General features: G+C 40.8%; 9 protein-coding genes across 21 annotated transcripts in view; 3 read left to right on the top strand and 6 right to left on the bottom strand.

Moving 5' to 3' along the window:
- Positions 1-13,514: 13,514 nt before the first annotated feature.
- LOC123756362 (uncharacterized) lies at positions 13,515-26,443 on the top strand. Its single transcript, XM_045739451.2, has 11 exons — positions 13,515-13,700; positions 15,788-15,824; positions 16,942-17,049; positions 17,782-17,963; positions 18,294-18,578; positions 20,139-20,225; positions 21,702-21,791; positions 22,487-22,569; positions 23,004-23,088; positions 24,444-24,690; positions 25,777-26,443. The coding sequence occupies exons 1-11, from the start codon at positions 13,557-13,559 to the stop codon at positions 26,157-26,159; spliced, it is 1,731 nt and encodes a 576-aa protein (XP_045595407.1). The 5' UTR covers positions 13,515-13,556; the 3' UTR covers positions 26,160-26,443.
- Positions 26,444-26,889: 446 nt separating this feature from the next.
- Positions 26,890-32,772, bottom strand: LOC123756363 (AN1-type zinc finger protein 1). The gene is made up of 5 exons (XM_045739452.2): positions 32,611-32,772; positions 30,610-30,729; positions 29,810-29,953; positions 28,581-28,757; positions 26,890-27,101 (listed from the first exon to the last, which is right to left on the bottom strand). Exons 1-5 carry the CDS (start codon positions 32,770-32,772, stop codon positions 26,901-26,903), a joined length of 804 nt encoding a protein of 267 aa, XP_045595408.1. The 3' UTR covers positions 26,890-26,900.
- Positions 32,773-32,828: 56 nt separating this feature from the next.
- On the bottom strand, positions 32,829-34,466 carry LOC123756364 (anaphase-promoting complex subunit 13). Its single transcript, XM_045739453.2, has 2 exons — positions 34,320-34,466; positions 32,829-33,067 (listed from the first exon to the last, which is right to left on the bottom strand). Exons 1-2 carry the CDS (start codon positions 34,324-34,326, stop codon positions 32,829-32,831), a joined length of 246 nt encoding a protein of 81 aa, XP_045595409.1. The 5' UTR covers positions 34,327-34,466.
- Positions 34,467-35,471: 1,005 nt separating this feature from the next.
- Positions 35,472-46,724, bottom strand: IntS10 (integrator complex subunit 10). The gene is made up of 13 exons (XM_045739454.2): positions 46,470-46,724; positions 45,777-45,844; positions 45,176-45,303; positions 43,643-43,758; positions 43,099-43,174; positions 41,932-42,062; positions 41,151-41,266; positions 40,148-40,323; positions 38,984-39,295; positions 38,254-38,465; positions 37,283-37,528; positions 36,328-36,518; positions 35,472-35,714 (listed from the first exon to the last, which is right to left on the bottom strand). Exons 1-13 carry the CDS (start codon positions 46,614-46,616, stop codon positions 35,552-35,554), a joined length of 2,082 nt encoding a protein of 693 aa, XP_045595410.1. The 5' UTR covers positions 46,617-46,724; the 3' UTR covers positions 35,472-35,551.
- An 8,725-nt stretch (positions 46,725-55,449) lies between these two features.
- Positions 55,450-65,635, top strand: LOC123756366 (mitochondrial E3 ubiquitin protein ligase 1). Its single transcript, XM_045739455.2, has 7 exons — positions 55,450-55,953; positions 56,985-57,181; positions 57,700-57,778; positions 58,146-58,283; positions 58,598-58,717; positions 59,426-59,514; positions 63,309-65,635. The coding sequence occupies exons 1-7, from the start codon at positions 55,840-55,842 to the stop codon at positions 63,580-63,582; spliced, it is 1,011 nt and encodes a 336-aa protein (XP_045595411.1). The 5' UTR covers positions 55,450-55,839; the 3' UTR covers positions 63,583-65,635.
- A 1,147-nt stretch (positions 65,636-66,782) lies between these two features.
- On the bottom strand, positions 66,783-73,229 carry LOC123756367 (uncharacterized). Its single transcript, XM_045739456.2, has 3 exons — positions 73,003-73,229; positions 71,816-71,911; positions 66,783-67,901 (listed from the first exon to the last, which is right to left on the bottom strand). The coding sequence occupies exons 1-3, from the start codon at positions 73,036-73,038 to the stop codon at positions 67,713-67,715; spliced, it is 321 nt and encodes a 106-aa protein (XP_045595412.1). The 5' UTR covers positions 73,039-73,229; the 3' UTR covers positions 66,783-67,712.
- A 1,949-nt stretch (positions 73,230-75,178) lies between these two features.
- Positions 75,179-87,958, bottom strand: LOC123756368 (synaptic vesicular amine transporter). Its single transcript, XM_045739457.2, has 11 exons — positions 87,310-87,958; positions 85,383-85,515; positions 83,661-84,749; positions 83,169-83,252; positions 82,808-82,993; positions 82,203-82,243; positions 81,449-81,595; positions 80,745-80,888; positions 78,775-78,958; positions 78,288-78,424; positions 75,179-77,989 (listed from the first exon to the last, which is right to left on the bottom strand). The coding sequence occupies exons 2-11, from the start codon at positions 85,510-85,512 to the stop codon at positions 77,873-77,875; spliced, it is 2,259 nt and encodes a 752-aa protein (XP_045595413.1). The 5' UTR covers positions 85,513-85,515; positions 87,310-87,958; the 3' UTR covers positions 75,179-77,872.
- Positions 87,959-104,460: 16,502 nt separating this feature from the next.
- On the bottom strand, positions 104,461-119,551 carry LOC123756370 (uncharacterized). 2 transcript variants are annotated; one of them, XM_045739458.2, is made up of 17 exons: positions 119,400-119,551; positions 116,341-116,939; positions 115,919-116,069; positions 114,604-114,711; positions 114,100-114,200; positions 113,552-113,692; positions 111,563-111,688; positions 110,558-110,797; positions 110,014-110,139; positions 109,500-109,629; positions 109,013-109,219; positions 108,556-108,645; positions 108,201-108,324; positions 107,777-107,911; positions 106,159-106,242; positions 105,601-105,719; positions 104,461-104,863 (listed from the first exon to the last, which is right to left on the bottom strand). In XM_045739458.2, the coding sequence occupies exons 2-17, from the start codon at positions 116,388-116,390 to the stop codon at positions 104,705-104,707; spliced, it is 2,091 nt and encodes a 696-aa protein (XP_045595414.1). In that variant the 5' UTR covers positions 116,391-116,939; positions 119,400-119,551; the 3' UTR covers positions 104,461-104,704. The 2 variants fall into 2 exon arrangements, with proteins under 2 accessions (XP_045595414.1, XP_045595417.1); XM_045739461.2 differs by lacking the exons at positions 116,341-116,939; positions 119,400-119,551 and having other exon boundaries at positions 114,100-114,203; positions 115,919-115,934.
- LOC123756371 (retinol-binding protein pinta) overlaps positions 108,712-131,290 on the top strand; it is a 32,838-nt gene continuing 10,259 nt past the window's right edge. For 4 of the 12 annotated variants that reach the window (XM_069331233.1, XM_069331234.1, XM_069331229.1 and 1 more), the window contains exons 1-3: positions 108,712-108,765; positions 121,457-121,619; positions 123,648-123,807. In XM_069331233.1, coding sequence (XP_069187334.1) covers positions 108,727-108,765; positions 121,457-121,619; positions 123,648-123,807 — 362 coding nt within the window. In that variant the 5' untranslated portion in view covers positions 108,712-108,726. Of the gene's footprint in view, positions 108,766-120,099; positions 120,171-121,154; positions 121,358-121,456; positions 121,620-123,647; positions 123,808-125,651; positions 125,911-127,099; positions 127,359-129,338; positions 129,598-131,167 lie in introns of those variants that run through there. The other 8 variants (XM_069331227.1, XM_069331230.1, XM_069331231.1 and 5 more) reach the window with 8 other exon arrangements.

Below are 131,290 nucleotides of genomic sequence, written 5' to 3'. Positions count from 1 at the left end.
TTCACGTACAACTCACAACTGATGACGTTCGAACTTTTTTCGAACATTGCTTTGCTCTCTTTTTACGTTCGAATCACACCTTTATTTATATTTCACCCACTTTCTAGAAATACATATAGTTGCCGACATGTAATTGCCAAAAAATTGGCGAATTCGTCTTTGCGAGGCGTCCGCCGCTTGAACAAGCCTAGACTGCGGACAAACTGGTTTGCGTGAGCTGTTATCAAGCCACTGTTGTTTACATTAGGGAGTGTTAAGATGACTGAATGTGTGGCATGAGGGCTGTATAAAGCTACATGTAACAGACCACCATAGCCAGTAGACGTCGAGAGACCAGAGAGGAAGGCTCTCTCTCGAATTCCTCCTCTTGTGGAGAACGTAGAGCTTGGAGAGTAATTGTGCTACTGTATAAGGAGTAAGTGATTCTATTCTGCATTTTGGTTTTCTTCGATGTGAACCATTTATTCATTTACCGTCTTGGTAAATGTTGATTCGCCTTAGTTAATAATTAGGTTAATTCGCCAAGGTATATGTTGTAAATTCTTAACCATTAAATAACAGAATTTGATAACAGTATTATTAATGTGGTGTAATGAAGGTCAGGATTGCCTGTTATGGAAAGAATCATTGCCTTGATTAAATATCCTTATTTTACTGATTACTTCAGATTTATTGACCATTACTGATGTTACTGATAAGGTTCATACAATACATTTTCAGTCAATGAGTTCAGAAGTAATCAAGTGTTGAGTTTAACGTTGATAAATCTCTTACTCTTTTTAACGTAAAAGCTTTAGACATTGTTTACATTTGTGTTTATTTAACTATAAGAACAGGATTCTAAGACCAGGGAACCACAGGTATTCTTAGGCCCTTGTATTGGGAACGGTGGGATCATAACCCAACGTATGCACTAGGGAATAAGAAACTGTTTTTATTATTAATATCAGACTTCGGTGATAGACTTTGTGGTTATGACTACTCCCACATATTTTTTTTCTTCTATTTTTGGACTCAAGAATTTGCCCTCCCTTGTTGTTGTTGTTAAAGATTCGCTACCTGGAACAAAGTTCACAGTAGCACGGGCTATGGTGAGCCCGTAGTGCCCTCCCTTCATTTCGTACTGACCTTAGCGGCCTCCTTACCCGCGTCTCAAATATCCCCGCCTTGATTAAAGTAAAGAAGCCACTACTTTATTCTGAATTTACCCGAGGGCTACTGTCATTACTTGCCTTGACGGGGACAGAAAGCCGGTGACTTGTCGAAGGTCTTAATTTCCCTATTGTTCTTGGGGATTTTTAAACTGAAATAATGTTTTGACATTTACGGTTTCGGCTGGTAGGTTATTCCATAAGTATAGCAGCCTAAGGGGGAATTAAAGCATCTCCTGTTTTCTGTCCTACATTGTGGCTTGGTGAGTTTGAAGCTTTTGACCCTGGTATGTGTTAGGCATCACCTTATAAAGAAGTGGTCTAAATTAATATCTTTCTAAGTTTTTCAGTATTTTGACTCGGTGAGATCAGCCCTGTCATGTCTGGTTTGTGGTGTTGTTAGTCGTGAGGCCCTCAACCGTTCCTGGTATGAAAGTTGGCTATGTTGTATTTTTCTGCTCAGTTCTGAGTCGTATTATCAGTTTTGTATCTTGTCTTATTTTGTTCCGTATCTGACATTTTAGAAACGGTATTGCACCTGCTGTTGTTTCTTGCGGTACTCTGCTTGTTACTTCTCTCCGTTCTGGTCTTTTCATAAAATTATTGCTACTTGTGTGTGTGTGTGTGTGTGTGTGTGTGTGTGTGTGTGTGTGTGTGTGTGTGTGTTTGTGTGTGTGTGTGTGTACAAACAGTTAAGGCCAAAGTAATAATATATTCATGGAAGTTCAGAGACGGAGCCATTGCTAAGGGTGCCTTATATTAACGAGCACCACCATTCTCACTATTACCTCCCACCGCTGCCTCCACTATTGCCACTACCACCATTACCACCACCAACACCCTCACTGTCACCACCAGCACCCCCACTGTCACCACCAGCACCCCCACTGTCATCACCAGCACCCCCACTGTCATCACCAGCACCCCCACTGTCACCACCAGCACCCCCACTGTCATCACCAGCGCCCCCACTGTCATCACCAGCACCCCCACTGTCATCACCAGCACCCCCACTGTCACCACCAGCAATCCAACTGCCCCATTCATCACCAAATATCAACAAAAACAAATTTCCCCTACACCATCACCACACAACAAACACCTCAACAACCAACCACTACAACCACCCACCACACCAACCACCACACCAACCACCACACCAACCACCCACCACACCAACCACCCACCACACCAACCACCCACCACACCAACCAACCACCACACCAACCACCCACCACACCAACCAACCACCACAACCACCTTCTCGACCAGAAGCCTCACCCAGGAAGCTCGTAAGAGGGAAAACTAGGCAAGTCATCCCCCACTTACGACACGAGAACGCTCAGGTTATGAAGGAATTCGCGCTAGCCAGAATGGCTCTCTCTCCCATCTTATGAATATTTCCCCGGCCATCTGACTCCTCTAATGGCTACAGGAATCACCAGCTGCAATTTACCGCCGAGTGTTATGGAATTATTAACGGCTGGGCGGAGAAAAACAAAAACCACTTTTTATTCCTCGCGATAGCTGGAGATGAAAGAAATGTGGGTTTCCCATATCACAGGACCAGAAAGGGAAATGCATATTTATTCTTTGGGGAAGTGAGATATGAGGCAGTGAAGGTGTTGAAGGGGGAAGGGAGTGGGGGTGTTCTATGCCACATCCTAGTGAGGATAGACTAGGTTGGGCCCGTTGGGGGTGTCCTCTCCGTACGTTAGCAAGGAGGGGCCGGATAGGGTAGGGATGCCCTTCTCAACTTTCCCAGAGGATTCACTCTGTAGAAAGGGGCTTTTCTTCCTCTAAAAGTGTCGTTGATTTCTTCAAATCAATAAGAGGCATATGTCGAGGTCCTCTCCCTTCCACCTAGGCCGACTGTTGTGGGTTGCATCCTAACTCCCTAGTACCTATTTTATTTCTAGGAGATGATATACTCAAGGGGAAAAGAAACATTCCGGCCTGCCCGAGAATTGAACTCGAGTCCCTCGGCTGTGATCCTAGGACGTAGACTACTGTGCTACCTGTTGACTACCTATTGATGATTGTGAGGATCAAACGTCCCCGCGGCCCGGTCTCTGACCAGGCCTCCTGGTTGCTGTTCTGATCAACCAGGCTGTTCGTTTCGCTTGTTCACAACCTGTCGTGCGAGTCACAGCCTGGTTGATAAGATGTCCTTTGAAGGAGCTTGTCGAGTTCTCTTCAGCATTAATAATTATCACAAAGACAAAGCTAGTAATTGGCTTATATAATTACCATTCTTGTTGCCGTTAAGATTGATCAAACTCTAGTCGACACTCGTCGATTGACGACCGGAATCGTTTTCCGTTCGACTTGTAGGCCATGTTGATGGCGTCTGTGTCGTTGACTCTTGCTGCTCCCCTGGTGCCCGTATTGGAAACTAATTTCTTGAGCTTTTAAGAGGATTTCGTATCCGAATGGCAATCGATAATGTGTGTTTACTCGCCTAGTTGTGCCTGTGGAAATTGACCTTTGGCTCTTTGGTCTCGCCTCTCAACTGTCACTCTACTGGTGCACAGGTATAACACCTGCTACCATTGTAACACCTACCTGATACCACTGTAGGTTTATACACTGGTGCTCTTAAGAATATTTCCTTTTAAAATCTGAACAATATTTACAGTTGAGTGTAATCTGGTAACACTACTCTCGTACTGAACCAATGGTACTTTCAAGGAAAGGTTTATCTCAATTCAAAGGAGAACCTGCTACCACCATAATTTACATTCGTAACTACAGGAGTATTGATAATTACTAATTAGGAGACCGCCAGTGGTTCAGGAAGGAAACCACCGCCCCCTTTTTATGAAACTTTAGGCTTGATGTAGACTTAGTATACGTATCCAACCAAAGGTTTTGGTAATTACTACTGAGAGATTTCTTCTGTTGATGTAATTAGTTACTGACAGTTATGTTAAACAATTACATGCTGGAGAATTTTGGGAAGTTTATACAATGAGGTTCAACATCCTTGATGCCATACACAGGTGATGATAATGGGGAGAAAAACCAAACACAGATGAAAATTAACAACATTTTATATAAACAAAATTATGATATTCACCAACAATCCCTAAACTACTCCTGTAATGGGGTAACTGTCATTACAACTGGCAATGGTAAGTAATTTAGACATGGTGCCCCATCCAAGTGGATGAAGCACCATTCCTTTCCTCCATCCCATCTCAAATCCTTATCCTCATTCCTTCCAAGTGCTATATAGTCATAATGCCTCATCGCTTTATCCTGATAATTACCTTGCCTACCCTCTACACCACGCCCGGGTTCTACACTAACCTCCCCCCCCATCTACACCCTACAAACACTCCCTGTATCGCTCATATTATAATGAGCAAATTACATATTCTGCCCCTGTAACTCTCACCCTATAACGATATAAATTTCATCACAACACCGCAGCTGCATCAGTCATATATTCAACATTCTGTCAACAAAATAAATGCAATTACAATCCCCTGGACACTGTGTGAAATATGTAATACGCTTTATGCAGGTACAAATCACAGCTATTTTATAGGCACGATGATTTTATAGTTTTCATTAGGAATAAAACTGCATTGGTCACCAGCCGATAACACTGATTACCAGCCGATAACACTGATTACCAGCCGATAACACTGGTCAACAGCTAATAACATTGTATAGTGGGTGGAAAGGGATAAGAGGAGTGAGGACGCCTGCTAGGTATACAGTGAGTTGTTAATAATTGGGGGATGGCAGGTGGGTGGACAGGTGGGTGAGTAGGTGCAAGAGCCAGTGGGATGGAAGGTGGGTGAGCAGTTTTAGGACAAATGGGTGAAAAGGTGTGAGGTCCAGTAGGTTGCCAACCTACTGGACCTCACACCTTTTCACCCATTTGTCCTAAAACTGCTCACCCACCTTCCATCCCACTGGCTCTTGCACCTACTCACCCACCTGTCCACCCACCTGCCATCCCCCAATTATTAACAACTCACTGTATACCTAGCAGGCGTCCTCACTCCTCTTATCCCTTTCCACCCACTATACAATGTTATTAGCTGTTGACCAGTGTTATCGGCTGGTAATCAGTGTTATCGGCTGGTAATCAGTGTTATCGGCTGGTGACCAATGCAGTTTTATTCCTAATGAAAACTATAAAATCATCGTGCCTATAAAATAGCTGTGATTTGTACCTGCATAAAGCGTATTACATATTTCACACAGTGTCCAGGGGATTGTAATTGCATTTATTTTGTTGACAGAATGTTGAATATATGACTGATGCAGCTGCGGTGTTGTGATGAAATTTATATCGTTATAGGGTGAGAGTTACAGGGGCAGAATATGTAATTTGCTCATTATAATATGAGCGATACAGGGAGTGTTTGTAGGGTGTAGATGGGGGGGGAGGTTAGTGTAGAACCCGGGCGTGGTGTAGAGGGTAGGCAAGGTAATTATCAGGATAAAGCGATGAGGCATTATGACTATATAGCACTTGGAAGGAATGAGGATAAGGATTTGAGATGGGATGGAGGAAAGGAATGGTGCTTCATCCACTTGGATGGGGCACCATGTCTAAATTACTTACCATTGCCAGTTGTAATGACAGTTACCCCATTACAGGAGTAGTTTAGGGATTGTTGGTGAATATCATAATTTTGTTTATATAAAATGTTGTTAATTTTCATCTGTGTTTGGTTTTTCTCCCCATTATCATCACCTGTGTATGGCATCAAGGATGTTGAACCTCATTGTATAAACTTCCCAAATTCTCCAGCATGTAATTGTTTAACATAACTGTCAGTAACTAATTACATCAACAGAAGAAATCTCTCAGTAGTAATTACCAAAACCTTTGGTTGGATACGTATACTAAGTCTACATCAAGCCTAAAGTTTCATAAAAAGGGGGCGGTGGTTTCCTTCCTGAACCACTGGCGGTCTCCTAATTAGTAATTATCAATACTCCTGTAGTTACGAATGTAAATTATGGTGGTAGCAGGTTCTCCTTTGAATTGAGATAAACCTTTCCTTGAAAGTACCATTGGTTCAGTACGAGAGTAGTGTTACCAGATTACACTCAACTGTAAATATTGTTCAGATTTTAAAAGGAAATATTCTTAAGAGCACCAGTGTATAAACCTACAGTGGTATCAGGTAGGTGTTACAATGGTAGCAGGTGTTATACCTGTGCACCAGTAGAGTGACAGTTGAGAGGCGAGACCAAAGAGCCAAAGGTCAATTTCCACAGGCACAACTAGGCGAGTAAACACACATTATCGATTGCCATTCGGATACGAAATCCTCTTAAAAGCTCAAGAAATTAGTTTCCAATACGGGCACCAGGGGAGCAGCAAGAGTCAACGACACAGACGCCATCAACATGGCCTACAAGTCGAACGGAAAACGATTCCGGTCGTCAATCGACGAGTGTCGACTAGAGTTTGATCAATCTTAACGGCAACAAGAATGGTAATTATATAAGCCAATTACTAGCTTTGTCTTTGTGATAATTATTAATGCTGAAGAGAACTCGACAAGCTCCTTCAAAGGACATCTTATCAACCAGGCTGTGACTCGCACGACAGGTTGTGAACAAGCGAAACGAACAGCCTGGTTGATCAGAACAGCAACCAGGAGGCCTGGTCAGAGACCGGGCCGCGGGGACGTTTGATCCTCACAATCATCAATAGGTAGTCAACAGGTAGCACAGTAGTCTACGTCCTAGGATCACAGCCGAGGGACTCGAGTTCAATTCTCGGGCAGGCCGGAATGTTTCTTTTCCCCTTGAGTATATCATCTCCTAGAAATAAAATAGGTACTAGGGAGTTAGGATGCAACCCACAACAGTCGGCCTAGGTGGAAGGGAGAGGACCTCGACATATGCCTCTTATTGATTTGAAGAAATCAACGACACTTTTAGAGGAAGAAAAGCCCCTTTCTACAGAGTGAATCCTCTGGGAAAGTTGAGAAGGGCATCCCTACCCTATCCGGCCCCTCCTTGCTAACGTACGGAGAGGACACCCCCAACGGGCCCAACCTAGTCTATCCTCACTAGGATGTGGCATAGAACACCCCCACTCCCTTCCCCCTTCAACACCTTCACTGCCTCATATCTCACTTCCCCAAAGAATAAATATGCATTTCCCTTTCTGGTCCTGTGATATGGGAAACCCACATTTCTTTCATCTCCAGCTATCGCGAGGAATAAAAAGTGGTTTTTGTTTTTCTCCGCCCAGCCGTTAATAATTCCATAACACTCGGCGGTAAATTGCAGCTGGTGATTCCTGTAGCCATTAGAGGAGTCAGATGGCCGGGGAAATATTCATAAGATGGGAGAGAGAGCCATTCTGGCTAGCGCGAATTCCTTCATAACCTGAGCGTTCTCGTGTCGTAAGTGGGGGATGACTTGCCTAGTTTTCCCTCTTACGAGCTTCCTGGGTGAGGCTTCTGGTCGAGAAGGTGGTTGTGGTGGTTGGTTGGTGTGGTGGGTGGTTGGTGTGGTGGTTGGTTGGTGTGGTGGGTGGTTGGTGTGGTGGGTGGTTGGTGTGGTGGGTGGTTGGTGTGGTGGTTGGTGTGGTGGTTGGTGTGGTGGGTGGTTGTAGTGGTTGGTTGTTGAGGTGTTTGTTGTGGTGATGGTGTAGGGGAAATTTGTTTTTGTTGATATTTGGTGATGAATGGGGCAGTTGGATTGCTGGTGGTGACAGTGGGGGTGCTGGTGATGACAGTGGGGGTGCTGGTGATGACAGTGGGGGCGCTGGTGATGACAGTGGGGGTGCTGGTGGTGACAGTGGGGGTGCTGGTGATGACAGTGGGGGTGCTGGTGATGACAGTGGGGGTGCTGGTGGTGACAGTGGGGGTGCTGGTGGTGACAGTGAGGGTGTTGGTGGTGGTAATGGTGGTAGTGGCAATAGTGGAGGCAGCGGTGGGAGGTAATAGTGAGAATGGTGGTGCTCGTTAATATAAGGCACCCTTAGCAATGGCTCCGTCTCTGAACTTCCATGAATATATTATTACTTTGGCCTTAACTGTTTGTACACACACACACACACACAAACACACACACACACACACACACACACACACACACACACACACACACACACACACACACAAGTAGCAATAATTTTATGAAAAGACCAGAACGGAGAGAAGTAACAAGCAGAGTACCGCAAGAAACAACAGCAGGTGCAATACCGTTTCTAAAATGTCAGATACGGAACAAAATAAGACAAGATACAAAACTGATAATACGACTCAGAACTGAGCAGAAAAATACAACATAGCCAACTTTCATACCAGGAACGGTTGAGGGCCTCACGACTAACAACACCACAAACCAGACATGACAGGGCTGATCTCACCGAGTCAAAATACTGAAAAACTTAGAAAGATATTAATTTAGACCACTTCTTTATAAGGTGATGCCTAACACATACCAGGGTCAAAAGCTTCAAACTCACCAAGCCACAATGTAGGACAGAAAACAGGAGATGCTTTAATTCCCCCTTAGGCTGCTATACTTATGGAATAACCTACCAGCCGAAACCGTAAATGTCAAAACATTATTTCAGTTTAAAAATCCCCAAGAACAATAGGGAAATTAAGACCTTCGACAAGTCACCGGCTTTCTGTCCCCGTCAAGGCAAGTAATGACAGTAGCCCTCGGGTAAATTCAGAATAAAGTAGTGGCTTCTTTACTTTAATCAAGGCGGGGATATTTGAGACGCGGGTAAGGAGGCCGCTAAGGTCAGTACGAAATGAAGGGAGGGCACTACGGGCTCACCATAGCCCGTGCTACTGTGAACTTTGTTCCAGGTAGCGAATCTTTAACAACAACAACAAGGGAGGGCAAATTCTTGAGTCCAAAAATAGAAGAAAAAAAATATGTGGGAGTAGTCATAACCACAAAGTCTATCACCGAAGTCTGATATTAATAATAAAAACAGTTTCTTATTCCCTAGTGCATACGTTGGGTTATGATCCCACCGTTCCCAATACAAGGGCCTAAGAATACCTGTGGTTCCCTGGTCTTAGAATCCTGTTCTTATAGTTAAATAAACACAAATGTAAACAATGTCTAAAGCTTTTACGTTAAAAAGAGTAAGAGATTTATCAACGTTAAACTCAACACTTGATTACTTCTGAACTCATTGACTGAAAATGTATTGTATGAACCTTATCAGTAACATCAGTAATGGTCAATAAATCTGAAGTAATCAGTAAAATAAGGATATTTAATCAAGGCAATGATTCTTTCCATAACAGGCAATCCTGACCTTCATTACACCACATTAATAATACTGTTATCAAATTCTGTTATTTAATGGTTAAGAATTTACAACATATACCTTGGCGAATTAACCTAATTATTAACTAAGGCGAATCAACATTTACCAAGACGGTAAATGAATAAATGGTTCACATCGAAGAAAACCAAAATGCAGAATAGAATCACTTACTCCTTATACAGTAGCACAATTACTCTCCAAGCTCTACGTTCTCCACAAGAGGAGGAATTCGAGAGAGAGCCTTCCTCTCTGGTCTCTCGACGTCTACTGGCTATGGTGGTCTGTTACATGTAGCTTTATACAGCCCTCATGCCACACATTCAGTCATCTTAACACTCCCTAATGTAAACAACAGTGGCTTGATAACAGCTCACGCAAACCAGTTTGTCCGCAGTCTAGGCTTGTTCAAGCGGCGGACGCCTCGCAAAGACGAATTCGCCAATTTTAGTTAGGCAATTACATGTCGGCAACTATATGTATTTCTAGAAAGTGGGTGAAATATAAATAAAGGTGTGATTCGAACGTAAAAAGAGAGCAAAGCAATGTTCGAAAAAAGTTCGAACGTCATCAGTTGTGAGTTGTACGTGAAAAATGTTCCATTCTTAAAAAGAGGGTTTAGCGGGTTGGATGAACGAGCATTTGGCCATTGTTTATGAGGACGCGCCGCCTCCACACACTCACTCTCTCATACACAGCTCTAAAGAGGATTACATCTGAATTGCAATTGCCAATTAACAATATACTAAAAAAAATGGTACATGTAAAATTCAATACTTAAAACTAGGGCATATTTCCTTACACCAGATGGCTCTGTTCACTTAGCAGTAAACAGATAGCTGGGCGGTAAGAAACTGTTGTATACTGCATCACAGAGAATGTCAGACGTTAGTCTACGGACACTTGGATAAGCCTTGCTCTGATATCATCAAAGTTATGAGCTTCATTATAAAGTTTTAAGACTTATATCATTTTTTTCTGATATTTTGAAAACGGGAAACGTGGTGCTAGACTATAATATTATTGCATCACTCAGCACCACAGTGGTCTACGTCCTCAGCTTACAATCGAATTAATAATAATAATAATAATATTATTATTATTATTATTATTATTATTATTATTATTATTATTATTATTATTATTATTATTATTATACTTTAAATGCCAGACAAATGTGCTCTCTAGAGAGTACTTCGCTGTGCTTCAGTAGTAATTAATCCTCATGTAAACATTAAAATGTAAAAGAAAGATTTAAAAGAATTATTTTTTTTAAAGCAAACAGAAGTTGAGTTCAAGTGTAACATTTGTAATGTCTGCAATCTGCATGGTTAATTTTCAATACATTTATCTGCATATAAATGCCAATGTATGTACTTACATTACTATACCATTATTATGATGGTTCGGAGGATCAATCTCCCCGCGGCCCGATCTCCAAATAAGGTTTCTTCGTTGGTGAAATGATCAACCAGGCTGTTAGACACCGCTGCTCGCAGTCTGATGTATAAATTACAGATCGATAAAAGTGCCTCTGTCCTTTTTTTTTAAATTGTTCTTCCTTACCTTCGTACTTCCCTATTTCCCTACTTTTATCTCCACTATTCTTTCTACCCTTCATCTCTCCTATTTTTATCCCCCTACACTCCCTTCCCCCATTTACTTATCTCTAGCCTTTTTACTCTATTTTTTATTTCCCACTCTCCTTCGTTTCTTTATTTGTTTAGCCTCTTCACCTCCCTCCCTGCCTCCCTCTCCCAGCGAGCTGTCTGAGCCACTCAGTAAGCTTGCAACGTACTGCCCTTTTTTGCATCAGGCTAATTTGGTTTCGTGAAAGACATGCAATTTTAGAAGCAATTTGAAGTGCCCTCTCTCTCTGTCTGTCTCTCTCTCTGTCTCTGTCTCTGTCTCTCTCTCTGCCTGTCTGTCTCTCTCTCTCTCTCTCACTCGCTTTCTCTCTGTCTCTGTCTCTCTGTCTCTCTTACTCACTCAAACTTCCGGCTGGTGGAGGGAAGGTGCCATGGGATGGGCCTCGGGCCCGGGGAAGGGAAGGCTATGGTGGACTCTGTGGTGGACTCCACAAGCACTTAGTTGTGCTTGCGGGGGTTGAGCTCTGGCTCTTTGGTCCAGAGTGTGTGTGTAACTTTGATGTGTGTGTGTGTGTGTGTGTGTGTGTGTGTGTGTGTATGTGTGTGTGTGTGTGTGTGTGTGTGTGTGTGTGTGTGTGTGTGTGTGTGTGTGTGTGTGTGTGTGTGTGTGTGTGTGTGTGTGTGTGTGTAAATCTCAATATTTATCATTTTCATCATTCATTTTTAATATTTTTTCCTTCTTTTACGATCCGCTGAGCCATTACTGGTATGACTTTCTGTTAGAGTTTTGATTAATTGTCGCTGTGCATCGGATCACTTGTTAACTAAATTGACCAATTTGTTGCTATCACACACACACACCACACACACAATAAAAGACACTAAGGGGATTGACAGGGGTGGAAAAAGAGGAAATGCTCACAATACCACTAGAACAAGAGGGGCATGGATGGAAGCTTGAGAAACTGAGGAGCAATAGGAATGTTCGAAAGTCCTTTTTTAACTTAAGAATAGTAGTGAAATCAAATATATATATTATGAGAGAATGTCTATCTGTCTGTGTCCAAAGTTGGGGGCCAGATGTTCGGGGGCTTGCCACGTCCAAAGTTGAAGGCTAGAAACTTGGGACTAGCCTCACTCAGCTTTGCAGTGGAAATGGTCTGGGGTACGGGATGAGCACAGGCGAGACGAGGTCTGCCCAAGGTAAATATTTTATGAAATATCAGTCTATTAAACGCAACTACCACATAGGATTTTCGTTAAATCGAAAGTGAAATTGCGGATGTATTTTCCGTAGAGTTTACCTCGTTTTTACTTGAACCTAATTAAATGTTCATTGAGGTTACAGTGATGAAAAATAGTAAGTAGAGATGAAGATAGTGAATATTGTATATGGTTAGGGTGATGGAGACAATATGTACAGTGAAAATGTAAGATGAGAGAGGAAAAGGAGGGAATGGGAAAGATGACGGGAGAGGGATTGATTACGGGATCAGGGGGTATCCTGATCAGGTTGATCTGGATACCTGATCAACCAGGCTGTACTTCATACGTCAGGCTGCAAGCAGACGCTTCCAATAACCTGGCAAGGTAAATCATCGCAAGGTAACCGCTGGTGGTGAAATAAGGCAGTAGGATGGGGGAAGGTGTGAAATGTGGGAAGAAGAGGGAAGAGGGGTGAACAAGGGGAAGAAGAGGGGGAAAGCAAAGTGAAAAATGGTTTAGAGAGGAGACAGAAGGGCACTACCGGGTTCCCCTCTACATATAGATAAATAGAAATGTCGGTTCGAGGTTGGAGGCCAGACGGGGAAAAGAAGGGAAGTAAGGAGCAAAGGAGAGGAGAGTGGGGAGGATAGGAAGATTGGGGTGACGGGGAGAATGAAAAGGGAAGAACATGGGGAGGGGTGAGAAAGAGAGGATGAAAAGAGGGGAAGTGTGGGAAAGAGTGAGAGGGAGAAGGTAAAAGTGGGAAGGGCGAGGAAGAGTGGGAGGGGCGGGAAAGAGAGGATGAAAAGAGAGGTAATAGCTGGGATAAGAATAGGGTAATTGGGGGGGTAGAAGGGGGGAGGTATGGGGGTGGAAATGACTGCCCCGGATACCGCCGGGTACCTCCTAGTGAACGTTAAGTAACAATACGTTCTTAGACGCGAACTTAATACATAATTTCAAAAGTAAATATTGATGAGTATGATATGCAATAATAAATGAACTAAACTAAAACTCTCCCTTGGTGTATATAAACCGAGTTTACTTTAGTACTGGACTATGTTCAAAGCTAAATGTAACCAATTACTGGTTGGTCAGTAAGCACTTGTGGGAATATATATACACCGAGAAGAGTAACCCCAGCGTATATGCATGAATTTACTGACAATAAATGACACAGTCTAAAATATACCTGCTGTCATGTTTGGTCAATAAACTATTGCGGTGGCCTTAATAATCCTCCAGAGGTTAATGGGCCTTAATGTCCACCACACAAGATGTGGCCGGCGTCTTAGGTGAGGACGCTTGAGTAGTCTGGAGGCAGCCATGGCGGACGCACAGGAGGAGACGTGCCACCAGCCCCTCGCTCTTCAGGACGCCGCACCGGCTCCCACACAGGCTGTAGAAGATGTCCAACCTCCTCCAGATGGTGGAGAAATTGCCGAGGCCAATTATGAGGCATCTTTCAAGGTATCCTTTTGGTACTTAATTGGGAAAGTTGTAATTTGTTCAGCGTAGTGCACTATGATGGCGATGGTTGTTAGGAGACGCTATTATATTTGGCTTATTGTGTCGTAGGTCAACCCCTAGATCCTTCTTACTGTTGTTTCATTGAGGATATCATCTCTTATATTATACCTTGTCTGGCCTCCTGCTCCCTCCACCAACCTTGATTACATACTTTAGTTAAACTCTTGTAGTCATTTCTTGGACCATTCTTTGTTCAGGTCCTCTTGTAACCACTTGCTGTGGTTGTCTTAATCCTCATAAGTTTTGCGTCAAGCATTGAGAAAAATGAGTAATACCTTGGAAGCTAACGAGAAACAGGATAGGTCCAATGACTGAACCTTGGGAGAGACAACTAGTGACAGCTCACTACTGAGATCTTGCTCCCTTGGTAACTGTCGTGTGTTGCTTAGGTGCTCCTTTATCCACTGGAGCACCTTCTGTTACTGCTGCCTGCTTCTCCAACTTGTGCACTAGTCTCTTAAGGGATACTGTGTCAAAGCTTTCTGGCATTTCACCAAAAATATGCAGTCTGCCTACCCTTGTTTGATTTGTCACATGGTCATAAAATTCTATTAAACCTGTGAGGCAAGATTTGCCATCCCTGAACCCATGCTAGTGACGTTACAAAGTTTCTAGATGTTCTACTAGTTGTTCTCAAAATCTTCTCCATCACCTTGCATGGTATACAAATTAGGTATACTGGCCTATAGTCCAGTGTCTCCTGTCTCCCTTGTACCATTTGGTAGGTCTCCTGTTACCACTGATCTGTTATACACTGTGGAGAATGGCAAGCATATTGCTTCTGGGAGGAGGAAACTGTGGAGCCATATCAAGGGAAGTTAATAAATTATTAACTCTTAATATTTCCAGCTTTAGACCCCTGGAGTGAGGAATTCACTTCACTCTGGGTTGTCACAATATGCATTTCTATAAATACTTGAATGAAAATAGTTTATTTGCAAGTGTTAAAAATGTTGAAGACAATTTAAAAAAAATCAGTATACAGAATTTCAAAATTTGAATCGATACTGATATCAGTTCCTAAAATTTGGATGAAAGCTGCACCTCAATTTTTTCCTGTTTGATTCTAAGAAAGCACAAAATAGGAATGGTCAACAAACGAAGAAAAATAGTAATACCAAAATTGGTCTGGAACATAATTTTAATATTTTTGGATGCAATCGTGTCACATGCTCTTGAATTCTAATTAATGATTTTATGTATAACAAGTTTTATTATTTTTAGATAATTAATAGGATTTATAAGCAAAATCCAATTTCCTAAATTTTATTCAAGGAGATTGAATTTATCTATCTGACCCCATTTTGAATTAAATGTGATGCATAAAGTTTTTTGTTATGTAATTGGATTAAGTTGTTTGTCAGCATAATAAGAATGTGACAATTTTGTTTCCATTATGTTTCCATTTTACAAAATGGTCTTGTGATGTCCATAATGCAAATATTCGCACCATTCAACTGTCTGAGCTTAGTCTACCATAGATGACATGGAAAACCCTTCTTTAAATTATTAAACAGTAGATATAAAAATGCCTCGCACTGAAGTTTAGCTTTTGACACTATCATTCCAATCGTGATCCAGCACTTTTAAAATGAATGACAGGTTGATGAAGTGCATGTAAATTCTCTGTAAACCTATTTAAATGTGTATATTTGCACCATACAGTATGCATGTTGAATTTTGTGTATGAAAATGTAGCCATAATAGTAAACATTTAATTTTTTTTAATGTATAAAGTAGGTTAAATTCTTGGGAATAATAAGTGGAACCTTACACAAGCCACTGGGTTGGCGTCCTGATAAAAGCCACTACTGTAGATGGTAACTAAGGTAATTACAGGTAAAAAGCCCCATTTTGGATATTTACTAAACACTGCATAGGTTTTCTGGTAATGTTTTAAGACATGTCTGGCTACATTGGTAAACATAAATCTTAAAAGCTATAACATTCATTAAATTATTTCATGCACAAAATTAGATTACTGCATATCTTTGGTTTATATCGGCATACTTTTTTTTTTTTTTCAGGTCGAGAGCAGTGGTACTACTGGCAGCATAAGCAAGAGTAATTATACAACCCATAAATTTTGTCATTACTTGAATGTTGCACATTATCCCTTTATGCATGTTTGAAGTTCCATGCCATGATACATTACTGTGCAGTATTTGCCTATGTGGGCAAAAATTAGTTGTGCTGTACTGTACAGTACTTATCAAAACAGGAACAGTTTTAAGTTTCTGGATGCAGCATGTTATTCCATTCAAAGTTTGACTTTAATTATGAAAAACAGCATAATACTTTACTGTAGTTTTAGCTGGAAAATATTTAATTTAATTCTTGTAGCTACCAGAAGTTTATAATTTGCATGGATGCTTTTCTAATCTTTTTAATTTCTAGCCACCTGAAATGTTTTGTTTGACTGTTACTGCTGATCTACTACATAGAATTGTATTTTATACTGCCATGTACAGTACAGTAATGTACATCATAATGAGACATTAGCTGTTTATCATAATTTTTTTTTCTTACAAGGTGGTGTAGTTAGAGCAACTGGAGTTAATATAGCACTTGTGTATTCACCAGTTCTGAATAATATCTTGCCTCTGACATGCCAGCTGTCTTATAATTTTAGCTCGGTAATATTTAACAACATCTGGGAATATTTAAAAGATACTAGATGTAGTACATGGAAAAATGATAGCAATAACATGCATTGCTGAAAGAAGAATTGGTACACATCACCCATAATGAGTGGAGACTAGCAGCTGGTGATGCACTTTGAGACTCGAGTTCCTAGCAGTTTTCCAATTTAATTGAAAGTGTCAAGAATTTGTGTTTTTATGGGAAATTGTGGTGAGCTCTCTCAATGGGGGTTTGCAGTACAGTATTATCAATAGGCTACTTGACAATTATTTAACTTGTGGTATTTCTGGTTTGTTTTGGGTACAGAAAAACTGAAGTGATCCCTCCCACTTTTTTGTTTAATTGTGAAGTTAGTAGACATGGCAAAGGAATATATAGCAGATGTATTTGTGCTGTGAGGAAAAGCCTAATTGATAAGATTAGGCTTTTTAGTCTTGATGAATTATTTCATTCAAAAAATTTGGCCAATTGTACTGCTAAAATATTTTGCTTATGATATTTATTTCTGATAATCATTGTATCCAATTTTAAATTTCAGATCAATGGCGTTGTCCTGATCCAAGTTGCAGGAACTGCAATGATTATAATGAAACAAAGTGCATTAAATGTGGGTTTACTCAGCCCAGGTCCAGTGGACGATATAGAAGTAAGACTTGCTGTTGCCGTATGGGATTAGCACTTGAAAGGATTTATAGACAAAATATATACAGTACTAGTAGACATTGACAGCATTGTATATATACCAGGTATAATAGTGTGGTGGAATTGTCAGGTGTAATAGTGGGTGGAATTATCAGTATCTTCAGGTCAATGTGCGAGGAGAAAAAGAGAGAATATTTACACGTACATTGAAACTATCGTTGTGTGTGCATAATTTTACAGGTTTAGCAAAGATTTCTTCTTTTTAAAGTACAAATGAATTCAGTCACAATAACCAAATGGTGCCTTTATTATTTTTAACATGGAAAAGCCAGGGTTATAATCTACCTCCATAGCCCTTTCGCTAATTGAATCCCTCTCATCTCCTATAGAAAATCAAGCAATCAAGGTAACTCCAATATCTGTTGTATATTTTTTTCCGAGAAATAAAATTATTTCTTGTGGGGCTTTGGTAAATTTCTTAATGTTTTTCACTTTTTCTTAATTGCATCAAATATGCCATTTGTAAGGCAGGGATTATTAAAGGTTTGAACTGTCTTGTTTAGTTAATAAAGTGTGTCAAGTAGGATAGTTACAAGTTGTTCTCAATGATTATACCAGGTTTGTTTATTATTTAACATATTATCCAGTGAAGTGATTTGAGTGAATATAGTGATTATGGTTACTGTATCAACATTCAAGAATTCGAGACGTCACCAAATTTATTTTTAACTTTCAGGTCGAAGAGGATTACAATCCAAACCAGAAAAGATACAAATTTGGCCAACTTGTGTTGTATCTGCAAATCAGTTTTATGGGCACACTTTGGAGGAAAAGAAACAGGCCGAACGCATTGCACATCTTCTCAACGATGCAGTAGAAACAAGCTTCAATAAAGTAGAACAAGTCATTACTGGAATGGTATGTTTAAATTCTAACTTATTTGTGGTGCTAATATTGTATGTATGTGTGTGCACATTATTAATTTGATAGTGGGCCAACCCACTTATTGGCATAACCCCTAGTTTCTTACCACACAGTGTGCTAGCTCTGATATCTTTTATCTGATAAAAAAAAAATTAAGAAAAAAATCATATCCGACCAGCTAAAAATTAGCTTATCGTTTCATATAAGAACTCTTTAAAAGAAATTACATTAAATATCCAGTGCTGCACATTCTTTGAATACTATACATAAAGCTGCATTAGTTGCTCCTGTTAAGAAATATCTTAAATGGTTGTCGTTTTTCAGGTGTGCACTTACAAGACTGACAAAGGCTGGGTTCGTGTAAATGTCAAAGGATCTTGCATTACGGAATCTTGTCCTTACCGACAGAAGCTTGACAGTGAGGCTTGTATCAGTGATGCTGCTAGTTATTGGCACATTGTTTGGATAGATTATGGTAATTTGAGTTGTGTGCCATCTGATGACCTGGCCTTGGTGACAAAAGATATGGGAAACGTATCACCAAAGGTCAAACAATATTACCTGAAAGGTGTTTATTTGCCTAAGGAATTTATGAACACAGAGATTCAGGTAATACCGTACTTGGTTTAAATTTGTTAATGTCATTGTATTAAGATTTTGGTGTTAGGATGCTCGATATTATAGGATCAAAATTAGGGATTAGAGTACTGTATATGACTGTTACTTCATTGATTGAATTCTTAATTATTGTTCCATTTAAATATACAGTACAGGTAGCCCTCTATTTGCACATGGGTTGTATACTTACAAAAACTATGTAAAGTGAACCATATCCAAATGAATCTTATATGTATATTGAAATATACAAATAATGGGTTTTGTTCCAAAAAAAAATTTTACAGTAATATTTCTGCAAAAAATATATATTATGCATTTACAAAAGATTACAGAACTTCAAAATGTTAAATAATACATTTATGAAGACAATGATGGCTTGTGTATTTTTATAGAGGGGTTGCTTTCTTAGTGGACTTAGAGAAGGTGGGAGGGGAGAGCCTGACCTCTGGCCGGGCTTGGGGAGGAGTAGAACTCTCAGTACCCTTTCCAGGAATGCTCCAGGTAGGTGGCTGGTGAAAGATTTTCAGCGTCTGACTAAAGTTACCAACTTTTCATTGGCAAGTGACTACAGGCGTTAGAATAACTGCAGGTTTCTGTATTCCCTCCAATCTGCAAACTGCTGAAAATTGGGCTCCAATCTGTTTGCAATGCTTTGTTTATTTCTGCAAAGAACTTAGCCATATACTTAAAAGTATATACTTGCCTTTAGAACTTCTCGTTTGCTTTCTTCTGCAAATATTTACTCCTTTCATCATTGGTTTTGCATTTTTCTAAGACATTTATGTTTAGTGGGATGTCCTGGCAATTTATCTGCCTTTAGTGTTCAGCCCAGAGCTCATCTGCTTTGCCTGAAGAGGTGAAGAGGTGGCAGTGTGACGCTTGGGACTTCCCCCCCCCCCCCAAATGTATGTACTTGGGCATCCTTATCCTCCTACTCTTGGTGCTAGCTTGTCCATTGTGAATTTGCTTCTAGCATTCAAGAAGCCTCAAGTCAGAAATAAGGCTCTGGAATAACATAAGCTTTTTTTTTTCTTTTGGTAGCTCTCCCTCCTTTCCTTTTTGTCCTGACTCGTCATAATCTGTTGTCTTACAAGGTGTTGTCATCTGACGGTTGGGGGGAGTTAGCAGCTTGTCGTATTAAATAGCAGAGCAATAATTGAAATTTCTTGCAATTCAAAGGATTGCTTGCAAAGTTATTTTTTAGTTTCTTGATGAGCTTGTTTTACTTATAGTTGGTGATCACTCGATGGAGGATTCTTCCTTCTCCAGGTTATTGTGAATATAATTTGTATAAAATACTTTTTCTCCCACAATGACAAGTCGACAGAGCCTGGTATATCTAGCAAGTATCATGGTTGAACCAGAGAGGCTGACCCAGGGATCAGTCAAGGGACCAGATCAGAGACAAGTTTGTTACCTGAAGCCCAAATTTGTCTCCATTATGATGAGCATGTCCACGATATTTGTATACAAAATTAAATGTAAGGCAAGAGAGAAAGAGAAAAAAGTTGCTCCTAAACTTTCACTTGCCTAGTAATTTTTGTTCTTCAGGGTCGCACGTGGCTGGAATCCATCATCTCTAACCAGGTTTTGGATGCAGAGTGTTATGCAAGCTCTAAATTTAGGACTTACGTTAAGGTTAGTGTGCTCGAAGCCCAGATGTCCAACTGCTAAACAAAATATGTAAATGGAGCCTCAATCTGGAATGATTGGTACCAGACCTCTACACAGATTTTTAAAGTTAATTGAATTAGAAAAGGTTTCAATTTTTTTTTCTTTTAGCTTTACACATTTTAAAAGTAGTATAAACTTTTAATAATTAGTAGCCATATAGCAAATAATTATTGTACTGTTTTGAAATATTGTATAAAATTTCAAGTTGACAATAAGTATTTAACTATAATATAACCATTTTATATATATATAATATATACTGTATATAAGAACATATGCTGCCAGAGAAGTATAATGATCCACTGTAACCCATTCTTGCCCATTGATAAGTGCCTAGTTTAAAGTGCATCTGTTTAACTATTGATATGCCTTAATTGTTCAGGTTGATGCACATTAGTTTAACTATATATAAATTGAGATGCTTAAATCCCACAAAAGCCACTAAATTTGGATTCTGCTGTCTAAGGCACCCAAATTGAGTACACAAAGTGAAAGGATGGATTGTGCATTACTAAGGATTACAACCAGTAAAACAGAAAACACAAAGGCCACAAGGACTATGACATTCCTGTAGGACCATTTTAGTGCTTGGAATTTATTGGAAAATATCAATCTAGCCAAGATAAAATATTCACAAAATTTTCATAAACTCAAATATTAGTCCCAGTATAACATCACTTTTGACTGCCAATAGCATACTCTAAACATAATAACCACTTGCAATATAATGCAAGTTTGGCCTTGTTGAAACTCCAAGGGTTCAACTGTCTCTTGTACAGTCCAAGTGCCTTGCAATGGTTTGGCACGGGGGACTGACTGTCAGTTAAATTAGCCCCATACCCATCTGGAGGTTCAATTGATCCATAAGGTAACCACCCATTTAGATGTGACTGACTAATCTGGCTAATTCTGGGTACAAGTCAGTCGATTCTGCCTTACTTATTTCTGGACAGTGATTGTCTCCTCTGTGGCAGTATTTGTTTCAGTATCTAGTATTTGTTCTCATGAAGCAATAGTTATAAGAAGAATAGTGAACTAAATTCACCTTGTTCTTTTGAATGAATATTTATAGTGGCAAAGTTGACGTTTGAGTATGACATTGAACTTTGTTCACAAAAGTAATGATCAAAAGTTAAATTTGCTGTAACCTACTACAGTATTATCCAAAAGTGCATCTGTATATGTATAGATACTATGTAATGATTATTACACAGGAACATTTATATTATAAATATATTTTCCAATACAGTACAGTATTTCAAATTTACATTAATATTTTGTCAATAACTCTTACATTCAGTTATTGAAACATATTTCGACTTCGGCCATCTATTGATTGCACGAGGAATGCTTCATGACTGCTCTATGCTGCCTGTACGTGGTAAAATGTAATACTGTAGTTGAATTATGACATTTATCTCCTCAATAATTTATTTTCAGATTACAGTTGGAGACGTTGATGTTAATGAAGCTGCCGTAGGAAAAGGTTTTGTAAAGCCTTTGCCTGATTATGCCAAGTCACTTAATAAGGTATTTGTTTTATTATTAGTTCTGCAATAATTAGCCATTGTTTATTCCTAACCTCAAAGGTCATAATTATAATACTTTTGAAAGCACTGTATACTCTATGCTCAGGACTCTGCCATAGCTGAGGAAAAAAATAATTATTGGTAAACATTAAACTAAACTGATGTTTTACTGCTTTGGCAGCAGCAAGTTTAACATTAAGTGTTTCTGCCGTGTTTCTAATGAGCCAACATCATGATGTCGCCCACAAGACCCTATGGGTGACACATGCTTTGACTCTTAGATTTACTTGTACAAAAATACTCTTGTGAATCTTTTTTTTTTTGCATCTTATATACCAAACTTCCTTAGTATTACTCTATGCTACATGGTTCCTCTCCTTGTTGTCAAAATTTCCTTTCACCTAATGTGGCTGTTCACCTAGGAGTTGGGAAACTCTAGATATCCTGCACATTTGATGGTGCTACATAGCCTTCCCAGCTTGGTGCCTTCTTTTGATAATTACTTATTAGGCAACTGTTATGGGGTCACATTATGCTGCATCTGCAGCATACAACAATTATAGCAACATTTATTCTGCTTCATCTTGGATCATTATTTCTGTAGTAAAGAGGGTACTGTGATATTTTGAATTATATTGTTCCTGTCAAGTTATAAATCAGGGTTTTACCCCTAGTATTTTCATTTTCATTTTGCAGAAGAAAGAGTCAAAAAGGAAAGGCAGCCGTAATACACAGCCAAGTGCTGCAGGTGCCAATATTTCTGAGCTGTTTAAGTCTGGGTAAGTACTAGTGACCCTTGCATGGATGAACCTAACATTCTCTCATTTTTAACTACTTATGACTTTCTTGTAAAATTTCCACGTACGGTATGTGCAGAATGTGATAAATTAGGTTAACTATAAGTCTTGAATCTTGCAAGATAATTTTCTCCAGAATGCTGATTAAGATTGACTTAGTACTGAACAGTGCAGTTCATAATTGTTATATTTAGCTTATGTATAGCTAAATATACATAATTATGTATGAATTGTATTGCAACATTACAAACATTTGGTGTTTAACATTGATGATATTTTAATATAAGGGATGGTAGTACTATATCTTGATGCAACTCGGTTGCTCCAGTATGTATTTTCTCTTAAAAATTGTTTTGATTCTTTTCTAAATTTAATTAGCCATATATATTTATACCCTCTTTATTTAAAATTTAAAGTGAGGAAAATGAAGAGGAAGCAACTTCACTTGTTCCACGCAAACCAGTATCATCGGAGCAGAGAGATGCCCGTTTACTGGAGATGGTGAGCATTTAATGTTTTATGTAGAGAATGCTTTTAATATAGGCAACTTTTCTTTGTACAGTATTTTGGCTAAATATTACAGTATAAGCAAAGTTAGTGAAAAACAGTAAGCAAAGGGCAAGTGGGAAAAATGTAAAGGCTGTAGGTTCCAAAAGTCCCTCTGGAGCTTCCCTGAACCATAACCATGAGTCCAACCAGGTCACTATTTGTATTCCAGGCTCTGTGCGACTTTGGGTGGAGGCACCGAGTGTAATTACCAAAGTGTTGTTACAGGATGAGAGCAACGCTCGTGGTGTCCAGTATTCCCAGTACTCTTTTGATGTATAACTTTCAAACTATTGATGGTTTTGGCCTCCACCACCTCACTTGTTCCCACCCTGTTTGCAAAGGAAAATGTTCCAATATTTTTTTTTGGCACCTTTGTTTCCATAGCTTGAATCTGTGTCTTCTTGGTTCGTGAACTTACTGGTTTCAGGAATTCCTCTTTTGTCAATTTGGTTTGTTTCTGCTAGTATTTTGTAAGTGCTGATCATATCACCTCTTTTTTTTCTATCTTTTAGTTTTGGCATGTTTAATGCCTCTAATCTCTCCATGTAACTTGTTTTTTCAATTCTGGAAGCTATTTTGTAGCATGCCGTTGCACCTTTTCCAGTTTATGTAATGTGTGTGCGGTTGTTCACACGCGCTAGAACAGGTTAGTCAATCTGTTGCTTTCCTCCAGTTTCGATGGTGTTCTTTATGGAGATCATGAGGGAGAGCCTTTGAGGCCATGTCATTTTTGTTGGTCACTGGCTGGCTCCTAGTTAACGGGGAATTGAGCTCATGCTTTACAGCGCCTTCCTTCCTGGTCAATGAGGAATTTCATGCTTTACAGTTAGATCTCATTGTCATTAGTGTGGTTAGACCATCTGTCCCTTCATTTATACAGGTGCTGACTTGCACCAGTATCACTACCTCACTATTGAGTATCTTGTATGATCTTACCAGCATCATGAATCATGCTTGAATGCCAGTCATTACTGCCTGCTACCTTCATCACTTGCAAGGGGATGTTAAAGGTATTTGTCATTCTATTGTATTATGAGCTGGTCCCTTGGTTATGGTTTGCATTGGTCATGCTACCTTCCCTTGATTACCTTGAAAAAAATAATATACAAATATTCTAATCACAGGGGGGGGGGGGAAGAGACAAGGTCAGAGAAAGTATAAGGGGAAAGTGTTCTATGTAGACAGTAATGGGTCTGGCTTGGGAACATCAAAGGGAACTAAGCTCAGAAAGAATGCTAAATTGTAAATTAGGTGACAATTCTGTATGAGGGAAAAAGTAGTGTGTGATAATGATATTTTATAATCAGGGTCATGAGCTTATGAAGGCTGTGGTGGCAACCGTGGAATTTGAGCTACAGGGGGATTCTACGAGACTTGTTGACATGGAGCAACTGATTGAGAAAGTGAAAGACAGATGCTGTGGGAAGAAACTGAATTTGAGTACAAAGAATATTGGAAAGAAGAGCAAAGAGGGTATGAACTTTCTGGAATTTAATAGAGTATTCGTGCTAACTAAGGAAGTTCTTAACGAGTTAATCATTGCAGTCACAATAGGTAAGCCAATTTAGTTTTCTTACATCTTTTACCATACGTTTTGTGAATGTTATCCCTTATCACAAGCTTGTTTTCTAAACTCGGATTAAATTGTTGGTACTTGTCAAAATTTAAATAAGGTTGTATTTGAAAGAATTAGGATTTTCTAGGGTATTGCATACCAGGTAGTTGAATTGAGCTTGAATGAAACACCTATGTTTTTGTAAAAATAACTTTCAAACTACAGTATATCATAAGCAAGTTTGAGATATAAATCTTACAAGTGTTTTCTGTGCATGTAGCATACCTCGAGAAACAATCACTCTACCAGGAAGAGCACAGAGCCTCCTAGCCATAAACAGTTGCTCGTGATAAGAACAGGGCATACAGGCAGCCAACTATTTCTTGTCACACTGCACAGGCTCCTCGCTGATCTTGATCCCAGTCTAATAAAAATTAGGATGATGCCCAGCAAAGAAAAGTACACCGAAACCCCTAGGAGACAAATGAGTGTGCTTCCATAAAGTTTTACTATGCAAAAATTTAATGTTCTGCTCTATAGCGGATAGGATTTTGGAGGTGGTAGTTCTACCACTACCAGAGGTACAATATTATCATCCTGCATACCAAGAGGATTTGTGATTTTATTCAGGATTGAAGGTGTTGGACACCAGCTACACAGGGCTTATAGTAATCCCTGCAGGGTCATATTTGATGCTCAGGAGATGCAGGAAATAGGCCATCCAGCACTGGAATAAACAGAGGCCCAATAGTCTGTTCACAAATGATATCCATTGCCCTGCCCAGCAATTGGTCAATAGCACTACCCTCCTGGAGAAGACATTGCGGTATGGTAATCAAGATTGGAGAACACTGCGCGCACCAGTCTGTACTATTACACTTATTATTCCATATTGAATCCATAAATTTCTTGCCTGGAAAGGCATCGGGATCAGAAGACCACTTGGTAGGTACAGTAGTTTTATTTTTTCGCCATCTGTTAATACCCATCAGACCTAGTTGCACATGGTGGGAAGATTGCATGTATGTAATGCCCATAAATAAACAAAAAAATTTGTATTGAATTAAAAGATCATTATCTTTCAGATTTGGCTTGCTATCATCGGGAAGGAAAAGCATACGCACATCTTCATCCAGAAAACATTCTAGTCACTGAGTTTGGCAGTGCCCTACGTGCTCCAGAATGTGCTAAAAAATGTTCCATTACAGAAAATTGGCCCTTTCAGTTTGCAGAGCCATGTGATACACAGCGTATTAAGATTTTGAAAGACTCTTATAATCTAGGAGTTCTGATGGTATGGGCAGTATCTCATGGTGAAGGCAATTTTGAAGGGGGCAAGGAAGCTGCCATTAATCGGATTCCACTCATCAAGCATCTTATTGCTGAAGAGCCTCTTGAGCGACCCACTGTGAAAGATCTCATTGTGTTGCCATGGCATTCGCCCAAGGCTCCACAAGCTGAACAATAGCAACCTCTTAATGTTAAGGATAAAATATTTTGCTCAATGTAAGGGAGTACAAACTACTTTAATTACACCATAAGCTGACATTCAAATTTATTTTTGTAAAAGTATAGTTATTTTTGTTACGGATATATAAGGTGCTTTTATTTTATTTTTTTTTTTACTGAAGATTCTACACCAGTTCTGGGGAGTTATTAGCATTTTGGCTTCCTATTTTTTGTTTACCTTTTCAAAATGAAATGTAATATGGAATTTGTTATAAAATTTTCAAATAAAGTATAAAAAAAGGATACATTTTCTTCTTGGTTAATACTGTACGTATGTCATACTTTCATGATAGTAAAATTTATACATATTGCAATTGTAAAAAAAAAATCTAAGGGTTTTAATGTCTTCAACAGCTTCAAACAATAAATATATAATGCATTAATAATTAAACATTCAGTTTTTTCAGTGTGTACTGGGGTAGCCCAAGGTTGAACTACTGACCTTCCCCAGGATGTGACCCCACTATAGTTGCCTAGTAAGTAATTATCAAAAGAAGGCACCAAGCCGGGAAGGCTATGTAGCAGCATCAAATGTGCGGGATATCAAGAGTTGCCCGACTCCTAGGCAAACAGCCACATTAGGTGAAAGGAAATTTGTCAACAATCCTGACACAATCCATGGGACACTTCTCATTAAAAAAAAAAAAGTTTTGTAGTATAGACAGAAAATACCTTGGACAAGAAATATATTTCAAAAGTTTTATACTTTGTAATTCTTGAAAGTACATAAGCAATCTTTGTCTTGTTGCAAGTATTCCAGTATAACAGTTTGTCCATTATAAATTTGCTGATCATCTAGAAGTGATTTCAGTGTCTGATCCATGGGACCAAGTTTAGAGCCATCACTTGCATGGAAAAGCATCAGTTTATCTGCACCCAGGATATTATTGTGATTTGCCACCTGAAAATATTGTACACACTTTAGCATACAACATAATAAGATTTGTTTAAGGAAAGAAAACCTGATTTCTTTTTACCTCATGACTTTTTTGTTTAATAAAGAACAATAAAATTTGCATAAAGAGTTACACAGGTAGGTACAGGAGCAGAAAAGACTTTTGGCTCCTGTTAGCAAGCTATGAGCATTCCCTTCCCAAAGCTCATTGTAAGCCTTACCCACTACTTTCCTCGTAATATCACCCACCAATCCATTAACCCAGCAATAATTGTACCTGGTTGCTAACTAGAGATGAACAGTTAATATACACTTCTGCAAGCTCGATATTGTTTAGATGACTGCGATAAATGTCATCAGGATGTCAAAGTGTAAAGAATAAGGACTGGTACCCAGACAATCCTCCCAGGTCAAAACTATCCCATACCAAACCACTCGCAGGGTGTGTTACCACCAGGGACTATACCCAGTGGGCACAATATCAAAGAGCAATACAGATTCAATGCCTCAACTGAGAACAAAAGGCTTATGTCAAAGGTATCTGATTCACCATGGATTCTATAAGGGGTACAAATGGCCCCAAGGAACGTTACGAAAGCTAGACATTATCATCCTGAAAATCAGGATATTCTACAGGGTGTACAACTTAATGGGACAACGAAAAGCGGGATTGAGTTCTATTAAGTGCCTGTGAGTTGAGTGTGTTGGGTCAATATGTAACCTAATCAGTCCTTTTCCATTGTCTTATTATGGTGATAGAGGAAAGCTAATGGGTATAGGTTACATTAAGAATGCAGTTTGTTATCTGTAATGCCAGACCAATGACCCTGCAAATGGTTATGGATTGTGGAATTAATGACTAGGTAGAAATCTAAATAAAGAATCCCTTTTTGGGAAATGGGACAAGAGCAAGTTAATTTAGTGACAGTACTGTATCTGCATGCTCATTTAAGGTAACACTAATATGGCTGGAAACCCAGCAAACTTCAACTCTTAAATCTGCTAGAGATATGAAGGAGCCCCTATCTGATTTAGACCACCACAGCATGCAAAGGGTTAGAGCCATGAGGGCACTATGAGAGAGACTGCAAGTGTTTTTGTTGTATGTGACAACTTGCAAGGAGCAATGTACAGCCACTCTTGCAAAGCAGAAAATTGTAATTTCATATTTTTTAGTACCTTCTACACTCTACTACAGTATTATTTTTCTCCAGACTGATGCCACGACACTTTGTGAAAGAGAAACTGAGCGATGGTAAATTAAAAATCAGAAAAAGGTATGGAATAATGCCTATAGCTAGGTTTAAGATATTAATGCCAGACAATATTTCTGCTCGCCCCTATGCTAACCTTACTCTTTGACATTTCTGGGGTCTGAGTGTTCACTGATATAAAAAATATGAGGATGAAAATGTGCAGTGTTAAATTTTAAACGTGTATAGTCACACTATGCTTTGACATCTTATTCTTTCTCTAAAATCATACCTTCGTAATATTAGCTGTTGCGTCAATGGCTTTGCCAACTGTCCAATGATGGGAAACGAATACTGGTTGTCCTGTAGCACTATAACTTTTTGGCAAAAGAACCATAAGGTAAACTCGCTCCTCCTGTGGCAAACCCTGATCACCACATGACTTTTGCTTCAATTTCATTAACTGTACCTGAAACACAAATGTTTGTAATTATATTTTCTTAAAATAAATTACCCAAAACTAATTAGTTCACATTACTGCAATGGGTTTCTAAAGCTATTTTTTTTAACTGCTAATTAATTGGCTATGTACAGACAATGTTCCAATTTTGAGTTGAAAAAACAACTCTTAGCTTAATTATGGTTTTGTCAAATAACATGTCTATTTTTCCTAAGGTTCCTGTTCAATATCTGAGACTGCCTCATTATTATATATTAATTTGAAATGGTTATTGTCACCAAATAATCAATGGTTTCACCACTGCCTTAGTCCTGACTATCCCCCCCCCCCCACAAAAACAAATGTACAATCATAACACTAAGGTTATTTTTGTTTTTTAGTGGAGAAGCCAACCAGCTTCTTTTCCCTATGATATCTTGAGTTAGACCTTTCAAATTAGCATAATTTGTGGGCTCCTATGTTCATGTTCGATGTTTTCTTTGTTTGCTGCTTCATATTACTTTATACAATGTGTGTGTGTGGAATAACATGATATTTTCTAGTGCTGGTATCATTTTTGTATGTCCCTGGATGCAAAATACAGTATCAAGTTCCTCATCAAGGTTCAATTTCATGAATGCAACACATTTATTTTTATATAAAAATTTGGTACAATATTGATATGCGTTTTCTTATATTGTACTAAATAATTTAATTTAACCTTTAGAATATTAAATGGGGTATCAATTTTTATCTTGCAGAGGGGGAGGTTAGTGAATATACAGAAATAGGAAGGGAAAGGGGAGCAATTTCTATTACAAATGGTGGCCTAATATATAGGCCACAAGCTACTAAATAGAACATGGACTCATCTAATTTCTCCAAAACCATGACATCGAGAGAGCAAAATATTGTTGTTGCCAAGCCATACACTCTCTTCTATCTTAAAACAGATGAATTTTGAGCTTGTGAAAAGCTCTTTTATGAGCATGTTATACTGCAACTCCTAGGAGGCTAGGAGGTATTATCCTTTACAATCCTGCAGCTCTTCTTTTCTTCCCTTCAACACATTTCAACCTTACCTTGGCTGATAGCTTATCAGACTTCCTGCCTTGTCCTTTCTTAGCAGGTGTGGAGTCCAGACGCTCTGTAATTTTCTTCATTTTAACATCTGCCTCGGCCATTGCGTTTTCTGGAGGTTTGTAAGCTGTACATCCATGATCGATCTGTGAAATTAATCCATTATGAAACTTGACCAACATTCCTGTCTAATTGGGAGATTCACCATTCATAACACCTAATTAAGTATTAAAGAAGCAGTGTAACTCAGAAGGACTGTGATGCAAGTCATCATCCCTGCACAATGTTTTATTGTGGTATTCATAATGCAGTGGAACTCCTGTGGAACAGTTTCTAGGATAACAAAAGTGGTCTTTCTTTTAAGAACTCGGATACTGGAATAATCTGAAAGTTACTGGAGTTACATTTTCATAATGCAGATTGTAGAGCCATGTAGTGTAATAACTTCAACAAAAAGTTAAATTTTCCAAGATTGTGTTTTAAAATTCTGTACTACATACACAAAATTTTTTTTAATCACTTGAACATATAAAAATATCATTTTTATTTGAAAGCTGTTGCAGGTAAAACATAGCTATATATTAAAATTTACTTTACTCTCTGTGTTTTTCTACAATAACATGAATTTATTCAAGACAAATGAGCTACTGTATCATTTTGACAAGCTATATGAAATAAGATGACTTTGATGGTCATGCAACAAAGTAAAATTCACTTAATAATAGACAGCTAACACCTTAGAACAATAAGTAAGCCCTTCATTTTGTAACAAGGAACCTCAAGTTGCTCTATATAATCGTACCTGATGTCTATGCGAAAGACAAAAATTATTGGAACAACCAGAGCAGATTACTGGTGCAAGTTCTCCACTTGTGCAGCCAGAATGCTGGCAAGGGTACCTGTAGTTAACATTATCCGACACCTGCAAAAGTACAGTACAATAAAAGTTTTTGCAATCTTAAAAGTTTATAACTAACTAGTTTTCTGGGCTCGGTGCCTTCTTTTGATAGAGTACAGTACATGCTTATCTCAATAATTGGGTACCATTTTTTTTGCAAAACTGTATGCATAATTAATAGGTGGCATGCTAAGACACGAGAGACCTAGTTTTCTGGAAGGGGTAAAGAAAGCCCAACAATATTGTGACTGTGATAGGCTCATTAAGGAGAACTAAAATTAATGTACAGGTATCCTTTAACTAATAAAACATAATACTATAGAGCTAATGTGTCACCAAGGTTATCATGCATCCAAAATTATAAGAAACTTGGGAGTAAGGAAGAGCAGGTGTGGTTTGCCCAGGCAAGAAAGGAAATTATGAGGAGAAAGCAATCAGCCGGTATGCTTACATAGCATAAGTATTATACAGTACAATACAGTGGCACCTCGACTTACGATTGTCCCAACTTACGATAATTTGAGTTACGATATAAATTTGAGCGGAAAATGCGACTTGACATACGATAGTGTCGTCGACTAACGATATTTGTTGATACACGTTCGAGTCGATCGAGTGCATGATCCCCGGTCGTGCAGGCCGACCTGTCTTAGAGCCGCCCGCTTAATGACAATTACGCTTATAAGTCATTCTATTTTTGGGGTGATTTTTTTGCTTTTAGAACATAAAACTGATTATTATACATCATGCCATGGGTCCTAAGAAAGTCAGTGGTAAGGTTCAACATATGAAAATACATGTGAGGATGACCATAAAGGCAGTACAGAATATTCCTTCCTCAAAAATTAAGAAAATGTGTGCAGCATGGGAAGAACGGTAAACTTTTGCTGAAATGACTCACCCAAATCAAGCTGCAGTAGGCCATTGCCTTAACCTTTTCAATGACACTGTGATGCATCACTACAAGCAAATGTTAAAACGAAGGGAAAAACAAGTGTCCCTACACAAATTTTTAGTGAGATAAACTAGCAGTGAATCACAACCAGGTCCTAGTGGTATGCAGGCAAAATGTAGGAGAGTGTACCCCAGAGAAATCATCACTGCCTGATGTTATAATGGAAGGGGACTCCCCTTCCAAACAGTAACACCTCTCCTTCTCCCCCCTCCTCACCATCTTCCATACGCCAATAGGAGTCATCAGTAAAGGTAAGTAATAACTTGTACATACTTTTGTAGTGAAGATTAGGGTGAATTAGGTATAAAATTTACTTTGAAGTTAATTTTTGGGGGAATCTGGAACGGATTAATTCATTTCCCTTTATTTCTTATGGGAAAAATCGTTTCGACTTACAATATTTCAATTTACGATACGTCTCTGGGAACAGATTACCATCGTAAATCGAGGCCCCACTGTATAGCCAAACCAGGGTATCTCGGAAGCACAAGCCCTAGGCAAGTGCTGACCAAATATATTACGGCACCTCATAAAAACTGAACTAATGTCACGAGTTGGGCATCAGGGCTAAAGAAGGATGGATTTTTTATGCCAGAAGAAAATATACTTTGTTATTCTGATATTTTATTATCATAAAGGTTTTATTAGAATAATTTGTACATGATTTTTAAAATTGGCAAAGTTAATTGTATATGAGAGCTGCTTCACTCATTCTAAGCAAACTGTTGTTACATCTCCTCAGATTCTATGATACAGAGCAGTCTAAATGTTTTGGTCTGATGAAACTGAAGGACATAAAATGGTACATGGATCGAATTTATTAATATAAAACTGATGTGCAAAAGAACTATACTCTTTCTACTCTAAGTAAGGAAAACAATTTTAAGTTAAAATAAGTGCTAGAACTAAGACATCTTAAATGCAAGATTATACAGAGCAGTAATACCAACCTGTAGCTTGATTTTGCTGTAATCTCCAGGGCATTGGTGATGTTGGGGCAAAAAATGATCTTTACAAAAATTGGCGCTGCAAAACTGGCATTTAATTGGGAGAAAATCAAGTTGGTTGCATGTTGATTCCTGGCAGTGTTTACCCAAGTTTGGATACTCCATATTTGTTTAACCAAGTTGTTAAAACCTATTGACTGTACAGTACTGACAAAAAATAACTAGTTTGTGATATTCTGTGACTGAGAATCTGTAAGATTGGAGAGCATGAGATCAGTCCACTTGTGCTCCTGTTGTCGCAGCGTCTGATTTGGTGTGGTTGTATCTGGCTCAGGGTCGGGAAGTTCTAGCACCGGCACTGCTATCTCATCACTGGGTAAGCGATCCATGCGCCATGCAGAATCCACAAGCCCTAACAGGCGGCCATCTAATTGCACTTGGGAGTCCATATGCACCCTAGCTGTTTGAAAAGTAAAAAAAAATTCAAAATATTCAAATTTAAATTTAAATATAATGTACTGTACTGTAATTCTAAAATGTAGAGGGGGATTTTTTACTAGTAAGCACACATACTGTATACTTTATGTTGAAAGGTATTTGTCTTTTAATTGAATACATCCTAAAGAAAACCTATTGCAGATGCATTTTCCCCAAAGTGAAAGGTTTGAACAAATTTAAATACATGCAAAAAAAAAAAAAAAAAAATCATTATAATTCACTGTGTCAAGGAATTGACAACCAATGTATATATATACATGTTAGGCTTATATTGAGGTTTGTAAGTACTTTTACATCATCATTCCACCCAGACTGCTTGGTGAGGTGGACATAGTATTCTGGTTTATCAAGTGTTTGTTCATTAGCAAAGGGTTCCAGTTCCCTTTACAGAACAGTATGTATACAAAAGCTTCCTGAATATGTTTTGACACATTCTATAGGTCTGCATAAAAAAAGCATGCCAAACCAAAACATTTCTTAATTTTATTAAATTTCGTAATTTGTCAAAGAACCGCTCGCAAATTTAGTACAGTATTTGGTTTGGTTTCCCAATGTCGGGGAATAGGAAGCCTGTTTGGTTTATCAAGGTCCCTTAGGTCAATGATCGACCTTCCACAGGTTGCATCTCACAACAGTTGCCTAATTCTTGTGTACTTATTTACTGCTAGGTTTTAAGTTAGTGTGTATAAAAGTTTGGAAAGGTGACAAACTACACTGGATTAAGTTGAAACATTTTTGGTTAATATGTCTATTTTATGTTAGAAGCAAGTTGATAAATAGACCACTTAACCTGTAACCGAACATATGATAAATTTATGCACTTTCCTAGTACAGTACTGTATTGTAATTGAAGGTCACTCACTAGAGATGGTGACACTCAGATATTTATTTATTTATTTATTTATTTATTTATTTATTTATTTATTTATTTATTTATTTATGCATATACAAGAAGGTACATTGGGAATGTGAGGTTACATAATATGGTAATTACAGTCTTGTAAAGCCACTAGTACGCGCAGCGTTTCGGGCAGGTCAAAATGTATAAATGATTATCCATCTGAATTTATCTACCCAAAGGCCAATGTATTGTCTAAAGAAATGTGGATTAATTTCTTACACAAATCTTCAACGTTGCATTTCATTAACAAAGGTCTCAAAATCACATTTTTATCCCTTAAAGCCTTACAAACAATACTTTCCTAACAACTTACCGAACATACACTAGCAGACGATACACTCGTTATTCAATTTCAATATTTTACACTATTATACCTGCAATTTAATAAGAAGATGGTGGCGCTCTGAACCCCGGGAAGACTTCTTTGTGATACTCTAGCTACGTTTCCGAAGATGTAAATACAATAGTCTGTTTTTAGGCACTAAGCTTCTTAACCAAAAATTTACGTTTTCTTTGATGGTTAAAGGCCTTACTCCTCTATATTGTTAAAATGTTTTGCAGTACAGTATTAGAAACTAATTTGTTTACGTTTTCGTGGCCCGATCAAAAATATAAATTAGTTTATTATTTATTTATCTTTTAGCAGACAAATGTAAACTACTAAAATCTAAATAAAAAAGCACTTATTTGATAAAGCATTGTTCCTCTACAGAAACTTGTAGCGTTCACATAAAAGAACATGCCAACTAAAGTAAGTAATTATCAAAAGAAGGCACCAAACCAGGAAGGCTATGTAGCACCAGTCAACTACTTAAATCATCCAATTTTTTTCCTATTGGACTAACAAACCACTGTTCTGGTTGTTTTAATATATATTACTTTTGTTAAACTTTGTTGCTCACTTTGTTACCCATGTTAATATTACCTCATCTTTTGAGGTAATGAGTGGCCTATAGATGAGTGCGACCTACAGTATCTCCTCACAATTTTACCTTTATAAGCAGCCAGCCATATTTATGCTACATTTAATAAAGCCTTCAGAACTTGAATGTTATCTTCAATAATAACTGCTCAATTTCTTGCTGTTAAGTCATTGTCAACACTTTGTTCTCTGTACAACCATCTTCATAATTTGAAGAAATAGTTAAAAGTAGGAAAGATGATATAATGTTGTCAGTGTCAGAGAAGCTACATTACCTAATACATAAAGCCTTACCTCATTTTGCACTCAATTTCAACAAATGAGTACATGCAATGCTTAAAAATAGGTAATCCTCAAATATAAATAGGATATTCTTTGGTAGAAGGGAACAGCTGTGTGATATCTTCTATCCATCTACACAAGATTTTGATGCATTAATGTTCCTTTCAAAGTTAAAATAATGATACCATTTATGAGTGCATATGTTCAAAAGGGTCAAATTCATTAATGGATCAAATTTAGGCCTTTATTGTAAAACAAAAATAATATTTATAGTAAATTTATTAAGAATACATTATCATGAGACAAAAGGAAGAGCTGTGCAGAGAATTTGGAATCCATCTTCACATGAGATTTTGATGCACTAGTGTTCCTTCACGAGTTAAAAAAGTAATGATGATTCCTTCGATGGGTTCTGAACTGCGCAACATCAATTTTTTCATCCCCATCTTGAAATCATGCTTGAGGTCTCGGTCCACACCACGGGTAGATATCGTTCTTTGTTGCCTAGAAGATAATTTATGCAAAATAGTCAGTTTGAACTGAAATGCTGATTAACTTTTGAAGATTTTATAATAGGTTCCAATTTACTCATCTAGTGGTACATCTGTGGCCATTGTACCTAATTTAATGTCTATAAGAGATAACTGTAATAAACCACTTTAAATACTATAAAGGTGAGCTCTCAGCTATGTGCCAAGATAGGTTGTCACTCATTGCAACACATACACATACGCAATTTTTAGCAGTTGTTTAATTTTGCTTTCATTCACTCTTCACCACATTTAGATACATTTTATTTCATATGGAAACATGTTTTATAGACTTAATTCTCTATGTAACTTGAACCTGATACATTCCCATATTTTGTTCCTCTACCTCATTCATTTAAAAATATTTTACCTCTTAAAGTTTCATTGTACAGTAATTTAATATTACATGGGCAAGGTAAAGTTATATTTAAAACCATAAAGTCCATGTGAGATGCAATTTGTTCTATGCTTTCATATCTGCTACATAGTATTCCCCCCTTACTGTGACATATCTGCCTTATAATACATCTTACGGACATATCTGCTGTATAGTACCCCACTCTGACATCAGTCCCATTCAAACTTACTTGTTGTTGTGATTTATGGGTATAATGTCCATCTGTAAATTTCCACCTTCTTTGGTAGCCAGGAACATAAATTCCTCCAAGATATCTGGTGTGGTGATGTAGCTGTAGAAAAGAGGGTAGGAAAAGCCTCCTTGTTTCCTAATGATTGTCAAAATTTCTTCAAAAGTGCTCATGTACTTAGGCCACTCATACTGTAAATGGAAAAAAATATATAACATTAGTAGGAACACAGTGCGTACACTTTATATGTGATTATCTTGTAACAATAACAGCTGCTTCAAATACAGGTAACTTGGCTTCAGATTATGGCGTAGAATAATATTACACCATATCTTGAGGTTATCTTGTTATCTATATGTTTTGGTTTGACAATAATCTACTTATTGCCTTGTGATACCCACAATCTTCACTATATGTATAGAATTATGAACACTCTGCATATGTTTATACTTGTGAAACTCCTTTAAAAATGGCTTGTATAGCTACTTGGCTGGATATCGGAACTTCAAGTATCGGCTACTTAGCAAGAGTAATACAGTACAAGCCTCTGATGTATTATGGCTAATATCTTCATGTATATTGCATCAACAGATAATGTAGATGCTGGCATCATTTTAATTGTTTTCCAACCATTGAATATTTACATTTTCTGTTCAACTTCAAATAAAAATAACTTTCACAACAGGCTACCTTACTCAAGGCGATTGCTAGTGTTGTCCTGTGATGTACATTTATACACAAATTTCTTCTGAAGGCAAGAATATACTGTAAAGGTACACATAAGCACCCAAAACCTCTTTTCTTTATTAAGTTTTATGATGGCAGCTGAAATATGAAATTGTTCCAACCTTAACTAATGTACAAAGGTCTTCTGAGAGTAAATTAAGAATCAAATTTTAACTAGCAAACTTACATTAAAGTGTTTCATTAATCCCCCCTGATTGTGTGTTTTTACCTGTAAAAGTGTAATCAGATGACCAATGCATAAATCATCCATGTGTCTGTCCACAATTATTCGTTGCCTGAGAGCATGTATGAGAAGAGTTGTAGCAAACTGAAGGCATTGAGGACGAGTGAGTGCCAACACATGAAGATGGCGGCGATTAGAAGCAGCAGGAACACACAAATCCCCAGCCAGTCCACCAATACCAACCCAGCCAGGCAGCTGACCTACAACTTCTAGTACTGCTTCAGCTGCACCCTGGACAAGAAAATGTGGAGTCAGAGAAGAAAAGAATTTATCACTACTGTTTGAATATGCAATATTTAGTCAACTCTGTCACATCCAGACATTAAGTGTCTTGAACCTTTTGGTAACTAATTTGGTCTCGGCTCACCACTAGGGATATCAAGATTAGCCTTTTCTACAGGCTAGTCAAAGCAAAGCACTGGCTTGCTTTGCTTAAGCAGTGTTTTCAATTGCCATCAGCATTGGTGCCTATCCTCTGCCTAGTGACTTATTTGAGAATCCTTGCAATTCTTTGAAAATGAACTCCAATACCATAATAAACCTAATAATTATGTGTCAAATGCTAAAGTTAGCAGTAAAGGCAGAAGGAAACATACAGATATATTGTATAATGAGACAAAATAGTGGTGGCAGTTTAAAAACGGAGCCATTGATATGTAAGTTGACACCGTATCATACATAGGTGATAGTACTTTTTTTTCTAAACTAATGATTAATATTCAGTAAAGTTGCATGGATGTATATTTGAATAGGCAAATAAACACATTAATAGAGACAACTTAAGATCCAAGTGTTTACGGCAGCCAAGCCAATTGCCTGAAGCATTTGTCAATTGCATTTCTCAACATTCTTATATCTAGCTCCTAGGTCACAGAGTAACCAGGGGGTATAATTATGTATCTAATGTATGTTATTAAGTCTCGTATGTATACGGAACAGCTAAAATATGTACTCACTGATAAATTATTTAGGGCATAAAGGACAGATGCTAATTTTAGGTTAGTGCTAATGAAAGTTGTGGGGAGTGTATGAGCACGATGACTGAGTGTGTGTCGCAGCTCCCGAGCAGCCTCGGCAAGCCTTCCTTGGTATATCAGGACATCCACTGTAAACACTCTCAGCCACCACCAGCGATCAGTGCCAAGACTTTCCAACAGCCTCACAAATTCTGTCAAGAATATCAACAATTAATTCTGCTGTGATAATTATCTAAGGATTAGAAGCAAAGAGAGCTATGAACAATACATTAAATTAGAACAAAAATGTATTACAAAACTGATTTGTATTTTTTGAAGCTCTTGGTCCAATAAAAGAATTTTTTCAAGCTGTCCCTTCACAGTCATATAAGGTGCTAAAAAGACATGGGAGAAAGTGTCAATTCAGCCAATTATAACAGTGGGTCTGTTCATAAAATCAAACCTTACAGGGACTCGCCTGACATCCCAGGGTAACCACAAAAACAGAACTTTTTTTTTTTAACATTCGATAATCTTGTTTATTTACCTTTGATGAACTCGAAAAGACAGCAGCACCACACCCAACCCCATACTAGCACTAATGAACTGCTAATAAGTATTATGATGCCAAAAGACATGTGCAATAAAGGTGCTACAGAAAAGTATAAATGGTCTGAAAAATATGGTAATAAAGAGAACATATTTGAGCAATTCAGAGAAATGAACTAACCTGCACGCAACTGTTCATATGAGTTAAGAAGGTCCCAGCATTTAATGGCAGTTGTTAGTGCCTGCGAGAGTCCACCAGCTGCAATGCCTCCAGGTGTATTGACAGACATCCCCACCACAGCTCCACTGACTGGTGCAGCAACCTGACCAGCAACAGTAGGTCGGCTTACTGTAATAATGGGAATGGTAGGATCCTCATCCAAGGAAGGTCGGGAACGTTTAGGAGGTACAATGACCGACTCTTCACGTTCACACTCGGGAAAGATAAACGCTTCCACTAAAGTCAGAGGTGTACTTGTTGATGTGCTGTTTTCTGTTGAAAATAAAATATGGTAACAAAGAATCACTCACATAAATACATACAGTACATGATTAAATAATTATAATTCCCATTGTCAGGGACAGGAAGCCTGTATTTAGACTTGTACTGAGGTCCCCACTTAGGGCGAAGTACTGACCTTCCCCAAGAGGGAACCACTATAGTGCCCTCTTGGGTATCTAGTTACTGCTAGATGATCAGAGGTATCAGATGAAAGGAAATGTGCCCAACAATTTCTGCCCCATCAGGGGAATGAACTCGGGTACCTAGGTTATGAGTCAAGAACTTGGTTTTATTAGCATAATGATACTGAAATGGTGAAGCACTAGCTTCATTTCCTTATCATTTCCATTATGGAAGCACTCACTAGTATCCTCAATACAAAGGTAAGATATCTAACCCATTAATCCTATCTCCACTGATAAAACACTAAACCACTACTAAAGTGCAATTTTAATCATAAATTACTAATTCTGTTACATACTCTTATCTCCTCCTTTCTTGACTGAAAAATAAAAGGCTTCTGTCTCAAAAAAAGCACTAGGTTTACTAATCACAACACATAATCCTATATGCATACCACCAGGGTTTCTGGCAATGTGCATTCCTTTACTGGGCAATCACTGGCTTCATTGACAATACTGCACCACTTGCCCAAATTCTACAACAGCAACCACAACCATAACAACAACCCCAACAAAACCCCTCAACAACAATAATAATTCAGAATCACCATAACAATTATTTCATAACATAAACAGTCGTCTAGTGGAAGTTTCCACTCTGCAACAACATTTGACAAGGTTCAAAGCCCACGAGACTATTTTCACAACAATATAAACTTACCTTGATTAAAATCTGGATACAGACGCTTGGTGTAATCCATGAGAGCATGAAGAAAGACAGTGAGTGTCGTGTAGAGAACCTCACGCACATCCTCACCTCCCTCACCCTTAGGCCCTCCTAACCGAGCACCTCCTTCTACCAGACTCTGGATTCTTTGTAGGATAACTTCCCTGTTACTGCAAAAGACAAGACTGCAGTAAGACTCACATTTATTTCATGACCAGTTAACAGTGTAAACAAAGAATTTTTGGCAGATGAAAAACTAAATTGTATACTATTCCTATGAAGATAAATTAATAATGATAAACATTTATATGTATAGATATATATGGGTGGATGTTTTGGTTGGTATATATCCTGATGCATGAAGTGATAAATAAGGGGGATAGGAATGACTCCATTAAATAAGAATTACTAACAATTTGAAAAACATTGAGTTAATTTGTATAAATTCAATCAATCATAAAGCTAATTATTACTATTACTGAATCATGGTGATTAGCTTCATAGACCGATCTTAATATGTATATGCATATATGAAAATACAACATAATATCCTGGATAAACATGTACAGACAGCCTCACTTTGTTTTCAAACACAGACTGTATCTCATGGCTCACACATGTATGCCTTTTTGGCCGTTTTAATGCTGTGTTCATTTTACTACCTGCCAATATGAGTTATGTGTACAAACAAGTATTAAGGACTGCATGTGTAGTGATTATTTATTTGTTATGATAAAGAGACTGTTGAAGTTGTGTGGACAAAAGTAATGTTATGGTCATAGAGAGAGAGAGAGAGAGAGAGAGAGACGGAAATTCTGAATGAAATAAATGTGAATTGAGAAATGCTGGGACCTTTGGCACTCCATAAATATTATAATCCTCATACTCCTAGAAAAATAGCCAGCTAATCTGTACTGCTTTATGGTCCTGAAATTGGGTTGGTTGGTTGTATTAGATGGTATTTACATTTTTTAATACCATACAAAACTCTACATACCTGGTATTCTGGAACCCTGATGCCAAGTCCCACCCAAGATTCCATCCAATTAACTGGACAACAATGAAGAGCTGTTGCCAAGGGTCATCAATCTTTCCATCGCCATCAAGGACACCCTGCAACACGTCACACATTGAAGCCTATCCCTAATCCATTTTAAAATGTCATCACTATGAGCAAATTGTATTTTCATTGGCAGAACATGCAAGCTAGATTAATTCTTAAAACACTTGGGACGGAGTTTAGTACGAGAGAAATGAATATATTTCGCCAGGTTGAAAGATAAAAAGAGATGCTCATAATTGTGATCAAGCTATTCTATTTACAACTAAATCTCTCATGTGGTATATGCCAATTTACTCACTTCACAGGATAATTTTTAATAATAATTTGTTTTGTCAGGAACAGAAAGCTTGTTTATATCACTATATGTGTTTACAAGGATTGCAAGTTTGGAATGCGAGGGGATGAAAGAGGGGGAGGATGGGGGGGAAGGAAATGGGAAAAGGGAGGGGATAGGTGAGGTTAGGGGAAAAAGGGGTGGGGGGGGAAAGATGTAGAGGGGGGGGGAGGGATAAAGACAAGACAGAAGATAGGAGTAAAGTTAGGGAAAGAAGGGGGGAAGATATTTTCTGGGGATGCAGTTTTGATCCCATTGTTAGGCTTCAATATTGTCAAGAAATATTTTGTCCTAACTGCATAATGAGAAATGTCTTCTGAACTAAATATAGCACCATTATATATAAATCAGGTATATAATACACATTACTTTTTAACACACCTGCATCACTTTGGGTGGAGTGGTAACATATGCCACATAAAACTCTATTGCCCTAGAGAGAAGACTATAGAGTGTCTTAGGCCGCACCTCCAACCCGCGAGTTTGTAGCAGTCTTGGCAACAGATCACACACTGCAAGATCGAGAGGAGTGTATTTTGTTACAAATGATCACGTAAACAAATACAAATATTATAAATAACATCAAATTTAAAACTATATTATTAATCTGAAGTTGAGATAGTCAACTTCCTGAGATAAGGACCCACTTATTATAAACCAGAAACAGCAAACTCTTTCAATAATGGTTAGACTGTATAACCTTTGTGCTGTCAATGTGTACTTCCCATGTGTCCTGAGATGGACTTTTTTTTGGTATTTCCATGTAATATATTTTAAGTAGTGTACTTTTCATTCATAGCAGGTTAAACCATGAAGAGGAAGCTGGTCTTTGAGATATGCAAACTAAAAAATTAAACAATAGCCACTCACTAATGTCCTTAATGATCCAAGGTTACCAAACTTTTGGCCAAATGGTTAGAAGGTCCTAGCATCTGCTACAACTAGTTACCGTGACAAATGGGAAACAGTAATATGGAACAGCCATATACTGTAGGTGTATTCTTAGTGAGGATGCATGCATGAAAGACCCTAATAAGAGTCTCCAACCTCTTACCTGTTAGCTTAATGCCCAGGATCTCAATTGCCACCTTTAAATCTAGTCTGCAAATAAGAAATAAGCCTGCAAATTGTCATCCTTAAACAAATAATTCCACTACCTACTTGCCACGAAGTTCCATGCACTTGAAATTGTAGCCAGGAGCCCGACAGAAAAACAGGTTCTAGACTTTGTGGATAGGGTTTAGAAATCAAAACCATATTATATAAATAGAAATGCTCCAAATCTTGTCTAGCCTGAGGAATGAGAAGCCAGGAATTCTGAGAGAACAAATGTACAGGTTCCTCGTCATCACCTGAAGAGACAATAAAGCACACCCAAGGAATGACACAAGACTTGGCCATTCCAAATTGTATTGCAAGGTACAGAAACTACCATACTCACAGAGCGCCTATTCCTGTCTAGTAATAGGTTTTGCATGTGTTTCCCCCTGCTATTAGCTTGGCAATGCTTTGTAATGTATTTTTTAGAACACAACATAAAAGACTTACCAAGCATCCGTCTGAATGGATTGAGGGGTCCAGGGCAATGCTTCTCAGCAGCAAGCAAATTCTCCACTAATTGTAACTGTAAAATAATATTAAGATGACTCTCAGACCATATATTTTTAAACACCTTAAGAAACTTTTAAAATACATAATAAGTGATGAGAAGTGTGCTTTGACATAATCTAAGTAACAAGCCTCCCAAAACATTTGCAGAAGAACAGTGCATTAATCTGACCAATAAACAAGTGGTGGACAGGCCAGAAAAGATTTGCTGTAATATGGAGGAAGGAAAATACACCCTTTCTTGCATACAGGGGTCTATTTCTTAGCCAGTTCATATTCTCTATGTACTACAACATTATTTTAATGATTATTATTTTCCCATTCATTGTCATCAGGAATGCATTCAAAATTTTACCAATTCTGTGCTTAATAATAAACTGTATTAACCATATCATGACAGCAACATCAATCACAGAATTTAGCTTAACCTTTCAGCACCTATCCAAAAACCTGAAATAATATACCAAATGTGAAAGATGCTCACCCCGTGGTGTGCAGTGGTCTCAGGGAAGGTAGTAGTCAAGAGAAGCATGAGGCGACATCGAGTCATCGTATCCTGTGAACGTTCTGCAGCTGACAACACCATTCCAAGCTGAACATCTGTAAAATTAGGAGAAATTTTATTCTAAAATTATAAATACTAGGGTAATAGTAATTACTTTACAGTAATACAAATAAAAGTTATAAGATATGAGCAGATAATGAACACATTTTACATTTACTTACAATTGCATCAGCTTATGCTGATGTAATATTGGAAAACACAGTTCATGAGATACAGAATACAGTTATTTACTTTTACTTTAGGGTTTGAAATGTAAATTTGACTTGAGGTTATGTTTATTCCTCGGTCTTTCTACTTTACTAATGCAGAAATTTGGCTTCCCTTTAATCTGTACAGTTGTACAGAAGCTCAATTGTCAATTTCTCAGGCCACACCTGGACAATTAGTTCACTTTGCAATATGTCATAGTACCACTCTGTTTTTATTCCCCTCAATTTTACATTATTAGTAAGATAACTGAAAGTTAGTTTCAACAAAATAAAATATGACTAATGATAAGAGAGACTTGTTATCGATGAAATGAAAAACCTGTTCAGAATAATTTCATTTTTACTAAATACTCTACATTGTTCATATTTATTCACCCACTACAAATTGATTGAAAGAATATACAGCACTTTCAATGCAATATTGTACTGCAAGTTTCTAAATGCTTCTGAAGGTCTCATTGACAACTGGGGTATAAAAAGACTCAACACAAGCTACCTCAGAGTGAAAAAATATATACACAGAGTTGTTGGGGGTGAGTGTGACTTGTAGTATTAAATATTATCTAGGTTAGGTTAGTAGGATTATAGCCTTGATTGTTTTCATTGACCATATGGTTTTACTATATACATGTTGATACCTGGAATGTATGCTGGTGAGCATGGCTGTTTTGTGAGAATAAACATGTCCAAACATGTTTTCTCATGCAGACGATAAGTCACAATAATGTGGGTGGATGTATAGTGGCCAAACCACACATCAGAATATGAAGAAACGATGACATTTCAGTCTGTCCTGGACCATTATCAAATCGTGTAATATAAGAGAGGAAAAGGACAGGCAAATAAATAAGGTAAGAGAGTGAGATGAAACTGAGGAACAGGTTAGAGAAAAAAGTAAGAATAAAATGAAGGGTAAGAATAGGGGGTACGAATAAGAGACAGGAATCAAAGCTTAAGTCAGATCATGTTTGTTAAAAAGCTTAGAGCATTTAAGAATGTACTGTGAAAGGAAAGAGTCAACAGCAACAAGGCCAGGACTAAGGCTCATGTTGGGCATGTTGTGAATCAGAGCCTATTTGACAATACGGCATCTGTGAAGAGTTGAGGTACGAAATATAATTTTACAAGAAGACCAAGTTATATGATGATTAGGGTCCCTAACATGACAGAATGAGCATTGTTTGTCTGCAGGTGTTTTCTCATTTCACCCTATACTTAACAGAGTTGTAGCTGAAAATCTTACCTTTAGGTAGCATATTGAAGAGATAAGTGAGGAATGAATTCTGAGAGTCTGGAGCGCTCTGGCGTAGAGCTGACGTGATGGTATCGACTTCTCGCCAAAGCACCGGTTCTGGGGCAAACTCTCTTAACCTGATCAGTGAAAACAACATTCATCACAGACATTAACTAACACACTCATGTACAACCATTACTCACATACAACGAAATATACAAAAACAGACAGAAGTACTGTAGGTCATATAAGCCCTGCACTGTAAATGTTAAAGGTGACCTTATGCAAGCATCTCATTTTAACATTTAGCTTGAGTAAGTGTGCTTCAACAGCAGCTAGTTGAAGTAAGCACTTCCAGTTCCTATATAAGTTATAACCATAATGAACAAGCAATATATTAAAATAATTAAAAAATTAGATTATCTTATCCCATCTACATATCTATCTATATATATATATCAATATTAAAATATGGATTCCTGGATCTGGCCAAATGCGGCACATATGTGCGTTTGAACACTTCAAGATCCACTAGATCAAGACCTGCTGAATACTAAGTAAAGAAGCAATCTTAAACAAAGTGAAGTTATAATATTCTACAGTTACTTACAATACACCAAGGCATTTTGCTGCCTCCTTCACATTCTTAGCAGCCTTCTCAATCTGGTACACTTCGAACTGTAAACACAAAACAACAAAAATAATCATAAAATAGAAATATCAAATTTATAGTGATTCAACATGGAGGATGTTGTGAAGTAATTCATGCAATGGGGAGACACTTAACTAGCCAATTATGAGATTACTCATGAAATATGAGATCATTTAGATTAACAAAACACCTGATCTGTAAGCTGGTTTCGGTTTTGCCCGAAACACTTGTGCTTATTAGTGGCTTTAGGCATACTGTAGTACGTATTAGCTCTATCTAGAAATCCAACATTATGTTTATAACTCAATTTGAATGTATGAACTTTTCCCCAAATAAACATTATCTGGTAAGTGAATGTATACAGAATGTATAAAGCTACTAGGTAGGCTACAATTGTAAGAATGCAATTTACACCCTTATGAAATCTTCGCTAAGGTAAATATGGCCTTTTTATGTCAATGGTTCACCAGCCCTGGACTCCAGGGAACTTTAACTTTGCTTCCTGTTGTCGACATTGGGAAACGGGGAGCCTTCACTTTGCTTAAAAGACTTCCTGTTATCGACTTTGGGAAACAGGGAGCCTTCACTTTGCTTAAAAGGCTTCCTGTTGCCGACATTGGGAAACAGGAAACACAAGTTTTACCCCCTCACCTGAATCCCAAAATTCTTGGGAAAGAGAGCTTGGGCTGTTATCATCCAACATTTCGCTGCACATGGATCTTTCTTCTGCTGTTCTTTGGCACGGAATATGAGATACTCTTCGTCAGAGAGATGGCTGAGCTCTTCGTCCGGAGACATTACGAAATAAAGTTCAGTGATGTGATACACATAATCTGGGCTTCATAGGACCTACGGTCGCCGGAACGTAAACAACACATCCCAGAGGCCACAACCTCAACCCAACGCACAAAACGCTGGGAGACCGCGAAGGTCTGCTTGAATATGTATTTATATACATGTATGTATGTATGTATACATGTATGTATGTATGTATGTATGTATGTATGTATGTATGTATGTATGTATGTATGTATGTATGTATGTATGTATGTATGTATGTATGTATGTATGTATGTATGTATGTATGTATGTATGTATGTATGTATGTATGTATGTACGTACGTACGTACGTACGTACGTATGTATGTATGTATGTATGTATGTATGTATGTATGTATGTATGTATGTATGTATGTATGTATGTATGTATGTATATATGTACTCACCAGATGTATGTATGTATGTATGTATGTATGTATGTATGTATGTATGTATGTATGTATGTATGTATGTATGTATGTATGTATGTATGTATGTATGTATGTTATTAAATATGACCGAAAAAGTAAGTTTAATAATTCTAACACGAATTTTCTCAATATTTCTTATGTTTCTTTTCACTGTCGATGGTAATTGAAAAATCAATTCTCCAAAATTCATTTTTATTTCTAGTCTGACGCGACACTTGAACGCGTTTCTTAATAACTTATTACATTTTCAAAGATTTTAGTTTACACACACACACACAACTATAACCTGCAAACACTAAACAGAGTTCTACTATGCTATCATTTAAACAGCTTTCATCTTATATACCCGCATTTGGGTGAGGTGATATGTTACAACAGTTTTGGATGATGTGAACAAAACTTTCAACACAAGATATAGCAAACTTTCAACACAAGACAGAACACGAAACAATGGGTATAAATTGGGTAAATTAAAGGGAAGAATGGAAGTAACTGCAAAGGGCCTATTGGCCCATATTTCTTGATGCTTCTATATTGGTGCGGAGTATTGAAGTGGGTAGAATATAGTTGTGCATACATACATGTATGTATGTATGTATGTATGTATGTATGTATGTATGTACTCACCTATTTGTGCTTGCGGGGGTTGAGCTTTGGCTCTTTGGCCCCGCCTCTCAACTGTATGTATGTATGTCTATATACTTTTTTTTTTTTTTTTTTTTTTTGAGATATATACAAGAGTTGTTACATTCTTGTACAGCCACTAGTACGCGTAGCGTTTCGGGCAGGTCCCTGGAATACGATCCCCTGCCGCGAAGAATCGTTTTTTCATCCAAGTACACATTTTACTGTTGCGTTAAACAGAGGCTACAGTTAAGGAATTGCGCCCAGTAAATCCTCCCCGGCCAGGATACGAACCCATGACATAGCGCTCGCGGAACGCCAGGCGAGTGTCTTACCACTACACCACGGAGACTATTATCTACCACTACAAGACTATTGTCTTACCACTACACCACGGAGACTACAGTCTCCGTGGTGTAGTGGTAAGACACTCGCCTGGCGTTCCGCGAGCGCTATGTCAGGGGTTCGTATCCTGGCCGGGGAGGATTTACTGGGCGCAATTCCTTAACTGTAGCCTCTGTTTAACGCAACAGTAAAATGTGTACTTGGATGAAAAAACGATTCTTCGCGGCAGGGGATCGTATTCCAGGGACCATAGGATTAAGGTCTTGCCCGAAACGCTACGCGTACTAGTGGCTGTACAAGAATGTAACAACTCTTGTATATATCTCAAAAAAAAAAAAAAAAAAAAAATTATGTATGTACTTGTATGTATGTACTTTATTCAGATAAAGTACATACATACAAGGTGTGATACAAACATTGATGGATTTATAGACAGAGCTAGTACATACAATCCCTAAAGCCACTATTACGCAAAGCGTTTCGGGCAGAATTAAAATCTGGCATAATTAAAATCTGGCATATATAGCGTATCTGGCATAATTAAAATATTAACTTAAATAATTAATTTGTTAGACAATATATGATATTCAGATCTATAAATTACTTTAGAAAGGCCTATAATGCTTATATAAATATTAATTTACACACTCCTGGCGCTATACGCTAGGAATTTCAACATGGCGTTCAAATAATTTTAGGCAGAGGGTCTCTGGGTAGTTTGGTTGCTTACGGCTCATAATGGGTTAACAATTAGGATAATTATATTCAATTAAAAAGCCAGCTATGTATGTCGCTACTTACTACTTTTTCGGCAACAGTTAAAATAAGCTGGGCTGTTTATTCTGAAAAGCGAATCAATCGGAAAACAAAATATTTGGCTCGTTTTATTGTAAAATTTGTAACATTTAGTTCTTCTGCTCGCGACTTTCGGCAACTCAAATCTGATACCCCAGCAGTTATGATTGACCACGACCCTGTCAGTCATCAGGAAGCAGCGGCGTGAGCGACATCGTACCCTTGTAGGTAAGGCTGATAATTTTTTTTTCTTTTTTTTTTATAACTATCTGAGCAGTTGGGAGGTAGGCTTGAATATATAATAAACCTCCACGTACAATACTTAAAACATTATACATTTGTTCGCTATTATAACATTGAGTTTTTAATAATAATAATATTTTATTTAGGAAAAGTACATACATAGATGCAGTTAAAAACATTGATTAATTTATAGATAGAGCTAGTACTTACAATACCTAAAGCCACTAGTATGCATAGCGTTTCGGGCAAAGCGATATATATCAAAGCGATATTCGGGGTTAGCGTGTTTTGTAATGTCTCCGAGGGTCATTGTTTCCGTATTGTTTTTTTCATCCGGGTTCTGTAGCATTCAAATGTTTGTATTCCACTAATGCTAAATAGTCTGTCCCCTCTCGGATATTGTGGAAGATTTTGAGGATCATGATTTGCCAACATTATATGGGTAGGATATTATGTAGAATACACTTCCCCATAGTGTTAAACCACTACGTCATCAGACTAGGCTCGTTAACGCGGCGGTCGACCCCCCCCCCCCCTCCCCCCCTTCCCCCCCCCTCCCAAGACGCATTTATTATCGACTTTCATGTACTGTGTATTATAAATAGTTTTTATCGTGTATAAATTAATTTTATATTGTATGTTTAATTAGACGTATAGTAGGTTCGGTATTTAGGTTCTGTTGGCAATTATTTGCACTTGAAGTATGTGGAGGGTTAAGCATTTACAGTTGCCTGTCCTCAGGCCAGGCTCGCCTACGCGGCCGCCCGACCCAAAACCGCATTCGTCAATTTTTTTCTTCCTCGCGGAACGCCAGGCGAGTGTCTTACCACTACACCACGGAGACTGGTTTATTGCATTGCCTATGGAGAATTATTCTCGCGTATAAGGTAATAATATTTCATCAAGTTATTTGTTTAAAAACTAAGTTTAGTGACAAGCGACAGTCCTGTGTACACTGCAATAGATGAATCCAACGGGAAGGCGCGGGGACACCCCTCCAGGAACTGAATTTACCTGAGGGCCACTAACACTAGTGGCCTCGATGAGGACAGAAAGCCGCCGGCTTGTTAAAGATCCCCCCATTTGCCCTGATCTTTTCCAGCTGTATTTTAAAACGCAGAATAGTTTCGGCGTTTACGGTTTCGGCGGGTATGCGGTTCCACGGGTTTACAACCCTATGGGTAAAAAAGCATCTGTTTCCTGTCCAACATTCTGGCTTGTTGAGTTTGAACTCGTTGCTCCTTGTTCGTGTAACATCTGACCTTTTGAAGACATTATCCTGATCGACATCCTCCAAATTGTTTAGTATTTTAAAGGTTTCTATGAAGTCCGCCCTGTCATGCCTGGTTTACAGTGTTAGCCCTGTGGCCCTCAACCGTTCCTGATACGAGAGATGACTAAGCTCTGGTATGATTTTTGTCGTAAGACATGGCTCCATAGCTCTGGTAAGACATGGCTCCAGAGCAGCTATGTCTTTCTGAAGATGAGGTCTCCATGCCTGGATGCAATAATTCATGTGGGGGCGCACCAGAAACTTGTACAATTGAAGGTCTTTCTTTTCCTTGAAGGTAAAGGCAAGCATGATTATTCCCAGGGTTTCGTTTGCTTTTTTACTTCCGCTCCCACTTGTTGTACAACTGTCAGTGATTGGTGGATTCTGACTCCAAGATAATGTTAATTTGGTAGTTGAGTTCTGTACTGTTATGCCCCACGTAATGAATTCTGACTCCAAGATCCTTTTCTTCATCTATCTGTTGAAAGGTAGTGCTGTCAATTTGGTAGTTGTGACGGGGACTGTTATGCCCCACATGCAAGGTCTTTGTCGACATTAAAAAGTCATCTGGCCATTTGTGGAGTTCATGTAGATTTCTTTGCAAGGTTTCAATATGGCTTTCACCTCCCACTTTACCATAGATCTTAGTGTCATCTGCAAATTTGATTTGGTTTGTAATATTCTCATGAATGTCGTTGATGTATATGACAAAAAGGGTTGGTCCCAAAATGGACTCTTTGACACCCACTAAGCACATTGTTGGGGGTTGGATGAGACATTTGCTTGTTAGGCTTGCGATTACACAACTGGTCGAGCTCCGGGGGTGTGAATTGTTGGGCTTCTAGTTGTTCATGGTCGGGCTCCGGTTCGTGCATGGTTGTGCACCAATAGTTAATTGTGTACTAGTGCTCCAGGTTTGTTTGCTAGGCGTCTATGGTTGTATGTTTGCTAGAAATCCGGGTTTCTTTCTTCATACATAGCTCAATTTTCTGTTTGCTATGGCTCCATATTTGGTTTCTAGGGCAAGTGGGGGGTTTTAGGTAGGGCTGAGGAGATTTTTATTTGGTCGAGCTAGGAATTGAGTTTGGTTGGGCTCTGGGGCTGTTTAGCTTGGTGGGGTTTGGATGAAATGTATACTTGCTAGGCTTATGGTTACACAACTGGTCGGGGTCCGGTTACACAACTGGTCGGACTTCGGTTACACAACTGGTCGGGCTCCGGGTATATAACTGGTCGGGCTCCGGTTACACAACTGGCGGGCTCCGGTTACATAACTGGTCGGGCTCCGGATGTGTCACTTGGGTTTCGGGTTGTGCATGGTCGGGCTTCGGTTCGTGCATTGTTGTGCTTCAGATGTTGTTTGTTTGATGTTTTTTTTTGAGGTGTTTGTTTGGTTCGTTCATGCTAGGCTTGCGATTACATAACTGGTCGAGCTTCGGGGGTGTGAATTGTTAGGCTTCTAGTTGTTCATGGTCGGGCTCCGGTTCGTGCATGGTTGTGCACCAATAGTTAATTGTGTACTAGTGCTCCAGGTTTGTTTGCTAGGCCTCCATGGTTGTATGTTTGCTAGAAATCCGGGTTTCTTTCTTCATACATAGCTCAATTTTCTGTTTGCTATGGCTCCATATTTGGTTTCTAGGGCAAGTGGAGGGTTTTAGGTAGGGCTGAGGTGATTTTTATTTGGTCAAGCTAGGAATGGAGTTTGGTTGGGCTCTGGGGCTGTTTAGCTAGGTGGGGTTTGAATGAAATTTATACTTGCTAGGCTTATGGTTACACAACTGGTCGGGGTCCGGTTACACAACTGGTCGGGGTCCGGTTACACAACTGGTCGGGCTCCGGGTATATAACTGGTCGGGCTCCGGTTACACAACTGGTGGGCTCCGGTTACATAACTGGTCGGGCTCCGGGTGTGTCACTTGGGTTTCGGGTTGTGCATGGTCGGGCTTCGGTTCGTGCATGGTTGTGCTTCAGATGTTGTTTGTTTGTTTAATGTTGTTTTGAAGGGTTTGTTTGGTTCGTTCATGCTAGGCTTGCGGTTACACAACTGGTCGGGCTCAAGGTTACATAACTCCGGGGGTGTGATTTGTTGGGCTTTGGGTTGTGCATGGTCTGGCTCCTGTTCGTGCATGGGTGTGCTCCAGGAGTCATTTGTGTACCAGTGCTCCAGGTTTGTTTGCTAGGGCTCTATGGTTATGTTTGCTAGAAATCTGGGTTTCTTTTTTCATGCATAGTTCAATTTTTTGTTTGCTATGGCTCCATATTTGGTTTCTAGGGCAAGTGGAGGGATTTAGGTAGGGCTGAGGAGATTTTTATTTGGTCGAGCTAGGAATGGAGTTTGGTTGGGCTCTGGGGCTGTTTAGCTAGGTGGGGTTTGGATGAAATGTATACTTGCTAGGCTTATGGTTACACAACTGGTCGGGGTCCGGTTACACAACTGGTCGGACTTCGGTTACACAACTGGTCGGGCTCCGGGTATATAACTGGTCGGGCTCCGGTTACACAACTGGCGGGCTCCGGTTACATAACTGGTCGGGCTCCGGAGGTGTCACTTGGGTTTCGGGTTGTGCATGATCGGGCTTCGGTTCGTGCATGGTTGTGCTTCAGATGTTGTTTGTTTGTTTGATGTTTTTTTGAGGTGATTGTTTGGTTCGTTCATGCTAGGCTTGCGATTACACAACTGGTCGAGCTCCGGGGGTGTGAATTGTTGGGCTTCTAGTTGTTCATGGTCGGGCTCCAGTTCGTGCATGGTTGTGCACCAATAGTTAATTGTGTACTAGTGCTCCAGGTTTGTTTGCTAGGCCTCCATGGTTGTATGTTTGCTAGAAATCTGGGTTTCTTTCTTCATACATAGCTCAATTTTCTGTTTGCTATGGCTCCATATTTGGTTTCTAGGGCAAGTGGAGGGTTTTAGGTAGGGCTGAGGTGATTTTTATTTGGTCAAGCAAGGAATGGAATTTGGTTGGGCTCTGGGGCTGTTTAGCTAGGTGGGGTTTGGATGATATTTATACTTGCTAGGCTTATGGTTACACAACTGGTCGGGGTCCGGTTACACAACTGGTCGGACTTCGGTTACACAACTGGTCGGGCTCCGGGTATATAACTGGTCGGGCTCCGGTTACACAACTGGCGGGCTCCGGTTACATAACTGGTCGGGCTCCGGATGTGTCACTTGGGTTTCGGGTTGTGCATGGTCGGGCTTCGGTTCGTGCTTGGTTGTGCTTCAGATGTTGTTTGTTTGTTTAATGTTGTTTTGAAGGGTTTGTTTGGTTCGTTCATGCTAGGCTTGCGGTTACACAACTGGTCGGGCTCAAGGTTACATAACTCCGGGGGTGTGATTTGTTGGGCTTTGGGTTGTGCATGGTCTGGCTCCTGTTCGTGCATGGGTGTGCTCCAGGAGTCATTTGTGTACCAGTGCTCCAGGTTTGTTTGCTAGGGCTCTATGGTTATGTTTGCTAGAAATCTGGGTTTCTTTTTTCATGCATAGTTCAATTTTTTGTTTGCTATGGCTCCATATTTGGTTTCTAGGGCAAGTGGAGGGATTTAGGTAGGGCTGAGGAGATTTTTATTTGGTCGAGCTAGGAATGGAGTTTGGTTGGGCTCTGGGGCTGTTTAGCTAGGTGGGGTTTGGATGAAATGTATACTTGCTAGGCTTATGGTTACACAACTGGTCGGGGTCCGGTTACACAACTGGTCGGACTTCGGTTACACAACTGGTCGGGCTCCGGGTATATAACTGGTCGGGCTCCGGTTACACAACTGGCGGGCTCCGGTTACATAACTGGTCGGGCTCCGGAGGTGTCACTTGGGTTTCGGGTTGTGCATGATCGGGCTTCGGTTCGTGCATGGTTGTGCTTCAGATGTTGTTTGTTTGTTTGATGTTTTTTTGAGGTGATTGTTTGGTTCGTTCATGCTAGGCTTGCGATTACACAACTGGTCGAGCTCCGGGGGTGTGAATTGTTGGGCTTCTAGTTGTTCATGGTCGGGCTCCAGTTCGTGCATGGTTGTGCACCAATAGTTAATTGTGTACTAGTGCTCCAGGTTTGTTTGCTAGGCCTCCATGGTTGTATGTTTGCTAGAAATCTGGGTTTCTTTCTTCATACATAGCTCAATTTTCTGTTTGCTATGGCTCCATATTTGGTTTCTAGGGCAAGTGGAGGGTTTTAGGTAGGGCTGAGGTGATTTTTATTTGGTCAAGCAAGGAATGGAATTTGGTTGGGCTCTGGGGCTGTTTAGCTAGGTGGGGTTTGGATGATATTTATACTTGCTAGGCTTATGGTTACACAACTGGTCGGGGTCCGGTTACACAACTGGTCGGACTTCGGTTACACAACTGGTCGGGCTCCGGGTATATAACTGGTCGGGCTCCGGTTACACAACTGGCGGGCTCCGGTTACATAACTGGTCGGGCTCCGGATGTGTCACTTGGGTTTCGGGTTGTGCATGGTCGGGCTTCGGTTCGTGCATGGTTGTGCTTCAGATGTTGTTTGTTTGTTTAATGTTGTTTTAAAGTGTTTGTTTGGTTCGTTCATGCTAGGCTTGCGGTTACACAACTGTTCGGGCTCCGGTTACATAACTCCGGCGGTGTGATTTGTTGGGCTTTGGGTTGTGCATGGTCTGGCTTTTGTTTGTGCATTGGTGTGCTTCAGAGGTTTTGTTCGGTTTGTTCATGCTAGGCTTGCAGTTACACAACTGGTCAGGGTCCCGTTACACAACTGGTCGGGCTTCGGGGTGCACAGTAAACTACCACTCACTGGTTGAATAGGGGGATTCCTAATGAACTATCCACCTGTGGTAACAAAAAATCAATGACGTGTGCAACTACGGTCTAGTTGCACAGTTTTAGACCGTCAGCTCGGTACTTTCAGCAATTTGGATTTAGCAAACCTTGGTTGGCCACTTTTCCTTTCACCTAATGCTTTTGTTGTAGGGTAATAGCATTTTAAGCGGGATCAGTAATTTGTACCTCGATATCCTCGATAAAACCTGTATGAATACACTCTGGCTTCCTTTCCCCCGACACTGTGATTTATAGAAATAAATAAATGTATATTGAAAATACAGTTTTTGTGGGAGAAATGGGAACAAAATGTGTGCGCTCCGTGTTGTGTACTAAGCGACCTGTATTCCACGTAAACACTTCCTCGGCCGCCCCTAAATCAACACAACACTTCCTCGGCAGCCTTGCTCCAGCCGTTGGAAACTTCCAGTTTTCCAGGGAACTAAAGCTCTTGTAGAATTCAATGTGTGGATAGGTGGATGCTCATACCTCTCTGCTAAAGGGGGAAAGCCAAGCAGAAGTTTATCCACAAAGTCTTTGAGTAGTAGACGGGGGTTTTCTAAATAGGACTCAGACGATCGGAAGCTTAAATTAGGAGAGGCGAAGTAATATAAAGTGCAATATTTATATTAACAATAAGTGACAAATTCGGGCTGTAACGTGAACCAGAGTGAAAGAGTTGGTCACTTGCAGATTTTGGCAAGTGTTCAAGCAATGCCTTTTAAGGACTATGTCCTGGACTTAGTGGGTGTAGGAGTAAGTGCTGGATTAACGTACACTTTCTACCACTTGGTGCGAGCTGGGAAGGAAGTGGTGTCCCACCTTAAGGTAAGCAGTGCAGTACCTAGTTTAGGGTTTCGTAAAACCCTATATAGATTTGTTTGATCACTACTAGTTAGGTCATGGCCGATTGGTCCAGGGTTAGATTCCAGAGGGCATTACGGAGACGTTTGGGCATGATCCTTACACCTGAAGCTTTTGTTAATCTAGCAGTAAATAGGTACCTTGGTAGTTAGCAGACTATTGTTGGGTGAATCCTGGTGAAGGATGGTCATTGACCAAAGGGGACTTTATAAGTTTAATGGTCTTCTTTCCCAGCAATAGGAAACGTCTGGTAGGTGAAGTAGTTGTATATAAACTAAATCTTTGGTAACTAGTTGTATTTAAAGTCATGGCTTGTTCAGAAGCACTGCCTTTTAAACTGTTATGATCTGTATTTTAAGACAATGACTTACTCTTGTCATTTTTATTGACGTCTCTGTACATATATGTACAGCTTAACCCATTCTTCAATTATCGTTACACTGTATGTGACACTGAAGTATAATCAAATGGTACACAGGCATTTTGACGCAGTTCGTTATCTCATTTTCACAGTCTCCGTGGTGTAGTGGTAAGACACTCGCCTGGCGTTCCGCGAGCACTATGTCATGGGTTCGTATCCTGGCCGGGGAGGATTTACTGGGCGCAATTCCTTAACTGTAGCCTCTGTTTAACGCAACAGTAAAATGTGTACTTGGATGAAAAAAACGATTCTTCGCGGCAGGGGATCGTATTCCAGGGACCTGCCCAAAACGCTACGCATACTAGTGGCTGTACAAGAATGTAACAACTCTTGTATATATCTCAAAAAAACAAACAAACAAAAAACAATAGTTTGTACCATTTCCTTAGGTTAGATTGGGTTGGGTTAGATTTTCATAATTCATTTTGTCAACCATCTTGGGTATGAAGTAACCTATATCCAACTGTATTCCCACATAAAAATAATAAATATTTTGTTTTGACTATTTTACTACCTGCAAAAAAAAAAAAATTTGCTCATTGTGATAATGAAATATACATTAATTTCTTTTCAGGATGCACCGGACTTGGAAATCAATTCCAATCTTATTGGCCAAGTGGCCGAGAGCGGTGGTAGCCTGATCGCCTGTGTGCGAGGAGTTGTAAAAGCATCTGATAATGCGTTAAAGGGTGTTGCTCGGCCTGAAGTGACAGGCGTCATATGGCGCCACACCATCCAAGAGCACCTTGTTGCACAGGTTATGGGTTTATGGTAAGAGATAATGTTGAGAAACAGAGACATCTCGCTTCTCCCTTTAAAATGTTTTGTTATTTCTTCAAGGATTTAAGGGTCTTGCAGTATAGTTGGCTTTGTTCTCAACTACTCAGTAAGGGGGGGGGGGGTCTAGGTTAACTCCATTACACCCATATTATAACCGTTCTGTATTTACATAATTTGTATTAAGCCCGTTGATTTCTTAAGTACATACAGTAAATATAGGAAAATAATTGTTACCCAGAGGATTAATGTATGATGATAACCACACTTTGGGGATTAAAGAAAATTGTGAAGGACTATTCAATAAATATGCTTACCTAAGACAATTATTTTGGTACGAACAAGACTGCTCTGGCCAGAAACTAGTATCGACTTTACTATGCCGTGGTATCCATGTAAATTACTGTACTTCATTAAATAATTTCAGAAGTTAATTTCAAAAGATAATAATCATTCATATATGGAATATAAAGCTAAAGTATTTTCCCTTTAGAATGAACTTGGTTTTTCAGGATGAATGACAAATTGACAGTTGATTCATCGATGAGCTCGGTACCATTCATGCTTATGAACAAAGGGATTGGAGTCCAGGTGTGTATTTTGATTCTTCATTTATATAATATATATATATATATATATATATATATATATATATATATATATATATATATATATATATATATATATATATATAATATATATATATATAATATATATATATATAATATATATATATATATAATATATATATATATAATATATATATATATATATAATATATATATATATAATATAAATATAATATAATACATGTACATTACATTTTTTGCATCATTATACAATACAGTACTTTTCCACACCCCTCAGATACCTTTTGAATAGTACATGATTGTGGAAAACTGGGCATCAATGATGATAGTTCAGTTCTTGTTTTCTTTACCTTTTCCATCCTTTCCAGATTGCAGACCCACAAAAACTAGACGATGTGACATTAACTGTCGTCAGTGAAAAATTTGATGCTGCAACTAATTCTTTGGCTGATCATGTATGGGGATGGATGAAGGGTGTTCGTAGTACTGGCACACAACAGACAGAGGTGCGTTTCATTGTACCTTTACAATAAGAATATTATGTATATTTGTACATTCTGTATAATAATAATGCTTTTGTTTTTTTATGGGGGACAGGAAGCCTGTATATATAATATATATATATATTATAATATATATAATATATAATATATAATTCATTCATTCATTCATTCCCCCGACAGTACAAGTGATTGGGCTTCGTTCCTTCACTCTGTCCTCCTCCAAATCTTTCTCGTAATCTATGTGCTATATTGTCATACTAGCTTAGTGTTTTCTCCTGGTAATTACTATACAGGTACTGTATTGTTTTTGTCTGCAGGAGATGTTGGTGGAAGGAACGAGTGTACTGGGCATTGGGCAACTACTGTTAAAAAATGATAGTCTTCATCTCGAACACGCTGACATCGTTCCCTATTTGATAACGACTAAAAGCAAGATGGTATTATTGTATTTCTTTACTCAGTTATTTATGCTCTAATCAGTTTATAGTCACAAAGGCAAGCAAATTTAATCCAGAAATTAAAAAACTGAAAGTTGGAGTGTGTTATGTCGCAGATGTTGCAAAACATTTTGAAGGTACCGTGATGCAAAAAATATTATTAGTGAGAAATTTGTGAAAATGATTAGCTAACCCAGCATTTACATTTAGGGAAGTTTTATATTAAATGCCTACCTCATGTATAGTGAATTTCAGAGATTCTGAACTTGCAGATCAGGAGAGCTAAGAATTAATATTAAAATGTAAACTAAATATTTATCATTCCATATACCTCGATCCAATATACCTGTCTGTATGAAACCACTTTTTGTTATTCTCTTTCTGAGCTGTAGCATGTCTTGGTGGGAATTTGCTAATGCTTGTGCTACTGCCAACCATAATGGGAAAACTGATCTTTGGTATACTGTAATGTTGAGTGCATTTCTATTTTAATTAATTACTGAAGATTATGAATAGCTAAATAAAAAGGATTTGTAAAAATAAAAATACTCGTAATTAAGAAAATAAATCATTCTAATTGGTTTTGTTAGTTTAGTTTTATAATTATTTATGCAAGATTTAATTTTACTGTACAGTATTGTGAATTGGTTTGATAATGTTTATAATGGTAAATAAATAATATATATAATGGTAAAAATGTTTTTACAGAGTGTAATTGAAGACTTGGAGGCACCAATTCCTTACATCCGGATACTCGGCCTAATGACAGCATTTGGAGTAATAACATTTTCTTACCGGTAAGAACAGTATTCATTTTGTAATATTTGTCCTCCTCGCCGTCCGGCCCGTTGATGCCGTGAGGGGGCTTGGTGGGCGGCTGCCGGAGTGTGATGCTCCATGAGTTAGTTCTGTCCTTTTGTGACCTGCTCCTGGTGCTGTCCTCACAACTTTTGCTGGACGCCTTTTCCTTTAACCTTATGTTTTCGTTTTTCTTCCCCCCTCTTCTCCTTTCTAATTGTCACTTCCTGCCGACCTTTTGCCTGTTTTTATCATTCTTTCGGCCTTTTGTTTTGACGCCCGGGTGTTTGAGGAGGCATACTCTTGCACCCGTAGAACTGTAGTACCCGACATCTCGAGTGAGGGGACCCTTTTATTGTCAATCCTCCTTTCGTCACTGAACCCAATCTCGACGGACTGACGGTTCTTAAGGTGGCGTTAGTGGGAAGTACTGTATACTCATGACGCACTCCTAGGGGGGCCCCGGCAAGATCAGCAACTTGTCTCTTGTTGGGTGTCCTGCTTCTAATTGTGGCTCCGTGGTGGGTGTGGGGGCACATTCGTGAATGAATATCTTTCTTTTTGTATCTGTCACTTACTATTCCTCTTTTTACCTTCTCAGGCTCAAGGGGTGGGCGACCAAGCCCCCGAGTCGGCCTGTGTTGGAAGACCGGGCTCTGTAGCCCCCGCTGCATTAAGCTCCGACCTTGCTCCTCCTTTGACCCTACTGACTCCTCCCCTCGGCTCCCCTCCCTCCTCTGTGGTTGGGTCGAACCCCAAGCTCCCAGTGGTGACCACCTCGTCCCCTGGCATGGCTCAGTCTCTAGTTGTGACTACTGCGCCTTTTTACCCCTCTCTCTCTGGGGGTTCTCAACACCGTCTTTGCCACGGCCGCACTCGCTCGATTCCTTCCCGTACTGATGCGTATCAAGCCTTGTTTGGTCTCGCTTCGTGGGCCAAATACTTTGATCTCCTCCCTCGGGATTCTATGCCTCTTGATGATTTCTCCCTCCATAGGCACCTTGTTGATTCAGTAGAGGCCTCTGTTACCTTCCACCCCACCCTTCTCGGTACACGTGTCGTTGCTGCTCCTTCTCAGGATGCAGCCTCTCGCTTGACCACCTTATCCTGTCTTGGCGAGACCCCTGTTTGGGTCTCCAAGAACGCTCGGTTGAATGCCAGTGTTTTCACTATTCTCCTCCCACCCCATGTTGCAACCGGTGTTTGGAATCTCCAGGACTGCCACGAAGATGTTTGGCATATCCTCGAAGCCCAGGGCCATTCTGTCCTCCAGGTAGACTCGTTTACTCGTCCCCCTCGTGGTCGTCGCCGTCAACCCCTTCGGATTGTGGAGATTACCTTTGATGGTAGGACCCTTCTGCCCTCTGTCATTCTTGGTGCCAGGTGCTCCGTCCAGGAGTACATTCCCTCTCCTCGGATCTATAATAAGTGCTGGAGGTTTGGGCATGGTGCCCTCTGCTGCTCTGGTACTGTCTCTCTGTCCTCTGTGTGGGGGCGAAGGTCACTCTAAGTCGGAGTGCACTTCTCCCCAGGCTTGCTGCCTCAATTGCGGTGAGGCCCACCCTACCTTCTCCTGTGCGTGTGTACATTACAAGCTTGAGGCAGCCGTCCTCACCTTGAAGCACCGGGAGCATTTGTCTTTACCTGAAGCGATGCGCCAAGTTCGCCGTCTCCCACCTTATGCTAACGTCTCTTATGCTCGCGTGTTACGCTCTTCCTCTCCTCGTCCTTCCCATCTTCCTCAGACTCAAAACCGTTTTCTGGTCTTAGACCCTGACACGCCCACCACCCCCTCCTCTGTTCCTTTAAGTTCTGTCCCGAAAGGTCCCCCTCCTGGTCCTCTGTCTGGGGTTCCCCTTCTTTCTGCCCGGTCTGTCATGTCTCCTTTGTCTTCTTCCTCGTCTCCCTCCGATCCTCCTTCCCAACTTTTTCCTCCATCTATTGGCTCTCCATGCCGCCTGTCAGTGCGGGCTGATGTCCATCACTCTCCCAACGACCGTCATGTATGCTCTCGTTCTGCTTCACCTGTTGAGACGCTAAAATCTGTTGCCCAGTAAATTGTTGCTGGGACGCCTGTCTCTGAGTCGGAAGCGTAAGCCTGGCTCCGCCTTCCTCCTCCCCGGCAGGTAAGAAGGCTTTTTCTTCCTCGCCCCCTACCTCTGACACTCGCTCCGTCCCCCTCCCATTTCGGTGGTTCCGCCCCCTGTTCCTGCTATGGATTTCTTTGGCTCTCGCTTCCCTCTCGGTTGCTGCCCTTGCTGAGGTGCGCTCCCTGGTTTCTGCCCCTCCTGCTGCTGTCCTTGACCCTCGGTTATCCCCGCTCTCTTCCTCCTCCGGACCCTACTTGTCCACCCCTGGTCGGTCCTCCGGCTCCCTTCCCTCCTTCTTTACTCAGTTTACCCATGTCTCCTAACCCTGACTTCGCTGACCCTGACCCTGATCCTTCGCTTCTTTAACGTGCTGTGTTCCCTTTTCACCTTTCTTTCTTCATTGTTCTCTGTTGCTGTCCTTTCTCTTCTTGTCGATGTCTATTCTACAGTGGAACGTTCGTGGTTATTTCACCAATTTCCTTGAACTCCAACTTCTGATTTCGCAGTTTTCGCCCCTTTGTGTCTGTCTCCAGGAGCCGATGTTTGGTGCTCGTCCTGGTCGCGAGCACCAAGCATGTCCTGGTCGTCCTGGTGTGTCCTCGTGGCCATCCACCTACCACCGTATCCGGCGATGGGAAACGGCTCTGGCGAGGTTGCGTATTGGCCATACTCGCTTAACTCATGGTCACTTAATGGAGCGCCGCCCTGCTCCTTATGATCCGAATTTCATTGTTCCTCTTACGATCGTGCATATCCTTGTTGAATGTCCTGACTTCCGGGACGAGCGTCTCTTTTTTTTCCGACCATCCACAGCAGTCGCTTGTTCCTCGATAGAATTCTAGGCGACTCGGATACTTTTGATATCGTTCGCTTTATGCGTTTCTGTTCTCGTATTGGCATCCTTGGTGACATTTAGTGCCCTTTGATTATCCCTCACATTTGATGGTGCTATATAGCCTTCCCGGTTTGGTTCCTTCTTTTGATAATTACTTTGCTGTAATATTTGTTGGCCTTGTCTATATACTGTACTTGATGCAAATGCTTAATTTTGATTTTTTGGGAAATATCTTAATTGTATATGAGAGTTAATGCTTTTGTGTTCCTCTTATGAGTAATGAAGTACTGTTTGGATTAATTATTAGGCAGTTCTGTTTCTTAGATCATCTCTAATATTAGTGCTTGTTTTCTCCGAATTGTATTTTTCTACACCATCTGCTAGGAAGGTAGCCGAGAATCTGAACCGTATTAATACAGTACGGACCATCTCTACATGCTCGTGCCTGGAGGGGTGGGGGATATATCTGGGAAGGTTTAGCATGGGCATGGGAAGGGGGGGGGGGTTACGATGTAGATAATTTGGGGGAGCTGAGAGGATGTGGCATGACCACAGCCAGTCAGCCAGGCTTGACAGTTCAGTTGCAGATGATTAATGGAAGAGTCTGCTATGCAGTGTTATTGAAAACCTCAGACTCCCAATTCCCGAGGAGGGAAATGTTTGTTTCTAATTAATTTAAGCTACATGAAAATATCAATTTATAATTTCAGTTGTTCTGTGGCAGCAACTCCATACCCAAGAACATAGATTCTTAAGCCCACATAAAGATTTTGGTTTAAATTCAGTGAATTAATCAATAATGTCTTCATTTAAGTTATAAATTGTGTTCATTTGTTTTCAAAATTGTTTTTTTTTTTTTACTTTTTAGTGTGGTTTCTCGGTGGTATATACAATGGCGTAAGGATGTCCGAAGACGTGCTGAAGAAAGAATTCTGGAGGATGCGCGAGCTCGGAGAGAAGCCCAGGGAAATGACTTGCCAGAAAGTCTCATGTGTGTTGTTTGCTGTGACCTCAGAGATGTACTGCTCATGCCTTGCCGGCATGTGTGTGTGTGTAGTGAGTGTGCACGCAAATTGAACCCCAGAGCATGTCCCGTGTGTCGGACTGATATTGAAAGCATCCAGCCAGTTTTTTATTCTTGATTTTTTTTTCTTTTTATATAGGATGTATAAATTGTTTATATTGATATTGTTGACAATGCTCAACATTGTTTTGTTATGGTTTGTGTATGGTATTAAAGATATGTCAATATTTTTTTATGATATACAGTATTAAATCTTGCTGCAATTATGTTTCATCTGAAACAACAAGCGAGAATGTATGGCTTATAAAGATAAATAGCCAAGTCTTGATTATCCAAGATAATTGCTGCAGTTTCAGAGTTCTCTTGGTACATGTTAATCTTTGTTGTTCAAAATTGCATATATTAATACCAATATGTTCACCCTTGTGTGTTTAAATGCATGTACATAGGCTATATAATGTGCGTTCAGCATATGAATGCTTTTGTAATGTACAATATGTTTGAGTGAAAGTAAAGATGTGCAACACAAATTTGTATTGAACGATTATTTTCTTGTACACGGCCACTCACTCCATGTGATCACAAGTTACCCTACATGTAGTTTTACACTTGCCTCTCTTACATAAATACAATACACATAAGCTTACCTTATTGCTCAGTACACCTTACTATTAACTAGGTAAGTACACCATGACATAATATTATAGAACATGCTTTGTACAAAGTGCCTTATAAGCTCCAAACCCTAACTGGTGAGCGAGTGGCATTTCTAGCTTAGCAATACTCATTGTGTAATATTAAATTATTTAAGTAATGTCTAAATATTTATAAGAAAACCAAGGGAATCTAAAAGCCTTTTTGAAAAATCATATTATTCTTTCTTATCATAGTGTTTGAGTTGCAATGACAAATCTTTACAGCTAGGATTGAGAATTCCAGCAAATCTTTTTTGTTGTTCGTTCAAACCTGGCTTACATGAGTGGTTAAATACCCTTTGATGATAAAAGCTTGACTGTAAAATATTTTCAGAATGTTATTTGCCTTTGATTAGGATTTTAACTGGTGCCTCTAATCTAGTCATGGAAGTATTGAACCATAAGTTAAATGTTTTGTGATAAGTATTTCGGGCTAAATATTGTTTAGGTAATATTTTGAAACATTTATATTTTGCTTAGTTATGGATTAACACCTGGTAATTTCATAGATCATTTGGAGTAATATTTGTAGTAATATATTCACCCAATACAGTATTTATTATCTCATAAGAAATTAGATGCATGGGTTAGGAAATCAATGGCTATCTGAAAGTATAGTTCATGATTAATCTCCTGTCATAAGAAAGTCAGTAACTTGGTGTGGTCATGTCTCTGATTTGCTGCTTCATTTTTGAAGGTTATATTGGCTTTGGCACTGTAATTGTAACATTCGTTTTTTTTCCCCCATTGTATTTTGGCTCATTTTTAATATAATTATTCCACCACTAGTATGTAAAATTTAAGTACCATGTATAGGTCCAGGTATTGGAAAACAGGTAGCAAGGATAGCATTATACATATATACCTGATAGGTATGAGGCTCATTGTGGATGGGTTCGTTACCAAACAAAGTTTGCAGAGAATGCAATATTTGAATGACTTGTCTTCCAGGAAATAGGCTATTGTAACCAGTATTAACAATACAGTGCTGACGGTTCTGCCCTATGTAAGTAGTTCCATATTAAACATTCCACGATAAGACTAACAGGATCCCTTGACTGCTGTTGATATGGTTGCCGTCATTGGACATATAAATGAATAAATAAGTGAAAAATTGCCTCATTTTGACTGATGTGCTGAAAAGTATATTCTTATTTCTTTCAAAACTTTAAATATGGACAAAGGGGCATTATAAATACTGTACTGTATTAGAATTTTACTCAGTGCTGTTTGATTACTTTTTAATATTCTGTGTACTGTATATATATAAAACCAACACCTGTACATTATCTAATTTTGATGTCAGTACATTCAAAACAGTGCTATAGATCAATCTGGGTTTATTGGTTTCTTTTGGTAATCATTATGTATTTTACTGTAATTAGATAAATTGGTTTGTTTTTATTGATCAAATCTAGTATCTGTTACAGACCTTGTTTTAAATAACTTAATAAATATTAACCGTCCTCAAATTTTTGTCCTTGTATTGTTTAATATCTAAAATTATGTGAGTGATATATGACCTATGGTGTTTGAACGAAGCTTTCACAATGAATATAAATATTTGAAGGGCATCATATCAGTTTTCCTGCCTCTTTATATACTTCTTTACAAAATGGTGTACTGTATCCAGTCTTAAAAAGTTTCTCACAGGAAATGAGTCGCCTTTCAAGAACAACTTGCCAATTTTGTTTATTTGGCTATGTTTATTTATATTTATTTTTAAAATTGGCTCAAGATCTTCACCTCTTTCCCATTGTAATATGTTAAAATACTGCAGATCTATAATCTGCTACCAGGGGTCTACAAGGTCCAACTATGAATACTAACCTTTCCTTTACCATCCTACATAAGTGCTGAATACTTCAAGCTAACAAGCAAAGATGTTAGAGGAAAAGAGAGAGAGAGAACTTGCATTGAGTGGGTGTACTCTCCTAATTAAAAATGGCAAGCCATACAGCATTTACAGAAAGTTCAGACCTTTTCTTTTCAAAATAAAATAATTTATATGTATAAATGGCTGCTTTACAATTTCTTTTTATGTATGTGTAACATTGTATAACCAACAATACACCTCTATTGTTGGTCATACAGAGGTATACAATTATACATGTATGAACTTTACAAATTTCAATATTTGTTTCATCATCAAAATTATTCAGTATACACAGGAAAAATATAAACAATCGTAAACAATGTTTTTTCTGTGATTACTGCAACAAAATCTGTATTCAACATGCCCCTTTTGACAGCAGGATTCCCACTGGACAAAATACGTACAGTACTATGAATCATCGTGGTTCACAATCATTTGTGCTTTCTATGTGTGGTTCGCTCGATCATACTAGATTTGGTTCAAGTGTATTTGTACACCATTTTCTATCCTTTGTGACAGCTCGAGAGGACAGGCTATTATATAACCACACTTCCACATTATACTATACTGTTATACTGTATATGCAATATTAATTCAAGCATACAATACATCATATTTACAGCCAGCATGATGCACCAACGATTAAAATGACAATTCTTAGGAGGAGATACTGAAAAGAAAAGTAACATCATAATGAGACGAATTCAAATAGGTCTTACATAGTTTTATGAGGTTTAAACACAAATAGAATGTTCTCATTCATCACTTTATTTTTCTGATATAACAGTGAGGAAAATGGCTGTAATGTTGTTCAGTACTTCTACAGTAATATGTTAAAATATAGTGTCCACAATGAAAACTATTTTAACATTCAGTCCTTGGCCACTGGCAATGTAACAAACATTGAACTTCTAAAGGAATATTATTAATAAAGATACAAATGAGACTTAACAGTGTAAGAAGCATAATGAAGTAAATAGAATTGTCATTATGTAAGATGCAGCAGAAATAGAGTAATACCAATTTAATTTAAAAATTTCTGTATGTTATAATAATGAATTATAGAATTATGAATTATGTTTCTGTAGGTTATAAAAAATTTACAAGAAATCTTTTTATTCGTAATGGCATGCCTTCTTTTTTTTTAGAAGCCTGTTCAATGAAGATGTGACAACTTTTTTTTATAGTTGATAAGGTAAAGTAATTATCAGGAGAAAGTGCTAAGCAAGTGTGCCTATGTAGCACTGGAAATGGATAGGAAATCAGGATAGAAGGACGGAGTGAAGCCTTATCTATAAAATATGATCTAGCATTCTTTTTATTTGTTAATAACGTGGTTTAGAAACAGGGTTGTTGGTTTATGGAACAAATTACTTTGACACACACTAGATATGGGATTGCAGCATTATTTCAAGCATAGGTGAAATATATTTATACAGTACTGTATATATATATATATGTAGGAATATGATTGGATATAAATAGGTGCTGCCTCCTATGGACCAATAGCCCTTCTGCAGTCTCCTTTGGTCTTTTATGTAGTGTATACCTATGATGCACTTGTGTGATTATGTAGCTTTGACAACAAGGTGACAATTTGATTATAACCCCTGGACAAATGTTTGTTTGATAATGAATCTAGTTTTCAATTGAATGATGATAAATTACTAAAAGTACCTACTTCCTACTATAATTATAGGCCCCTCTGGGCAGCCAAGGCTGCATCCATATGTAGCCAGAAGCCATAACACTGCAGTAGGCATTGTAGTACTTGCCAGGAGAACTGCAAAATGACCAGCGAGGACATTTGCACCGGAACTCCATCTGGAACTCCTCCTTGCAGATCTCGTTCCACCAGCAGGTTCTCTGTTACGAGAGCAAGTGAGGTTTGTAAACAGGGATTTATTGCCTTTACAAAGTTTTCATACACTGTGACAATAATGTAATGAGATGCCTGGAACCCATACTTTCAATGAGATATGATTGCCATCAGCTCAAAATGAGCATCAAATTATGTAATTAACATGACTAAATATCTACAGTACATATCTAATGTTATTTTGACTCCAAGGTCCAAGTTTGATACCAGTTTGATACCAAGTTTGATACAAGTTTGATGCCATGAAATGACATATTGCATAAATACTCTCCATGCTTTAATAAAAATGTCGGTAATATTTGGAGACATATAATATACATGCCTTTGCCAGATGCTGACAGATTTGCTAGATATCAGTTAGATAATTTCGAAACAGCAAAATTTGAATGAAAATCAAATACGAGTCATGATTAGCAGGAATCTTAAGCCTAGAAATCTATGCACAAATGTTCATAATAGGACAATAGGATATGTACTGGGATTTATTTCTAGAAGCATTAGCAATGCTTCTAGAAATTCAATTAATCCCAGATATTAGAAACCTACCATATGAAGAGAGATTTAGACATCTTACTTTATATTCTCTACAAAAGTAAAGAGTAAGAAGCGACATGATTGAAATATGCAATTGGATAAAAGGGGTATAACAAAGGTAATTATTAAGGTGTTAAATATATCAACACACAATAATATTTATATTGGATTAGTTTAGATTCAGAAAAGACCTGGATAAACATTAATTTAGAAACAGGTTGATTGGTTTATGGGATAAATAACTAGATACCATAATATATATGGGCTCGGTGGATTGTTTCGAGCAGAGGTTAGATATACATCGTGGATGAGTTGGGGTGGATGTAAATAGGAGCTGTCTTGCAAGAGTCAATAAGCCTTCTGCAGTTGCATTATTCTTATGCTCTTATGCAGCATTTCAGCGTCTTAACATTTAAGTAATCATTATCCAGGAGGGACTGAAACATTGTCGTTTCTTCATTTTCTGATGTGTGATTTGGTCATGCAATAATATCTTTAGGTTCGTTATTGTGACTCATCGTTTGCCCGAAACGTGTTAGTGGCTTTACAAGAAAGTATACCACTTAATCACTAACATGTGTACCTTCACGACATATTGTACCTTCACGACATATTGTACCTTCACGACCTATTGTACCTTCACGTATACTGTATAAATAAATAAATAAATAATAAATAAAATTAATAAATACAAATAAATAAAAACAAATATATAAATCAATTAATATGAGGACCCAAGCGCGTACAGACATATAGGTTCGGGGGCCGGTGGCTGAACGGACAGCGCTTGGGCTCGTAATTCCAGGGTCCGGGTTTGATCCCGGCCGCCGGTGGAAACAGATGGACAGCTTTTCACCCTGATGCCCCTGTTATCCAGCAGTAAATAGGTACCTGGGAGTTAGACAGTTGTTACGGGTTGCTTCCTGAGTAAGTGAGTGAGTGAGAGAGAGAGAGAGAGAACGAGAGAAAGAGAGAGAGAGAACGAGAGTGAGAGAGAAAGAGAGAGAGAAAACGAGAGAGAGAGAACGAGAAAAAGAGGACAGGAAGCCGCCCGGCTTGTCAAAGGTAACCTCTAGCATTTGCCCTGATGATTTTGTTTTCCAGCTGGATTTTAAAATTTAACAAGAGTTTCGGCATTTACGGCTCCGGCGGGTAGGCGGTTCCATGGGTTTATAACCCTGTGGATGGAAAAGCATCTCCTGTTTTTAGTCCTGCATTGTGGCTTGTTGAACTGCTCCTGGTTTGTGTTCATGTACTCCTTGATTGGTGATAATTGATTGATTGATGAAGATTAAGCCACCCAAAAGGTGGCACGGGCATGAATAGCCTGTAAGTGGTGGCCCTTTTGAGCCATTACCAGTATCAAGAGTTGATACTGGAGATCTGTGGAGGTGCGACTGCACCCTGCGTGACGGGAGATGTCTCCCCGTGATAATTGAATATGCACTGTGGTTTTAAGTAATTTCATGTACAATGATTTTGTTCTCTAATCAACAAAAACAAACATCAGCGTGAAATTCATAATTAACATCAAGTGGAAAACTAATATCTCATATATGTCAGATGCGCCTTGAGAATGGTTGATGGTGGATGAAAGAATTGTAATATTAAAAAAAAATTAAATACCTGGGATTTTTTAAAGATTTCCATGCCCGAAACACCTTAATTATTAAAGGTTATGTATTGCGCTTTTGTTACCTATGAACTCTCCCCTGTTCATGTATCATACGTATGTATTCATGTATATTATTATTATTATTATGGAATTTTAGGTATAGTGAGCCGCATATATGCTGTTTACCACTCACCTGATTAGACTTTCTATCCAAACATGTATAGATTTTTGGTTGAATTATGCCTAAAGTGGCAGCGAAAGCTATGGTTAAATTGTGCACAAAAGGAATTAAAAATGTTCCTATGTATATTTGGTTATTATTATTATTATTATTATTATTATTATTATTATTATTATTATTATTATTATTATTATTATTATTATTATTATTATTATTATTATTATTATTGACGTACAATCTCGATATCCTGAACTGACTGATTGCTCGAAATCCTCTTCAGTTGGCCCGATATAAGTCCATAGCAACCGCCTTGACAACGGCGATCCTGTTGACGTCACGCCTGCCATTCCTCCGTCCTGATATACCTGTATTTACCTCATGGCCACCATCTCTAGTGGCCTCGGTGGGGACAGGAAGGCGGCGGTTTGTCAAAGACCCATCCTTTATTCTTGAGGATTTTTTTTCCCAGCTGAATTTTTAACGAAGTATTGTCTTGGCATTTACAGCTTCGACGGGTGTGGACGGATATATATTGATGACTCTGACAATGCTAGGAGAAAAAAAACAGTTCTCGTGAATAATGCGGGGCATCTTTGACAAACCGCTGGCGTTCTGTCTCCGTCGAGCCAGTAGACAGATAGTGACCCCTCAGCTAAACAGGTTAAGACAATCTGTATCAATAACAGAAAATGTCTGTCTGTCTGTCTGTCTGTCTGTCTGTCTGTCTGTCTGTCTGTCTGTCTGTCTGTCTGTCTGTCTGTCTGTCTGTCTGTCTGTCTGTCTGTCCGTTCGTCTGTCCGACATTGTAGGGCCAGATGCTTGGGAGTAACCTAACTAAACTCTCATTGCCGGATAACTGGTCTTTGGCAGGGGATGATCATAGGGAGAATCGGGGTCGACCGCAATGCCCTACATTAAACCATTTTCCATCCTAGCTAAATAACGTTTCCATCCTCACTAAGATTCAAGAAGCATTAATATTCTACACGATGACCAAAAGTTTGTCTTACGCAGTGGCGTTATTGATGAAAACACCAGGTAGTAGAGATGGTCACAGTGATAGTGTGACGAGGACTAGGTAGGGAAGATGGTGAAGGGTAGATGATGCGCAGAGGAGATGGTGATGAAGGGATGATGGTGAAGGAGAGGGAAGGTGGTGAAGGAGATGGAAGGTGGTGAAGAGGAGGGAAGTTAACGTAAGGTCATGAGAACTCGCTAAACAGATACGAGTATAAAGCACTTGCAAGGGATGAAAATAAGGATTTGGAATAGAATGGAATAGTGCCCAGTCATAGGGACGGTCGGGATTCGAACAACGATCTGCAAGAAGCGAGACAGTCGCTCTACCGTCCAGTCCAAGTGGTTGGGAACCATTCCTTCCTTCCCCTTTTCCCAAATCCTTGGAATAGGAAGGAACCCAGCTCCACTGGCTGCTCTAGTAGCGTCTAGATCTAGCCTCCTCTGATGGTACTCCTATTCTCACTGGTACCCCCTAGTCCCTTGATATTTGTAGCTCAAGATCTCCCGGTACTCGTAGCCCCACTGATATACGTGGCTCCAGGTGTCCTTACCTCATTAGTGTACCTGCGGATGGTCTGGTCGTTGTACTCAAGGCGTGGAGTGAGACCCGAGGCAGCCAAAATCAACGCCAGTGTCCACACCGTCACCTGCGGAGAGTACCAAACACCATGGAACGACCAAACACCATGAACGACCAAACACCCTAATGAATTGAAAAGCTATCCAACTTTTGCCTTGTGTCGATAGAGAATCAATTCAAAGTAAAGCCGAGCTTTGAATTTAACGATGACCAGAGTTTCTTTCACCCTAATGTACCTATTCACCTAGCAGTAAATAGGCACCTGTGAGTTAGACAGCTGCTACGGGCTGCTTCCTGGGGATGTCTGTGAAAATTAGGATTAAGGACTTATATATATATATATATATATATATGAATAACTTTTTTCAAAGGAAACGTGCCAAACCATTTATCTCCCGCCTGGGAATCGAACCCCTTAAGGGCTGACACTCGACCATATTTAATTTCGTACAATACAGGAAAAACATTTTTGTTTAATACACAAGTTATATCCGATATTTTAATTAAATTTGTTTGAAGAGTAATGTTTCCAACTACTTTGGCTGGTCGGTACAGCGACGGTCTAGCTTCTTGCAGGCCGGCGTTCGATCCCCGGTGGTTCAAAGACAGATCAGGATTTCATTACGTTGAATTCTTTATTTATTGTGTATATAAATTATTTATAAAGCTATTAAATACGCACAGTTTTTCGTGCAAATATTAACGTGTGTACTGAAGTGGGGCGAGACCATCAGTGCAGGAGCCACCGGAAGGGCCACTTACTGTGACCGGAAGGACCACTTACTGTGACCGGAAGGACCACTTACAGTGACCGGAAAGACCACTTACTGTGACCGGAAGGACCACTTACAGTGACCGGAAGGACCACTTACTGTGACCTGAAGGTCCACTTACTGTGACCGGAAGGACCACTTACTGTGACCGGAAGGACCACTTACTGTGACCTGAAGGACCACTTACTGTGACCGGAAGGACCACTTACTGTGACCGGAAGGACCACTTACTGTGACCGGAAGGACCAATTACTGTGACCGGAAGGACCAATTACTGTGACCTGAAGGACCACTTACTGTGACCGGAAAGACCACTTACTGTGACCGGAAGGACCACTTACAGTGACCTGAAGGACCACTTACTGTGACCGGAAGGACCACTTACTGTGATCAACCTGGAGGAGGAGCTGAAGGAGGCCATGGTCACGTTCACTTGAGAATGGTGTGGCGGAGACTGGCTGTGGCGTCCTAGTAAGGCTTCCTAGCGCACTCTACTGATGTGATCTGTCTCACTCACCCACCTAACCTCACACCCTCCCACGTTAGACCCTATACTCCTCCCACGGCCTTAGTGGGAGGGATTGGTTGGTGGGTGGATGGGTGACACTCCCCCTAAACTCGCTCATAGTAGCCAGACCCCTTTGGCACTGCACCTTCCTCTATCCGTTAATGAGCTCTAGCAATCCCTTGAAATATCTCAATTTCACTGCATTCTAGAGGTACTAGTGTCTAAAGATATGTTCTGTGCGTTTTATTTAATTTGTTCTTAATGCAGATTCATAGTTTTGTGATGGTTAACTTATTTTCAGTGTTTATTACCATGGAAACTTCAGGCAAGCGCAAATGCGAATGCTTTAGAGAAAACGTTATATTTATGTGAAAGGAGTAACTTTAAGATCGAGAAGTAGCACCTATCATGAATAATTTCATTGCAATTGATTACATTCTATACTGAACACCTCACCCTATTTAATATAGTAATCTTACTGTGCGCAATATGCCACCTAATTATATTCTACTCTATGTGTACCCTGTAAGACAGATCTATTTGTCATACACATCTATGAGCAAAATGAGTAGCAAAAATAACCAGTTCTACTCAAAGCAATTACTGCACACTTGATACTATTGATTCTAATAAACGCTTTTCGGCACATGAACCCTGTGCTCGAACTGATGGTTCTGTTCAGCCGTCAAAAGGACACGCTCCAGCAGCTTGTATAAGTTCTTGAGAAATATCAAAGATATATAGAGATTACTTCCTACTGAGACGAAACTCAACGATGCCACGCAACAAACGTTGATTTGGAAAAACAGAAGAGCTTCACTCGTACAAACTGAGCACGACTACTTACCTCGGTACTCACTATTGCATCACACTTTTCTTATCGAGACGAAGATCAACGTTGCAGCACAGCTGTTGCAACAAATGCGGACAAATACAATTGGCAGGGCTTCTCCCTTCAAACTGAGAACGATCAGTTGTCTGACTTGACGAAAGGAGTACGTCACAAATAATCCACATAGGTATTCCAGCCGACTTGTTGTTGGATTCAGGAAACGAACAGAAAAACAATTGCCAGAAACGCTCTGCGTGTTAGTGGCTCTGCAAGAATGTAAGAACACCAATGCTATGTACTTTTACAATGTAAAAAAAGATAAAGGGATTGCTAACAGTGTCACAGTTACAGTCTCACATCTATTACTGTAGAAGAACAGTGCTACCTGTCATATGAGAGAACACTTGACATCCATCCTGTCTAGCAAGGCAAACATCTTATGGCTTACTCACAGAAATCACAATAGCGTGATGCATCAAATGAAAGCTGAGTCGATTAAGGCAGCATCTGGGATGCTCTCGGACGTAGGTTCGAATCCTCGTCACGGTCCTTGTGGATTTGTTCATTTTATCTCTTAGGAGTGGACTCTCGGGTGTCTCATGCCTCAAAATGAGACTGCCGCTGCTCCTAAACGTGGGTTTGCTTCAAGTTTAAGCGTAGTGAAATTTGCAACTTAGATAAGAGAGGAAGGATTATAATTTCACAGGCCCAGAGACACTTCAAGATGTTCCACTACCAAAGATTACATTCACTCCAAACATCTACCACCACCTACGGGCTACTCATGCCCGTGCCACCTCTTGTGGTGGCTTAATCTTCATCAATCAGTCAATCGATTATAATTTGATAGAGAGTAATCTTCCCGGTGTAGAGTAGTGCCGTTGTCTTCTCTCTCTTGATATATATCATGAAGTTGATACGTTCTGAGCTGAAGTTTTTGTGATTCATTTTGTAAAATGTTGACATTCAGTAAGGAAGTTCTGGAGGGTTTTTTGTGCAAAGGTTAGGGTGAAATAGCCTAAAAGCATTTATGCCAATTATAGCATTAATTTTAGTAACACGATCAATAAGATACACGAGGATGATTCGGGCTCTTATACACAGCAAACACACACACACACACACAAGTCTCCGAACGCCACAAGCCTTTCACAAGACACTGTCAACTGCCCTTTGGATATTTATTTTTACACTGTGCAAGGATTTCAATGAGACATCACCAAGTTTGCACATATTTACTTGCTCAACAATGATGAATAGAAGAACACTACAAATAGAAGAATACTGATAATGACGTTTCTGTCAATGAAATCACCTCCTTAACTTACACATTTAATTGTAGAATTAAATACATGTATAAAATATTTCTAAATTGAGAATTATGTGAAAATGTCACAATATCCTATTTGTTTAAGATAGCTAGACTATTCGTCATATACTCAAGTCACATATAGAGGATTACAAAAAATAAATTTGCCACTTCAGCAGCACTAACTACAGTACTAGGAACAATGTACCACGCATTTTCCCAGAAATTCAAAGTTATGGAAGTAGAGAACGTCACAATACCGTGGGTGAAACAAGGTTTGATTTAATCATACGAAAGGCGGTTCGACAAAGCTTATTTTCTGAATTGCTAAAACTGTATATTTTATAAGGTGCATTACCTTAGGTTAGACTCAGCTTGGCTTTGCGCCCTGGAGAGGCCACTCCGGCCTCGACAACCAGCAACTCCATTGTCTCCTGAGACTGCAAGAGTCCTACTACTACTACTAGACGCAGTTAGGTTAGGCTAAGTAAGATTAGGTTTGGTTAGGTTAGATTCAGTAGATTTTAATATCCATTGGCGAACCGTCTTAGCCACAATGTGACTTCTATCTCTTACTAAGTCGTCGCTTCCATTTCACATGAGTAGGTTAAGTTATGGGTTACGGGGGCGTGTACATGTATTCACGGATACAGTGATGTCAAGCAGGACACCATGAAACATGGCAAAGAGGAGAGAGTGTGGCTCTGTCCACTTAAACTTATGAGCAGCTCTGAGCTGTACATAATCAACGCTAATATTCGTGTATTTGATGCGAGGTGTGAGTTGGGTAATAAAGCACTTTACACTGTGGTACAGTAGAACAGTCGCTGAGTAGACCTCAGTGTATATACACGGAAAGACAGAGTTCTGTTCGTTTATATTACAGATGAGCCAGACAGTTCACTTAAGTGCTTTTTTTCCCCCTTTCTTTCTTTATTATTCACCCCATACCCATCCCGTGGGGAGTGGTGGAAAGGATTACAGAGGCACATAATGGGTTCAGGAACTGAACCCCATAATTCGTTTAGCTAAGCAAGTGACAATCTTTTGAAGCTAATTAGACAATTGGTATTGTTACATACTCATATACATAAAACATGCTAACTGTATAACTGAGTGTTAAATAAAGGTGGCGTGGCTCGTTCATTCAGCCTGTGATGTTCATGAGTAAAGCACATTGCATGCTTAGTAATTCATTTACGAAATGTGCTCTGATGTGCAGGCAAAACTTGCATGATTAAATCAAACCCAACAGTCTACAAAACACAGACAATGCAGTTGAAAGAATTATACATAAAATATCATATTTAGAAAAGCAAACTCAGGTACACATTCAATGTTTGGATGATAAATATTAGCACAATATTTTATATATTCTGGATTAACAAGTGAAGCAGCTTATTTAAATTGTGTATTCAACATTTTATCTTAAAGATAAACATTTTGAAAAGTAATCAAAAGCTGCATAGTTAAAATAAATACAACATTCAGAGGAGAGAGAACTGAAAACTTAACAATTAATATCACATTACTATGAACTTTCAGTAATACTCTTTACACCATTACCTATTCCGTAGATCAACAACCCTTTTTTCCAAGCCAGTATTTACCCAGTCAGAATTAATATTTGCACACTAATCCAGTAGTAACCCAACTAACCAGCATTTACCCAGGTTCAAACCAGTGATGAAGATTAAAGATCGAAAAATCTAACGACAAAAATGTTCCTGACAAAATCTATACAAACTCTAACATGTTTGGGAAGACATTAATTCAGTTTGCCAAGTCCTCCTATGAACACCTAATGCTAAGGGCAGGGGAAGCATTTGTAATATAGTCTATTAGTCTATTTCTTTCTTGCATCAAGAAATGTATTATCTTAGAAAGAAAAACTAGGCACAGTGCATATTAAAACTCACGGAAGCTTTGCACACTAAAAATATAAATAGAAATTTTGTGAGAATTAAAAATCTCAAGAAGACAATTCACATATAAATCTTATTTTATCTGGTAGCTTACTTCTTCATGGCATGCAATGGCCTAGCACAAATTGTCTAAGGAAAAATTTGTTGCAATATTCAGAGGAACCAGAATATTAGATTCTGCCACCAGACCTACTGTTAGATTCTGCCACCAGACCTACTGTTAGATTCTGCCACCAGACCTACTGTTAGATTCTGCCACCAGACCTACTGTTAGATTCTGCCACCAGACCTACTGTTAGATTCTGCCACCAGACCTACTGTTAGATTCTGCCACCAGACCTATTGTTAGATTCTGCCACCAGACCTACTGTTAGATTCTGCCCCCAGACCTACTGTTAGATTCTGCCCCCAGACCTACTGTTAGATTCTGCCACCAGACCTACTGTTAGATTCTGCCCTCAGACCTACTGTTAGATTCTGCCCCCAGACCTACTGTTAGATTCTGCCACCAGACCTACTGTTAGATTCTGCCACCAGGCCTACTGTTAGATTCTGCCACCAGACCTACTGTTAGATTCTGCCACCAGACCTACTGTTAGATTCTGCCACCAGACCTACTGTTTGATTCTGCCACCAGAACCATAGTTGAATTCTACGAGCCTATAACACTTGCGTTCACATCTAGTCGTCCTCTTCGTCGAAGAGCTGCTGGTACCTCAGTGAGGTCTCGCGAGGCTGGACGCTAGTGGTGATGTGTTGGGTGTAGTCCTTGGGCCTCGGAGCAGCCATCAAGATGGCCTGCAAACACATACGAGCAATGCCACATTTTAGATCAAATTACTAAATTTCGTTTCTTAAATTTGTAAATACTTTTTGGTCAAAAATTCGGTAAACTGCTAATGTATTTTTTGTTGGTTACGTGAAACCTATCTTGTAATAATGTGTCTGTATATGATCATGTACCTGTAAATGAACAAGTACCCTATAAGATAGTGGCAATGTACTCTAGACGATAGCGGAACTGTACCCTTGAATATATCGGCACTGTATTTTCCAAGATAGCGTTACTGTACCCATGGAGCTGTGGGGGTCCCACCTGTGTTTCCGTGGTGTTGTGGTCGAAGGTGCTGAGCAGCAAGAGGACAGGGCAGTAACAGAGGTTGATGATGGCCACCCCGCGCATCAGCCACGGGAAGCCAATCTTCTGGACCACTACTCCTCCCACCAGAGGCCCTGAGGTAAGTCACACAATGCTTCGTCAGTCATCCTTGGCACTATATTTACCTGAGGGGCCAATAACACTAGTGGCCTCGACGAGGACAGGAAGCCGGTGGCTTGTCGAAGGTCCTCCCCCCCTCCCCGATTAATCAGAACTTAATAATTAATAATTCCTTCCCCCCCCCCTTCCCACCCCATCCAAGGTCGCCTCCCAGGATGCAACCATTCTTCAGTACTTAAAATAATGGGTTGAAAACAGATGAAGTAAAATAGGCGGGGGTTACCGCGAAGTAGAGTAAAAATAGGTAACCTATGAAGCAAACACAGGACATAAGATATGCGAGAGGAAATAGGGCAAGGGTTACCTAGGAAGTAGGCCAGCGCGACGGCAGCCTGGGCTATGGCATAGACTGCTCCATAGGCTGCGACATGCCTGGCGTCCACTATAGCGGCAAGCAGGGGCATGAGGGCGGCGTCTACCGTGCCCACGCCCATACCCAGGCACAGATGCGGTCCAGCTAGGGCCAACATGGACCTCGCCTCCGGAACCTGCAACGCCATATTGTCCTCAGAACGCCTTGTTGTACATTAAGTTACGCGTACATAATGTCCTCTGGATACAGGTCATTTCGTACATGCGATATAGTTTTTTTTAAGATATTTATTTTATATTAAAACTTTGTCAATTTAACTTAACCTAATCTAACTCATCCTCACTTAGCATTTCCTAAGCCAGCTCCAGGGGACTGTATCCAACACATTCACATTTCTTGGTTCTCTAAGGTTAACATGAACTTAGTTTGGGCCAGATTGTATAATTTAAAGATATGTTGGATATTTTGGGGTAACTCGTTGTACGCTCCTCATATCGTTAGAGTAAGCATTCTTCTTTCACCTGAAGATATTGGTAGAGCTACGGTAGAGCTTCGTGCAAGGTCTTCATTTACTTGGTCTATCTACCAAGTAAATCTACTTATAAAGTCCCTCTACTTGGACCATTAGAGGTTGCTCTGATGGTCAGAGTAGATGGCACCATTCCATCACCTCGTCTTCAAATCCCAGCTCCTTGTCCTCATATCCCAGCTCCTTGTCCTCATATCCCAGTTCTTTGTCCTCATATCCCAGCTCCTTGTCCTCATATCCCAGCTCCTTGTTCTCATATCCCAGCTCCTTGTCCTCATATCCCAGCTCCTTGTCTTCATATCCCAGCTCCTTGTCTTCATATCCCATTTTAGTTCTAAGACTAGCTATTATTGTAGCCGTAGGGCTAGCCATTCTAGGAGCTGTGAGACTAGCCATGCTTGTAGATTAGCCTAGCCCTTCTTGTTGCTGTAGAACTAACCATTCCTGTAGCCCAAAGACTAGCCCTTCTTGTTGCTATAGAACTAACCATTCCTGTAGCCCAAAGACTAGCCCTTCTTGTTGCTATAGAACTAACCATTCCTGTAGCCCAAAGACTAGCCCTTCTTGTTGCTATAGAACTAACCATTCCTGTAGCCCAAAGACTAGCCCTTCTTGTTGCTATAGAAATAACCATTCCTGTAGCCCAAAGACTAGCCCTTCTTGTTGCTGTAGAACTAACCATTCCTGTAGCCCAAAGACTAGCCCTTCTTGTTGCTGTAGAACTAACCATTCCTGTAGCCCAAAGACTAGCCCTTCTTGTTGCTGTAGAACTAACCATTCCTGTAGCCCAAAGACTAGCCCTTCTTGTTGCTGTAGAACTAACCATTCCTGTAGCCCAAAGACTAGCCCTTCTTGTTGCTGTAGAACTAACCATTCCTGTAGCCCAAAGACTAGCCCTTCTTGTTGCTGTAGAACTAACCATTCCTGTAGCCCAAAGACTAGCCCTTCTTGTTGCTGTAGAACTAACCATTCCTGTAGCCCAAAGACTAGCCCTTCTTGTTGCTATAGAACTAGCCATTCCTGTAGCCCAAAGACTAGCCCTTCTTGTTTCTATAGAACTAACCATTCCTGTAGCCCAAAGACTAGCCCTTCTTGTTGCTGTAGAACTAACCATTCCTGTAGCCCAAAGACTAGCCCTTCTTGTTGCTGTAGAACTAACCATTCCTGTAGCCCAAAGACTAGCCCTTCTTGTTGCTGTAGAACTAACCATTCCTGTAGCCCAAAGACTAGCCCTTCTTGTTGCTGTAGAACTAACCATTCCTGTAGCCCAAAGACTAGCCCTTCTTGTTGCTGTAGAACTAACCATTCCTGTAGCCCAAAGACTAGCCCTTCTTGTTGCTGTAGAACTAACCATTCCTGTAGCCCAAAGACTAGCCAACTCCTGTATCTCTAGTACTACTAGATTATATGTAGTGAGTGAGAGACTACTCACTGTAGCAGTGGCGAGGCCAACCAGGAGCATGGCTATCACTGCCGCCCTCCACCGCCCCAGACGGAAAGCAGGACCTGCCGTACAACTGGTACCCACCAGGTACCCCACGCTGTCCGGAATGAACGCCGTGCCCAGCTGCCACTTCTACAGGAGAAATGTTGGTGTGTTACTTGATGTAACTCACATTATCGCCACGAATATGAAATGTGGAATACAAATAAATAAAAACTGAATATGAATGTTAATACCTAAATATTTAATACATATTAAGTGCGTATGGTAAGCATATGTACGTCAGGTACTGTTGTTTAGATCAGCCCGATGCGCAGAACTGTGCGCATCGGGGTAACTTATGATTCATAAATGAGGACCCTTCAGTTATGAGTATGCAGCCCGTTCTCATAAACACAGTCTAGCCTCATAAACACAGCCCGTCCTAATAAACACAGTCTAGCCTCATAAACACAGTCTAGCCTCATAAACACAGTCTAGCCTCATAAACACAGCCTAGCCTCATAAACACAGCCTAGCCTCATAAACACAGCCTAGCCTCATAAACACTGGCAAAGTGTTCGCTAATGCAGCCGCCAAACCCTATGTTTACGAATGTAAAACTCTTCACACATACACCCTAAGAACGAGTTGGAATTCTCCTCACCCACCAGTATGAATCAGTCCCCGTTACGAGTTAGTGTGACACTCACCTGAGGGTGCAGGGTGTCCGTGAGCCAGATGGGAAGGCAGGGCTCCAGCACAGCCATAGCGGTTGTGCTCACCATGATGGCCCCAGCGGTCACCAGGATGTAGGGGTCCTTCACCAAGCCCAGCAGAGGCGTCGAGATCACCACACTCTGTGGTCACACGGTCACGTCACCAGCACGTCACACCATCAACACGTCACACCAGCACGTCACACCATAAACACGTAACACCATCAACACGTCACACCACCACCAGGTAACGTCAACATAAGAAAGCAATGAGTCAAGAGCAGCACGAAAAGCATTGTAAACTTTAGATTAGTTTACAATAAGAATCACTGTTAACTGCTAACTAATCTTCAACTTACTGTAGCTTAAACATTGAGATGAGTAGACTCATAGATGTCACTACTGCTTGGCTTAGCCTTGCCAAATGAATCATCATTATAACTCCTTTTAACTCATCATTTTAACTCAATGAATCATTGTAATTAATTGAATAATTTTTATTACTCATTGAATCAACATTATAACTCATTGAATCATTATTATTACTCATCGAATCCTCCTTATAACAAACTGAATCATCATATAACTCACTGAATCCTCATTATAACTTACTGAATCATCATTATAACTCACTGGATAATCATAATAACTCATTTAGTCATCATTATCTCTCACAAAATCCTAAACTTCGCTGTTTCTGCATCACTATCACCACTATCGTACAGATGAGTGGGAATATCTGGCTTACCTCAGATGTGGGTCGGGGATCGAGCACTGCCAGCTGTACTACTGCAAAGAGGCAAGATAATTATCAGAAGGTGATAAACCAGAATGACTATAGAACACATTTAATGGTTATGAGGATAAGTAGCTGGGATACGAGGACAAGAAGCTGGGATATGAGGACAAGGAGCTGGGATATGAGGACATGTAAATAGGATATGAGGACATGAAGCTGAGATATGAGGACATGGAGTTGGGATATAAGGACATGGAACTAGGATATGATAACATGAAGCTGGGATATACGTACATGGAACTAGGATATGAGGACATGGAACTGAGATATAAGGACATGGAACTGGGATATGAGGACATGGAACTGGAATATGAGGACAAGGAACTAGGATATGAGGATAAAGAACTAGGATATGAGGACAAGGAACTAGGATATGAGGATAAAGAACTAGGATATGAGGATAAAGAACTAGGATATGAGGACAAGGAACTAGGATATGAGGACACAGGAGCATGTGTGTGGACAACTGTTGCAAACATCCGTACTTTCCATCGTACCCAACTGTTGTGACAGTAAGCCAGGAGTGACCGTATGCACGCACACCAACTACGTACCGGCTAAGACAGCGGTGAAAGCAGCCACCACCAGGAAAGGCGGCGTCTTCGAGCTGGTGAAGTCGTAGAGGAGGCTGCCTAGCGGGTACCCCAGCAGGACGCCCAGAGCAATACCGCCCATCACCAGCCCCTGCACACGCCCACGCTCTCCGTCCTCCGTGTAACACTCGGCGATGATGCCCATGCCTGTGCCCAACACGGTGCCCGAGTTTAGATACATTTGACAAATAAATAAAATCTACACATAAATAAAGAGCAGTGAAAATAGTTGTGTTGTCATACTAATAAAGCATACACACACACAGCACGTGCATACATGCCCCTAGTAACGCAAGTCAGGGCGGAAGGCGTACAGACGTACCGGCGATGGCTATGCAGGAGGAGGCGATGCCCTGCAGGCTCCGGGCTACGAACATCAGGGCGTAGCTCTGGGCGTAGGCAAAGACTGCAGGCAGAACATTGGTTATAGTCTCTCAAACTCTCTCATCACAGTTACACACAAACGTGTAAGCAAGAATTCCGAGTCAACAATATTATGTAAGTTAAAGCTTTAATAAGGACTTTTCCTTATTGAAATGGCCCGTCTTATAAGATTCTAATAAGGACTTTTTTAGTGTTATATCCAGTGTTATATTATATTATATATTTAGAATGTTTTTAGTGTATATTTTACATTATATCCAGTATAATATATGTCCTTTTTTATATACATTTAAAGGTGTACGAGGAAATCTTTTGTTGGATGATACAGATATATGGCCAAGACTCAAATATAAGTGACAGTCCCAGATCATTACTGAAGCCTATTTAGCATTTCTGATACTACTATGATTACTCGAAAACGGGTACTCACGGAGGGCCGACAGGATGAGGTTATGAGTGCCGACGATGAGTGGGAGTGAGTAGCCAACGTGAGCCGTGAGGGGCCCTACCAGCGGGTTCACCAACAGCTGCACCAGAGCCTTCGACGAGAAGAGCAGCCCCACCCGCCCGTTCTCGTTGATGATGTCCTGTGGCAGCCTGGCCACTGTGCTTGACGAAGCTGAGGCGTTGCCTTCGGCGTATCCGGAGGTCGCTGGCTCCTCCTGCTGTAAGGAATCCTTGCTGGTTCCCTGAGATCTGAGTGGCTGAGGAGCTTCTCCGTGTTGGGATTCGATACTTTCAAGTGAGTGTTGGTCTTTAGGATGGGCGGATTGTGAAGATATTGAGCCCATTTGAGAGAGTTGAGGAAAGAAGGGAAATGACCTTAATGGTATCAACTTATCGTCCTGTGCTTGCTTCTTGGCTGCGCTTCCACCTTTTTTAGCCTGGTGTGCGCTTTCGTTGCTTCTTATATTGTGTTCTTCCTTCTCTTTTCCATCGGTTCTCTCCGCTTTTGTGTCTTTTAGAAAATTAAAGTTTGCTTCAGAATTGCCAACGTGTTTATAATGTTGAGCCTCTGGATGTATCACATCTTTATCACGAAAACTTTTATAGGGGATACCATCAGTTTCCTTCCTGGAAAATGAAGTTTGGTAACGTGGGGCTCCGGGATCCTCACTCTGGAGCTGTACGAGGTTATCATTCAAAAACGTTTTCCTGTTTACGCGTTCCTGGGGACGTTGCAAGCCCAGTTTAGCAAATATGTCTCGACGTTCCGACATTCCAAGGGGTTTATATTTCGTTGACAAATCTACACTCGGAGCTGACATTAATTCATCTTTTGGTATTTTGTGTGAGAATTCGGGAGGTGTGATGATGTCTGTCGCGGAGGTTTTTAGCGTGGAGATGGAAGGATGCTTCTGAAAGCGAGGATTTCGAGCTGAGAGAGGCGACAGGCGTTGATACGAGGTCGATGGGATCTCTTCGTCAGTTGTAGGTATCGGTTGAACACCGTCGCTGTAAACATCTCTAAGTCCTTGTTGGTGCTCCAGCTGGTACAGGTAGTCCGGGATGATTGGTACTGTGGGTAGGGACGTGCAGCGCCGCTGCTGTTATTGCTTGCTCAGTTAATAGCATTTATTGTAATTATTAGATGACAATCTTTATCAAATCGTGGCATTATTTGTCGCGTAGAGGACACATACATACGTGAGGCATTTGTCACGTCAAGTCCAGGTAGACAGTATCCACGAGTTTACAAGATCCTCTTGAGAGCTTAACTTGAACAACACGGAACTTACGATTTGTTAGGTTGAAACATACAGCTATGACCTTAGATCTGTGAGGAGCCTTAATTACTTACTTTTGTGTGGAGTCTTACTCACGTCCATGAAGATCCTAAGCAGTCTTACCTACAACTGTGAGGAATCGTAAACCACAATTTTGAGAAACCTGAGGAGTCTTACCCATGACTGCGAGAAACCTAAAGAGCCTTACCGACGACTATGATGAGCCTAGAGAGCCTTACCGACGACTGTGAGAAACCTAAAAAGCCTTACCGACGACTGTGATGAACCTAAAGAGCCTTGCCGACGACTGTGATGAGCCTAAAGAGCCTTACCGACGACTGTGATGAACCTAAAGAGCCTTACCGACGACTGTGATGAACCTAAAGAGCCTTACCGACGACTGTGAGGACCCTAAAGAGCCTTACCGACGACTGTGAGGAGCATGTTATCGAGAACGAGAGCAGCGTAGACCAGAAGGATGACCGCCACACGGCTTCGTCGTAAACGCTTCACCTCCTCCCGAAGCTCCGTCACGACCACGCCTCGCGTCAACATGCTCTTCAGGTGACGGAGGCAGAAGGGCAGAGGAGGGGGAAAGACAAATGGGGTCAGTGTGGGTGAATGAGGTGAGTGTGGGGTAGAACGCGTGGGTTCGTGCGCCCAGGGAAGGTCCAAAGGAGGCCATGCAACGCATACATCTTGCGAAATTACATTTTAATTGTTTAAACTGATCTAAATCAGTAATTATTAAAAGAGGAGGCCAAGCCTGGAAGACCTCCTGGCACAGAATATCAACGAATCAGTCACTATAACACCCGGAATGACTCTTGCAGCACTGGAGTGAATGATCATTGTAACCCTATGAAGGACTCGTTCTACCTATTGTCCACCTTACCGTAAGCCGGGTGGCGCAGTCTTATGACCGCAAGTGTCCTGACTTCCATGGACGCTAACACCTGACCCGTCCGTCCCTTCACACCTTTCCCAGTGGAGACACTGCCTCACCTCAAGTTCAAAGCCAAGTAAGTTTATCGAGGTAAGTGAAACCTGGTTGTGGCACCAGTTGGGGCCTCCAGATTCTCCCAGACAATTCAGAAGAGCTCCGGGTTGAATAGTTTTTGTCCTATCGTGATCGAGTGGGTTAAGGGTCTGAGAGTCACTAGAACTGGTTCAAATCCCCCGCACTGATCCAGATGATTTTCTCATTCATATTCTACATAGTCGTAATGGCTTGGTGTTTTCTTCTCATATTTCCCTTCCTTTCTCATTCATATACCCCGCCATTGTGATTTATTTGTTATTGAGATAATAACATTCATCCAAGAGGGATGACATAGTTTAGATCACAGGTCCCTCAATAGACCCGCACATCTATATACAGTATACAAATCACAATCATATTTGACATCACTTCAGGTCCTTGGAAACACATGCACATGTTGACCGCCTCAGTAACACCTGATCAATTCACACAGAAATCACAATAGCGTGATGCATCAAATGAACAAATCCACAAGGGCCGTGACATCTGGGATCATCCCGGACGTAGGTTCGAACCCTCATCACGGCTCTTGTGGATTTGTTCACCTGATCAATTAGTTTTGAAATCCGAAGAGGATGATTGACACTGATTTAACTAGACGTGGAAACAAAGGAATAAGTATACAATTAACTGACTAGTTAGCAAATCAGTGGACAAAACGTGGTTACCGGGGTTCGATTCCCGGGGCCGGCAGAAACAAATGGGCAGAATTTCTTTCACCCTGGTGCCTCTGTTACCTAGCAGTAAATAGGTACCTGTGAGTTAGACAGCTGTTACGGGCTACTTCCTGGTTGTGTGTGTGTGGGTGTGGAAAAAATATAGTTAGTTAGTAGTTGGTAACAGTAGATTGACAGTTGTGAGGCGGGCACCCCCACAAGCACAACTAGGTGAATACACACACACACACACACACACACACACACACACACACACACACACACACACACACACACACACGTGGATATATGCTAATTGGGTTTGAGTGAATGTGTACTGTTTGTATGCATTCTTGTGTTTGTTTGCATATACGCGGGTGTGTTTGTGTTGGTCAGTTTGTTTGTATTAATGTGTGCTTGCGTTAGTATGTATCTTTGCGTCAGTATGTTGAAGCAAAGAAACACACGCAAACACCTCAGCCTGTGTTTGTGTTTGATCAACATCCCCCCTTCCCCCCCCGCCTTCCTCTAAACAGGAAGAACATATCTTCAAATCCCACACACTCAAAAAACTATCACTCATGAAACTGCAAATATTCAAAATAACACCGCTATTAACGTGTTAATAACACCAACATAATCATATATACTTACTGATGATTATTTTATGATGAAAATCAATTTGTTGCTATCATTTTCTTTCATATGGAACTTTATGTTCTAAGAGTGAAGCACTTGACTAACTATATGTAAACAAACACTTATGTCTGTTTATTCGACAGAGGTAAACATCAGTCAGAACACACAGCCACTTGTGTGTGAGTGTCTTCCACTACTTCAAACACCAGTCAGAACACACAGCCACTTGTGTGTGTGTCTCCCACTGCTTTAAACACCAGTCAGAACACACAATCACTTGTGTGTGAGTGTCTTCCACTGATTCAAACACCAGTCAGAACACACAACAACTCTTTCGAGTGTCTCACTGCGGTGAAGTGCAGCAGGCACTTGCTGTTGCTGCTGCCACACACACACACACCAGTCCGTGTAACAGGTGGCAAGAGTGTGGTGTGCGAGGCGGTATATAGTAGAGACGAGGGAGGTCCAGACCTGCGCTGTAGGTCCCTGATCTAGCTATACCACTGCCACCCCCGGCGCTGCCACCACCCCCGGCGCTGCCACCACCCCCTCACACCACTTCTTCATTAACCATCACTATCTCCTTTGCCCCACTACCACCTCCACCTCTACACATTCACCACCACTCCTATATGCACCAACAACAACCTCTCCTTCATCACCACCACACTGTAGCAGGTGCTAATATTCCCTCTCCACCATCTGCTTCCAATGCTCCTGTTCCCCCTTCCCCTCCCCTCTCCCCTCATCCCACTTACACAGGTGTTCCTTGCCACCTCCGTCCCCCCCTCCACCTTCCTCCTCCCCACCTGCCAGCACTCCTGGGAGTATAGTTACCTCTATACTGAACCTGGCAACTGAATTGCCTATAACCTCTACCCTTACCTAACCTAATCTGTTGTAACAAACTAGGCTGTTGTAAGAATTATCCAGAGTGGTTTATCGACAAAAGAGAATGGGAAGCTGAGCCGCATGGTGACCTGACCCCCAGGGGGATTCGCGGTGGAAATAACCGACGCGTTGTTCATAGCTGCGTATAATGAATCATCCTATAGTATTCAGTAAATTAGAGAAAATTAGCCTTTATTCATTTTGCATTAAAATGGTATTGTATAATAGTACTGGATACAATATCAAGAGTATTCTAATTATTGAGTTTAAGTCACCATCAGTGACGTCACGAATCGGATCTAACTTTTAAGGCGGAGTGACCGGCGGTCATAGGTCAGCAGGGTTGACATGTCTAATATTTCTCAAAGTTTTAATAACCATTTTTGTGATCGGGAACAGCTCTGCCGTTAGATGTTTGTAATTTAATTCAGTAAAATAATTCAACCAGTCTGGATCAATTAAGTACAACAGAGGTTAATTGTTATAACTTAAACCTTGCTAGTAACTGGGTAGGACTTTGACGGACTAGGCGGAAGGATACAATACTCTGTCTGGGGTAGTCCAGACAAGGAAAAAATCAGTGTGAATACGGGAGCAGCTGGGAGAGGTCAAACATCTTACCTCTCCCCAAGACATCTAGCTGGTCGCCCAAGGTATAGTTGCTATGGTTATGTATAGAAATAGTCTTCTCATTTGCCATTCAGGTCAAGTAGGGAGTGTTAAAGTGATAGGGAGTGAACACATTTAGATTTTGTTTTAGTTTTCTTTTAATAAATTAAATTTGTTATTAATTTGCATTTTATTGTTTCCATTTGGTTATGTGTAAACTTGTCCTGGTCACGTGGTCCACACGAGGCAGAGTTGTATTGGGCGCCGATTCTAACATCGAATCGGAATCATCATTACCGTGTAATTTATTCCACACTCAAGGTCATCGTTTATAGTGGGGATCAAGCCCCTAGGTTGATTAATTAGCGTGATCGATCCAGACCTCGATCATTGCTCTTGTATTACTGGTCTGGTGGTGGCAGCAGAGGTGACTCTAGGGTTTTGTTCAGAGCTTAGGTCACGTCATACTGGGTGTAGAATCCTAAGTCGGTCAATCGTCTTAGGACCACGTGGCGTGGAGTTGGCTTTGTTAAAAGTTTTGGAGTCCCTTGGTTTAGAAATAAAAGTAAGAATACGGGTAGAGGGAGTAGAAAGAAGGAAGAAAAGAGAGAGGAACCCAAACCCGTGTTACAATGGTGCACAGCGGTGGTTTCAACAATTTTGTTTGAAATTGTTGAAAGGCTCACGCGTCTAGCCGTTCGAACACGTGCGCGGATGCTAAGGAGACAGCCGCGGGTCAGGATTAGCAGTGCGCCCCACAAGTGCGTTTGAGTGGGGATTGGCGAATCTTGGGTCATGCGGGCTGATATGATTAAGGTTTAGTTAGTAAGATTAGGTTGTTAAAATTAGATTTATTGAAAACGAGACCGCTCCGAGTTGATTGGACTGGGTACCATACTCGACCCATTGCAATTAATTCAGAGGTGTTGGGAGCCACCATACTCTCAACAGCAGTTCCTTGAGGGCTGTCGGGGGCGGATATATCTGTGGGACGCCAGTAGATAGTCCGAGGGCGTTATTAGACGACCCAAAACGCTAAGGAAAAACGTAATCCGTGAAGGGCGTTGCGGCCTCCGAGGGACGGACTAGTAAACTACCTAGCAGCGACTCAACAACTAAGTGATCGCACACTTAGTGGAGGTTGAGTCGTCCCTAGTCATAATTGTTGCTGAAAGCTGCGTGTCGCTCTGTTGGAACCTAGATGGTGTGGCCTCTAGGCTAGGTGTGGTACGGCGAGCCGGTAAGGACAATTATAGGATTAAGTCGAGTGCATTTTTTTAATTAAGTATACTTCAATTTATAAAGTAATTTTCCAATTATTTTCGTTGTTCTAGAGATTAATTTTTTCCCCTAAATTCAATCCCCGGTTAAAATTTTTCCCAAGTGTTTAGCATTTTCTTGCATATTAGGCTAAGTGCGTACGTTAAGTTTTGTTATTCCCTGTTCTATTAGTCTAAGTCAGAGGCGTTGTTGCTAGAGTGTAGTTAATCCTCTGGACTTAGGGCTATATGTCGGTCACGATAGATAAGTGAAGGAGTTTAAGGGATAATAAGTTGCGTGTAAATGCTTAATAGAGTCCGTGGTATATTTCTAAGTATTTTGGGATAAGTTTTCGGCTAAGTCGATGTCGGAAACTCGTTAACTAATTAATTTGTATTCGTGGGTCACGTGTATGATCTGGGCGTCATTAGGATTCTCCAGTCGATGCGCGTGATATTTTCTAGTTTTTACCAGTAAGACGGTAGAATTGTGTTTGTAGACTTAGAATTCTGTTTTCAGTAGAAACGTAGGTGGAAAATTTTCTAAGTCCAGCTTGGGCTAGAATCTGACTTTTTGGCGGAAATTCGAATTTTCATGTTTTGTGTATATTCTGGGGCCAGTATTACTCTCTAGTGCGCGCAAGGGACGTAATTCTGTTCGTAAAACATTAAACAGTGATAATTACATTTTTGCCGAATTTAGTTATTTTTCGAGAAAATCGTGTCGTAATTTTGTCAGAGTCCATTTGAGGTGAAAATCTCGGATTTTGACGAAAAATCGAATTAGTGAGTGTTGAAACCGCCCGAAGTGTCAGTATTGTTCTGTATACAACGTCAGTATTAAATAATAACGTATTTATATCTGGGAACGAGAAACCCAAATTTTTGTGAATTAAAGGAGTTTTGTGATATTTGGGGTGATAGAAATTTTTTTCCCTCGGAGTCAGAAAAATTGGCAGAGTCCAGCAATTGAGTAAAAACGCAGTTTTTGATAAAAATTCAATTTTTAGTAAGCATTTATAGGTCCTGGGTGTCTATATTAATCGCTAGAGCGGTTTATTAACGTAAAACTAGTTATTTTCCTTCAGAACAAAGATTTTGATTTTTCAGCGTTTAAGCGAAAAAGCGCGGGACTTAGTTTTTTTTTCAGCGCAGCTGGTCCCGCTCCATCAGTCATCAGTGGCCACGCTGCTCACTTCAAGTGCGTTTAGTATTCAAGTACAGTAAATATTCTTTATTAATCCACCACGAGTGCTACGCGTTAGTGGCGTTATCATTTAAATTGTTTTATATAAATTAGATTCTTTAATTTTTTTAACGTAAAGGACTTAGGTTTCAGCAATAGAACTGCGGGATATTTCACGGTCAGACACGAGTGCGGGGCAGACACTCATTCATTGGCTTCACTTCAGCGATTCTCTCGATAAATCGTTGTATTTCCTATTTTGGGGATTTAGTAGTTGTTTCTTGGAAAAGAGTTGTGATTTTTATTTTATTTGTATAAGATCACGGTTGTAGTGAGTCCGGGTCGAGGGTGTACTAAAGGGTAGTTTAGAAGACGTGGCACACCAGGAATCACAGAAAATGTTTAACCCAGATAATAACCAGTCAGTGGGGACCAGTGGGAGTGGAAGTGGAAGTGTAGAGGACAGCACCTCTTCCGACACCACTGGGGACCACCTAGGTACACCTCATCCGTCACTACAACAACCCCAACCCCATCCTCAATTCCCATACCAACCCCATCCTCAATTCCCATACCAACCCCATCCTCAGTTCCCATACCAACCCTTCCCCCAACCCCAGGCCACTCCATACCCATTCCAACCCCAGGCCACCCCATACCCATACCAACCCCAGGCCACCCCATACCCATACCAACCCCAGGCCACCCCATACCCATACCCATTCCAACCCCAGGCCACCCCATACCCATACCCATACCCATTCCAGCCCCAGGCCACCCCATACCCACCCCAACCTCAATCCACACCCCAGCCTGAGGTCACCCACACCATACCTCAACCTCAATCCACACCCCAACCCGAGGCCACCCACACCATACCTCAACCCCAACCTCCATCCACACCCCAACCCCAGGCCACCCACACCATACCTCAACCCCAACCCCAGGCCGCCACAGCCTTAGACAGGCAGATGCGCACGGAGACGCCGGGCACTCAGTTGTCGCCATACGTAGAGGCGTTAAGTAAAGGCGAGGGAGCCAAGCCGAGGAACTGTGGCGCGGGTTCATCAGGCGGGAAGCAGCCCTCAGCTGCAAGTTCGAGCCACCCTGCGCGGGGTACCAACAGAGATCCGCGGAGGTGTTACTCCTGCTGGAAGCGCGGGCATATACAGAGGGATTGCGAAGTCACTCCTACGAAAGCATGAAAGCAGGCTCCTAGTGATGGTAGGCCTACTTTTGAGGTGAAAGTGGAAGGTGTGAGATTGACAGCTTTTGTTGATACAGGAAGCCAGGCGACGGTAATTAAAAAGTCAGCCTTCAGCAATTTTAAGTATGCACGTCTTCAACGTTGCGCAAAGACATTAACAGCAGTCAATGGGGAAAAGATTGAGATCGTAGGTCAAGGTACAGTTAATTTTGAGATTGATGGGGAATTGCAGCCTCACACATGTACGATCGTAGAGAACCTTGATTTTCCTGGTCACATCTTAATGGGAACTGATTTTCTGTCGCGATTTAATTATTCCTTGTCTGCTCAAAAAGGGGCTAGGAACTGCAGGTTGCAGTTGGGACAGACTTCCTACCCAGTGGAGATGATCGACCATCCCCCAGTTGTAGCTTCAATTAAGAGGAAGCTGAAATATAATGCGCACTATCCAAAATTGATTTTTAAGTCTCTTCCAGACACAGTTAAGAGGTCATGCGCATTGCATGCATTGACCAAACAGAGTTGCCCACCACATTCTGTTAAATTTATTAAAGTAGCCGTGGGACGTCACATACAACCAGGTACCACCCTTCAGGTGGCTGGGAGATGTGATAGTTTATTAATTCCTCATCACTTAGTTGTAGTGCTCGATAAAGGTGCACTCATTCCAGTTGTCAATCTTTCACATAAGACTTTTCGCTTCAGGGCAGGTGATAGGGTATCTCAGGGAACCATGGTGGAGGACACAGAAATCTTTCACCATGAGTCAGCTGAGACGCCAGCCGTCACTGCACAATGTAGTGCACTGAATATGTTGAATACTAAAACACCATCCAAAGTACAATACGAAACGAGAAATGTTGCACAGAATGTAGAGGAAATAGAAAAATTAATTTCAGCACTTGATTTGCAACATGTTGCACAGGCGGATAGGAAGGCACTGAGAGGAGTTTTACGAAAATTCCCGAAATTGTTTGCGACAGAGGATGACCAGATTGGTCTCCTTGATAAGATCGAGCACACCATTCCAACTGGTGACCATTTGCCTGTGTACACAAGACAGTGGAGGTTGCCGGAACAGGCAAAGAACATTATCAGGGAGGAGTGCCAGAAAATGTTGAGACAGGGCGTGATAGAGCCTAGTACGTCACCATGGCTCTCTCCTGTTGTGCTAGTTCGGAAACCGGACGGTAGTTATCGTTTCTGTGTTGACTACCGGAAGGTGAACGAACTAACTAAGGGTGATGTGTATCCGTTGCCCCGAATACAGGAGATAATAGATCAATTTGGTGCTGCTAAGTATTTCTCAACTCTTGACGCAAAATCGGCGTATTGGGCGATTCCGGTGGCAGAACAAGATAGGGAAAAAACAGCATTCTCGGATGGTAGGCACACTTATCAATTCCGTAGGATGCCGTTTGGTTTGAAGACAGCGCCTTCGTCGTTTCAGAGGGCCATCAACTTTATCCTTAGTCCGGTACTGGGTAGGCATTCTTTAGCGTACCTGGATGATGTTGTGATATATTCCAGGACGTTTGAGGAACACCTACAGGACTTGACTGAGACTTTGAAATTGTTAGATCAGGCAGGTTTCAGGCTGAATGTTCAGAAGTGCACCTTGGCGGCTCAGAAATTCAAATTTCTGGGGTTCCAGGTGTGCCCAGACGGTATCCGACCTGACCCAGATTCTTGCCGCGCCATTGCTGACATGCCTACTCCAAGGACAGCAAAGGACGTGCGTAGGTTTTTGGGGGCGGCCGGATATTTTCGTCGTCATATTGAAGGTTTCGCTGGCATTTCAGCACCCCTGACTGATCTGACAAAGAAAAATGCGAAGTTTGTGTGGAAATCAGAACATGACGAGGCCTATCGCAAACTGAAAGACCAACTAATCACGACACCGGTATTGGCTATTCCTGATTTTGAGAAAGAGTGGGAAGTGCACACTGACGCCAGCGGTATTGCTATTGGCGGGTGCTTAATTCAGCGAGACGCAGATAATTTACCCCATCCAGTAGCCTATTTCAGTAGGAAGGTCAAAGGACCTGAAGTTCGTTATTCAGCTACGGATCGGGAGGCACTGGCAGTAGTAGAATCAGTTAGGTATTTCGAGCCTTACCTATTTCAGCGGCATTTTGTAATCTACACAGACCATCGAGCGTTAACACACATATTTAAGAAGCGAACAAAATGCCCACGAATGTCACGCTGGTCTCACGAACTTTCGGCCCACTCATTCCAGATCTTGTACAAGCCTGGTCCAGCACATGTTGTGCCAGATACGCTAAGTAGAAATATAGCGGCAGTTCAAATTAATGAAAACATTGAAACCATTCCATCAGATAAAATGAGAGAATACCAGATGAGCGAGCCTAGATGGAAAGAAATTATTGAGTATTTAGAAGGAGGAAAATACCCGACAAAGAAAAAGAATTTACCTATACATGATTTTGAGATGAAACAGGGCGTCCTGTATTATGTTAATAGCCAGAATGATAGGGCAGTATTTCAGCTAGTTATTCCGGACGCGTTGCGGTCATCAGCGTTAAAGCTTGCACATGCTTCAAAAATTGCAGGGCATCCGGGGATCTTTAAAACGCACTTAAAAGCAAAGTCTCTATTTTATTTTCCAGGATTACTTTCTGAGGTAATCAATTTCGTGAAGTCGTGCCCTCGTTGCCAGAGGAGGAAAGGTACCCTTAAGGTACAAGCCCCACTTCAGGAATTTCCTGAAATTCGTGAACCGTTAGATCGTGTGGGGGCCGATCTGATTGATTTACACCACAGTCATGCGGGTAACAGATACGTGTTGGTGCTAGTTGACCATCTGTCTAGATACACTACACTAGTTGCATTACCTCAGAAGGATTCTCGTACGGTTGCAGATGCGTTCTTGCGTAGGTTCGTTACTGTATTCGGACCTCCTAAAGTCTTAGTCTCTGACCGGGGTCAAGAATTCAATGGGAATATATTTAGAGAAGTTTGTAAGATTTTAGAGACAACTTCGGCTTTTACAACGGCCTACCACCCACAAGCAAACGGAATGACGGAACGGACTAATCGTTCAGTCAAGGATATGCTTGCAATCCTTGCTGAACATGATGCAAACACCTGGGATGAACACCTACCCTATGTTCAGTTCGCCTTGAATACTGCCATCCACCAATCAATTAACACCCAACCACTTCATTTGTTTACTGGTAATTCATGCAATTTCCCGTCAGGTCTGCTTAACAGACATAATGTTGCATACGGGGAGGACTATCCTTCAGAGGTCCTTGGTAAAATGAGAAATGCATGGAATATTGCAGCTGAAGCGTCCAAGAAGGCACGGACTCGGTATGCTCATTTTTATGACAAGAAAGTGCGCCCTCTTGAGTTGAAGGAAGGAAGCCTCGTATTGAGAGTGAATGAGGCTGCGCCCGCCAATCAGAGCAGGAAACTAGCTCCGAGGTGGCGAGGACCCTATAGAGTAATTAAAAGGGCGGGGCCGGTTAATCTTGTTATAAAAGGAGTGTTCGAGGACCAGGTGGAAAGGACAATTCACGTAAATAAATTGAAACATTATCATGCTAGAGAGGAATTAGAACTGCCTTCAGCGGGTCTAGTTCCTGACTCAGCAGTGCTGACTCATGGCTTCACCGACGAGTCAGAAGATGAGGATGACCCTCTGTCATCGCTCATCAGTAGTCAGGTGCAGTCTCGCCACCCTATGGTGACGAGATCTCGCGCTGTACAGTAAAGTAACTTCCCTAGTTAGTATAATTTAGTATTCATTAGATTTTCCTGTAAAGGCAATGAGATGTACTATGTCTATACTTAACTCAGGTAGCAACTTTTACCGTGCTCTGGGGTTCCACCTCCACCAAACCCAGAGTATATCTATGCTTCCGCTGTGTTGTCTGTCTGTTCCCAGGTCTGATTGGTACACCGACCCAGTTGTTCCAGCCACACGTGAACCCTTGTCTGTAAAGACCGAGGGGGGAGGCACGTTACACAAAGCCCTCCCCCCACTAGACCCAGTAACCCATACATCAGTTACTTTGGGGAGGAGTGACTGTCCAAGAGTCACCCGGCCGACGCCTCACGTCACTAACGAGGTTGTCAGGGCCAGCGAGCTGTCCACATTATAGCAGTCACCGGAGGTGCCATACAACGCCGGGGTAGCTGTCTCGAGATCACCAATACCCACCTGCTGCGTCATCAAGACTGCAGTCATTCCAGCAGTGTTGAAGGAGAGGTCAAGAAATGGAAAGCACGTAGCAGTACTCAAGAATTTCGCCGGAAGATTAATGATTACGTCATCTGAAGTAACAAGAAAGCGGAAGTAAGGCGGTCACAGGTGGAAGGCACGGTTTCCCTACAGAGTACCGGGACTCGCCAATAGAAGGTCGCAAAATTGTCTCCTTTGGCCTAAAGTCGGCGGTACGAGGGTATACACAGTTGGTGTTTACGGCCTAGTAACCTGGTGACATCAAGAAACGCCTGAGATGACGTGAGCAATGATGGAAGACGAGATTCACCTGTTCTGCAAACAAGCAACCCGCCTCTACGACCCTCTAACATCACTCCTGCTAAGAGACACCGTTGGTACATCCAGTCCTGCTCTGCTGTGGTCATCTGCGACGTCAAGTTTAACATCAAGACTGCCGTGTGAACTGTGATTGATATGAAGGCGTGTGGACTGTCGAGAGCAAGATTAATGGCCGAAGTAACAGTATTCTACAGCTGTCACTTGGCACTCCGCTCTACTACACTCTGTCGTCATTCAGGAGTACCGGATGGGAGTACAAGAGGACCAGGTATTGATGTCTACACATGAAGAAGCAAGATCGACACCGTCATCGTCAGCGACTACATTCAGCATCCAGCAGCATCGATTTTTTTTTCGATTACTCAATATGAACAATTGATACAAACAACAAAGTGGCTCTGAACATCTGTGTAAAGAACATCTGGACACTTTTGTTTAAATGTTGAAAAACAGATTTAAAATAATTCTGGTATAATATATGAAAATTTTACTCTATAAATTGGTCAGTAATCAAAATCGAAGCCCCTGTGTAATTGTCTCAGCCCAGAACAAACGGTTATGGAAAATTATGTTGTGCTATTTTTTTCAGAATGTTTGAACACAGGAGAGGCGGACCAATATAAACATTGACACTTCTAGTGAGTGAGAACACTTGGCTGTACAGTCAGCTGAAACCTGTGATATAGTATAGGAATTTTTATTTTTAGATACATGTAATAAACGTTAGGTGTGTTCCTTGATGGGGAGTGGTTAGTACACGGATGTGAACTTGATAGTTCCGTAGTACGCTCCCGGATGACTGAAAGTTCAGTCTGATGATATAACTTTAATGTTATGTTTGAGCACGGTGTGGCCGGCTCTAGAGGACACATGGACTTGGCTAGTGAAGAGCCAAGAGAGTTTAATAGCTAGTTTTGATGGTAGAGTAGGGACATGTTATTTAGCTATGTCAGTAAGGATAGGATGTATGTTTCCTGATATTAGAGGATTGCTGTCAGTTGACAGCTGAGAAATTTATGAAATATGAACATGTTCATTATGATGTTGGACTATTATTTGTCAAATTCTATTAGTTAGGTTAGCTTTTGTTTGTGGCATGAGTTGAATTGTGGGTTTGGATACTAAACCTCGTGAATTTTAACAAATTAACAAGGTTTACTAAGTGTTTGTGCGGGGGGGTTGTAACAAACTAGGCTGTTGTAAGAATTATCCAGAGTGGTTTATCGACAAAAGAGAATGGGAAGCTGAGCCGCATGGTGACCTGACCCCCAGGGGGATTCGCGGTGGAAATAACCGACGCGTTGTTCATAGCTGCGTATAATGAATCATCCTATAGTATTCAGTAAATTAGAGAAAATTAGCCTTTATTCATTTTGCATTAAAATGGTATTGTATAATAGTACTGGATACAATATCAAGAGTATTCTAATTATTGAGTTTAAGTCACCATCAGTGACGTCACGAATCGGATCTAACTTTTAAGGCGGAGTGACCGGCGGTCATAGGTCAGCAGGGTTGACATGTCTAATATTTCTCAAAGTTTTAATAACCATTTTTGTGATCGGGAACAGCTCTGCCGTTAGATGTTTGTAATTTAATTCAGTAAAATAATTCAACCAGTCTGGATCAATTAAGTACAACAGAGGTTAATTGTTATAACTTAAACCTTGCTAGTAACTGGGTAGGACTTTGACGGACTAGGCGGAAGGATACAATACTCTGTCTGGGGTAGTCCAGACAAGGAAAAAATCAGTGTGAATACGGGAGCAGCTGGGAGAGGTCAAACATCTTACCTCTCCCCAAGACATCTAGCTGGTCGCCCAAGGTATAGTTGCTATGGTTATGTATAGAAATAGTCTTCTCATTTGCCATTCAGGTCAAGTAGGGAGTGTTAAAGTGATAGGGAGTGAACACATTTAGATTTTGTTTTAGTTTTCTTTTAATAAATTAAATTTGTTATTAATTTGCATTTTATTGTTTCCATTTGGTTATGTGTAAACTTGTCCTGGTCACGTGGTCCACACGAGGCAGAGTTGTATTGGGCGCCGATTCTAACATCGAATCGGAATCATCATTACCGTGTAATTTATTCCACACTCAAGGTCATCGTTTATAGTGGGGATCAAGCCCCTAGGTTGATTAATTAGCGTGATCGATCCAGACCTCGATCATTGCTCTTGTATTACTGGTCTGGTGGTGGCAGCAGAGGTGACTCTAGGGTTTTGTTCAGAGCTTAGGTCACGTCATACTGGGTGTAGAATCCTAAGTCGGTCAATCGTCTTAGGACCACGTGGCGTGGAGTTGGCTTTGTTAAAAGTTTTGGAGTCCCTTGGTTTAGAAATAAAAGTAAGAATACGGGTAGAGGGAGTAGAAAGAAGGAAGAAAAGAGAGAGGAACCCAAACCCGTGTTACACTGTCTCTAATCTAACCTGTACCTTAGTCTTGCCCTAACCTAGACTATCGCTAGCTTACGTTAACGTATCCCTAATCTAACTTAACCTAGCCCATCCCTAATTTAACCTAACCTAACCTAACTTAACCTATCCCTAATCTAACCTAACCTAACTTAATCTAACCTAGCACTAGTCTAACCTAACCTGACCTAGTACTAACCTAAGCTATCCCAAACCCAGAACGACAAAAATATATATTTCAGTAAAAAGTGAATTTTTACTCCCCGTATGTAAATCATGATATAACCTTGAAAGTTCTCACGAATGCGTAATTTACAGGAATTTAACACGTCAAAGACTAATATTATTATCATGTAGCTGTCGTTCCAGAACTGTAGCAGCTGTGAATATCAATCTGAGAGACATTTTCTCAACGAGAGATATTAGTAGTAACGTTGAAGATCAATCAACTTTGTCAATGATTTAACGTTGAATCAATGTCATTTGCCTCACATGTGTCTGTGGGGGACCTGATTTGTGGGAGCATTGTTCCTTCATACAGATACATCACCAAAATGAAGGTTGTATTTTCTGTCACGTGGAGGGTGATGCTGTACACGTGTAGGGTAATTCAGTCTATAAAACCCAACCCACACATGTGAAATTAAATGAAACAGGGGGAGGGAGGGACTTATCAGGGAAAGCGCCAAGCCAAGACTATATATTATATGAAAGAGGTTTTTGCTCAGTCCAGGGTCTGGATTAATCAAGCAATGATGCAACTACTTACGAAACCGGTACATCTTTCCTCAATCATGGTAGCTATGTTTACTTCTGTGAAATAGTTTATGAGCTCTGAAACTACGAGTTTTTTTTATAACAATAATAACATTGGGTTAGGAAGTTCCTAGCTTGTAAATTGTTTAATAAATGTAAAAAAAGTCCTTATCATTTGGGTAAGATGTACAGGTTTCGTAATTTTCGTAACTCTTATCAAATTATGAGAGGGATGAGTGAGGGTAAATATAAGATAAGAGGGATGGTCAGGTTAAAGGAGCTGATGGGTAAATTGGGGTATTTGTTATTCAATCACTTTATATTGAGTACACAGTAAGTCTGTTTGTAGCTACTTCACAACAAATGTAAGTTGTTTAGCCTCAAGGAACTCAAGGTCCAGCTCCTGAGCCCATTTATGGTAGTCAGTACGCAGTGGACACAATATCCAAAAGTAACGTTAATTCAACATTAAATCAACATTGAATTAACGTTTAAGTAACGTTCACTTGGATAGTGTGCCCACTGAGTAACGTTTCTGCCACCACCGATAGAATACGTATGGGGTCAATATCAATACTAAAATAACTAACGTTGTTGTTTATCAAAATATTTTCTATATACTACACTAGATGGTAACTATCCTAAGAATGCCGATCGAGACGAAAACACTGAATTAATGACCAATGGATAAGACACTCCTTACCTGAAGGATCAGTATAAACGCATGCCTTCGTGCGCAAACAGACAGACACAAACATCAACATACAACCGATAGTTAAAAAGACAAGACCAGAGTCTCCGAGAATATCCACGACTATTCATTTACAACAAGGAAACACAAATATTAGAGCAACAGGTGCTCGATGAATGAGAACAAGAACACAGTCTGCCGCTTTGCTGTTGCGTCAACGCAGGTGATGTAGAACACCCAACGGGCAAGAAACACCTGTTGTTCTCCCATGTAAGGGGAGCAGCGTCAGGCAGCGACACTGTCTGCAGTGTCAGGTAGCCCTATGACGCTGTGCCAAGTGGTGTAATGACACTGTGTCAGGTCTACGCGCGTTAACAGAGTGTCAAAGTACAGGTATTTACCTCGCAATACCTGGCCGTATCCCAAAGAAGGCTATATTAAAACATTAACAGAACATTTTGTATCAGTAAGATCCGGAAAGTTTACGCGGAATATATCCCCTGGGAATATATTATATATTCCTGGGAATATATATGTACTGGTCTTTTGAAGGACCAGTCTCTGAGGTTCAGACTCTGGCTTGTCCAGCATCTAGGATTCAGTCCATGAGAAATTCATTCTCTAGGAAGTTTATTATTTGAGTTCCAGTCAAGAGATGAAGTATTTTAAGGTTAGATCACGAGAATTAGATCTAACTTATGGTTAATATTATTACAAATATAACCTCGTAATGTTTAAAGTTCTCCAAAAATGCCAGCAATTAGAAGCTAGACCTTTTGGACATGTTACAACCTTGGAAAATTGACTTACAATTTCTAATTTAGGGGTTTAATTTGATTATCAATTTCCGTATTTCAGTATAATGCCCATTCTTACATTGATATGCAGTAAATACTGACTATTTAAGCTGCATTACAAGTTAAGGGTCGGCAGGATTGTTCAACTCTTGCCAGATCACCATCATGATATAGGTCTAGTGTCGTAAACAATCATGCACAGAAAGACAGACATAATTACAAATCCAATAACTACTGGCCGAAATTATTTGTTTGGTATATAAAGTAATAACATCTTTGGCCGCAAAGAAATCTCCCAAGATGTTATAGAAACGTTTTCTAATAAACAAAATACGGGAAGCCATTTAGCCATGAATAATTACAATAATCATTAATTCTATGATGTGTATAGATTTCAAATATAAGAACTTAAGAACATTAAAATAAGGGAGGTACTTCTATTTATATTCATCTAAATTAATTAATTTATTGCTATCTTACGTGTGAAGCAATCCTGGTCGATTATTTTAATAGTACTTGATAACACGTTCCATATAAATAAATAAATTATATATATTAATTTATATTAATATACCGTTTCCAAACCTGTATTTACCCAGGTCTTTTCTAAAATCTAAACTTATAGGAATCGAATTTAATTGTGGATGGATACTGTGTTAGCAGTTGTAGATAGTAGATGCACCCATAGTAGATGCACATACTATGCATCTACTCACGAAAGTAGTTTAGGAAGTAGTGCACATACTTTTGCCTCAGGTTCACGGAAGAGCCAAAAAATATACAATATGCCATGATAGCCTAAACGGTATGTTAAGACGGTCCTTCACAGCTACGTTGAGGAGAACTTGGGAGTCGGTGATAGTGTGTTGAGGTGAGTGGCACAGCCTCCATACCTCTTCTTGTGAAGCATGTGACAAAGTTAATGGTCGTCTGAACACTACAAGCACCTGAGACGAAAATGTTCGTTCACTTGTTCCATTGAATCGTCTTGTCGATGTTCGAATTCTCTGAATGAATCAATATTATTTAAATTATATCAGACAGTTTGTGCACTTCAGAGTTTCAAATAGTTTTATGAAATGCAGCAAAGACGAGGTAAACAAAACTACAGAATGCTTTCTGGTACAAAAGATGGCCATAGATGCGAGAGTGAGACCCAAGCCACAGTCAGTGTAAGGCGTCGGGAGGAAGGCACTATCAGCCGGTCCAGCCTCAGCTGCGACGCTCTGATTGGACTAAGACGCAACGAAATAGAAATTTTGAAGCTTTCCCGCCAATTTTATTCTCATTATCCGTCTGCTGTTGGGAAATTCATTGAAAAGTGGATTAATGGCGAGCAACAAAGAGGAAATAGACGGTCAGAAAATGAATTGTTACGATCATGTTCAAAGTGTTGGTTGAAAGTTGATTATATCTTTATGTCTTTTGTAAATAAATAAATAAATAAATAAATAAATAAATGTATATATATATGTTGTATATTTTCAGTTGTATATGGTCCTGGGGACCATTCAGGCTTGTTTGCATATATATATGTGTGTGTGTATTTACGTATGTAGGTTAGCTTAGCATATTAAAAGCACCGAATCACCTTCTGTGGTTGATTGTTCAATAAACCCTTGAACTATATGTTTAACAGATCTCTCACCCTGTCCATGGAGGACAGAAGAAAATGTATATATGCTGGTTAGCATTGTAAAGGTGTGGCCACGTTTGTGGTAGAAAAGAAAACTGTATATACATATATTACATGATCATGAAGGATCATGTAATATGAAATTTAACAGATCATTTAATAGAAAAAATAAACAAGAATTTTTAAGCGCTTTCAGATAAATAATTTAACACATTTTTCAGAATTCTATACAATGCAATGCAAAAGAAAGATATATATAGGCTGAAAAAGGAAGATTACATGTAAGGTAAAAAAAACAATGTTGATAAGAAGAGTTCATGCCAATATGAAATTAGGAATTTGCAGAAGGTTTATTAGCCTATAAATGTTAGTTCCAAAAATAAATGTTCCATTGGGGATAGTTATCTAGTAATCTATTACTAGATATTACTGTTTTTAATAGATAAATTTAAAAAAAAAATTAGGAATAAACTTCAGGTGCTTTTTATTTTTTTGTGTAGATATTTTTGTCTACCACCCCAGTTAATTTTTAATTATAATTGTAATTTTAGAAAGAAGTATTTTAATAGGTAGAACTGGGTTATAGATTAACATGACACACACACACATACATATAAAATATATATTTAAACATTTGTATTTTAAGCACTATAGCTGGTACACATTTTTTTTATTATTATTTTCTAGTACAGAAGTGGCTACACATTTACACTGCTAACTAGCATATGTATTTGATGATACATCATCTCATCAAAGTGATAAAGATTCATTTCCTCGAAGATAAAGTCTTCGATGAGATGAGACTTCATCTCACCGAAGAATAGGTGCTTCGATGTGAAAGGGAACCTCAATGTGAGTGTCCAGGGAAGCAGTAGGAACAGCTAATAGGTAATCCCATTCATGAGGAGCTCTCACAGCTACAGAGGAAGGGTCAGACTCTAGTCTTCTTGTCTATTTTATCGAGCATTCTTGAAGAGATATTCTTCACTACCGGAGTATCCCATTACGGGGTTATTCATGCCCGTGCCACCTCTTGGGTGGCTTAATCTTTATCAGTCAATCGGAGTATCCCAAACAACATTTACTTCAAGACTATTGCAGGGGGGACTTTCCGTAATATTTTGGGAATAATAAAATAATAATTATTACAGTGAACATAACGAATGTCTTGAAATCAATATAATCATGTTTTTATATATTTATTATCTTGAGCTACATTCTTCTACAGACAAAATAAATATTGAGATTTTGTATAATACGAAATAATAATAATAATAATAATAATAATAATAATAATAATAATAATAATAATAATAATAATAATAATTGGGAAGCTTACAGATGTTTCTCACTCGATCTTAACACCATATTATCAACTCTATTTCTTTGGGTATAACCTTATTCAAGACAAGAGAGCAGTATTCGACGACTCAGAACCTGGAGGAGGCTGTGTGGCGCTGGTGTCGGGCGCCCCTGTCGGTGACGTAGGCCAGGAAGGCGGGCGTGTGGTATTCACTAGTGAGGTCCACCTGCCTCGTCTCCTGCGGGTTGGTCCGTCCCAGGAGCCAGAAGGTGTCGAGCTCCGCCTCCTGCTGCCGGAAAGGAGAAGCAGTGTTGAGACTGTCATCTGGTGAGTGTCCTCGAACTGGTTACTCTCTCTCTCTCTCTCTCTCTCTCTCTCTCTCTCTCTCTCTCTCTCTCTCTCTCTCTCTCTCTCTCTCTCTCTCTCTCTCTCTCTCTCTCTCTCTCTCTGAAGTGGAGAGAGAGAGAGAGAGAGAGAGAGAGAGAGAGAGAGAGAGAGAGAGAGAGAGAGAGAGAGAGAGAGAGAGAGAGAGAGAGAGAGAGAGACAGACAGACAGACAGAGAGAGAGAGAGAGAGAGAGAGAGAGAGAGAGAGAGAGAGAGAGAGAGAGAGAGAGAGAGAGAGAGAGAGAGAGACAGAGAGAGAGACAGAGAGAGAGACAGAGAGAGAGAGAGAGAGAGAGAGAGAGAGAGAGAGAGAGAGAGAGAGAGAGAGAGAGAGAGAGAGAGAGAGAGAGAGAGAGAGAGAGAGAGACAGACAGAGAGAGAGACAGAGAGAGAGAGAGAGAGAGAGAGAGAGAGAGAGAGAGAGAGAGAGAGAGAGAGAGAGAGAGAGAGAGAGAGAGAGAGAGAGAGACAGAGAGAGACAGAGAGAGAGAGAGAGAGAGAGAGAGAGAGAGAGAGAGAGAGAGAGAGAGAGAGAGAGAGAGAGAGAGAGAGAGAGAGAGAGACACACACACACAGACAGACAGACAGACAGACAGACAGACAGACAGACAGAGAGAGACAGAGGGAGAGAGCTGACCTCCCCGGTGCTGGCGCGATACTTGCTGACCACCTGCAGACGACGGTGGAACTTCAGCACGTATCGCCCCGTCGCCATCAGCAGCTTGTGAGTCGTCTCACTCACGTGAATTTTCATGGCTGCCGCCAGAGCCGTGGGCGACGTGGGCGGTGATGACACCGTGGGCGGCGACGGCGGCGACGGTGGTGTGGGCGACCATAAAACAAACAGACAGACAAAGGAGCAACACAAATCAATCTCCATTGTCCTCATCGTGTATATAATTTGAGAGAAAAAACAGCAAAATAACTATTATAACCTATGACAAAAGGCAGAATGCTCACAGCATGGAAACGAGTTGTTGATTTATGGAACAAATTCCAGGATAACATAATATATGTGGGATCCTGTGACTGTTTCAAGCGTAGGTTAGACATATATGTTAAAGAATTTGGGAGGATAAAATTACCGAGCTGTCTCTCTTATGGGCAAATGGGTCTTCTGCAGTGTTTTTTATACTTCTGTTCTTGTGTTATTCTTATGAGGAGAATCAAGAACAGGAGGAAATAAAACACTTACGTTCTCCGCTGCTCTCCATGAAGTGCGCAGTGGTCATAGTCTTGCCAAACATGCAATACCGAGGCATCTTGGTGCCCACCACACCTGCAACAGTCATGGTGAGGTTATTAGTGGGGACGGTGGTGAAGCTGTTAGTGGTAGCGGTGGTGAGGCTGTTAGTGGGGACGGTGGTGAAGCTGTTAGTGGTAGCGGTGGTGAGGCTGTTAGTGGGGACGGTGGTGAAGCTGTTAGTGGTAGCGGTGGTGAGGCTGTTAGTGGGGACGGTGGTGAAGCTGTTAGTGGTAGCGGTGGTGAGGCTGTTAGTGGGGACGGTGGTGAAGCTGTTAGTGGTAGCGGTGGTGAGGCTGTTAGTGGTGACGGTGGTGAAGCTGTTAGTGGTAGCGGTGGTGAGGCTGTTAGTGGGGACGGTGGTGAAGCTGTTAGTGGTAGCGGTGGTGAGGCTGTTAGTGGTGACGGTGGTGAAGCTGTTAGTGGTAGCGGTGGTGAGGCTGTTAGTGGGGACGGTGGTGAAGCTGTTAGTGGTAGCGGTGGTGAGGCTGTTAGTGGTGACGGTGGTGAAGCTGTTAGTGGTAGCGGTGGTGAGGCTGTTAGTGGGGACGGTGGTGAAGCTGTTAGTGGTAGCGGTGGTGAGGCTGTTAGTGGTGACGGTGGTGAAGCTGTTAGTGGTAGCGGTGGTGAGGCTGTTAGTGGTGACGGTGGTGAAGCTGTTAGTGGTAGCGGTGGTGAGGCTGTTAGTGGTGACGGTAGCGAGCTTGTTAGTGGTGACGGTAGCAATTAAGTCTGTCACTGGTGACTCAACGTTACTGATAAATCAGTGTATGGTATTGGTAGAATATAAACAATTAATGTTGAAACATTTAGTACATGTAAACTGAATGCAAGCTCTCCAGGAATAGTTATCAAAGCAGCAGACCATAGAGCCAAATCGAAAATATCGTAGCATTTGAGCTCTTCACCCAGCAAGAACTGAGAAGTCAGAACCCCACAAGGGAACTCGCAACACAAGTTCCCGCTGTGATCGAAGTCATGCAAGACTATCTAACGGATCACATACTACTGTAAACTAGAAAATAACTCTATGCTCCCATTAATACCTTATCCTCTCGTTGCTTCAGAGGATCAACGTTCCCGTTCCTTCTCACCCCGGTTGAGTATTTTGTCAGGATGCTGTACAAGGGAATATGTATGTTCAAAAAAGCAGCATACTCCCTTAGGGAATGCTTATTAGAAAGCTATGTACTTCCCAGGGTAACGAGCGCACGAAAGCAATGTACTCCCTACATTGGAGCCGAATGGGGCCGACCGGGGGAGCCGGTCGGCCGAGCGGACAGCACACTGGACTTGTGATCCTGTGGTCCTGGGTTCGATCCCAGGCGCCGGCGAGAAACACTGGGCAGAGTTTATTTCACCCTATGCCCCTGTTACCTAGCAGTAAAATAGGTACCTGGGTGTTAGTCAGCTGTCACGGGCTGCTTCCTGGGGGTGGAGGCCTGGTCGAGGACCGGGCCGCGGGGACACTAAAAAGCCCCGAAATCATCTCAAGATAGCCTCAAGATAAGATAACCTAATGTAACGTGCACAAGAAAGCCCTCCAGGGGCTGTGAGAGCCACTACTAACCGGCGACACAGGTACCGGAGTGGATGCCGATTCGAACTCGGAGCATCTCGCCCTTCTTGTGGATGAGTTCGAAGTGGGACACCATCTCCAGCAGCGTTATGGCCATCTCTGCGATCTCCGGGGCGTGCCGCTCTCCTGGTTGTCGGGTGTTGGCGATGGTTGGAGAAAGTTGCTGATAAAGTGCTCTTACCACCTTATAATGGTAATCATTAAGAGTGGTGATTTATACCACTGTATAATGAAGAACAACCCGAAATGGTGATGTATACTAGTGTACAATGAAGATTACTCATAACAATAATGACAGGAGTTATGTTTATTGAAAATGACACAAATTGGTAACGAAAGCTTAAATGACAACAACATTAAGATAATATAGACATACAATAGATAAACAGAGTGAAAAAGAGAGACCACCACTGACCATTCCTGTTGGGCAGGCCAGACACCACCATGTAAGCATCACCAATCGTCTCCATCTTGTAAACGTCATACTTCTCGATGCTGGAGTCGAACTGTTTATAGAGCGTGTTGAGCAGTGTCACCACCTGCGGCACCACCAGGCTCACTGTTATCACCTGCATTACTGCTTGGTGGACGTTCTCTTCCTTATAATACACTCTGAGCTTTGTGTTGTATATACTTGTCTCAAATAATATACAACAGTGTTTATAGCCAAAGAGATAGTATGTCTTTACGGGCAATTCATGCCCGTGCCACCTCTTGGACGGCTTAATCTTCATCAAAAATTAGGTCTAAAGTTGTATAAGGAGACCTACCTGTAGCGGACTGCTCTCAGAGGAGATGCGAGTGAAGCCCACGATGTCACTCAGGTAGATCGTCACAGACTCGAAATATTCAGCTGGAACCTGCAGGAAGGGCAAGAAGTCGTAGCCCCGTACATTACTATTACCCTCACAGCATTAAGTGTAACCATACTAGTAATATGTATGGCCCTGCTAGCAACAAATTATCACAACATTTACACAGTAAGTGAGATCCTGCCTAGGAATAAGTATGGCCCTCCTTGTGGTAGAGGGGGTGTGAGGTACCTGCTTGTGGTAGAGGGGGTGTGAGGTACCTGCTTGTGGTAGAGGGGGTGTGAGGTACCTGCTTGTGGTAGAGGGGGTGTGAGGTACCTGCTTGTGATAGGGGGAAGGGGGGGGGTTAGATGAGGTACATGCTTGTGGTAGAGGGGTGTGAGGTACCTGCTTGTGGTAGAGGGGTGTGAGGTACCTGCTTGTGGTAGAGGCGGGTGAGGTACCTGCTTGTGGTAGAGGGGTGTGAGGTACATGCTTGTGGTAGAGGCGGGTGAGGTACCTGCTTGGACTGCTTGAGATAGTGGGCGACGGTGCGAGGCAGGAGCTGATACAGAAGGTTGTCACTTTTTCGCTTTTCCTTCTTCACTTCGGCAGATCTTAGTAGCAAATCGAAGGCGTACACCTGGTGGGGAAGGGGAGAGTTGAGGGCAGGTGAAGGTTGGGGTTGAAGGCTGAGGGGTGAAGGCTGGGGGTGAAAGCAATGGATTAAGGTAAGAGTTGAAATCTTTCACCGCGTATCTGACTCTGAATCCCAAGTAGCTTTCCTTTCTTTTTCATGTTCAGGAAGAAAATGAGAATTCAGACTCTGAATAACCACCAAACACGCACACAATGCTGCTCTCACCTCCCTGCAGCCTTGTGTACTGCCATTACCCCTCTCACTTCCTTTCCCTCTCACTCACATGGATGAGGCTGGTGGCCTTCCTGACGAGGACGATGATAACGGGGGAGATCAGGAGGACGAGGAGTAACACCACCAACGCCAAAGTGTACTGTCCGTCCGCCACTTCCAGCTCCCCGTTGATGGCGTCTCTGTCAGAGGGTACAGAGACTTGTAATCCCTCTGCATTAGTATAAGGACTTGGGGGTAAGGCGTAACTTTACCAAACTTTGCTGGATGACTGGTGGGGGTTTAAGGAGATACATCACTTCTCTTTTGGGGGGATTGAACGCCTTACGTTGATTGTCTGTGGAGGGTCCAATGTGTCACTTTACTCCTCTGTGAGGAAGGGTGCAACACATATTTTTCTGTGGGAAATAAAACCTCTCCTAATCTAACTTAATCTAATACGAACTTATCCTAACACCAAAATAATATAACTTTAACCTATCCAAATACGAATATAACCCAATCTAGCCTAATAGGAACCTAATCTAACACGAAATTAACCTAGCCTATCCTAGTACAAACCTAACCTGATATCGTCGATAAGAGAGGCTTCTACACCTCTGATGGAGTTCTTGAAGGCTGTGCTCTCCTGCATGAAGACGTCGGCAGCCTCTACCGAGCCGTTTCTCTTCTTGTTGCCGATGATGTCATCCCTACGGAGAAAAAGGTACGCCTACATAAAAAAGAAGCGAAGCACCTCTAGTTTCCTTCCTCATAGGAGCGATAAACAGATTTTATTGCTCTGAAAAGCATGGATGTGAGAGGTTTGTAATGGAAAAATATTATCAAGTTGTTTATATACGAGAAAATGTAATAGCAATATGTAAATAAAAATAAGAGCATAAGAATAAAGGGAACAGCTAATGACCTATTGGCCCATACTAAGCCGGTCCAATTTGTATCCACCCAGACTCGTGCATTTATATGTTTAACCAACGCTTGAAACAATCAAGCGATTCCACGTCTACTTTCTTAAATATAAATTAACAAATCATATTATTATTAAATAAACAAATAATTACTAAACAATAACAAAAGCCTCCCACTGATCAACACAAACAAGGCACCAACCTCTCGGTGATCCTCTTGGCCAGTTCAGTGAGGAAACCTTTCTTACGGAGGCGGTGGTGTATGCTTGGAGACAAGGCAAGGGTCTGGTTTAGCCAGTAGCCCGCCAGGGCCGTCGACTCGACCCAGGTGAGGTAGCTCTTGCTATCCAGCCAGCCCCGCAGGTAGTAGGCTGCCCCGTACACCAGCGAGATTCCGAATTGTTCTTCACACTGCATCACGTTCTGGTAGGCGACCAGGGTCCTGTCGGAGATGGTCACTCGCTTTGAAAATGTAAGTTAACTAAATTGTGAACATTTTCACTCGCTGTCAACAAGAAAATTAAGAAACAAACTCACTTTTGTAAACACGTTTTCCACTGCTGAAGAGAGGCCCGGTGTGTTATTGTTCCACTGATCAGTGCGGTATTCCACTTTATTCTTACGCTTTTGTATATTTAATATATTATAAAGCGTAAAATCCGAAGACATATGCTAAGCCCTTAATGGCTCGGTTATTGGACAGTGTCGTTTATCATGGGAATCCACCTTTAACCCCAACTAGTTAATCCGCCACTGGAGGATTAACTCTCTATCCAAGGCTGTTGCAATATTTACGTACTATATCCTTTATAAATCTCTTATTATTTGTTTAAAGACATCTCATAATTTCGTATAATGACTCTAACCAATGTTACCACCTGTATGGGTTAAAATAAAAAATGGATGGTTCAATATACAGTATAATTAAAAATAATAATAATAATAATAATAAATGAAAATACATACACGTTAACCACGTAGATGAATCTACAATATATAGCGAGAGGAATTGAGGTGGTGGTTTGGTAGTTATGCTCGAGTTATCAACCACGGGAGGATTATTAAGGCCAAAAGAAGAGCTTACCAACCTTCCAACAACTCTTTCGTCCTGAACATAATTCAGCACTAAGGTAAACTCTCAGTATATGTACACTGAGAAACTAGGAGCATCTGTCAGCGAGTGTATCCCGGTGTTGGCTACACTTACTGCCATATATTTGAGGCGTCGGCGGTGTTGATGGTAGAGACGAGCACGCTCAGCAAGATAAAGTTGGCCTCATTGTACCACGACACCACCTTCGTCACGTGGGTCTCTAGAGGGTCGATGGAGTCCCTGCAGGAGATCGTATGTCATATATTGTACTGTAACTGCTAGCAGAGGTCGTTGACTGCCTATATTGTACTGTGACCACTAACAGAGGTCGTTGACTGCCTATATTGTACTGTGACCACTAACAGAGGTCGTTGACTGCCTATATTGTACTGTAACTGCTAGCAGAGGTCGTTGACTGCCTATATTGTACTGTGACCACTAACAGAGGTCGTTGACTGCCTATATTGTACTGTATCTGCTAACAGGGGTCGTTGACTGCCTATATTGTACTGTAACTGCTAACAGAGGTCGTTGACTGCCTATATATGAAGTACTGTAACTATAGTAGAGGTCGTTGACAGCCTATATATTGTACTGTGACTACTAGCAGAGGTCGTAACGACTCTATAATAATAATTACAAGTAAACAATCTTACGCCCATCCAAGAACAAAGTAAATTCTTCCAGAATAAGTAAAAGGTCTTTTTTTTATTATAGAATATGGCATTCAAATTACTGATTATGATTGGAATATCTGAGATATTTCACTACCTAATTACGGGACGACTATGTAGTCAGTGAAGCCATGAGGAAGAAAGGTCACATGGAAGATTATATGGTCCTTGCGTGACTGTGTATTGGACGCGAGGTATTGGTAAGGTGGTCCTTAATAAGGTATTATTGTTGTTGTCAGGATACTCTTTTTTTCCCTACATTGGTAGCGCCAGTATACTCATGTTCTACACTGGTATCGTCAGGATACTCTTGTTCTACACTGGTATCGTCAGGAGCCTTTTGTTCTACACTGGTATCGTCAGGATACTTTTGTTCTACACTGGTAGAGTCAGGATACTCTTGTTCTACACTGGTATCGTCAGGAGCCTTTTGTTCTACACTGGTAGAGTCAGGATACTCTTGTTCTACACTGGTAGAGTCAGGATACTCTTGTTCTACACTGGTAGAGTCAGGATACTCTTGTTCTACACTGGTAGAGTCAGGATACTTTTGTTCTACACTGGTAGAGTCAGGATACTCTTGTTCTACACTGGTATCGTCAGGATACTTTTGTTCTACACTGGTAGAGTCAGGATACTCTTGTTCTACACTGGTATCGTCAGGATACTTTTGTTCTACACTGGTAGCGTCAGAATATGACGTTCTAACATCGTTCATTGATCATTGCAACAGCCACATACGCGTTCAGACACATTCAACATTCCAAGTTGCCTCATTATGTTGCCTCTTACAATTCTAGCAACGTGAACATCTAAGTCATCATACGTGTTCAATACGCCATCAAAATCACGCTTGTATCTCTCTAATATTATTTTCATTCGAGTTTTGCATATGTAGCCTTTGGAAGGACTAGAAAATGGGGATAAACGAAGGTAAGGAATGGTGCCCAAGCACTTGGACCATTGGAGATCAAATGCCATGCAGTCTAAATAGCTGGATCCGTTGATACAGAAATAATCTCTTGCTAGTGGATTTTTTCGTCTAGGGGATGGCATAAACAAATATATTACGCATGTATATCATAATTCGGGCTATGAGGTTAAGCACCGTAGGCCAGTAACTGACAAAACGATTGTACGTACAACGTTATTTATGGCTAATTGAATATGGATACACTCTTTCTGACACTCGCATACCAATATACCATGAACAAATCCACAAGAGCCGTGACGAGGGTTCGAACCTACGTCCGAGAGCATCCCAGACGCTGCCTTAATCGACTTAATGGACTTAATCTTAGTCCAATATACCATAACAACTTTGTTGCGAGCAAATTATTTCGCCTAAATTTGACAAAAGTTAATTGAAGATTTGCAAAAATCATCCTAAAAACCAGAGTGTGGTTTTAGTCACCAGTCGCCCGCTCACCTAAAGTCTTGGAGACGGATCTGGAACCGGACCCGTGACTGGAACATCCGGCTACGTTTTCTGTTCCTCTGAATGTTGGGCCAGCGCTGCACCCCCTCGATGACGTCGTTCGTCCGTTCGTACACGTTAGTGATGTTCATCCTGTCGAGCGTAAGTGTCAGTATAAGCAATGATGGTGTTCCGTGCTCCCTTCACACGCGCACACACACACACACACACACACACACACACACACACACACACACACACACACACACACACACACACACACACACACACACACATGCATGCATGCAAATTCCTGAGTCCCTCAGAAACGATTCATCATAGGGTGCTGGAGGATGACCCTGTTGAAGGGTGACCCACTTGAGGATGACAGAGGGTGTCCCAGCTGGAGTGAATCGCCTGAGTGTGTTGGATGGTGACTCGACTGGAGGAGCGCACTTGAATGTTATCGAAGGTGACCTCCTTGAGGGAGCTGGAGGGTAACCCACCTGAGGCTAACCTACCTGAGTTTGCTGGAGGGTGGCTTCACTGGAAGAACCCACCTGAGGGTGCTGGAAGCGTTGGAGAGGACATAGTAGCAGAGCTCGGTTCGTTCCAGCTGGAGCGCCCGCAGCAGCAAGCCGATGTCAACCGCGTGTTGAACCTACTGGAAGCCATATTCTTCAGTCACAAATACCTTCACTGGTGACCGGAAATAATTCTTTTCAATCCCCAGCCCTTGCTTTAGTGATTGGAAAACACTACATCCAATCACCAGCACCATCTTGGGTGACTGGAAAGAATTCCATCAAATCACCAGCGACTGGAAAGTTCACCCTCAAGACGCCACTACCTTTATTAGGAAGACACACTCACCAGTTCTTTCACTGGAGACTGGAAGGTAAGCCAGTTACTAGCTTCAGTCACTAGCCCCTATAATGATCATTTTTCAATTACCTTTGAAATATTTCTTCTACATCTCATACACCTGAATATGCATATAAGAAATACGTGCTTAAAGAAACACCTGGAAGAGAGAATATGAGAGACATGGGAGAAAGACGCACCTGGACGGTCACTGAGCTGACGGCGGCCTGGTTCCTGAGGGCGTCAGACATGGCAATGCAGTTCTGGGTGATGAGAGCCACGATGGGGATGAACGGCAACACCAACATCTGTGACGCAAGGTTAATACATTGGATCAGGTAGACGCAGCGACAGAAGTGTCGTGGCATGACGCAGCGACAGATGTGTGTGTGTGTCAGTAAAACGCAGCAACAGAAGTGTGGTGGCATGACGCAGCGACAGATGTGTGTGTGTCAGTAAGACGCAGTAATAGAAGTGTGTTTTAAGACGCAGTGACAGGTGTGTGTCATCAAGACGCACCAGAAGAAAAAGGGAACGTTTGTTAGAGACTGACGATTGAGAAAGATCTGTTAAAGGAAGAAAGGGCAATGATCATGAAAACAATAACAAAGCTTAAACAATTCAATGAAAATATGGTAAAGAAGAGAAAAGTTTTTCACACAGAAGCCCAGCAGGAATTACGAAGCATTAAACTTTCCACACTGAGGTAAATATATGTATACAAGTGTTTTCTTGAAATATTTAGGACGTCCTCCCAACAATTACAATCAAGGAATTTGATAACAATAAAAAGCAACAGATATTGTAGCAGCGACAGATATCAAGTTAGATAAAACCATAATTAATACGGGAATTATGAGGAGAAAGCGCTAAGCCAAAATAGCACTTGGAAGGGAATTTGAGGACAAGGATCTGGGATTGGCCGGAGGGACAGAATGGTGCCCAACCATTTGGACCGTCGGGAATTGAACGCCGACCTGCAAGAAGCGAGGCCTCCGCTGTATTGACTAGTACAAGTGGTTGGGTAGTCTCTGCTAAAATTTCCTTCGGGTAGAAGTCGAGATAGTGGAATAATCATCTTGATAAGAGATTCCACATTGAAACAGTGCCAATGTGCTACAAACCAGACAATGTAGAAATAACTTCAGTGAATACCCTAATTCCAAGTACTCAACTAGTTGTGCTTGCGGGGGTTGAGCTTCGGCTCTTTGGTCCGGCCTCTAAGTGGAGAACGTACGGTGGTACGTGTGAACAGCCAACCCTTTGATAACACGTGGTCAAGATAATGTTACAATTGAATAATGGAGGGATCTCTGAGGATGTTAATGACTCTAATAGAAGGTGACCACGAGAAAATTAATACAATTACAAGGGAACATTTGTTAATTATAAGGGTATAAACAAGACGGCAAATGAGGCTACTGTAGTGGACAATTGACAAATGAATGTACAATTGAGTTCTTCATTCTAATGACAGTGACATAAACGTACCACAACACATCATAGTCAACACACCTGAAGAAGGTGAAGGGCGCGACCCTTCCTGGAGACGGGGTTGAAGTAGAACCAGCCCACCTTCACTGACACTAAGGTGATCTCCTCCAGCGAGCTACCGGAAGCGCTGGATTGGGTCTCCCCCTCTTCTTCCAGTGAAGCCATTTTAATTCTGGAATTTAATTCCATTAGCCGCCTATGACACCCATCGGTGTTTACTGTTAAACTTCAAGAATATTCCTAGACAAATTTTAGTGTTTGACAAAACCACCTTTTTTCGCAATGACAAAGGAAACTATATTTTACGACGATGACATCAAAATAATTAATAAATCACAACAAACACGGGCTCCTCCGTCTCTGTCAATCACTTTGAGTATATTATAAACCATTGACTATACTGTAGCAACCAAAATTTAACATGGGGCGGGAAACTTTCTTACCTGGAAGACGACGTCCGGTGTCTGTTAGTTCCAGCGACACACTGAGTCATCCGTCCTGACTCTTACCAGCTGGAGCGCCGCGTCTGCCCTCCCCTCATGGAAGGAGGGGGCCAGGCATGAAGGCAGGATGGGGATGTTGTCAGCAGGGAGAGGTGGAGCTAGGCAGGGAAGGCAGGGTCCACCTTTCCAGGAGGAATATGACGGTCGGCCTCTACCTGGCTCCATCAGGTAGAAGCAGAGCGTCTAATTTGAAGTGATATTGCCAAACCAGAGAAATTAACAGACAAATAATCCGCATAGCCTTCATAAGTCGATACGCATTAGTTCGAAAACATAAGTTTTTCGGCGCTTTAAGATACTATAAAGTGATTTAAGACACTATAAAGTGAAGACACAACGACGTTTCGGACCATTATCAAGTCGATTGTGACTTGAATAATGACACAATCGACTTGATAAGGGTCCAGGACCGACCGAAACGTCGTCGTCTCTTCACTTTCTGGTGTGTGGTTTGGACAACATTTTTCAACCACGTTATTGTGACTCCTCCTCTGTGCGGCGCTTGTAGTCAATGTAGGCACCAAGCATCTGGCCTCCACCTTAAAAAAAAAAAAAAAACAGACAGTCAAACACACACACACATGACCTAGGGGTTTATATCACGCCAGACCTGTCCCTTTAAGCCCATATCAAGAGGACAACATCAGCGGCATATGCCAGGTTGGCCAACATAAAAACGGCATTTAAAAACTTGTGAAATGAATTATTCAGAACTTTGTATACCACATGTCAGACCATGTGAGTCCATATCTCGTCAAGCATAAGACTAAACTGGAGAGGGTTCAATTCATCTTCAGAAGGAATTAATACATTTCTTCTGAAGATGTATTAATATACGAAAGTACTTAAGGAAATTCCTGTTTCAATTCTTCCTACATAGTCTAACACTCACATATATATATATATATATATATATATATATATATATATATATATATATATATATATGTCGTACCTAGTAGCCAGAACTCACTTCTCAGCCTACTATTCAAGGCCCGATTTGCCTAATAAGCCACGTTTTCCTGAATTAATATATTTACTATAATTTTTTTCTTATGAAATGATAAAGCTACCCATTTCATTATGTATGAGGTCAATTTTTTTTTATTGGAGTTAAAATTATCGTAGATATATGACCAAACCTAACCGACCCTACCTAACCTAACCTAACCGATCTTTATAGGTTAGGTTAGGTTAGGTAGCCGAAAAAGTTAGGTTAGGTTAGGTTAGGTAGGTTAGGTAGTCGAAAAACAATTAATTCATTAAAACTTGGCTTATTAGGCAAATCTGGCCTTGCATAGTAGGCAGAGAAGTGCGTTCTGGCTACTAGGTACGACATATATATATATATATATATATATATATATATATATATATATATATATATATATATATATATATATATATATATAAATATATATGTTTCATTGAATATGACCGCATATTCTGTATTTATTATTTTCTGGTTTAGGGCTTCTATCCCTCTAACTATTTTCTTAGCATCAGGGCTTAATTGAAATAGGAGTTCTCCAAAACTCATTTTCGTACTTTTAAGGTGAAGAAAAGAAGTGATTTACTATAGAGTGTATTACACTTATTTGTATAATTTGCACGACGTTTCGAACCTCCATGGTTCATTCTCAAGTGAACAGATCTTACAATACTAGTTGATTTTATACCCGCATTAGGTCAGGTGATAATACAATGAAGGTGAAAACATGGGGGGATACATTAGGGATAAACATAGGGGCTGCAGAAGGCTTATTGGCCCATACGAGGCATCTCCTATCTAAACACAAAGATTAATCCAGTGTAATTGGCCTGTTATGTTGGACATTGTCTTCTGTGTTGGCATCGATATGTTCTTGTCTTGTCCTTACTCTCATGGTGGGTAGAGTAAATAGTTCCGTGATTTGGGTGTTCATGGTAGGTCGCTCTATTCTTATGTGAATTGCCTCAAGAATTTGTAATCTTCTTGAATCTTGGGTTTTGTCTATTATGCAAGTATTCTTGTTCAACATTTCTCTTGTTAGAGTAATGTCATGGGCTTGTCTCATGTGATTCCTAGGGGCACCAGATTGAAGATGGCATGTCAAACGCCTCGTCAGCTTGGTCTCTAACAAGAGAAATGTTGAACAAGAATACTTGCATAATAGACAAAACCCAAGATTCAAGAAGATTACAAATTCTTGAGGCAATTCACATAAGAATAGAGCGACCTACCATGAACACCCAAATCACGGAACTATTTACTCTACCCACCATGAGAGTAAGGACAAGACAAGAACATATCGATGCCAACACAGAAGACAATGTCCAACATAACAGGCCAATTACACTGGATTAATCTTTGTGTTTAGATAGGAGATGCCTCGTATGGGCCAATAAGCCTTCTGCAGCCCCTATGTTTATCCCTAATGTATCCCCCCATGTTTTCACCTTCATTGTATTATCACCTGACCTAATGCGGGTATAAAATCAACTAGTATTGTAAGATCTGTTCACTTGAGAATGAACCATGGAGGTTCGAAACGTCGTGCAAATTATACAAATAAGTGTAATACACTCTATAGTAAATCACTTCTTTTCTTCACCTTAAAAGTACGAAAATGAGTTTTGGAGAACTCCTATTTCAATTAAGCCCTGATGCTAAGAAAGTAGTTAGAGGGATAGAAGCCCTAAACCAGAAAATAATAAATACAGAATATGCGGTCATATTCAATGAAACATGTTTGAAAGAAAACCTGCTGCCAGTATACACCAATAAATATATATATATATATATATATATATATATATATATATATATATATATATATATATATATATATATATATATATATATATATATATATATATATATATATATAGGGAAAGGGGAGGGGTGGATGGAGGGGAAGGGAGGGAGAGGAGGTGTAATTGGCTAGTTCTGAGGTGATAGATTTATATAATGATATACTGTGTGGTAAACAGTTTATATGACCTAAGGCGTGGATTACCTAATTCTCCTGTGCTGGAGTGGCAGCCAATCCCATGATAACTTCTATTGGGTAGCAGTTGCCATGGAATCCTTCCCTTTCAAGGCTTGCCCAGTAGCGCTGTTGATCTGTCTGTCTCCCCATGTTGGAGGTCAGGTGTTAGAGGTTTAGTGCCCAAGGTGAAGGAAATATATATTTACATATATGTATATATGTATATTTATACGAAACTTTATATTGCATTTACATGCAATGGTTGTTAGTGTGTAGGATGAGATGATTTACATCATGTGTGGGAGTATGGCTGCTGGCCTTGGAGGCCCCATGATAGCTGCTTCACAAAATACCCCCACGATAACACTATCTTCTGATTACCTCCATATTGTCGCGGTTCATTCAGTATCGTCCAAATCCATAGACTTTCGTTCTTCAAGGACGTGGATGATGAGAGTCGATAATTATGCACGAAAGTGAGGGACATGCGCAGTTTTATACGAGAAATCTCTTTCATAGGCCAAGGTTAAAATGTTGGATGAAAACGATATGGAGCGGAGGATAGGCCTCCGTGGAGCGTCTCACCTGTCCCAGGAAAAGGGAAGGGGGGTTTTGCGGGGGGTATATCCGTTATGTAAAGAGGACAACCGGTGTTGGGATAGTCAGGGAGGGAGGGAGGGAGGATAGAGGGGAGGGAGAGGGAAGGAGGGATGGAGAGAGGGAAGGGGGAGGGGGGGGGTGTAATGGGGTGGTGCTCAGGTGACTGAGCCACTCTCATTCCTCGTGCTCATCTAGCAGGTAAGTGAGGTTCTCCACCTCCTGCTTTAATAGTTAAGTTTGCCCTTCTCCGCCTTCTGTAGCAGGTAGGCTGTAATAATGAGTAGTCAACCAAGCTGTCGGACGCTGTTGCACACTGTATGACAGGAATCACAGCCCGGTTGATCAGGTATTGATACAATTTGAAGGAGTTTTTTCAAGCTCCCTCTTGAACGTAGAAAACGGTCAGCTAAGTATCCTTTAGGCCGTTAATTATAATAAAATTGTCTCTTATTTACATCACTCAAACTTTTCAATCTGGCTATTTTGCACATTATGCCTTTTTCTCCTGATCTCTTGAGGAGTTTTTCGAGGATTGGAACCTTTCCGTCGAATATTTGTCCAAGTATAAATTATACTTGTGCCTTATAATATGTAATATACTTGTATATTATAATGTGTCTCTTTCTTACCACAATCCTGGAAGGGGGTGGTCCTATATGGGGGAGGGAGGTGATGGATGATGGAGTGGCAGTTGTGATGGATAGTGGAGTGGATGTCGTGATGGATAAAGAAGTCCCTCTTTTGTGTCGGCTTTTGGGGTGTTCTAATCCTGGATAGGCAGCTCTGGAGGGCCTGTTACAGAACCATCACTAATTACACAGGTCGGAATGGCAAATTACAAACTCTAAATACCAAATACATACAGTTTACTACCAGAATACAAAGCGGTACATGTCATATCTTTCTGACGTATCCATTGAAATGTTTGCATCCTCGCTCTAAGTCTTCATGAAAGTACATATATATAGTCAGAAACATTTTTAAAAAGTGACATGGGAATTGAACCACTGTCCAGATTGTCGGCAACCACACGCAACCATCTCTCCAATATGAAATACGACAATGTTCAAACAGATGCCACACTGGAAATTCACGTTTTCTAGCATGATATTTTTCGTCAATAGTGACGTAAAATGTGACCGTGAGAACACTGGGACGTTGAAGTAGTTGTTGGACCGTCTCAGAGTCCACGGACTCGGCGTGATAATACAGCATCATGTTCTCAACGCCTTATCTTGTAACCTCAAGAGGACCTCCTCTTAAACTGTCTAGTGCAATATGGAGCGTCTGTGTGACTTAACATATGCTTGTATGATAAGGTATTAACACTATACAATGGGATGCATCCCAGGACTCTCCAGGCTCAGTCGGTAGTGCTATAACGGGTGAGATAGTTGACGCAAACTCCATATTGCTCTGTGGTTTATGCTGTGTGGATTGCTCTGTGGTCCGTGCAATAACTATCCCGCCCTCTTGTTTTGCAGTCGGAGTTGTGGACGATGGTGGGCGAATACGTGTGTACGCTGAGCAAGGAGCTCCAGCAGCGAGCCAAGGAGGAGATCAACGAGGACCCCGCCAGGCGCGCTGCTGATATCGAACACATCAGAGACTGGCTTAAACACCAGCCGCACATCAGGGCCAGGACAGGTTAGTCTCCAATGTCAGCGCCCCCGTAGGTATGTTAGGCGCCCCCGTGGGTATGTTAGGCGCCCCCATGGGTATGTTAGGTGCCCCCATGGGTATGTTAGGCGCCCCCATGGGTATGTTAGGTGCCCCCATGGGTATGTTAGGCGCCCCATGGGTATGTTAGGCGCCCCCATGGGTATGTTAGGTGCCCCCATGGGTATGTAAGGTGCCCCCATGGGTATGTTAGGCTCCCCCGTGGGTGTGTTAGGCGCCCCATGGGTGTGTTAGGCGCCCCATGGGTATGTTAGGCGCCCCCATGAGTATGTTTGGCGCCCCCGTGAGTATATTAGGTGCCCCAATGGGTATGTTAGGCTCCCCCATGGATATGTTAGGCGCCCCCGTGGGTATGTTAGGCGCCCCCATGGGTATGTTAGGCGCCCCCATGGGTATGTTAGGCGCCCCCATGGGTATGTTAGGCGCCCCCATGGATATGTTAGGCGCCCCATGGGTATGTTAGGCTCTCCTATGGGTATGTTAGGCGCTCCATGGGTATATTAGGCGCATCACAGCTAAAAAAAAAAGACTAATCTGGGCTATAATGGGTAAGTTTTGGCTTGAATAAGGAAGTCTTGACTAGGATAGGCGAGTCTTGACTTGGAGAGTCGAGTCATGGTTGGGATAGTCGAGTCTTGGCTAGGATTGGTGAGTCTACCTTATAAACAGATCTGATTAACTAAAAGAGGAAATACCACTTAGATATCCATAAATATCTAAGATAGAGGTAAGAATTTGTAGCGCATACTATTGCGCTATCTCATTTATTGCACCAATAAATGAGACTGTTAGATATTACTTCTCTTCGGCTTAGTCTCGAGTACTGCACCAACTGCTGATGTAAATCTAACCGAATATGAAAGGTTTAGACAAATTTATTTCCATACCACAAGTCACTGTCTAATTATATATATATATAAAAATCAAGAACTGCGAGTGGACTCTTTCACTCGTTTACAAGAACTGTCCAAATGTGTGATACAAAAATTTATATTACCCAAAGTCAAAGCCAAATATCGACAGGTAGAGCATTCACTTCTTAAGCTCATGGTGTGACTATTACTTTCCCACCGGCGCTTTATCGACTGGGCAAAGAGTCGATAGAGCTTGGGGCTCACACGTGTGGGGTCCACGGTTCGAGACTCCTACAACCCAGGTGAATGGAAATGTTGGACGAATTTAGTTCAGTTGACCAGACCACACACTAGAAGGTGAAGGGACGACGACGTTTCGGTCCGTCCTGGACCATTCTCAAGTCGATTGTCTTCGACAGTCAATCTTGGGACAATCGACTTGAGAATGGTCCAGGACGGACCGAAACGTCGTCGTCCCTTCACCTTCTAGTGTGTGGTCTAGTCAACATACTTTAGCCACGTTATTGTGACTCATCGCCTGCATGCGAATTTAGTTCAGGCCAAATGCTAATTGCTTACTTTATGTATCACGAGGGTCCAGTTTCTAAACCCATTATGGTGCTGTATATTTTCCACCACCACGAAAACGAATTATAGCCGTCCGTAATAAATTAATTGCAAATGAATTATACGGGTGAAAATTAATTATAGGGGTCCGTAATACAATTATTACTATACAATAGATGGATATAAGAGTGCCATTGGTCGGGCTGGAATACGTTATTGTCAATATATTCATAATAATAAATTCGGATATAATAAAAATCCACAGAAACATGTAATCCCTAGAGAAGCAAATACTAAAAATGAGATTGATGAAGCTCACATGATCCACAGTTGAACAATTTCAATTTCCCAAAGTTTGCTGAGTACAGCAAAATGTTTGCCAAAAACTACCGAAATAAGGAGATAAATTTACGAGTGACCTTGTTGTTCATCCACACCACTGGTGGGTGAGTGAAGGCACTTTCTCACCCACACCACTGATGGGAGAACGTGGGACCCTATTCTTGTCCTTCTACCACTGGGGGTGATCGAGGCACCTTGTTCTTCACCACTCACCACTGGTTAATGTCGACAGATGACTGGACCATCTTGAGGTTCCTACGGGGGTGCAAGTTCTCCCTGCAACGAACCAAGGAGAAGCTAGACATGTTCTACACCTGTAAGTCTCTCTGTCCGGAGTGGTACAAGAACCGCGACCCGCAGGACAAGAAGATGAGAGCCATCCTTGAGCTGGGGTAAGTTTTGCTCTGTTTTAATATTTTATTGTAAAGTGATACTAATAATAGTGATCAGAATTTTTATTCATAAAAGTAGTGTCCAAAGAATGCCATACTTTAAATAATTATTGATTGATTAATAATACATATTTATATAATTCATTTTTATTAACCAATTAAGAATACAACACACACACATATAATATATATATATATATATATATATATATATATATATATATATATATATATATATATATATATATATATATATATATATATATATATATATATATGTGTGTGTGTGTGTGTCTATGTATGTATTAACACGATGTACTGAACGGGGGTGAGAATAGCTTGAGCTACCTCATCCCTTTGTGTGTATTTTACATCAATAAACTTATTTCAATTTCAATGTATATATATATATATATATATATATATATATATATATATATATATATATATATATATATATATATATATATACGCTTCGATTTGCTTCTTTAATTGATTAGTAAAAATGAATTATATCAGTTACCAAAATTTTGTTCTACTATTTTTGTGTGTGTTTAGATTTTACATGCTGTTTTTGTTATTTTTGTCATTGTGTTTACTTCTGTTTTTGTATCGTGTTGAGTCTTGTGTTTTTGCATATTTGTGTGCAGTCTTATGCTTTTGTTTTCTGTTTTGGGAAGGTTGTGGTGGAAATGCGTTCATTTATTGAATATTTAATTTATTGTAATGCTAATTTAAAGAACTGTGATTGTGTAGTTGAGTTAACGTGGGCGTGCTGGTGAGTTAGCGTGGGTGTGTTTTATAGTTATCATGCTGTGTTGTATTGCTAGCTTGAGTGAGCTGTATTTAACGTGGGTGTGTGTGGTTTAGCTAGCATGTGTGTGTGCTGTAAAATTAGTATGGGCGATGTAGAATTAGCGTGGGAGAGAGATGAGGGCTGACGAGGGAGAGTGATGGTGTGGAGCGTATTACATGCTTCCTACTGATTGAATTAGGTAGTTGGTTTACTTTCGCAGTCCTGCCTGGGACCTGGCTCTCCTGGTGCGTCTTGATCCACCTGGTTATTTGTGTTCGCCGTCCGCAAACTTACATATACATCACAATCCGGCTGAAGCTGTGTAGTATTTATCCGTGCGGTGGTCAATCAATGATTGGAGACAAGCAGTAGAGAGAGAGAGAGAGAGAAAGAGAGAGAGAGAGAGAGAGAGAGAGAGAGAGAGAGAGAGAGAGAGAGAGAGAGAGAGAGAGAGAGAGAGAGAGAGAGAGAGAGAGAGAGAGAGAGAGAGAGAGTGTACTCACCTAATTTGTGTGTGTACTCACCTATTTGTACTCATCTATTTGTGCTTGCGGGGGTTGAGCTCTGGCTCTTTGGTCCCGCCTCTCAATAGTCAATCAACTGATGTAAACGTGTCTGAGCCTACTGGGCTCCATCATATCTACATTTGAAACTGTGTATGGAGTCAGCCTCCATCACATCCTAAGCCTAATGCAGTGTGTGTGTGTGTGTGTACTCACCTAGTTGTGTTTGCGGGGGTTGAGCTCTGGCTCTTTGGTCCCGCAAATGTGTGTATATGTGTGTGTGTGTGTGTGTGTGTGTGTGTGTGTGTGTGTGTGTGTGTGTGTGTGTGTGTGTGTGTGTGTGTGTGTGTGTGTGTGTGTGTCCAGTGTGGACTGATGTAAGCCAGAAGTGGTGAGTGCATACTCACCTAATTGTACTCATCTGTGTGGTGGATAATAAGTGTGCATTGTAAGTAATGATCCAGGCGGACTTACAATAAGTTTGTAGAGTAAGGCACGCCTGCAAGTATCTAATGAAGACTGACGAAGGTGATGCCGTTCTCCAGCATGTTCCTGCCGCTGCCTGGCTACGATAACCAAGGACGGAAAGTGGTTATCATCCGTACAGGCCTGCACGACCCCAAGACCACCACCATGGACGAGGTGTTCAAGGCGACACACTTCATCAGCGACATCCTGTGGATTGAAGATGAGCAGATGTCACTATCAGGCGTGGTACAGGTGTTGGACTTGGCAGGTGTTACCCCTGCTCACGGCATGCAGATGACCCCGGCCCTCGTCAAGAAGGCTATGACTATATGGCAGGTGTGAACCACGTGTCCTTGTCGTCATCTTCGTCTCAGTAAGACTGGAAGACTGAAATTTTAGCGGATGTATTTTTTTTTTTTGGTTTTAATTGCGACAACATAACATAAGAATCCATGAAACTACTTAAGGCCTATATTGGCCTATACGAGGCAGCTCCTATTATATATATATCCATGCAAACTTATTCATATATATGTCTAACCTACGCTTGAAACAATCCAGCGATCCAATGCATATTGTGTTACTTGGTAATTTATTGCATAATTCCCTGCATCGGAGGTATGAATGCCGTGCAATTCATCTGTATATCCCGGCTCGTTCAGTAAGATTATTCACACCACCAGTAATATTTTTTATCACAATATGGAGAGGCTGCTGAGAGTATAGGTGAATGGGATGATTTCTTCCCTGTATGAACATTTTGTATTCTCTGTATTCCCATTGCAACGGAGTATAGTATGGTTTATTTCCCATGGTAAACTCGTCTTCTTTATCCATCTCTTGCCTTTCATGTCTGTAATAGGCGGGGCAAGTTTTCCTTTTTCTTGCCTCAAATCATTAAGAAACAATGCAAGGTTATCATCTTCATAAGATGAAGTCTAGAGTCTACTTATCTACTGCGGGTAGATGATGAGTTTAGTTTGAGTGGTTTACGATCAGATTAGAATAGAGAAAAGGCAATTCCAGTTAGAGTCGTTTGTGTTTCTATGAGAGCTCCTGGGTAAAAGTATATCACGTGAATCCATTAACCCTTACTGAATTACAGTCCTTAATACATCATTTTCAAGGTCTACACAATTCGTATCACAGCTAAAGGCTATGTTAGCTGTAACATCTTTGTGTTTGTTGGTGTGGATGTGTCAATTAGTGGGATGTTATTTTGGTGCTCGTCCATTGCTGAGAAACATTTGGGTATAGCCACACTGAGAAACATCTGGGTATAACCACACTGAGAAACATATGGGTATAACCCCACTGAGAAACATCTGGGTATAGCCACACTGAGAAACATCTGGGTATAACCACATGTGGTTCCTTCAGCTCCTTCCTCGAATGTTGTTCCTTCAGATTCGTGAGAATTAGACTGGCTTGTTTTGCTTCAAGATGGGTTATATAAATTATGTATTTGTGGGTCAACATTTCCCCCCAGTAATTAGCATGAAAAAAATGTCCCGGGGCATTACAGTGTGATGCTGCCCCTGCCTGGGTATGACCACCTGGGACGTAAGGTGTTACTTGGCCGCTGGGGCATCTACGACCCTAATGAGCTGAGCATGGACGAGGTGATTAGAGGCGTGGGGATCATATTCGACATCTTGATGCAAGAGGATGAGGGGGCGTGCATCTCGGGCGTAGTGATGCTGGGGGACTGCACGGGGCTGACTCTCCAGCACGCCCTCGCCTTCACCCCTGCGCACGCCAGGAAGACATTTTATTTCTGGCAGGTACGTTGGGACTAAAGGCTGGCAGGTACGCTGGAGGTTACGGGTTGGCAGGTACGTCTGGGCTAAGGGGTGGTAGGTACACCAAGGATAAGGGGTAACAACAAGCACGTAGGGGATAAGGGCTGGTAGGTGCGCCCTAGGTAGCGCTGGTAGGTGCGCCCTAGGTTGCGCTGGTAGGTGCGCCCTAGGTAGCGCTGGTAGGTGCGCCCTAGGTAGCGCTGGTAGGTGCGCCCTAGGTTGCGCTGGTAGGTGCGCCCTAGGTAGCGCTGGTAGGTGCGCCCTAGGTTGCGCTGGTAGGTGCGCCCTAGGTAGCGCTGGTAGGTGCGCCCTAGGTAGCGCTGGTAGGTAGCTCCTCCACACTTTTCCGGGGCTTAGGGCTAGCAGGTACATAGGGATTAAGGGCGGACAGATGCATCGGGAATAAGGGCTGCCAGGTGTGGAAGTTCGATACGTTTTTTTTTATACGAGGACTTCAACGTCGTGTAGCTAACAGTGCCGACAAAGCTGGCGTCAGCGATAAGATAAGGTCATCGAAGCTGCCAACAATAGTCTATCAACAAGAGTCTAACAACAAAAGTCGAGCAATGAAAGTAACTTAACGAGTCTAACAACAAGAGTCTAACAACAAGTCTAACACGGGAGTATACATGTCATGTGTGATTGATACACTTTCATTAATGCCTTATCAAACCAAGAAAAATGGTCCCCAAAAGATCGCTCTATCAATCGTCAACCGCAGTTGGTGTTAATTTAAAAATACTCATTTCCTTACATGTAACTTCATTGAAAATGTTTAATGCAACAGATGCATTTCTGATTTTTGTATAAATGAACAGCAAATTGGTTAAAATACAAATTTAATTAGTTTATTGGAAAATAACCAATAAACTATGCAATTTTTCACTTATTCGGCTGTTTCATTCTGCTTTAGAGTGTGGACCGTCAAAGGAACCATTCGTTTGATTTCAACTTTTCTTCTTCCTTCGGTTGACACATTTCTGGAACAACCGGACTAGGGTGACGATCTCTCTATTGGTGCCATATTGATGGAACAATATAGAATTAGCTTTTCTCCATTTCATGGTAAAAATTGCTCGAGGAATCGGGCCAGAATCGTTCTCGCTCCAGCTGCTAAGTATTGACGGGACTCACGTGCTTTTGCAGGCGATGAGTCACAATAACGTGGCTAAAGTATGTTGACCAGACCACACACTAGAAGGTGAAGGGACGACGACGTTTCAGTCCGTCCTGGACCATTCTCAAGTCGATTGTGACATTCTCGACAATCGACTTGAGAATGGTCCAGGACGGACCGAAACGTCGTCATCCATTCACCTTCTAGTGTGTGATCTGGTCAACACGTGCTTTTTTCCGTACGATCTCCTGACCTACCTTGTATAAAGCAAAATGGCTAAGATGGTCCTCTCTTCCCCTCTGGCAATGCTCCTCCACACTGTTCAACACTCCACCTGTTCCCACAAGGGCGAGGGAGTATAGTAACCTGCCAATGCTTGTTTTAAGAAAGCTGGCAATTTGTTTGTATTATAAGTCTCCGAAGGCTCGGCATATAACGCAGTTCAAATATCTCCCCCTCGATAATGATCTGGTGTTTGGCGGTGGTAGAATAATGCTTAAATGTAACGTAGGTACTGTATGATTTGTTGTGTAGTCTGTAGCTGTTGACTAAAATTCTTGATGTGTTCTGTTAGTGATGCTTTGATGATATCTCAACAGCTTTGGTGGTGGAATTGTTTTGGTAGTTTGTTAAATATTTGAGATTGTTTGTGGTGACATTTATCTTGTAGAAGCTCAGAGAATATAGGAATTGTTGAGTTTGTTTGCGATCATTATAAGATGGATAAAGTATTGCATGTATATAAAATTTTAACTAGGCGCATAGTCTCAAGGAGATGCCGACAGGAATATACTATAACCCAGTGGTGGTCTGTGAGACATATCAAGCTAACTGAAATATTACAGTTTGATGCTTCCTCTCCCTGGATACGACCACTTGGGACGGAAGGTCTTCTTAAGCCGAGCAGGAGAATACGACCCTAAAGATGTTTCCGTGGATGAGGTTAATAAGGCGTGCCTTACAATCCTCACTGTTTTTGCTGAAGAAGACGAACAGTCGACCATAACGGGTACTGTTATGGTCCTCGACGTTGAGAAGATGACTCTGGCTCATATGACGGGCTACACTCCCTCAGTCGTTAAGAAGTCCATGGTGCTCTGGCAAGTAAGTTCTTGTGGCTCCCTCCTCTCCTTCAAGAGAATTTCCTCCAAGGCCGGGTAAATCTTAAACGTTTCGTGGCAAGTAAGTTCTGAGACTTGTTGATCAAGATGTCCAGGGAGGCCAGGATAGATGAGGTCACAACTCTTACCCATGCGGTTTACTTCTCTGCAATCGTCTTGCAAAACCTTTTTATTGGTGGGACTGTACAGTGATATGGGGCTCGATTTTCGTTTGGGACTGTTGTGATGCGTGGCTACTCGGTCGTTGGGACTGTGTTATAATGTGTGAAAAAAACTCTCGTATAACTTGACAACTTTAACCAAACATCCCACTTTCATTGTTGTCATCCGCAGTAAATTATTCATTTGTTTAAAAAAGCTTCTCGGTGCTTATTGCATAACGCGAAAAAGCATACATAGATTTCCCAAACCTGTTTCCAACACAGTGGTACTAGTGTTGGAAACAGGTTTGGGATGAAAGAAATTTCGTTTAGCTTGAGAAAAGCACAGTTGGTAAAATTTATTTGTCCTTTATTTACAAATTTAACGTCAACCGCAGTTGATGTTAATATAAAAATCATCGTTTCCTTATATATTCTTTCATTTAAAATGTTCAGCGAATCAGATGCATTTCTGATTTTCTGAGAAATGAACAGAAATTTAGGTAAATACAATTTTAATTTGTTTATTGAAAAATAAAAATAAATTATGCCAATTTTCACTCAATAGCTGTTACAATTATGATCTGACTCATTCGTTTGAGTTCAACTTTTTCCTTTTTCTTGGGCCCATTGATGGAACAACTGGACTAGGGTGACTATCACTCTAATTGTGCCTCATTGATGGGACAACATAGATTTATCTTTTCTGAACTTCCTGGTAAAAATTGCTTCAAGAATCTGGCCTGGACGGTCCTCGCTCCAGCTGCTAAGTCTTGACGGGACTCACGTGCTGGGCTTGTGTCCATATTATCTCGTGACCCACATTGCTAAAACAAAATGGCTATGATGATTCTCTCTTCACCTCTGGCAATGGTCATCCACACTATTCAACACTCCACCTGTTCCCACAAGTGCGAGGGAGTATAGTAACTTAATGTGTGTTTTAAGAAAGTTGGCAATTTGTATTATAAGTATAATCCGAAGGCTCGGCATATAACCAGTTCAGATATCTCCCCCTCGCTAATGATGATCTAGTGTTTGGTGGTGGTAGAACAATGCTTAAATGTAACAGCAGGTACTGTATGTGTATGATTTGTTGTGTGGTCTGTAGCTGTTGACTAAAATTCTTTGTGTTCTTTTAGTGATGCTTTGATGATTTCTCAACAGCTTTGGTGGCGGAATTGATTTGGTAGTATGTTAAATATTTGTGATTGTTTGTGGTGACATTTCTCTTGTAGAGGCTCAGAGAATATATGAATTGTTGAGTTTGGTTTTGATCCCTATAAGATGGATAAAGAATTTCATGTATATAAAATTTTATCTTGGCGCATATTCTCAAGGAGATACCGACCGGAATATACTATAACCCAGTGGTGGTCTGTGAGACATATGAAGCTAACTGAAATATTACAGTTTGATGCTTCCCCTCCCTGGATACGACCACTTGGGACGGAAGGTCTACTTAAACCGAGCAGGAGACTTCGACCCTAAAGAAGTTTCCGTGGATGAGATTAATAAGGCGTGCCTTACAATCCT

This window comes from Procambarus clarkii, chromosome 25 (genome assembly GCF_040958095.1).
Source record: "Procambarus clarkii isolate CNS0578487 chromosome 25, FALCON_Pclarkii_2.0, whole genome shotgun sequence".
Classification (NCBI taxonomy): Eukaryota; Metazoa; Arthropoda; class Malacostraca; order Decapoda; family Cambaridae; genus Procambarus; species Procambarus clarkii.
The sequence above is the reverse complement of the archived record's forward strand: the minus strand, read 5'-3'. Positions and strand labels throughout refer to the sequence as shown.

Excerpts from the sequence above, each read along its gene's own strand:
- LOC123756362 (XM_045739451.2), top strand. The coding sequence starts at position 13,557 with ATGGCGGACGCACAGGAGGAGACGTGCCACCAGCCCCTCGCTCTTCAG. Across the intron at positions 17,050-17,781 it reads GTCCAGTGGACGATATAGAA|GTCGAAGAGGATTACAATCC; the intron begins GTAAGACTTGCT and ends TTTAACTTTCAG. Across the intron at positions 17,964-18,293 it reads AACAAGTCATTACTGGAATG|GTGTGCACTTACAAGACTGA; the intron begins GTATGTTTAAAT and ends GTCGTTTTTCAG.
- LOC123756363 (XM_045739452.2), bottom strand. The coding sequence starts at position 32,772 with ATGGAGTATCCAAACTTGGGTAAACACTGCCAGGAATCAACATGCAAC. Across the intron at positions 30,730-32,610 it reads ACAGCAAAATCAAGCTACAG|GTGTCGGATAATGTTAACTA; the intron begins GTTGGTATTACT and ends GTACTTTTGCAG. Across the intron at positions 27,102-28,580 it reads CAACAGCTAATATTACGAAG|GTGGCAAATCACAATAATAT; the intron begins GTATGATTTTAG and ends CAATATTTTCAG.
- IntS10 (XM_045739454.2), bottom strand. The coding sequence starts at position 46,616 with ATGTCTCCGGACGAAGAGCTCAGCCATCTCTCTGACGAAGAGTATCTC. Across the intron at positions 41,267-41,931 it reads CTCCACCCAAAGTGATGCAG|GGTGTCCTTGATGGCGATGG; the intron begins GTGTGTTAAAAA and ends GACGTGTTGCAG. Across the intron at positions 38,466-38,983 it reads ATATGAACAGTTGCGTGCAG|AATTTGTGAGGCTGTTGGAA; the intron begins GTTAGTTCATTT and ends TATTCTTGACAG.
- LOC123756366 (XM_045739455.2), top strand. The coding sequence starts at position 55,840 with ATGCCTTTTAAGGACTATGTCCTGGACTTAGTGGGTGTAGGAGTAAGT. Across the intron at positions 57,779-58,145 it reads ACAAAGGGATTGGAGTCCAG|ATTGCAGACCCACAAAAACT; the intron begins GTGTGTATTTTG and ends CATCCTTTCCAG. Across the intron at positions 59,515-63,308 it reads GTAATAACATTTTCTTACCG|TGTGGTTTCTCGGTGGTATA; the intron begins GTAAGAACAGTA and ends TTTACTTTTTAG.
- LOC123756367 (XM_045739456.2), bottom strand. The coding sequence starts at position 73,038 with ATGGCCTCCTTCAGCTCCTCCTCCAGGTTGATCACA. Across the intron at positions 71,912-73,002 it reads CCTCCTCCAGGTTGATCACA|GTGACGGTGTGGACACTGGC; the intron begins GTAAGTGGTCCT and ends TACTCTCCGCAG. Across the intron at positions 67,902-71,815 it reads TCCGCAGGTACACTAATGAG|AGAACCTGCTGGTGGAACGA; the intron begins GTAAGGACACCT and ends CTCTCGTAACAG.
- LOC123756368 (XM_045739457.2), bottom strand. The coding sequence starts at position 85,512 with ATGTTGACGCGAGGCGTGGTCGTGACGGAGCTTCGGGAGGAGGTGAAG. Across the intron at positions 84,750-85,382 it reads CATGCTCCTCACAGTCGTCG|TACCAATCATCCCGGACTAC; the intron begins GTAAGGCTCTTT and ends CCCTACCCACAG. Across the intron at positions 82,244-82,807 it reads TTTCACCGCTGTCTTAGCCG|TAGTACAGCTGGCAGTGCTC; the intron begins GTACGTAGTTGG and ends GCCTCTTTGCAG.
- LOC123756370 (XM_045739458.2), bottom strand. The coding sequence starts at position 116,390 with ATGACTCAGTGTGTCGCTGGAACTAACAGACACCGGACGTCGTCTTCC. Across the intron at positions 111,689-113,551 it reads ATCCGTCTCCAAGACTTTAG|GGACTCCATCGACCCTCTAG; the intron begins GTGAGCGGGCGA and ends GATCTCCTGCAG. Across the intron at positions 106,243-107,776 it reads CTCCGGTACCTGTGTCGCCG|GTGTGGTGGGCACCAAGATG; the intron begins GTTAGTAGTGGC and ends TGACTGTTGCAG.